Source organism: Callionymus lyra, chromosome 5 (assembly GCF_982586985.1).
Source record: "Callionymus lyra chromosome 5, fCalLyr1.hap1.1, whole genome shotgun sequence".
In the NCBI taxonomy this organism is placed as follows: domain Eukaryota; kingdom Metazoa; phylum Chordata; class Actinopteri; order Syngnathiformes; family Callionymidae; genus Callionymus; species Callionymus lyra.
In genome coordinates, this window is record NC_141822.1 from 25,403,114 (window position 1) to 25,547,292 (window position 144,179).

The 144,179-nt window shown below is 40.1% G+C and overlaps 1 protein-coding gene and 1 long non-coding RNA gene across 7 annotated transcripts; one reads left to right on the plus strand and one right to left on the minus strand.

Moving 5' to 3' along the window:
* Positions 1 to 18,672: 18,672 nt before the first annotated feature.
* On the minus strand, positions 18,673 to 85,031 carry zeb2b (zinc finger E-box binding homeobox 2b). 6 transcript variants are annotated; one of them, XM_087791602.1, is made up of 10 exons: positions 84,718 to 85,031; positions 83,595 to 83,765; positions 36,424 to 36,678; positions 31,404 to 31,472; positions 29,452 to 29,634; positions 28,667 to 28,881; positions 26,156 to 26,264; positions 23,845 to 25,844; positions 22,302 to 22,482; positions 18,673 to 20,655 (listed from the first exon to the last, which is right to left on the minus strand). In XM_087791602.1, the coding sequence occupies exons 2-10, from the start codon at positions 83,665 to 83,667 to the stop codon at positions 20,084 to 20,086; spliced, it is 3,657 nt and encodes a 1,218-aa protein (XP_087647728.1). In that variant the 5' UTR covers positions 83,668 to 83,765; positions 84,718 to 85,031; the 3' UTR covers positions 18,673 to 20,083. The 6 variants fall into 6 exon arrangements, with proteins under 6 accessions (XP_087647728.1, XP_087647726.1, XP_087647732.1 ...); XM_087791600.1 differs by having other exon boundaries at positions 83,595 to 83,733; positions 84,714 to 85,031; XM_087791606.1 differs by having other exon boundaries at positions 22,380 to 22,482; positions 36,424 to 36,675; positions 83,595 to 83,733; positions 84,714 to 85,030.
* Positions 85,032 to 85,167: 136 nt separating this feature from the next.
* Positions 85,168 to 85,916, plus strand: LOC148079890 (uncharacterized). Its single transcript, XR_015711340.1, has 2 exons — positions 85,168 to 85,256; positions 85,667 to 85,916. It is a non-coding gene; the product is annotated as an uncharacterized LOC148079890 (long non-coding RNA).
* The last annotated feature ends 58,263 nt before the right edge of the window (positions 85,917 to 144,179 follow it).

The following is a 144,179-nucleotide window of genomic DNA, read 5'->3' on the forward strand; positions in this document are numbered from 1 at the left end:
TTTTTTATAATTGAAAAAAATATTCTTAGAAGTAAAAGTCTGTGAGCCTTGATAGGTCAATACGCTTGTTTCGGTCACATTTACTCAAAAATAAACCTGTAAACTTGTGAAAATGAGTGATAAACAAATGTTAGTTATATCAGGCCATCTGGTTACAGAGTTACTGCTAATTCATGTTAATATGTATATTTCACACACTCATCGTTGTTTATTGGCAGCTTCTTATTTTTGCTGTCTTTAATCTGAATGTTGGTTTTTCTGAAAATATAGACGACATTTTACGAGATCTCTGGTGTGGAAAAATATCGGGAACCCCTGATTTAGACCACCAACCAAAAGGCTCACCAAATCATGATTTTCGGCTCTGTGAAAGATTTAAATACATATCGTTTGCCTGTTCATTTATCAAGTCTGCACATTCCCCTCAAGATTTTTTGGGGCAATTTTTAACGGAAAAAAGGGGAAGGGAAGTCAATTAAATAATGAAGAAAAAAGGTGATCATTTTTTAATTATTTAATAAATATTGAAATCTTTTGGACAGGTAAGACAAGGTGAGTACATGTTGAAAATAAACCTTTTCAAACATGACATTTTTTATTCGTTTACTGTGTTTAAATAATGAGGGCAACAAGAGGCGTAAATGTTACAATTTCCTTGAAAACGAAGGGTGTGTCAGCCGCCTGGTAATCAAACCCAGCAGCAGGCCTGAGGAGATATTGCGACGCTTCGCTCTCGACTCTGCTCCGAGCGCTACACAACAAGGAAATGGCAAAACTATAAACAAAGCCAGTTATTTGCACACAAAAGAAATGTGCAGGCGGCCTGGCCCATCCAGCGCACAGAGGTTCCTGTAAACAAGTGGCCGTGCTAAAACAATACAGCTGGATTTCTTTTTGATTGGCGACGATAGTCATCACTCACTGTTTACCAGAATGGAGAGGAGTTCCAGCTCCGAACAGCCTCAGGTTCCCGAATAACAAAAACCAAGTTGTATACACCGAGTATTGTGATGATGCATTTCTGCAAGAACATTTGGCACCGTGGACCTCGCTACTGTCTAAATAGATGAAGAGGAAAATAACAATTCCATTTATTTCTTGACAAAACTGAGAAAATAGAAAGTGTTTTCTCATAAACTTTGCTTCCAAATATTGTTAAAGAGCAGCTTAAAAAAGCAGCTCTAACAATATCACCAGTAATCAAATGTTATTTAGACCTTTGTTAGCGGCTTTACATCTTTACAAACCACATTTTTGAACAAACTATTGTGGACACTGACCACTGCAGAGACGCCACTTTCAGGTCAGTCATCGTAAACTTCTGTTTCTTGACGTTTATCAATTAAATCTATAAGAAACCAAAGTAACACTAGGTTTTTCGCCCCCTTGCAAAAATCAATTCTGGCATTTGTTAGTAAACATACCTATTAAAGACATGTTTAAATTATTTTTTTCCTCATGCATAAAAGAGATAGTTAATCATTTCTTTTTGTACTTATTTTAACTTGATTACACAAAAATAAATCAATTGTTCTGTAGACTTTTATTTCTTATATACATAGTTTATCAATATATATTTTTTAAGTACAATATTAAATAATTTACTTAATCTACTTTACTTTTAGTCTAATCTTATTGCGTAAAAAATAATTTATTCAAACTCTTCCTTTGACACAGGTTACAATGTGGCCCTGAAGGTTAAAATTCAATTCCCAACCTTTGCCCTGGATCCACACAAAAGTCTATGATACATGTATTTTAATTTTAGCGGAATAAATGTAAAATCATCTCTTAAATTCTCAGTAAGTACATTTAAGGAATTCGAATGTATTTAAATATCCACAATTTGTGAGAGCATTCATTTTTTTTTTACATTCATCAACATTTCCTTACCGTTGAAAAACTAATCATTACACTTCATAGAAAAAAAAAGGTCTTATCATATGCAAAGTGCTTCACATCAATGTCTTCATATTCTCGTTTGAGAAATTCATTGCATGCTAAATTCCCCCGGGAACGCGGTAGCCAAGTTTCTGTCTTGAAAAAGTTTTTTTTTTTTTCCTTTCTCTCTCACTTTAATTTAACTTGGCACGTTATTTTTCTGAAATACGGTGTGGGGGGGCTCGGGGGACGAGATGGAGTCTCACTTGTTAGTGCGGGTTTTAGTGCTGAATAAGGATCAGACAATGGCAGAGGGGAGAGGGGCTGCCGTCTAGTGAGGTATTGACACAGGAGATATCGCCTGAACAAAGTGGATCCGTGAGAAAAAGGAGCGAGTGAGCGTGAAGGAAGGGAAAAAAAGCGAAAGATTATCTTAATTATCATTCAGGAGCTGCTTAGTGCAGCACCTGTGCATGAATAATGTCATTTATAGGCACATTGAGATGTGCATAATTCCCCCTTAAATCATACACATTAGCAGCATAACAAGAGATGAACAAGTCGCTCTCTCACAGGCTCAACTCCTGGCGAGGGGGTTTACCTCCCCAATCAGAATGTTCTGCTTTATTCAAAGACTCCACGATTGTCTCATTTAACACTCGCCATTTGGTCCAGAGGAGCTGTGAGGTTACATATCCTGCTTCATATTCTCAAGCTGGATTTCATTTGTGCACCATGTGACTTGAAATAGATTTGATCCACGTGTGTTAAAAAGTGCGATGCATTAAAGTGATCGCAGCGACGTCCAAATGAAAAGCAGAGCAGACGTCGAAGCGACGCCGATCCACACCGAGAACATAAATGAAGGATCTAGTTAGCCACTCGTCCAAATATTTATATTTAAGTGAAGTGTTCTTCTGTGCGTCATGAGTGTGTTTAATGTAGAACATTTTTCTAATTCACTTTCACTGATTATTCACAACATATCCAATGATAGACAGGGAGAAAGGTCAGGGGTCACCTGCAGATCATTGTATTTTTTTATGTTTTAAGTAAGTCATATGCATTGGGACTGGTTCCCTTTTTCCGCTTGACAACACAAAAAGGTTTTATTTTACACTAATGGTAACAAAAATCTAAAATTGTTGGCTATTTCAGCTCATTAAAAAAAGGTTATAATTAAAACATTATAGATATAATAATCCCAGTTGTATCTTTTGCACTTATTGATGCCAGTTAATGACAATATTAACTGACTCACCACAGACATTGAATACATTCTTCTTAAGAATTTATATGTTTAAAAAAAAGCTAAAAAATATGTGCAGAGGTTTATTTTCCTCAGTACTAGCTTCTATGAAACTAGCTTTAACTATAAGAGAGGAGATAAACCTAATGAGGTAATACCGCAATGATACAATTTCACATTGGATCTTTCTTTTCTGATAAATTGTGTAACAGTGTCTACATTAATGTGACATATTCTCGCTTTGACTCTTCTTTTCAGCTGCTACAACTTTTTAAAGTATGTTGCAAGACATAGTTTCAATACGGATAAATTATATGTGAATTATTTAATTCTGATATGACCTAAAACCCATAGTAATTAGTTGGTTTAATAGCTTTTTCTAAGATTTAATTTGGTGGTTAAGAGGATTTTGTTTATTCAAATATTTTCACTAAGGGTTCGGCACATTGTGGTAAAAGGAAATTAAGAAAGTTTATTTCACTTTTTATGGGTCAGAAATTGTTCTGATATGGTTCATTTCTTTAGAACAAAAAGGCGGCACTTGTCAAACATGTCGAAGGTTTAAGCAGAAGCAGGGAGGAGTTCACGGAATCATCCAAAGCTAGTGTCATCCAAATCTGATTCCGTGTTACAGACAAAGACGATGCATAGAGCGTAAAAAGAGCCGTCATCACACAGAAATGTCAAATATTCCTCCTCGGTTCAGCCCACTGATGTCGAGGCCCAACCCACGCAGTTAAAAGTTCACAACAACAACAGAGGGCATTGTGGGTTCCTCCAAACAGAAGGGCTTTCCCATTAGAAGAGATCACATCTGAATTCTAACCATGCCAACCGAGATATGGTGTAGGATTCATCTCCGAGTCTGTGCAACTGCACGAAGGTCACTCGAAAACACTCACTCTCAGTTTGGGTGGAGATGCTGGCGAACAGGCTTCATCATTTTGGGAGAATGTCAGGAGGTTTCGGAAATAAATTGATTGCCTAAATCCCTGTTTAACTCATAAAACGTCTTGTATCCATTGCTATCATTTAAAATCAAAAACTGCATCCGGAGGTCTGAAGCAAAAGTCACAAAGAGGAGGTTATCGCTGAACAATCAACAGTTTTATTCTTTTTTATGGTCTTAAACCTTCAAAACTTTCAACCTTGCCCCTTTTTTGGGCGTAAAAAACTAAGACAAATATTCAAATCAACTAAAAGTTTAACTCTGGCCAAAATATCACTAAAATCTTTATCCGAGAACAAAACCTGATATGTATCTTAAGAACAACTTCATTAAATTCAGAGAGAGAAAACCAGACACAATGAAATAAAAAACAAACAACGATCTGTTCTTCAGATGTCAACGGAAAACTTCTTTCAAAAACTGGGAAAGACTTTGCTTTGGTTTTGTTCACTTTTCCGGATCATCGACAACAACCGAGAGTCACCAATAGTCTGTTAGTTCGGTTTAGGTTGAGATTAAGAAGTACTCCATATACAATTTGACACAGTACAAGTACATGAAGCCACCAAACAAAACCCAGGACCATGGACTTTATATATTTTTTTATTTATTGTTGTTACAACGCAAATGATACACAAAAAAAACAAAACAAAAAAACTATCGTTAACTGTGGACTCCATTGAGTGGAAGTTTCATAAATAAAATATATAAAATATTTTATTTAAAAAAAACTGTCTTTCCAACGTTTTTAAACAAAAACGACATCTGGCTGAAATGTTCCTTTACATGACGTAATATTGGCTTCACTCCTCCTCCAGCCAGCTGTAATTACACCCCAATTTGTTTATACAACGAATCCCTTGGAGGTACAGATTTTCGGGATTCATGATGCTCAGTGACAAACTTCAGTGAGTGTAGTTATGCGAAACAAGATTTAATCTCCAGAAAAATAAACAAGGTGTTTTCAGTTAAGCACATTTTCTAATGTAAATATTTAAATGAAAAGAGAGTTTTGTCCAAACAAACACATACTGATGAGTACAATACATCCAGGATCTATTTAAGAAACACTTAAATCAACACATTAGTTGCCCTTTAAATCAAGTACTAAGTGGATTTAAAGTCTTCTCGTTTTTGTATTTATATTGTAATATTATTTGTGAATATATGTAAACAAAATGAAGCAGTTGTGCTACATTGACATTGGCTGCTCAAAGTGATCTTCCCGTGTCCGCCCAACACCTCATTCATATTCCTCTCGTTTGTTTCAATACCTCTGAGCATTCCGGTGTTATTTGATAATTGCAGTGGCATGACCTTAGGACAAGCGCCATTATGAGTTTCAAAGATGACAGCTAATCTGAAAGATGTAATTCCCCCGGAATATTCGGAAGCTCACCATTATGTTTGAACTCAAGTTTTATTTATAAGCAGCAATTTGATATCTTCAAGATACTGAAATACAAATAAATTATTCATTTCAATTAGCTTTTCATCTTTCGAGATACGAACTTGTGTGATCCCTTTAACAAGTATTTATTTCATGCTGAAACAGAGCTCTCCCTGCTCTCGCCCGAGGACATGTCTTTTAAATAAAAGCATCAGAGCTTTGCATACCTACTATTTGCATATTAAAGACACCGGAAGACACAGGAGAGAAGATTTTGGTTGAAGTAATCTAATCATCGCTCAACTTTCACTGGGATCCCAAACTGTCTTTTATGTTCGGTGTGAGAAGAAATAAATGGGTTGAAATTTCCTTGATGTTGTTTTGTTTTCTTTTGTTGCTGATGAGTCAAGTGTTGGAAAAGCAACAGGAGGACACATAACAGGGTTTTTTATACAATTATTGACAAATACATTGCTTAGAGCTGCGTTTGGTGTCATCAGATGCTTTAATTCTCTATATTTTACCACTTCTTTTATTCTATTATCAATTTCTAATGACTATTAAAACAGATTTGTCAAAAAGAAAATTAAACGGGCTGAAATGTGTATCGTAACACTATGTAAATGTAAGTTATATCTTACAAAATGCTCTTTAAACGAATCAATTGAATGCTGGGAAATATTAGTTTTTCTTTGTTCCACATATCTCACTGTTCACTGGTTTTGCAGGAATTTTAGAAACAAATACAAAGTGGATCTAACCACTGGTGTGTATGTGTGTTTCTGTGTGTGTGTGTGTCCTCCCAGTCTCCATCGTGCTGATCACCTCTGATATGCTGCTGCCCCGTGGCTACACATGCCCCGTTTAGGCAGAGACGAGACCAGCTTATATCATGGTCCAAGACTTCCAGCTCTGCAGTGGAGCAGGAAATAAATGTGTCCTCATTTACAATAAAACTAAAATTGTTACAGACGGATGTTGCGTTAGTATCTTTACACAAGGTATTTTCCTGGTGGTTGTTGCCTCCAAAGATTTTGCAAAATATAAATAAAATATTTGTATTTTGTTATTTGTATTGTAACACTTGTATAGCCCCAATTGCTTTGGTACTAAATATTATTTTTAAGCTGTTTTATTGTCCCAAGATTTTGCACAATAAAAAATGAACAAAATGTCCTAATATTGTCTATGCATGGAGGTAAGAGGTAGTACTACAATATAATCATTGCGAATACGGAAACTAAATACGATTAAATAATATAAACCTTTTTTTCGTCCCACAGTGAGGAGATTTGTGTAGTGATTATCTCACGAAGCTTCATGAAGCATTACTTTCAGAGTCCACTAGATGGACGGTCTCTGCACTGTTTTCCTCTGTATTGAACAATTGTTCTAATGAAACATCCCATCATTTTTAAACTGATGGCGCCCCCTACTGACCTCTAAACAACATGACACTGTTTCATGAAGCTGCATCAGACCATCACTACATTTGCGAAGTAGCAACCGCAGAAAAAAAAGATTTAAACCCTTGTGCTGTCTAAAGGAGAAGTTGACCCAAAGGCCTGAAAATAAATGTGTTTGTAAGTAAGTAAGTAAGTAATTCTTATTTGTATAGCGCTTTTCTAGACCAGGGTCACAAAGCGCTTAAACAATATTCAATAAAGTATATATTTTAAAGGTCAAGATAAGTTTGTGGTATCCCTTGTGTTTTCCATGGGTCCTAGTGAGCGACCTCCCTGGCTTACAGAATTACATATGCAGTGGTGAAGGTTGTGCAACACAAGGGATAATGCACATTTGTTTTCTGGCCTTCGGGTCACCTTGACCCTGAGACAACAGAAGGGTAAAAAAATAAAACACTTTTTACTAAATGACAATAAGTGCTATAACGAATAATAATCAGACTCACAAATCCAACTCTCTTGACAAAGTGCTGCGCCACAGTTTTTTCTGAAGTGCAGCCAAGTAGCCAAGTTCTCGACCAGCATCACTTTCACTTCCCCCTGATTTGTTTGCCCCGTGGCCACTGGTGTCCCGTATCGGCCGAGGCAGGGAGGACGAGAGCCGCCTCTGGTCCGACCGCTCCGGCTAATGGGTCACGTCACACGCCGGTGTCACATGCATGTCCGCTCACTTTGGACCTGACCCAATTCGCCCGGGTCCACCCAACCAACAAAACCTCGGCCACCTCCGTCGTCATCCTCGCCGGCTCCGGCCCGATAGACTCTGACACGGCGCAATCCGAGCTAATTAAAGCCTCGATGCGGGGACCGTTGGTCGTGGCGACATCAGCAGCAGATTGATGCTTGGTGAGATCACGCAAATGAGGGCGACAGGCTGTTTGTGTGGGACTCGTCATGGGAATGCGGCGAACTTTTCAGGACAGTTGCTGACAAACTTCTGGGGACATGGCCTTGAGGATTGTTGTCGGACAGAAAAGCGTCGCTAGACATCCTTATAAAAAAATTTAAAAAAAAGGCGACACACCTAACATTTAAAAATGATGCTGCCATTTCTTATTTGCGTTGCTCTTTACACCAGATGCCCTGGCTCTGTGGCGTTCCTTTTCATCTGCACACATGGTGCAGCCTCGCTGGTATGACCGCCAACATTAGCAATCACGGAGCCATCCAAAGAAGTTTGTCTGCGTTTCGCCCAAACCGGAGAAATATGAAGCGTTACCCGCCTTTTGTTACAAACACTATGGTCTCGCTGCTAGCACGCCGGCTGCGGCCTGCTGCTAGCTACTACCACTGCCAAGGTGTGTACCCGACACACACAGAACAACGTGAACTCCTCCAGGCTGTGTGAGCGCATGCGAGGATGCCAAGAACACGTAGACCCCGCCACCAACAAATGAAAAAAGTCATTTCAACTCAAGTAAAAATGATTTTTTTGGTTTTGGAAGATGCATTTATATGGTGATATTGTTTGCTATTGCAGCCATAGGCAGAGTAGAGTGCGGCCCATGAGCAACACAAGATCCTTTGACTGTGTTTATGCGGCCCTGATGAGTTTCAGAGTAGAATAGAGAAGTGTTTCGGATGCTTAACAATTTTATTTTGTTTTTATTATTGTAATTACTCAAAATACAATGCTTTTTAGTTGTTTTTTCAGAGGTTTTTTTTTTTTACCTCTTTACTTTTTCCTGCAGTTTGTTAATAAGAAGTCAAACGACCAAAAAACAGCCAAATAATACAAACCAAAAAATAAAACCCCAAAGCCCTTACCATGCCATCAATTTAATTATTTCATTAAAGAAAAAAAGTAGTGTATTCATGTGTAAATATTTGCCGAAATATGGAAAGAATATAAAAGTAGGCATTTTTTTCAATCCTAACAAAAATAAATAAATAGATGAAAATAGATAGTGAAAATTAAGAGTAAACCAATACATAAGAAAAGAAACAAGAGTAATAATACAAGGGTTTTGTAATCAAATTCTAGCTTCTAGCTAGTATATACTGTTGTTGTTGGTTGGTCAAAAGTTAATAAAGACTTTTTTCAAAACATTTTTTTAATTAAATGTTCATAAATATTTTATTGGCGTATTTAGGTTAATTTAATGTTCTTTTTTTTCCCCTATTAAGATTTTCCATGATACTTTACCGGCCCCTCACAACATGTTGCCCCCCAGCCCTATAGCGCCAACTATAGGTAAACAAAATAAAAATTGGTATGGCAGGTAATGAATGGCTGATGAAGCTTCATGAAGCAGTGTCATGTTGTTTAGAGGTCAGTAGGTGGCGGCCTCAGTTTAAAAAATGATTTGGAGGTTCATTAAAACTGCTGCTTCACGCAGCTTTGTCAGATCATCACGTTTTAGTAGTTTTAGGGGGGAGGTAGATCAGGTAACAATGGGGGCAAAATGACCCCCATCAAAATTCAAATATTTCCAAATTTCTATTAAATTTTAACACTACATCCTAAGAAGAAGAAAAAAAAGGGGCAGATGACCCCATGACCTTCAAGTAAGTAAAGTAATAATCCATCATTTCAAATTTCTGATGCTCACTCACCACACTCATGGGTCTTTCAGCTGCACAAAAAAATCCTGAAAAAATCACCTCAATCAAAAGATCGGTTCTTTTCACAATCTCAACACCATATTTATCTCCCTTTGTTACGTTGAAAAGGTTTATTTAATCCTGTCACACATTAGTTTTAGGTAAAATGTATCCTAGCTTCAGTAATAACTCAGACTCATCAAAGGTGGGTTTTGTAACCAAAAAAAAAAAAAGAAAAACACCCACACTAGTTCACATGGCTCCTCCCTCCCCCAGTTTTCCTGTGCAAAAATTGGGCATGATTATAAGTGAGAAAATCAGAGGGGGGTCTGGCTTCACGGCAGAGATGGAAGATATTGCGCGTGTGTGTTTTTGCATACTTTTCGCATGTGTGTGACTAAGACACGAGGAAGATTCAGTTCCTACAACAACATGGAATTCAGAACTAGGTTTAATATGCAGAGTTGCACAAATGGCATAACTTAGAAAGCCTTCAAACCTGAGGCGTTAACCCGTCTGTAAGTACGTTAACAATTGCATTCTGCGGGTTTAACATACCAGTTATGATTGAATAATTCTGTCTGGTAAGACTTTGATCTGAAAAAAGGCAAGGCAAACCTAAATTTTGTAAGATTAATGGTTGTTCAAAGCCGCGGAATGACGGTAGTTTCCTTTTTTTTCCCCCTTCCTCCATCTTTTTAAGTCGCCTGAGTGGAGAATCATTACACTTCAAAAGTACTGGCCCTCGCTGTAAAAAGCCAATCATTAAATAAAAACTCAGGGAAGAAATACACCTAATTACCAGCAGACAAATGCACATAATTCTCCCCTTTTCTACCCCTCCTGTAGCGCTCAGAAATGCTTCAAAAATGCAACCGTTTGGGGGATTAAAGCAGCTCAAGCACTTTTCACTTTATGTGTCAAGGTTTCACCGTCTTGAAGAGGGAAAGAGAAAAAAAAAAGAGTCAAACTAATTCCTCGGAGGACAAGAGTTACGGTAGCGAGGGCGTTCATGAAAGTGGCACAATTTGAATCTTAGCAGCACAGAAAGTGACACTCGACTGACTCATCTCTTCGTGCATTTGTGAATTTACTAGCAGCGTTTCAAAATGGTGTAACATGTATTTATATCCCGAGGCCTGCGGTCTGTTGTGTACCATGATTCTGTGTTGGAACTAAGCAAGAGACGTTACGGCGTGATCGTGCTTTGCCGTTTTGAAGGGGTACAATATCGCATATTAATAGTTTGGCTGGTCTCGGATTTTGTTTAACATACTTCACGTTAGAATCAGGAACTGAAGTTCAAATTTGAAAGTAATCATCATGATTGTCTCTTTTATTTCTCCCCTTACAAGATAAGGAAACGCGGCAGGAACCAATCGGTTATCAGCGCCCTCTGCAGCTGCTACTTAGGCTTCCTGTTCCAGTCCGTGGTGTCAGATCGTTACCATCTTCTGTATGTTAAAGTAGACCCCTTGTTTTTCCCTGCTTCCTGTAACCAGAGAGTGTGTTTGTGAACCTCCACACCCTTATTTTTCCTGCTATTGTTTTTCCTGCATTTTTGCATTGACAGCTACAATTAAATGGTTTGTCTTATATATATATATATTGACTCCTTTCTTTTCTTTTTTCTGTTTCAGGCTCATCCCCTAGTCTTGTCGGTTATTCTCCCTTCTCAAAAGACTTTTATACAAATTTTTGTCCGTTGTTTTCTTTTGTTTGTAAAAATAAAGAGGGAATTCTAATCTGGATGTGTCGTGTCTCCTTATTTTCAATATCTACATGCATTTTAATTCATGTCATTCTGGGAAAGTCACAGTCAAACATCGAGACGTGGTTGCATGTATTAAAAGATGTTCCCCTTTAGTGGTTTTAACAATCAAACCAAAAAAAAACAACAACCTAGATGTACTGGTATTTACTGCTCATTTCCTTTTTAAAACCCACCTGCAAATTTTAACAAACCAACCCGAAATGAATTCCTTCTAAACCCATTCCAGAGCATCACATTTTCATGGCTCATTAAGCAAGTCCTGAAAGTTCTCCTCTGCCATTATTCCTGTCCCACGTGTTCATTTTCTTTAGATATTAGCCAATCTAATTACAGTTAAGAGCATTAAGGAGCAATTTTAAGTATAATTTGCAGTTCATGAACTGTTTTTGAAAATTACTCTTAATATAATTAACTTCTGTCATTAAGCCTAATCCCTGCAGGCTAAGGAAGAAATACTTCCCGTAAAGAAATTACATACACGTGAAACTGTCTTTTTTTTTCTTCATGGAACAAACACTAGGGTTCAGGATTAAACCACACTTGCAGGGAGAAGTTGCATATTACATATTAAAAGAAGATGCACTTAAGAATATTATTTTGGTTAAATCAGCAGGAGGCGTTGCTATGAAATCGAGGGCAAAGGGCAAAAAGTCATGGATTTTTTATGACCACATTAACCTAGATCATTGTCTGCTGTAGAATCCTGCCTAATTAGAGCAGATATTTCCTTGTCAAAAACAGTAGGGCCACGGTCTAATTAAATCAAGAGGACAGTTGCATATTACTGATGGGAACGCCCAGGCGGCCATCCACCATTGGCCACGATGTCTTTATAAAAAATGCATGCCGCACCACCAGAAGAAAAAATCTCTAATTTACAAAGAAAAAAGCAGAGAATTGGTTCAGGGATGAGGGTCTCAGCGGGGGGGGCGAAGCTCGCACCTTGACGGGTAAGTGATGGTTTGCTTAACGTCTCCTCTGATGAGGTTAAGGACGTGTCACTTTGTCTTTGGCCGGGCTTTAATCAGGCTCCAGCCGGCCTTCTGGCATGAGCTTCTATGCCGGCCGCGGATCTGACCGGTGATTTAGAATGATATGATTACACCTACACCGGCATGCTGCGCTGCCGTGTGAATTAGCCTCCCCTCTTCTTGAAAATCTGTAATGAGCGATGTTCCTTGCGTCCAGCTGGGGCCCCGCGGACTCGGCCATGAGCTGGCATCCTAATCAGCCGTCAGCCAAGAAAGCTGCCGCATTAGAATCTGTGTTTGTGCATATCAAAAGATTTCCACATTGGCAAAACACATAATCACTTACCCCCTTAAAGGGAGGGAGGCGGAGAGAGAGAGAGGGGGGGGAGGAGGAAGGGAGGGTGGACGGACGCCCGACAGACTGACAGAGATCATTTCCTTTCATTTCGGAGGAAATCAAATGTCATCGTCATTGGGCCGAAAAAGCTTGTCGCAGTTTAAATGAACGGTTTCTTGTTTTCCAGCAAGAAAAGAAAAAAAAAATGCAATTAGAGACTAAATATAGATTAATCGTACGCTTGATAATGAATCAATATCAAACATTTTATTCATATTTTTACGGCAACACACACATTTTTACATTTAATAACAAAACAATAATTAAATACATTTTTTCTAGTAATGACTTTGTGTCTAAGAAAGTTGAAACATAAAATTAATGGGTTTTGTTTATATTATTTTGCATTCACACGAGTATATTTGGTCATAGTTCTTTTTAACCTTCATCATTTTAAAGTATTTTGTATTAAATCTTTTAAATACATATTAAATATATATGATGGGGGTCATAACAATATCAAAATGGTGGTCATAATGCATGTCATGACTAATAGATGCTTATAACACATAAATACACATTGTCGGTCCAATGTCGTCGTTTGTATAAATAATAAATTCAATATTTATCTTGTACCTAAATTTTCCATAATAGAAAAGCCGATCATGTTCATTATTTATTGCATTCTATTTATAGGTTTAACGATACGTTCTAGATATTTAAAACAAAATGTACAAAAATGTTTCGTCCCTGATAACTATCTGCATGATACAACAGAGGCAATGCAATGGATTGTTTAACCTGTAGGCGTGTTTATCCCTCCAAAAAAAAACATACATAAAAAAAGGATTTTCACTCTCCACCTGAGGAGTCATGCTTCCCTCATTCAATGCATTCCAAGCTCACAACAGTGTCCTACTATACAGATGCTGTACCATGACTCCGCGGCGCCACACGCGGTACTTTGGTGGGAGCGAAGGCATAAATGCAAATTAATAAAATTCCACGCAGGGGTCTTTGCAGAGCTGTCCAACATCACCACGGTGCACCGAACCCCCACGGACGTAAAGAGCATTGTTGTGTCTTTGTGTCGCTTTGCAGCTGCTGTTCCCATTGAAGCGAGAGTATCGCCCCAACTTTACACTCGATAACTCGCTATATAATATGAGAAAATATATAATGTTATATTCAATTAGGAGATATTATTTTCAGAATCAACAATACATTTTTTTTAAGAACTTGGAAAATGTCTACTAAATTCCATGGATAAAAAACAGAAAAGCCTTTAATGTTTAACAAAAGAACAATATTTTTTAAAAAGGTAAGGTAAAACTTTATTGATCCCTCAGGAGGTCTCCTTCAGGAAATTGTTTAAACCAATTTAATTTAAAATGTAAAGGTTTTACTTATTTGCAATTTAACCATGATTTTAAAAGTTGGTGTTATCTATTCATTCTGGTTGAAAACATCTAATGACATTATTATTATTTATCATTTAAACTTGCAAAAGTTTAGCATTCTTCCTGAAAACTCTTTTGAATTACTCATCAATTTTAAAGACACATCCATATGCTTTCATACGAAGAAGGCGGACGGTCCAAAAGAGACGCAGCAACGTCTTCACTTTCGCTGAGTTTTCTTTTATCTCCTTCCTCCCCTCCTCTGTTGCACCGCTGGCACCGGGCTGCACCACCTGCTCAGGCGCCCTCTTCACTCCGGCCAGAAAGAACAGCTGGCCGCTCTTCTGACGTTCTGATTGGTTAATCCCTGCTGGTCACTTTTCCCCTCCTGCATGTCATTGAACTTTCTCTCGCCAAGTGCCAGGTCGGACAACTGCTCTTCCTCCTCCTGGTCTGCCCTTCATGCACCCTGTGAACGGCCCTGCTGGCATATGGGAGGATATCAATGATTTAATGAGGTCAAAAGTCTGAGCGTCTCCTCCACTTCTGCTTTTTCTCCAAATCTTACTCTGAAAGATGTTTTTTTTTTACTAGTGATCTTATTTATTTTTCCAGAATTACAGAGTGAACTGAGATTTATCTTCGCCCATCACAATTTTCACTTTACATGAGAATGATCTTCTGTCTCCTCATCTCAAAAGGTATCTTTGACTAATTAACTTTTTCCAATAAACACACATAAATAAATATTTATAAGATTAAGCAGTTGGAACTAAACTTTTTAATATACTCAAACTGAGGTTGAGTTATCTGTATTTATTTGTCTGTTACCTCCTTAACACGGAGAGCCAATCAGCTTCCACTTGTCTACATCATCATCCAAGATGGCCGACTTACCGTTATAACTAATTCAACGTACAAGAAGAAACTCTGACTTGAAAAAGCCGTTGTAAGAAAATAAGTCATTCAAGCGCAGACATGTTCATGCTTAGCAAAGTGAGTATGTATTGAGTTAGGAAGGTACAATTAATTTTGACTACATCATGCAACAATTAGAGATCGACCTGATTTGATTTAACTTCCCCTCGCCTACACCGGACGTTAAAGTACGAACATCTTCCTTTTGTCGTCTCAGTTACGTCAGCAACAGATTTCCTTCCATAGAACTAAAGCCTCTAGGTGTTGATGGAATGAATTCATTTCTGAATCCAAATATAGGTGGATCTTCCCACAAAAGTGGCAAAAGATGTTTACATGCACAGATAAGAAATAAAGAAGTAGTCCAATCGCCATCTTTGAAAAAAAATGCATATCATTCATGGAGTAATGTCTCCTCCTCAATGCTAGGTGGCGCTGTAGTCTGCCAATAAACGTGTAAATCAATTTTTTTTAAATAAATTTGGCACATGGTGGCGTACAGTTTAGCTTTACGTCCCCACAGTAGAAAGGTTGCAGAAGTTCGCCTAGCTTTTTGTCTTTTTTTGTATAGCGTTCATGCTAGCTGAAAGTACTTTTAGTTATACACTTTTTAGTTCTGATATATATATTTGTTGTTTTCATCTGAAAGTCAGTACATCTCTGTCTAAAACAACTTTGCTTGTTTTTCAGTATTAAAACCTGAATTATAAAATATTAATATGCACTTTTCTTTTTTTTTTAAAGGTTAAAATATTCAAAGTTTAAGATATAGATCTTGAAAAACTGGGACATAAAAATAGGTGACACGGATATTGTGGACTTAATTAATGCATACAATATAATCCTACTTCTGGCTAAACAAAGATACAATTTTACATAATAAATATATTGTATAGTGTTTTTTTAGACATACATTTACAAGTTTGAATCAGGTTAGCAGGTTTGTTGAATACATTGTTAGGACTGAGAGCAGGACACTCAAATAAACCTAAAAAAGCAGGCAAAGGAGGGTTTTTAGCACACAACAATCAAGGTCATCAGGGATCAGGTGAGACGAAGACACAGGTGACACGGATCAGGTCAATCAGATCAGGAGCACGAGAGGAAGTTAACAAGACAAGGATCAGGACTTCACAATAAAACCAGGAAGTGAGACGAAAGGGAACATAAATGACAGCACATGACGTAAATACTTGTGTTTTAGGCCCGAGAACAAATGTGTTTGTGGTATCCCTTTTGTTTAAGGTGAACGACCTCCGCCACTGCGTATGTATTTCTGGTAACCAGGGAGGTCGTTCACCTCGATACAGAGACAACACAAGGGATACCACAAACACATTTGTTTTTGGGCCTCTTGGTCACTTTGACCCTGAGATAACGCAAGGGTTAATACCTGTAACCCATATATGAATCTGAGAGGAGTTGGTTTAAGTCCAGTTTACAAACAATATAATAATATAGTAAATAATATCATGACATTCTGAATGTGAGTTTGTCTTTCCCTTAGACTCCATGATGTTTCTTGATATCTGGGAATACGTTTACCCTTAAAAGCTGTTTTAAGATATTCATTGATCTTTTGATGGCTATTAATACAATGTTTTAGTTAAATACATTTTGTACATTTGTTTTTGAGTTTTTCAAATTGTTAGAAAAGTACCCTACGAGTACTATCTCCTACCACACGAACACAAAGTAAATTTCTTTTTTATTTAAATTTTAAAGAAAATAAAGCTTAAATACGGATTTAAAAAATTGTCAATGAAATTCTCCCAAAATTAATACATTTATAGTTAAATGTTGTAATTTGACGGACAATGTATCAAACCATTATGAACAGAAATAAAAATGAAATAAGCTGGTTGGCAGGGGTCTGCGCTCTATTCAGTGTATTTCTTCATCATAAAGTCATTAGTTTAAACTAAAGTTACATTTTGTATTTTTGCATTCGATCCTTTGTTTGCTTGAACTTATCAGGGTGGGAAGTTGATACTGTATTCTAGGTAATAAATCTGAGACTTTTAACTGAACTTACACTTGTGTATTATTAAAAAAAAATAGTGTATTTTACTTGATGTACTCTAGCCTAGTTAGTGATGAAAAACATTTATTTCCAACCCTCTTGGAAGGATGTTTAACTTCTGTGAGTGCAAGGACTGATCTCTTCTCCAGCCCGTCTTCAACTGACTTTAACATGGAAAAATATGCTTCAAATGTTTAATTGTGACCAAACCTCAGACCTATTTTAACTCTCTGGCCTCCTCGGCCTGTTCTGTCATGCTCTATCGCTCTTATTTTGTGCATTAAAGCATCTTTTTTTCCCCTTACGTCTTCATTCTTGCACTGATGTTGCACGCTCCACTTCTTCTTTTCCATACACTCGTCCCCCCAGTCAGTTAGAGCACATTTACACGCCGGGTTCGTGTTGACGCCGTCGAAATCTCGCCGACGATGGAAAGTATTTGAAGTTGCGTGCACGACCAGTTGTGATCGTCTTCGTGTCTGAACGCCAGGTAAAGATTAAAGATGACAAGGAACAAGACGAAGGAGGCTCCTTTTACTACTCAGGGTGTCTGTGGAGGCAGCAGAGGAGCCCGAGGCTAAATGTACACTTAGCTTTGGTCTAAACCAGGCCCAGCAGTGAATCATCGGAGCTCAGCTGTCCAAAATACACCACCAATCTGGCCAAAGCATATGGTTGCATGACACTCATCTGAATTACTACTGCACACTCATGTTGTTGTGCTCATGTTATCTTTTCTTCCCTCCTTAATCGTCACCATCGCGACCGTATATATTTCACAATCGTTTGTGGATCCACCCTCCTCAGAAACGTAATCGTATTCAAGACGTCAAATTATATCCAATTTATTGCAAAAAAATAAAGTAGTCTAGAACTGTGAGGAAAAAGTCAATACGTCAGTCAAAACATATTTATGTGAAGCTATGATTAAGTATACAAGAAAATCAATTTGATGCATGATCTTGCAGCTTAATTGCAATTAAAAAAAGCTCCATGTGTTTGAGCTCAAGCTAATAATGTCGGACAGTATTGATCAGTGAATGCTAAACTAGACCTGATCAGCCGATTTAAAAAAAAGAAAAAAGAAAAGGGGAACGAGCAGAGACAGCAGGAGGGGATGGAAAATCCAAAAAAACATGTATTCCTGAAGCGGCGACTGCGATAAAGCCTTGAACAAATATTTCATAACTTCTCTCGTGTGCAGTGGAAACATGTGAGTAAATAGGTGTGTGTTTCACCTACACTTTCATCAGTTAATCATTTAGCTGATCCTGGTTCTCATCAATGTCATGATGGTGAGCCAATCAATAATTAAATTAAATTATCAGAATATGCAACGTAAGCTATTTTGCTTACAACCGAAAAAAAATAAGTAATTAAATCAACAATATTTGGTTGTTTATTTCCTTTCAATATTAATGACAAATATATAATATTATATTATCTACCTATTTAATTGAATGGCAACACTTTAGCGAAAGCATCTGACATCATTTTATTTTAATTTAATATTTTACTTCATAAATAAAAGGTAATGTCTATACTACAGTAGATATATGTGTAGTATGTTTTTTTAATCTTAATGTCCTCATAAATGTTTACTTTTCATCATATTTGATTCATGATCATTCGATACGTTGTAATGTTTGTGATTCATTCATTTGAACGGAAATATGTTGTTGTTCCTCATCATGATTTCAAAAAAAAAAAAAAAAAAGAAGTGATGCATGAGAATCATGTGGTTGAAAAAAAAACACAAGACATTGAAGGTTTGGTACTTTTGTAATTTGGCTACTTTTATTCGAGCAGGGTCATTTTCAAGAGAAATTACAAATTAAGAATTCAATAATACTTTTACAAAGACATTTCAGGAAAGATTCTTCTTCAGTCATGATATCATACATAGTATTTAACAGTCCCTCTTCGTTTTTTTTTAGCTTAAAAAAAGAAACAAACATGAAGAAAGTGGAATTGTTTTCTCAGTCGAAAATACAGTGTTTCACAATTGTATAAAACTTCCCAAATTTAGAATTTTCCAGCCCCTGGAAAATAGAGGAAAGAAAATGAAAATAAAATAAGATTAAACTTTCACAATGTTTCAAAACACAATAAATGCTCTCATTAGATTTGCCCCTATGATCGACACCATGTTCCTTTTTACTAAAATATATCTATATATTGAAGAACTATAGTACTGTACACAACAGTATGAAATAAATAAAATTAGGAAATATAAAATGGGCCACATAAATAACCTTGTTTTATTTTTATTTTTTTTTATTAACCAACAAATAAAATGAATGCAATTTTGTTTGTTTAAAAATGGTTTGGTGTAATACTGACAAAGTTGAAAGAAATTGCACAACAAAAATGTAAACTAAGGATCTGCTGCCTAGAATACTGACACGGGTGCTTCAAAGAACCGACATTTCATAATACTGAAGCTGGTGAAACAAAAAAAAAACAAAAAAAAAGTAACCTTCCTTTTACACAATACGAGGGTGGCACTTGCAGAAAAAACACACAGGTTAAAAGGTTTGCATATAAGGCTTATTTTCTTTTATCAAAAAACACCTTACAAAGGCTTCATCCTTCATTTTTTACCCCCAAAATACCGTCATGTCCATAGACTGTATTTCCCTTAAAATGGAGGTCTCTTTAAATTTTAAAGTCTTTAGTTTAGATTCCTTCATTTGATTAAAGAGGCCTAAAACAGTGTGGCGAGAAATATGGGACAAACTAAAACGGGGGAGTAACAAATATGGAAGGGACCGCAGTGCCGACACTACTGCTCTTTTTCCAACACTGTATAAATATATACATAGGCAATACTTTTTTATTATTTTTCTTCATGATTATAGAAGCAGAGTGCAATTTGTACAAGTCACTATTTGTGCTATAAATACTATGGAACACTGGGGGGGTTTATTTGAGGAGGTTAGCACCACACATATTTTTAGGCCTTAGTACTGTACATTTTTTTGAAATGTATTTATCTATGAAAGTTCGGTTTGCATAACACAGCTTATTTCACAAACCCCCGAAACCTCCTCCGGATTGACTCTTAAATTGGGCAGAACATCTTCCTCCCTCTCCCGAGGAACCCCCCTCCCGGAAGCTTCAGGCACGTGCAGCTTAAAACCTGGTGTTTTAAACCTGTAGGAATCCCGAAACGCCCGTTTCACATGCCGTCCTCCATCGTGTCCTCGTGTTCCGATTTGGTTTCCATTTTGCCGTCCAGCGAGCTCTCATCCATCGAGTGTTCTCCGTTCTCTTCCTCATCCCTCAACGTGTCCGGGTCCGTGTCCATGCTCTTGCTCTCTTCCTCCTCCTCCTCGAACTCGTCCTCCCTCCGTTCAATCTTTGCGTACGTACCATCGACTTCCTTCCGGCCCTCTATGATCCCTCCGTTCATGTTGTCGTGCCTCATTATGGCCTCGTGCTCCGTGATCTCCGGGTAACCCTGAGGAGTGATGCCCTGCAAGAACGCCCGGCTCATCAGCAGCTCTGTGGGCTCCAGGTGGCCTTTCTCTCGGGCCTCCCTCTCCGCCGCCTCTCGCTCCTCCGCCTCCCTCTTGCAGTAAGAGTAGCGGTGGTTCATGTGCTGCGAGTACGAGCCCGAGTGCGAGAACCTCTTCCCGCACTTATCGCACTGGTAGGGCTTCTCGCCCGAGTGCAGCCGGGAATGCTCGATGAGATGGTGTTTGTGTTTGAAGGCCTTCTTGCAGATCTGACACTGGTGCGGCCTCTTGCCTGCCGAGACACGAAAACAAAAAACAGACATGAGTCGCCGGCTCGTACGTGTCCCGCTGCTACAACAAATCACACAAGAGTCAAAGACTGCAACAAAAGGAAAATGGGTCGGATGATATGGAGCAAAAACCAAATCCAACTTGGGGGCCATTTGTTTACTCAACACAATGAGAGAAAGTGCGCTTGCATTCATTGGCCTACATTATGGAAACACTCCTGCGGTTGACGCGTGAAAACGTGCCGCCACAACTTCTTATTTTGGGCAACACTAATGAATGCTACATAAATAAACTGCTGCAAAGCAAACAGCGAAGACAAAGAAGTAAACAAACGCGACTGGAGGGGTGAGTGGCCTCTCCTTTTATCCCTTACAGCTCACAAAAATATCAAATAGATGCTTAAATGATGTGTATCTTCAATGAAGAGATGCCATTATTTGCTTTTAAGCATTATAATAACACTCTTTCTTTTAGATATTTTAACGTATTTTGTTTCAAAATTGTTGCGTCTGTTTACTACCTCTACCATTAATCCCATTTAATCACAAGCTTAAATCTAATCGCAATTTAGCTAAAGTGCTAATAGCTAAAAGCCAATGAATGCATGGATATGATAAAATAATGATACGCATAAAACTAAGTTCCCATTTTAATGGTTTTACTTTATATAATATGAATTGTAATAATCAGATTCATTTAAGCAAGTTTAAATGAAAATAAATCATTTTATTTAATATTATTAATTGTAAAGCTTTTCTTTATCTGTACAACAAATAAAGTTTATCCAAATTAATCACATTTAATCACAAATAAAGGCTTAAATCCAAGTGCTATTAGCTTAAAGCAAAAGAAGTTTGCATGAATATAATAAAATAATTAAATTAATTTAAATTAGTTTAAATCTTAAAAACTTTTCTGTGTCTGCACAACTAATAAAGTTTATCCGAATCCATGTCACTTCCTCCACAGCCAAAAACAATTTCAACAAAAGACGAAAACAAAAAACAGACATGAATGCTGATCAACAGGCAGTGTTCAAGAGTTAAGGGAGATTCTGATTTAAAGAGTGGAGCTGCCGCACCCTCCCTTTTTCTTTTATGTCCGAGCTGATAACATGAAGGCTGAATAAAGCACTCGGCTCCGGATAGTGAGTAAAATAAATGATGCAACCTTGTGAAAGAGAATCTTTGTATAATAACTATAATGAAAGACTTGTTATCGGCACTCTGAAGCCAAGCGCCGCTGATGTGATCTATCGACTATAATGGCGGAGATAAAAGCGTTTACGTCTTTTCACTGGCTTTACATATATCTAGGTGAATTGATGTGTGTCTTTATAGATTAAAAATAAAAGTCATCTAACGTGACAGATATGAATTTGATTAAAAAAAACAAAACAAAGTTACTTTAAAGGAAGAGTTACTTGCGAGGTTTAACAAATAATTTACACAAACATCACCTGTCAATGAAAAAACAAGTTACATCCAAAACAAATAAAAACAGAAAGGGAAAGAAGAAGAAAAGGGGGGAGGGAAGGGGGTAACAAAATATATTAAAAAAAATTCATACTGAAAGGATTTGGCAACACAAACATTTAGAACATAAAAAAGCATGGGGTTTAAAATAAGGGTCTAGAACAGTATATACCTGTGTGTTCATATTTGTGTCTTAGAAGGGAACTGCTCTTCTGGAATGTTTTGTCGCACAAGTCACACGCGTACATACCACTTTCAGTCTTCTTAATCTTCTTCCGAGACAGACAGGAGTCGGGGTCTGTCATGTCGTCCAGCCCTGACAAGTAATCTGGTGTACCGTCGAGCAGGTCCCCCTTTACATTACAATAGAGGATAAAGAGAAAAAGAAAAGAAAAAAAAGGAAAAGAAAAGACAGATGAGAACAAATTCAATTCATGCTCAATTGCTTTTGCATAATAAATCTATGTTTAAAAAAAATGATCAAGTGCTTATTGTACACTCTCCTACCCTGAAGCTTTTCTTCCAATTATTCATTTTTGCTCTTTTCATTATTTTCTAAAGAACAATTTAGTTCGTTCTATGCTACAAAATTGGATCCATACACTATATTTAAATAGTTGGATCAAGAAATAAAGGCGAAAAAAAACAAACAAACTAAAATGCATTATTTATAAATAAATGTTTTAATTAAATTCAACTTTTTTCACACATATGATCGTTTCTAATGGATTGTTACGTCTATTAACCTTGTTATGTTTTTGTGAAAACATTTGTATATATATTTATTAAACAACAAACAAGGAAAGTAATGCTTAAATATTTGCCTCAATATTAAATCGACTGTCAAACACAACTTGTGATAGTTTCATTAACAAGGACATCTACCTGGTTTCAATATTAGTGTAAGAGTGTTTTATTGTGGAAGAGTGCTGTTTTTCATTAAAAGATAAAAGTTGGCTTGTGTAATCTCCTTGTGATAAAAAAAAAATGAAAAGAAGGATCCTATTTGAATTGGGAAACTAATAGAATCACCGCGATTATGATCAGGAGGTGATTCTTAATAGTGACTTTCTCATTACCGATAATATGACACTGTGTTTTAAGAAAGGACCACTATCACTTCACTATCAACTTGAACTCAAACGCCTGCAGCTGTATTTTTTAAATCTAATTTAATAACTTAGAATAGGAAACATTATTAACACTTTTTTTTTTTCTTCTTCTTCAAAATGGTTCCCTCTTTGTTAAACAGCCTTCAGCATTCAGTCCTAATGAACATGGAGACCGTGCATTATTAATCCACACGCAGGAGCTCATTTTGGATCTTGCTGGCTTTGAAAGTGCCGCTGAGATGTAGTGGGAATTTTCGACACCGCACTGCTCGGGGGCTTACCTTTGTCATTCAGTATTCAAAAGCGTCCCCTCCCCCCCCCCCCATTTTAAACTGAAAAGTTGATCTTCTGGTAACAATATCCGTGTAAAAGTAGGATGATGGGAAATAAAAATACTTCCACTAATGGGTTTTTTCGTTTTAATAATTATAAATTGCTCCTCAATTCTATTATTGAGCACTTGCTCCGGTCCTGTTGATCGTCAATCTATCTCAGGTGAGTTTCCTCTCTGCTGACTCGCTTTAATTAGAGTGGAAATGAGTTCAGATCATTTTAGAGAAACTGAGCCTGGGGCTTTTGCTAACCCGAAGGTGGCTTATTTACCTGGAAACCTGGTTTCCGCTGGTATTTTCTCCGCTGCTGCATCTCTGCAAAGGTGGCTGCCCCAGCTGCATAAGTGTAGGCCATGTGTGGGAGGAAGCCCATTTGATCCATGCCTGGGTAGTGCCTTAGACCTGGTATGGTGGCCTGCATCGGGGGCATGAACGTGGCCGGCGGGAAAGCGCTCTGAGGTGGAAGTGATGTATAAAGTTGTTTGGCAGCGAAAGGGTTAATGCCAAAGATGGGGCTAGTGCTTTTTTCAAGGTTTCCATTGTTGGTGGAGCCTGAGAATTCCTTCTTGAGATAGGCCAAGTTCAAAGGCTCTTCGAAGTGCTCACGAGGTGTCGGGACATTGTTATGATCCATCATGATGTTGTTGAGTTTGGGTCTACTTTTGACCGTCAGTGCATGCTTGGGTTCCTTCATGAGTCTGGGCAGAGACAGGTCCAGGGGCTCAGCCTGCAGGTCTTCGGATGCTAAGCTGTTTGGAGTGTAAGAGCTGCTGTGAGAGTGCTTGGAAGAAGTGGAGGATAGGTTCAACGGGGAAGGGGTGTTGCTGCGGGAGTGGTCCAATTTCCCCTCCGTTGGTTTGGTGTTACCACTAAAGTGGTGGTTTTTCAAAAGTCTGTCACAGTTGTTGTTATGTAGCTCAGCAATGTTGGGAGAGGTGATGCGGTCGGTAGGTTTAGGTAATGACAAAGGCGACCTAGCTGCCATGGAGTCTTTCTGTGGCGTGTGGTGGTTATTTGTTCCAGCAACCATATCGTTGTTGTTCCTGTGCTCTAGTGGTGGGGTCCTGGTGCTACCGTACTGGTACATCTTCCGCTGATCGAACCACTCCTTCACAAATTCCTGAGGAAGGCCAACTGCAATGGAAATTTTGAGCAGTTCCTCCGAGTTGGGCTCCATGTTCATGGCAAAATATGCCTTCAGCACAGACATGTGGTCCCTGTAGAGGTTAAGTGGCCCAGTGAGTCCCTTCTCAACAAACATGGAGGAGGATAAATGGGGGTTCTTGTCTAAGTACATCACAGGTTTGTTAGGCATCAAGTTCTCACTGGGTTGAAGCACAGCTTTGATCTCCTCGTTCATTTTACACAGGTAGCGTTCATGCTGATGTAAAGGTATGGGCCCCGTGAAGGTCTCCTTGCAAAATTGGCAAGCATACGGTGTAAAAATGCTGTTTTCCTGCACCTTCTCATCCACGCCTCCATCGAGCATGTGGTTGGATTTCTCTCGTTTAATATTGCTAATCTGCCTCTTGGAGTCTGTCGTCAAGCTCTGTAGGCAGGCTTTGGCTTCATTCACTTTCTCTAGAGTGTAATCGATGATGCTTTTGGTGGCGCCATTGTGGTTGACGAGTGGGAGACTGATTGGAGTTCCCCCTGGTGATCTCAGCCCCTGTTTCTGCTCTTCAACCTGAGTGCCCAGCTCTTTCATATAGGCCTTGAGCTTGGAGAGCTCCTCTGGTTTGCAGTCCATTTTCTGCCTGCACACAGTGTTGTCAACGATCTGCAGAACCTTCTGGACCTCACTCAGGTTGTTCACCAACGGTCCTGGGTACCCAAGGAGCTGCGACTCGAGGCTGGCCATGCCAAAGTGCTGCAGAGGGCTTTGGTTCGTGGAGTTGTGGTGAATCCCCAGTGGGCTGTTTCCGCCCATACCTCCGTTCATAAATGGTCCCGGAGCACCAAAGCCATGTGAGGCCATCATCAGCTTGTAGTCATTGAAGTCCAGTGGCTCTGTCTTGATATTCATATGGTTGTTGTGATCAGCCATCCCGTGTGGCTTTCCGTTCTCCAGCTTCTGCCTCAGCTGGTTGATGGCAGTGTTGGTGGGTGAGGATGAGGCAGAGGTCGGGGATGAACCGGTTTTCATATTGTTGCGCATCCGTCCGTTGACTGCGATCAGGCCAATGCACTTTTTGCTGCTTATGTGGGAGCTGTAAGAGCCAGAGTGCGAGAAGCGCTTCTTGCAGTTCGGGCATTCGTACGGTTTTTCACCTGGAACAAAATAAAAATACAATTGTTGACACCTTTATATATACATTTTTCTAGAGAGTCTTTTATTTACTGGACTGCATTTGGGAAATTTAGTAACAACAAAATGTATATTTGTGGGCAAAGAATGATAATCATGTCATGTTTTGTTAAAATAAAACATGTATTTTCATACATTCATTAAAATAGAAATAATTGTTAAACACAATTTGCTAATTTCCATCCATTTTCCCCCCAACCAACTCACACACAAATCGCCTCTAAATGCCCATGAAGAATTTTCCCACAGCAGTGTTTAGTTTTTTATGACTCACCGCTATGAATCCGGAGGTGTTCCTTCAGATGGTGCTTGTATTTGAAGGCCTTGCCACACTCGGTGCATTTGAACTTGCGGTTACCGGCCGCTTGGTTGAGCAGTTGGTGCTGTATAAGAGAGAAAAATGAGACATTGCAGGGATGAGAGTGCAGTAAATAATCACAATTGGTCGGCATGACAACAAGCAACAAGCCAAACGGATCCCAGCGCCAGCGGAGCATCTTTGCTTTCTACTCCCACCTCTGTGAGCGACTACAAGCGGCGGCAGTGATAACAGAGAGAATCACGTACCTTTTAATTTCCTGGCTCCTCAGCCAAACGAGGCATGCCTTTAGAATTTGGCAGCCCAGAAAATAGAATAAAAGAATCTTTTTAGAGCATTTCCCCTTCATTAGAGCAGCTGATCGGATCTACTTTTCATTAATTTGAGCTTAATCAGTCTAAAAGGTATTCACACTAATGTGCGCGCTGTCTCATCCTGCATACCTGCGCTCGCACACGTCTTCGGCTTCATCTCACAGCTTTCAATCCCAATAGCCATAATAAACTAAAGGAGATAGCGGTATTTTTGAAAGACTATTTCAATGAATCCCATTTTAATTGATCTTTGGTTTATATATTTATTTCCAGAATTAATTCGGTGTTTATTGTTTGTCACAGTCCCAGGGCCTGCTGAGAGGAAGCGCTGGTCCTTCCCAGTTCAGCCTTGACAAATGTGGGGTGTGTGACGACCACCCTCACATTCCTGGGGAGACAGATGGTGGCGCACAGGACACTGGGAGAACTGGGAGGAATTGTTCAAACAGCCCCAACCTTCAAACATCAAGAAGGGGAGAGTCAGGGGGCCCCGGCACAGCGCTGGTGTGGGACCCCACCGCTCGTATGTTGCTGAGTTGCATAAACAAACAGCAACAGCTGCTTGGGAGCCTCCACAGGCACCACCTCTTCCCTCCACCCCACCCCCCCAGAGACCCCTGCCCGGTGAAGTTTAGTCTCACCACCGCCGCTAATAAGACACCATCGCCCTGTGCGCTTAATTGTGAATGGCAACGACAAAACGCTCCTGCGAAGCCCAGTGTGAACATCAATGCTGGTGGTGGGCGGGGACTGACTGGATGTTTGCATATGTATAACCTCTAATTAGTCATATTTCAGCTAATTGCTTAAGAGGGGGAGGAGAATGAAGACTTGTAAACATAAAAGATATACACCTAGCAGGACCCTCCTTTTCTCTCGCCTCCTATTGTGATAATTCTTCCTTGGATAGCTTATAATTGCAAACTCTTTTCTCAGTTAAAATGGTTATAATCACCCTTTAAAGCGATCTAGACGATCCACAAATCGAGATAACCAGCTCTGAAAAAGGTGCTTGAATCGGGGCTCGGGAGAGCCACTAGCAGCGGCGGCAGAAGCATTGTAATATGAGGATTGGGACAGCAGCTCTCTCAGCCGACCCATCTGCTCACGTTTACACCCAGCTGGTAGATCAGGTGAAAGTGCTGGCTGCTGACATCTGATCAAACCAGCCCCAGTCTGAGCCTGTCATCCTCGCTTCAGAGAGCACAACACAACACCCACGACCCGGGTGCGAGTGCAGGACCACCGCGTTTCAAGTCAATGCTAACAGATTTCCGCAACCTTTCCAACACCCGGGGATGTGATTCAGATTCGAGATTGGAACTCAAAGTTCCTGATCATTGCAAAAATGTAAAATAAATAACCACTTGTATTCGTCATAAAGGTGGGAGTCAATAACGAATAAATCACAAGTAAAAATACATCAAACACAAACACAAACATGCGATTCTCTCTGCTTTCAAATGTGTAGGCCTGATTTCTTTCTCACTAAGAACTTTTAATTATCTCTAAAAGTGTGAAAACATCTTTTTTTTTCCCTCGTTACCTACAATCCATCTCTCTGCACATCATCAACTTCAAGTTGACAAGTGAGTTAAACACCCGTGACTGGTGAAGTGTTTTCACCTCGCAGGACTTTGAGGTGATTCATGCTAACTGCCAGCAGATCCACATTATAATCCGGACGTATAGGATGTAAATCGCCGGAGAGGATTCGAGTGTACACAGATGTTTATGCAGTGCATGAAATTAGAAGTGGTGGATTGTGGGGCGGGGGTGCAGGGGTGGGATTGCTTGTGGTTCTTTGATGGAGCACCGTGCCCGTAGGCTGCACCAGAAGAACATTAAAGGCCAGAAGTGAAGTTAAGGAGCTGATAAAAATTTCCAAATTGGAAATTAACACAATCATTCGATCGTGAACATGAGACTGGAAAATCATATCAAGGAGGGCCATCAAAAAACCATTTAGGGCCTCAATTAAAGTTATTACCATTAAAGGATCTGCATCTTCAAAATGCCATGAAAAATTAATAATGATTGCCAATCAGAAGAAAAAAAAAAGGTTTCTCTTCTCTAAGGATCAGAGCGCTTAAGAAACAGAACCGGGACACAGAAGGCAGAGAAAAAGACAGAGATGAAGCAGAAGAATCACCTGATCTCGGGCAGGCTTGTGTGTGGCCATATGCCGCTCCAGCTGAGTACGGTAAGCGAACGTGTAGTTGCACAGGGGGCAGGCAAAGTTCTCCTCGTTCTTCTCATGGCGGTACTTGATGTGCTCCTTCAGCGATGTCAAACGCTTGTAGCCACGGTCACAGTAGGGGCAGGTCAACAGTTGGGCGAAGGCATCTGGCGTTCCAGGTGGCAGGTCTACATAGAAGACATTGAAAGAAGGAGGGTTGGGGGGTCAGGGAGGGAAGGGAAGAGGAAACGGGCCAAAAGGTCAGCGAATCAATGGCAGCTTACGGGCAGACTGCCCAGAGTGGTATGGAAGTCATCTACGCAATCTGCTCCTTATGAGAGCCCCCAGCCCAGCCTGGTATTAACCCATCCCCAACCTCACACACACACTTCCGAACATATTGTACACCATAAGAATATGTTCTTCCTAATTGCTCCAACTTCATAATGCTGTTCCCACTGACAAGCAGCAGGAATTATGTACTGTTCCCAGCTCTTCGCCTCTTGGGAGCTCAACAGATCTGATTTCAAGCTCCTGCCCAGCTGTTGCTTAAGACTGTAGGTAAACACCAAGGCATCCGGCGAATCTGTGGGACCAACAGCTGTCTGGTCATGTCACGGGGAGTCTCTACTTTTCTAGAGAGGTCAGCTTAGTAAGCAGGATCTGTACTTTTGCTATACATTGTATATGAACTAAGTCTAATAATATACTTTTTAAATAAAATGTTATGTATTTTTTTGATTGAATAAAATGCTTACCATTTTCCTCTGGGCCTGTGGCCTCTGGTGTGCCCAAACGGGAAAGTTCTTCCGGGGCCTCCGGATAGATGATGGCAGTGTCTCCCCGCTGAAGGTACTCGGCAATGCTAACCACATGACTGTCGCTGTCGTTCCTCTTGGTGAAGTAATCCTCGAACCCTGACGTGCAATCGACACTCTTGACTGAAAAAAAAAAGAGAGAAAAGGTATGTTAATGGCGGACAAAAGGAACAATAGATTTAAAGTAGATCTTTGAAAGATCGAAAGAATCAGTATAAAAAAGGGGTCAAAATTATAGACTTGCTGATTCAAACAGCTCTTCAAATCAAGGGAGAACGCCAATATAAACTTTGACTGCCAAATGTGCTAGCGCACTCCAATGACCTAATTCACCATTAGGGTTTGAATTTTCCAAATAACTGTGGACACACATATCTCGACAACTGTAAGTCCGTATCCCCTTTCACATGTAAGGTCAATCAAGAGACTGTGGCTTTTGTTGATTCTGCATTGAACAGATTACCAAGGCCAGACCACAATCCCGAGCTAAGAGAGAGAGAAAGAGAGAGAGAAAAGAGAGACACATGCTTTGCTATAGAATGTATCTTTAGCCAGCCAAAGTGCTGAGGCCACACAATGTGTTTTCTCAAATTATTTCCTTGTCCCTTTTCTTCAGGGAAACTCTTAAGCTGCAGTGTGGAGATAGCTGCCTCGGAAAACAAACTGAAGCTTGGAGAAAATCAGCAGCCTTCATTAGTCAAGGGGATGGCTGACTTTCAAAAAAACACACATCCATACACACAAAGAGTTGCTCCAGCCAAAAAAAAAAGAGGAAAAAACGTGACGTTTCGTCAGACTTCATCCTTGTTAATTAGGCTTTTAGACTGTGAGCCAAGGTGAGGTTTAAAGAGCGATTTGTTAGGCCGTGATGACTTTACGGTCCAATTTGCGAAAGGTCAAGGTAGAAGATGTTTGGATGTCAAAAATGGCACTGAAATGTCATCGGTGCCAATGGATCTCCTTTGATAACTGTGATAGCATAATTTGCAGCATTCTCATTAGGCTCTTGACGAATTCTAAACTAATGATTTTTAAAGAGCCGATAGTGGTTGCTACCATTATCCAGAGTCCTCACAGGGTTAACAAGAAACCTCAGATCTAGATTTTAAAACATCTGCCGTGATGGAACAGGATGTTTTTATAAAAAACTTATCAGTAAAAAAATCTAAATTCTGAATACCTTTAGTTTTTCATATCAGTCTAAAAATGAATAAAAAAGATATCTTGAGGTGAGCCTCGGACTTGAAAAGGGCAAGGAAGGAAATTACCTGGATCAACATTCAACTTGCTCTTCGGCATCAGAACGTGATCACTAAACAAAATCACATGTGATCTAGTGGCAGGGAGCTTCCAGAGCAGCGCCACATTATTATTATAAAAAAAAAAAAAAGCTTTGAGCAACCTAAATGGAAAACATTTGCTGACTTTTTCTAAAGACGAAGAAGGAAAAAATGTGAAGAGCACTGCGACGAGGAGCCCGACGTAATGAAATGTGAAGGAAATGCTCGGGTGCAGAGCTGCCTGACGTTGTGTGGGGTGTGTTTTTGGTGCAACCATAACAGTGTCTGGGGCCAATAGTCGTGGTGGTCGGGATGATATCATACGAGGGAGGGTGTGTGGTTGTAAGTCAGCTTTGGTAGTTTAATAGAATATGGCAGGTGAGGCTCGGATCCACCAGCTTTATTGAATTAAAGTTAAACCTCAACTAGTCAGCGTTTTTTTGGTCGGGTTTGTCACTCCTTTAGGGATATTTATTCATATCTGGTGCAGTACTTGAGTTTTCTTTAAAAAGAAAAATTGGAGCCCATTGGGAGGTCAATTATTTTAAAGGCTGTAGTGCTATCCCCAAATACAGCATGCTTTCTCAATGATTTGAAACTAAAATCACTCACCTGTACCGTTTCTAACTGACTGCAAAGTAGCATCAGGCCCGAGAGTGTCAAAATCATCCTTTATTTCATCTGCAGAGAGAGAGGGGGAGAGGAGGGAGAAAGGGGGAAACAGAGGGTGGTGAGTACATCTATGCACCATGCAAGCCAACAGACGCACACAATGAGGCCTTTTAGAATAAGGTATGGAGAAAGCAATGAAGGCACCGCTGTGCTTCGCGGCATCCGCAGCTTTGTTCGACGTGCTTAATGAATCCTATCACCCGAGACAGGCACTGACTTATTTACCTTTAACATGACAACAAGGGGTAGAGAAAGCGCCATTTGCCAACAAAAAAAAAACCCCGCGATTAAATACAACATCCACCTGAGCAAATCATAGAGCTCCAGTCAACACGCAGCCAGAGCTTATTACTCCCAGGCTGTGACGCCGCCGCAATCCTCCGCATGCAGGATCACTCTTGTTTTATCGTATGGCATTTTTGGTGGACGCTTTCATCCAGCGCCGCTCCGAGAACTTTGCTTTCCCACAAAACCCTGGCAGAGTGAGCAAGCGCCTTGCTAAAAAGAATACAGCCCTCGCCACAAATTAAGAGTCTTAGTTGCACAAATGTTTCTCAGCCGCTCTTGAGGCAGAAATAACCTCATTGGTCGAGGTAAACCTCATGTGGGTGGAGCAAAACGGGTTCTTGTGAAGAAAACTGGATTGTTATTATTTTAGGAACTGCAGACATAGTTTAGCTATTTCATGTTTGTGGGAACCCCTCTTACCCCCCCTAGACCCTATTCTTCTAACCACATACTGAGGCTGGATTAACGTAATCTTTTACTGTAGTTGTACTTATATCAATAGTTAAATTACATTATTGATGTTAAAGGTAGGACTTTGGTTCTTTTTTGTTTTTAAATGGAACATAAATATGGAAACTATAAAACATAAGCCAGTTTAAAAACAGTCATTACACAGTTATGTTGGGTGTGTTTGTTTTTTTTAATTGTTTTTATTTTTTTTATTTTAGTCCACTAGAGCAGATTTTGATCTACTATTGACTACAAAATGTGCCAATTTTTTTGTTATTTGTATTGGAAATATTTGTGTATTAAAAACAAAACAACAAATAACAAATATAAAATCCTAATTAGTTTCGGCCCTTACAAAAAAAGGGTTTTAAACACTGACTTTCCTCCCATGACTGCTTTGATTACTTCTGTCGTGCCGACTGAGCAACACTCAAGAGTTCAAACCGAACCGAGTCTCTCTGCCAATCAGTGTAATAGCAGCAAAGACGGACCGATATCTCGCTGGCACAGGTGAACACGCTGTAAATAAACAGCAGATTGACAGGATCATAAACAAACCCCTCACTGAGTCACTCTGTCAAGGTCAACAGGAGGACACGGGCCAGTCCTCACTTCTTTCGTCTTCTTGCAAAATTGGATCAAGGTGATTTGTGAGAACATGGAGTCTTTATTTTTTTTTTATGAAGAAAAGAAAACATGCTTTGTGTTCTTTCTCTTGCATCTGTTCTTGCTCTGCTTCTCTTCACAAGTGTTGCATTGTGCCGATTTCTCTACTTCGCAGCAGGATCGGATATATGTGACTATCCCTCGGCTATTACACCAGGATGCATTAGCGAAATCTTGTTGAGATGTTACAGGAAAGGTGGTGGGTGTACAGTGGATAATACTGTTTTCCTGCTTACATTACTGCACACAAAAGCCAGAAGCAAAGAGAATTTTTTATTTTTACTTGAGAACAATGGACCTAATAATTGTGGAGGCTAGCAGATTTAGACTTCTCTTCAAATTAAAGATCTGGCATCTGCGGTGCAATGATAAATACCCCTGTCAATGGCGTCAAGGAATAATGACAGGCTGTCCTTAAGGGGCATTCTTAGTTTTACTTTCCCCTCACTCTCATTCCACCCCCTTCTATTCCTTTTTTTTTTCTATCCGGCTGCCAAGCAGAATCAAATACCACCAAGGAGAGCATGAGAAAATAAATCGGGTTTAAATGACATAAATTAAGCTATGACAAAACATAACAGATTTAAAAAATCCCCACAAGTATCAGATTTCAGTGTGTACGAGTGCTGTCGGAACTCACATTTGTGTGTCCTCACAGTGCACAGTGTTTGCTTTGTGTAATCAAATTTAGCTGCATACTCTGGGTCTGACGCAAGGGGATGACCGGTGGGATTTACTGGCCCTCGACTCTTCGCTATTTACCTTGGACAACTTTTGTTATCTGTGTTCTGGAGGGAGGGTGGGCTGCTTCCAGTAGGCGGTAGACTAATACTACATACAACAATCTCTGGTGGCCTCTGGCACACACACATGAATTCCGACATGCCAGTCCTGAGCTGCGGTGAACTGGGACAAAGTGGCACTAAACGCTACTTCCTCTTTTATAGATTATTGTCAACTGTATTCTATCAATTATATAAGTAATTTAATTTAACTGAAAGTTTGAATAATTGAATTAGAAACGTTTCTAAAACAATTCAAAACAATTATATTATTTAAGTGTACAAAAAGGGCATTATTTGGTAGTGAATTAAACTAGTATGAGAAGTATTCCCCAGGAATAAGAGTCGTAAAATAAAAGAAAATCAAACAAACAATTGTATGTATATGATTTAGTGGGTTCCTCTCTGGTTAAAGCTTTTTTGCATGGCCGTAAACATTAAATATAAATTAAATTGAAAGTCTAAAAAAACTCGAAATAAATATATTATTGTACGTCACAAAATTCTCATTAAATAATCTATTTATCTAGTTCATCTAGTTTTTCCAATTTAAATGACAATAAAACAAACAAACAAAAAGAGATATTTATGTATATGTTTTAGTGGGTTTCTCTCTGGGTTGAAGCTTTTTTTTTTGCTGCATGGCCGTCCACTAAATGCCGGTGAAGATTGTTATGTCAGCAGTAAATCACGTGACCTGGGGCGGTTAGGTACACACCTCAAGGAAGACTGATGTTGAGGTTTCGCAGTCTGGACCCAGGAGGAGTCCCAAATACCTTGGCCTGGCCATAGCCCACCTATTTTCATAGTGTCGCTGAAGCTGTTTGTTTTGAAAACATTCCTATTTTTATGGTGGGTCACCACAGCCGCAGTTACTTTAAAGTTCTCCTTTCTGCCTCATTTATTCTCAAGCTAATGTTTCTAGGCAACACGTAACGCCGAATCTGGTATTTTTAGCTGAGATTTGTGTTCCATCATTTCAAATTGAGCATTTTACAGCCAAGAAATGGAGTGTCTTTAAAGGTTTTTTGGCAGCGCAGAAATGCTTTTCAAACACTGTAATTATTTAAAAGAAAAAAAAATTGGAACTACTGGAAGCAGTACGTGTTTAATGGCACAAAAACTGCAGCAAAAACACAAACCTCTGTTTTATTAAAGACAGAAGGCAACAATTTTGAAATGAAAACAAGATTTAAAGTGTGAATCCCTCTGACGCCTCGGACGAGACTTGAAACGGCAGACAAAAGCAGGTGATTTATTTGAAAATGTCTGTCAGTGATAATGATGTCACGCTTCCAAGCACATCGTGTCCAGCCCTGGCTGTGGGATGAAGGAATGTCAAGGACAGCGCCAGACACAAGACTCTGATTGTGCCTCGGCTGGATGATAAACTTTTGTCGCTTCTTTTCTGACAAGCTGACGTTCTTAAACCGTTGCCGCTTTACCTCTCGAGGTAATTCAAAAGTTACTGTTATTTCTAAATTGATTCCCAAAACGTCTGCATTAGTGCAAAGAAGAAGAAAAAGTGGGATCAGTTCGAATAGTAAGAAGGAGGGGTTGCTAACTTATCTCAGGGCTAAGTTATGTGCTGAGGTATCACTGTAGACACTTAGGCACCGACAAGGCAAAAAAGAAAAGAAAACACAGGCTGGGAAAAAAGCGCCCACAAGATTGGGAAAGAGACTCCCGAACGCTTTAATGAACTTGACTTGCTCTCCGAAATATGTCAGACACTTTATCACAGCAGAAGCATATTATCTGGGAATTGCAACATAGTTAAATTACAGACATTATGGCACCGCGGGTCTTTATCAAATAAACAATTACCGTATGCAAGACAGCTTGTTTATCCTTTATCTTGATTTATTTACCCAACTGTCTTTCTCTTCCATCCCCTTAAGGAGCCAATATCAACGGTTATTTAGGAGATATGTTGATATCCTTTTTTGAAACAAATGTGCAATTCCTCCCCCCCCCCTCCCCATCATATTAAAATTTAAGACCGCTGAATGTTCCCTGCTTTAGTTCATTAGCAGAAATGAATAGCGCGGCTCATTTAAATGGGTCTGTCTTACATGACTTCTCGCCGCACTCTGTTCCTGTCACATGCCTCCAAGAACCATTGACTCTTATTATACATGTAAATGGCCATCATAAAAATAAAAATTTCATTTAAGATTGTTAATGATTCTTTGCAGCAGCAGTCTGGCTTTTCTTTAATGATTGCGCCCTGCCCCCTAATTAAAAGTATTTATCTTTCAAGCATCCGTGACTGGGGCGCCTGCAATCAGAGCGCGCCGACAAAAAAGACGATAAGTTTGGGAAGGTATCACCTGCCTGGGATTAACCGGCTTGTTAGGGAGGAGCTGGTAACAGCAGTAAAGGCCTCAGCAGGAATGCTGCCGGCGCCGATACGGTTTGTTTAGAGAGAGAAAGTTTCGATTCATTTATTTATTTTCACAGGGCTAGTGTTTGTTGTTTGTCTCGGGGTAAAGACTCGATCTAAGTTGAGACAGTTTTTAAAGTGCAACAGTTTTTTTTTTTTTTCACGTCCTTTCTCGAGACATGTTTGCCGAACTCCACTGGGGGTTTGTTTGAATCTGCTTTGGCACCAGATGGATGCATACGATGAAACTACATTTGGCAGGATGTGCACACATTTGTGATAAAGTATCAGAAAATATGTCCTATTTTCCTAGTTTTTTTGATTGACAGTTCCCGTAAAACTCCCCACATCTGTACTGTATTCAAGCGCCCGCACTTCAGACACTCACCAGTACCGTCCACGGAGGCGCTCAGCATGTCGTTGTCGGGCCAGATGTGCTCGACGCCGCTGTCCCTCATCTCGTCGTCCTCCTCATCCTTGGTGAGCAAGCTGTGGCTCTCAGTGCGAGGTGAGGCCTCCGGGTTGGTGAGGCTGGCCGGGCTGCCGGTGCCGTTGATCAGGGGGTCCTCCTCGGACACCTGCAGCTTGTCCTCCTCTTCCGTTTCCGAGCCGGTTTCCACGACGTTCTCGTAGTTCAAAGCTGCGTGAGCAAAACAAAAAAAAAGTATATTTAGTGACTGAAGATCTCCGAGACATGAGCTATGTTTCGGATTAAACTCTCAATGACAGCGTATTCTGAAGAGATCCCGACTTGTTGGAAAAAATTAAAGTTGATTCGTGGATTGAAAGGTCATGCCACATCACTGCTCAACCCAGGGCGTGGATGCATTTTCGTTTTCTGCGCGTTACACCCCAATTACAGCATCCACGGCTGGAATTTGTGACTGAACCACAGCGGTGGGCAGACAGCTGTCGGGGAGATGCGTTCCAAAATAGCCACTAATTTTCAGTCCTGCTTACATGCCGCGGATGCCAACGAGCTGCACCTTTCAAGACGGCTCTGCTCCGGAGCATAGCTGTCACGTTTGAGATGCTCGGCATTGCACGCGCCATGTAACAAATGCCACTTCTATGCGCGGAAAAAAAGGTTCAGTCGGTTGTTATTCCAAGTATTTCAGAAACGGCGGAGAAAATTAACACATTTTCATCGTCGGCGAAGTACACCCCTAACATGAGAAAACCATGACTCACAACAGGGCCTGGAGGTGTGAGCCTAATTCTCTAAATATAGCCAGCTCGTAAATAAGGGCAGTGAACTCAATCAAAGGTGGCTCTCCCGCAAATTAGTCACAGCTTTCAGGCAGATTTCTCCGTGCATATACAGTTCAAATCAGCCCTGAGAGAGAAACGGTTATACCATTAGAGCCAAAAGTATGACACACCTTGTTGGCAGCCTACATGTCGAGAGAGAGAGAGAGAGAGAGGGAAAAGAGGGAGGTCGGGTCAGATAATTTCGTGAGATATTCGGCGTTTAATAGATGGCCCAGCCGGAGAATCAACAATCTGATTATGGTAATCTGAGACCCAAGTGTGTCACTGCCTCTTGAACCTTTCCCAGAAAGAACAAGACAAAGTTCAGGCTAGGCATTTTTGAAGACGTTCTACATATCAAAAGATAAATCTCCCCACATCCCCTCCTAACACGTCTCTGTATGATTGACCGGTCTGCACTTGCCCATAGCGAACAACTGCACAACAGGTGCAAATTAAAATGAAAACAGGGCTTTCAGACGTGGGAGGGGAGGTAGTCGGGGGGGGGGGAGGAGGCGGTCGGGTGGGTGGGGAGGGTGGCAGTGTGCTGACCTGCTTCGAATACCAATCGGCGGAGGAAACAAAACCTTTTCAAGAGGTGTGATCACAAGGGTTTAGGCAAGTTCAGACTCAGTAATGCTCCTCGGAGATGACAAAAAGGCAACACAGGCTGGAGACCTGCAAGTGGAGGGACGTCAGGGATTTCTGGGTGGTCCACGTCTACCTTGGCTCTATTGATATTAAGCTTCTAAACGTCCCTTTTGAAAGACCGACGTCATTGTCCCCTCACGCATTTTATCCGCTTTCCGTCAAAGTTTAAAATTCACTCAACAACAGTTACGTTCTTCAGCAACAATGCCCAACAAGGTCTCTGTCGCCAAACTTCCAGAGGAGTAGATGGCCTAAATAGCCGGGGGAGAACAATAGAGCGGGAGGCTTGGGAAGATATCAAAACATCGCTGTGAACCTGGTCTCTGTGTGCAGACTCAATGACGGCGGAGCAGAGGGCAGCTGAATGAAATTATCTCAGGCTGGACAGGTTCTAAAGGGCTATTCTACCTCAATGAAAGAGGCCAGGGCGCTTCTTTTTGTTTCCCACTCAAGGCGGCAACACACACTGTCCTGACTTCCCACATATGAAATGGGTTCCAGCACATGGATGAAAGTGTTATATCTTCGGAGAAGCACTGCCATTGTGACAGTTTTCTGTCCCTTCCAGCGTCTTTTACAAAAAAAAGAAAATTCCTGACATCCCTGAAGTTTCTGCACATATTTAAGAAAGTGGGCGTTCGACTGTCGAGAAATTACAGTAGACGCAATCTTCCCCCGAACATCAGCTGTCTTCTTACGCATTCAACATATACCTCCAAAAAGCGAAAATTGACATCAGGGCGCTTGTCAAGTCAAACGCGTTAGCAAGAAAGCCGCTATTGTTTAGGTGCCACTGCTGACAAGAGCCTCTCCCTTCGCCGAGCACCAAGCATCTATTGGTATTGTGTCACGTAACAAAGTAATTCTAACCTCGGAATATTTCACAGGCAGTTATTTCGTCCCCCTCAAACCTCTCTCTTAATCAGCCTTTTGTGAGGAAGAGAAAGAAAAGATAATGTTTATTTCTCCGAAAAGCCTCTTGTCTAGTTGTCGTACCTTAAGTGTCACCCTTGACAAAAGCAATTATGTCTTTCTTTTTTCTTTTTTTTTTTTACCTGTTTTTTTTCTTTCAAGAGCGTCTAAGGTAAATAAAAGGGTTGAGTTTTGCGGATAATTAAAACGACACGCAGCGAGACTTGATTAATATCAGGTTCTGACTTTCTGACATAACCCTTTCACAAAGCCACATTATTCTGTCACTCACACAAAGTACAGAGAGGAATATTGTATATTGATTGGAACGCCGGGAAGGATTAGCAGTGACAGCCTGAGAGAGTGTCTTATTAAAACCTCATCATTTATTTGATGAAGATAAATAAAAATGGTACAACATCAGCGGAGCCATATTTCAAATGTTGTATTCTACTGAGTGGAATTAATTTAGTGCTGCGGATCTGAAATTATTGTGTTTACGATGCATCTGGTCTGACAGTAAATGAATGGCTGCCGTGATCAAAAATGTCGCCGCCATAATTGACTCCTGCATAACATCCACTTGGTGTGCGCTGTTGACAACAGTTGTCGGACCACATGCTGCACTCGAGAGTCTGAGACACAAAAAGAGTCAACGCTAGCCATAAGCTTTAGATGAAAATGCCGTAGCATAAAGTTTTTTTTTTTCTACCGAAACAGAAGGAGAAATCAATTGTATTTCTACAAAAAAAACGACTCGAAAAAAACACACACAGGTATCGCTATTTAGCCCGTAACTGCCGTGCCCAGGAGGTTCTGCTAAATGCCCATCATGACCAAGTTTCAGCGTGAGCTTCTGTTCAGCTGGCCAACGGTAGAGGTGAGCGCTGCGGGGGAAATGACTAACACCCACGTCGATGCTCTTGCTCTAACCCCGACTGACTTTTTAACCAAGTGTCGGGGCTTAGCTCCAGGTGACACGCTCGGCCTCCTACGCCGATAATGAGCCAGGACACTCTCCCTATTGGACGATAACTGCTCACGCTCGCTCCCTGTCTCATGAATGTGAGTTAAACGGATCACCTGGATGGCTGTGAGCGAGATAGGGAGTTGTATATGTGTGTCTCGGTGTGTGTGTGTGTGTGTGTGTGTGTGTGTGTGTGAAGAGGGAGCAATAAGGTGGAAGCGAGGTCGCTGCCTCGTGGCTACAGGCTGCAGTAGTGGATTCTCATCATGACCTTTTGTCTGCCATTGTTCCTGTCTGCTACAGTTTAAGCACTTCCTTCGGGTGAGTCTTACTCTTGTCTGAAGGAGTTCTCCGATATGTTCGAGGGAATTTAACTTTTGCCAAAAAACAAACAAATAAATAATGATATCAGTATTTTTTTTACAAGAGAGAGTCGTGGTACCAGACAAAACAAGGACAGCCGTGTTTGGATGGTTGTCTCGGCACAATAGTGCGATCCGGCACAAGGGCCGAATCAGGGCCAAGTCGGTAAAAGGACGATGGCAGAGGGCAAACAAAAGCTCTGAAAGAAAGAGAGCGAGAGGGGTGAGGACCAGGAGAGGAGGAGGAGGGAAGGGGAGGACGATTAATGGCGAAAACTCAGCGATGTGTAAACGCAACCTGGGATAAGTGAACGTGTCTATCTGCGCGTATGTGTACGACTTCTTTGTAAATGTGACTTCATATTAAACATTATCAAGTATAGTGTGTAAATATTATCAAGCAGATTATTATTTGGTTAAATAAATAGATGTATAAAAAAATTAATAAAAGGTTTATTATTAAAAAATATATATATATATTGTTTAGGTGGTTCAAAAGTTTTGCCATTTCCGTCTTATGTTTAAGAGATATTTCGTGAACCGACTCCAGTCAAAAAACCTCCTCTGGGTTCTTTTGGCGAGCGGCGGCTCTGACTCTAATTCAATTAAAGTCCCATTTATTTGCAGAGGAGGCCTGAGCAACAGGCTGCGGAGAGAAAGGAAGGTAGGGAGAGCTAAGAGGTTTGCTCAACAGCTCAGAGGTCCCACCTTTGCTCGGTCCTGCATGGACTCACCATCTGTGCCCCCCACCATCCCTCCCTTTTCCCTCCTCCCCCGGTTCACACATGTTCCTGCCTCCAACAAATGTTCGGCGTAAACCCCTTCTCCCCCCCTTCTCGTCACACAAGGAAAAGAATAAAAAAAGACGCACAAAAGCTTTCCCTGGCTGCCCTCAGGACTCCCAGGCCAGAAGAGGAGGGGAGAAAAGAGTGGAGAAGGGGAAGGTTCAGAAGAAGGGGGAGGGTGTGCGAAGGAGACAGTTGATGTTTATGATTTTTATTTTATTTTATTTTTTTAAACCCTGGCGCAGGTGAGCAGCTCATCGCCTACCGATGTTTCCCTGACAGCCGTCAAGCCGCGGCAAAAAGGCGGAAAAATAACGGTTAAAATTAGAAAATTTAATTTATTTGATAATTTCCCAGAATAATTAGAGTTAATATGGGTTAATTAATATGCAAATCTCTCAGCAGATGTTCGGCAGAAAAGGCTGCCGAGGAAAAACAGCCCCCTTCTACTTTCTCCTGCCTGGTTTTGGCTGTCAGTTATTGGCCTGTAATTACTTTAACTAACCAAAGAGAGAGGGAAAAAGAGAAAATGTTTGCTAGGTGAAGAAATTTCAGTTTTGGAATCCGTCGAACACTTCAGCGTGACCATTGCTCCAGCTCCAGCTTTTTTATGTTATTTTTTTAATTTAGGAGCAACACACCATTTTTATACTTTTGGCTTAGTCTGCGTTTGTTGAGTCTAGAATACATGTTCAGGGACGCTAACTTTGTCGAAGGTTTTTTCACTTTCAAAAATAGATTAAATAGTTTTCAAAACCAATAAATTGTTTTAACAAAACATTATAAAACTCCAACCAAGTAGTAAAAGATGTCAGTAACACCTATAAAAACGGATTGTTTCTCACAAATACATGACAATTTGACCAAACATTACAAGATAATTTCAATTATATTAAACAAAAGTTAACTCTTGGAGTTACCTTGTCATAGGATGATTTAATTCATGAGCGCTTCCCTGGAGACGGAGGGGGGAAATATCCGATCTCAAGGTGCTTGCCAGGGTTCTCCAGTGGTCAGCTATCCAATAATAATGTGTTTCTGATAGTGATAAGTGTGTGTGTGTGTCTGTGTGCCAAAAGCAGAGACCGTTATCTTAATCGTTTCTCTTTCTCTACCTCTCTGACTTTCCACTCCTCCTCATGCCGGGTCTCTGAGGGACACTGTGGCCCCGGTGTCCACACCCTGGCCTACACAAAAACACCTACATGTCAGGCAGCGACATGCGGTGATAAAAATAAATATACACACATGTTTAAAATGGCATTTTTATAAATAGAGTGCGCTGGAAACATACACACACACACACACACGCTAAGAGAGAAAGAGGAGGAGACATTTGCTACTGGAGCTTTGAGTAATTTAATTTTAAATCAAGATTATATTTAATTTCTACGGCGATGGAAGGGATTCTTGAAACAAAAGTTTAAAAAGTGTTTTCGCTGTAGCTTTATAACACTTTGGGCCACCATCGTATCACATCTGCTTCGGGTTCATCTGTTTATGAGTCACTCTTATCTGCCCTGAAAGCGCGAGTGTAAGTGTGTAGGAGTCTGCATCTGCGATCCTTGGTGTGTTTGTGCATCTCAGTGGGGTTTGTGTCATTGTGGGTATTTACAACCGAGGCAAACAGACAGGACAAAGGAGAAAGCTTCTACTTTGATCAGGGATGAAGATGGAAACAAACGGCAGAACACATGAATTCATTTAAAGCTACACTATTGAATTAGATGTCAAACAAGGTAACTTTTTGGGGTTGCATTGCTGGAAATCTATTGAAACCTGTCATTTAAAAACCAAAAAATATATTTTTTATGTTTTGTTTTTTTAAGTAATGTCTATAAACTGATCGATGAAGTGTCGCTTTTCGCTTAAGAATTGTGCGTCTCTGCAGCTTGGACTCTGAAAAACCGGTTATTCTTCATCCCTGACAGCAGCCACGTGCCTCCTTTTAATAATAAAAAAGAATCTATAAAAATAAATGACTCACACTAAGCATATGCAAATTCAAATGTAAGCAATCATTGCAAAATTAATTTTTGCCAGAACTGATTAAAAGCTTTAATAAATCTATATACTGTATTGGACCAATCTGATATCGTGAATTTATTACGCTCCACTGCGAGAATAATGAGAGAGCTTGGTAACATATTGCAAGCCAGATTACTGAACTTTTCTCTGTTGATATAGCTTAACCTGAGTTATAAACGAGTGTGAGCTTATTGTGTTAACTTCCTTTACCAGGAAACATCTTCTTTTACCTGTTTGAGGAATATAGAATTTATTGTTTTTACTTCTCAGCGAGAGGAGGGACATGTTTATTCAGTCGTCTTTTACTTTCATTCCCATCTGACGCCAAAACTGATGACCTAAGTGTCTTCTGGCGGTTTGATTTAACCAAGGTTATTTTGCATTCTTGAGCAAGGACAGGGTCACAGCTTCATCAAAACAGCACCTGAGAGCTAAACCGGCTTTAATGATGCGCCCACTAACAGTTCCTACACAGATTGATATTAACATTGAACTCGGAGGCGAGAGGCAACCCCTGACTGTCATAAACCTCTGCCAGTCACCAGCTGTTTAAAGGTCGATCAATGTGTGGGTGTGTGTGTGTGTGTGTGTGTTACTGGGACCTCAGATGGACCAAAGAGATCAAACAGGACGAACAAGGGGAGACCAGGGTCCAGGTGAGGGGCCACAGGAGGATGAGAAAGGGGGGGCCTCTTTTTTTTTTTTTTGGTCCAAGTCATACTGGTGGCCTGGGGCCTCATTCACATTTTAATGAGTTTAAAAATCACATCTGCTGCTCCCACACACACACACACACACACACACACTGAGCAGACCTTTGTCACCTGAATAGCATCCCCACCAGGTATCAAACAGGCACCAGGAAACAGGGCTGGGAGCGATTCATCCCCAGCAGGCGACAGGCCTGCATGCACACACCAAATGCTAGCAAAATCCCAATTAACCTAAAGGATAGATCCACCATTGCAACCTGTTCTTCTGAATACATCATCTTAGCTACTCATTACTGTTTTCTTTAAAAAAGGAAATATTAATTTTAAATTAGAATTAATTTAGTTAAAGCCAATATGAAAACGCAACAAACATTGCAACATTTCATTCGATTATTCTGAGGTCAGCCGGAGTTTAGACTAAAATCCCGGAATGAAATTTAAAGATGAACTAGAATCGATTTTTTTTTTTGTCTTATTCATGAGTTTCCCGATGAATAACTGATTTTTTTGAACACCTCTCTCCGTGTGCATGAGTAGGAGCTAGCGGCAAGGTACGCCAGGTGTAAGACCGCGGTGAAAGATGACACAACTTAACCTTCCTCGCAATCTCGGTAAACGGCACAAACAGGCGGTGGAGGCCCCAGAGCCCATGACGTGGGTGGGAGTAAGCAGGAGCAGACTGAGGCATTTTGTTTCTTTTATTTCCGGCTCGCCATTTTAATTTTTTTTTTATGTTCTACCTGTCTTTCTTATCTCGCCGTAGGAGGGCAAAAACTACACTTTTAATTACACGGTGTGTAGAGGGTGGAAGTGGGAGGGGTAGGTCAGTGGGGGGATGAGCGTACCTACGGCTCTTTTTCTGTAGAGAAGGTTTTTCAATGAGGAATCTTCAGTAGAAGGTTTATATGGTATCCACAACCATGCAAAAAGCCATGACCCAAGACGTCTGCTTGTTTAATACAGCGGTCTCTTTTGATGGTTTGAAATATATGTCGAATCATAAAACAATATGAGGACATGTGGAGAAAATATCTCCTATTTTATCTGTGGATGATTTATCGCATTGGTCCGGTTGCTTCAAATCCACACAGAAAGAAAGGAAAAATGTTAGATTTATTATTACTGCCTAAAAGGTGTTTTATTAAGAAAAAGATAACATTAGTGTGTGATTGTCAAAACATAAACTCCTATTTAAAAGTCCTTCTTTCATATAAAAAAAATGCTAAAACACAAAAATTGGCGTCTTAAAACTCTAGGAAATAAACATGCAGAACACCATCGACGGCATACATCAAACATACATAGATGCAAATACACAAACATCTTTAATTGTAGTTTTTCTGCAGATCATGCTATTGTATTTTTAATATCTGAACGTCTGTCTGTGAATATAACATCTAACCGGTCCGCGGTACAAAAAGTGTTCGGGACGCCTGATTTTAAAAGACACTTCCTATCCTACAGTTCTGAAAAATCACCTTCCATGGCATGCATTCAGGAATATGCAAATACACAGCTTACATAATTGAGCGGTGAATGGCTGCATACACAATCGCTAGTCTCCATATACAGTAAGTAAAAAGGAAATTTTGATCTAAGGCTTTCCTTCCCCTTTCCTACCCCTGGGTTCTGCCTCCTGTGTTTCTGTCAATCCTCTCCTTTTTTTTTTTGATCAGTGGCTTGAAAGAGTCAAGCATGTGTGAGCGCTCAGGTACCTGGGGTATGCCGAGGTGCTAATTAGCTCAGCAGGATAATTGATGTGTAGATTACACCGTTGAACAAATGCTCCGACTTGTTTGTTCTTCTCACTTCTCTGTGAACAGAAAAAAAATATCTCCGTACAGCACCTCCTATCCCCCCTTCTTACCTCAGCACTAATGAACAATTTACCTGGCTTGTAAAGGAGGCGGTTAAGCCTGCCAACACTGCGAGAAAACAAAGAGAGGGTTGCGGCGGAGTTCATTTCCCACAGGTGGAACTACTGTCTCCTGTGCTTCAAGACCTTCCTCTATTCCCTGGTGTTAGCAAGCCTGGCTGAGGAAGAAGTGTCTGTGTATACACACTTTGCCAAACCCTGAAGGAGAGGATGGCAAGCATACATAATTCCAAAAGGGAAACAATTTTAAAAAATGAAAGAGCATGGCATTAAGAGCGCTGGTAGGCTCCCATTGTTCAGACCCCCCTTTCTATAATGCCATTTCCTCCATCTTTTGTCTTTCGGGTGCTATTATTAGCCGCACACGAATACTCCTCCTTCCCCACAAGCGTCCATTCAGTAGGGTTTGAATTTGCTCATTAACGGCTAAGAATCCGCAAACACATTCGCATGAGCTTTTTGCTACAGCTAATAAACTAATCATGCCCTCTCGTTTAATTGGGAAATAGAATGAGTGTTAGGAATGAGAGCTTTGCCTGAGGATTTTAGGTTTTGTGTCGCTATGGCAGGAAAGTGGAGCCCATTAGGAGGACAGATGTAGAGGCAAAAGGTGAATGCCTGAGATGCCAGCTTCTTGGCTCAGTGCTGGACCGCCTGTAATCTGTCACCCGCGCTAGTTTACAAGTTAAACACATTATTGTGCTTACCAAGAGTCATTTTCAGGATGCATAGCCCTGCACTCTTTCTTTTCTCTCCCTGGTGCAGCACTTACAAACCTGCCAGAGCACTGTCACTGCATGGAGACTATTGCTGTTTTTCTTACCGGCACTGATTCATCAGGCAGAGAGCAAGCGATGCAAAAAGAGGGATGGCGAAACCCAGCCAAGGTATACATTATTACTATGTCTTAATACTTCCTTTACATCCCACAGAGACATCATCTTTTCTACTCATGAAGGCCCCTAATGGTTTTACAGGTCCACGTTTGTCAAAGTGTAAATGTTTTCCTGTGTACAGAGCCAGAGATTTGTTTAGATTAAATAAAGGGAAAAACACTTTTCCAATGTGGCAGTCTATGAAGTGCTCAGCAAATAGATAAGGTTTCTTCTGACGTGTATAACCTTTGATTCCACTACTTTCATTACTTCTTTCTCAGCACATTTTTGTATTCTTTATCAGAACCAGATTGAATCCAAATTAAAATCACCAGCCATCAAGGAAAGAACAAACCCTTCCGAAAATACTACCACAGACTGTTGTCTTTGTGGCTTTTGGCACCTATGATTTGCCATGTACGACTGATAAGGAAAGAATAGAATCTCATGGACACAGTCCTGCCTGGGACAGTCCAGCATGACATCACAAACTTTGAGGCAACATGTTTAGAAGATGGAATGCAAATCCTGCTGACTAACTGGCGGTTTCCGTCGCCAACCTGATAACTCCTCTCCTTTGCCCCAGTGCTGAAGTCAGCCAGGCACTTTTTTTTGTTTTTCCTCCCTGCCTTTTTCCTGTCGCCATCTCGGTATTTAATCTAACACTGGCAGGCGGCAAGAAGGGTTTACTTTCCCCCCTCAAAGACAGCTTCGTGAGTCAAATGGCAAAAGAGGGAGGAAGAGAGCTGAGCATTCAGGCAGGGAAGGACAGGGGAGTTGAGGCAAGGCACAGGAAACCTGTGCTGAGCGTCACTTTTAACAAAAGCCTTTCATCTTCCTCTCCTCTCCCCCCTAAGACAGAGTGCTTCCAGCAGTGGGATCCTTTTAAGTACATACCTGATAAGGAAACTTTTTTCTTCCCTTTCGAGAGCTCATGAAGGGAAAGTATCACCCCCCCCACACACATACACACACATCCCAGCGTGGTTAGAATCCTCTCATCGCTTTGAACAGCAGATACTGTCCCTTTTATCCATGGTAAACTGCTTTCTTATGGTTATTAACTCATTCAAAACAGGTAATTACCGCTGGCAAACTGAGACGCTACGGATCAGAGTGAGCTGCTCACTCCACCTTTTCAATCAAACCAGCCTGAGGTTAACAGGACAGAGGTAGTCAAGGATCCATTTGTGGATAACTGCACCTAATCCATTTTAGTCAGGAGTCACAGCGTTTGCACCAGGGTAGGACTCGTGGGATGATTCTGATGGAGAGGTCATAAATCACAGGGAATAAGTTGAGCTCCCACAGATGGAGCATGGGGGCAGTACATTCCCTGGAGAGCAAAACAACTATAGCAATCATCACTTTAGCAATAACATATATCCTTAGCAACCTATGTCAGCAAGGGCAGGACCACCAAACATTGCCCTTGTGCCTCTGGTGTAAGAAGGGACATATGAGAGGCAGATCCCCAGGTGAGAGTTGTTATTGTTGAACAATCCCCTAAAGCGTGGTTAATATTTCAGACGCCAGTTGGCGAGCGCTTTTTCCAAGGCGCCTTTTTAATATACATTTTTAGCTTGGATGATCCCAAAGGGAGTTGATCAAGTAGCCAAACCATGTTAACAGTTTGCTCATGTAGAATTAAATCCCTAACACTGAAGAAGTTGGTATTTCTTGCGGTCAAAGAAGATTTAAAAGAAATGTGAAGTCAACACTAAAAAAGCAAACACATACTTCACCTATAACTTCATTTACACAGGAAGTTTAAGTGCCCCACTGGAGGTCTTTTCTTCCTCAGGTTTATTTCCAAACTATTTGTTGTTTTAAGTAATGAAAACAGAGTGTCCAGCAGGGACGTTTTCATGTTGTTTTCATGACCTCCAAGACATGCCGTAGCCTTTCACATTGCTTGCTCAAGAAGTTTGACATGATCCCAGAACATTCTTGACCAGAAGGCTGGTATATATCAGTAAGAATGTATCTAATCAATTATCTTGATGTTTGTAAGGTTATTTACTCACATCATAGTGGGTTGAGAGACCTCAAACAAATAATCTTTACTGTCAGATCTTTTTGAGGAAACATGGAGCACTGAAGTCTCCATGTTTATGACATGTGCCCGTGGGGTCCATGGCACCAATGAGAGCTACCAATCATGCTTTAACACCTTAAGCCTTTTTTTCAGAAAGCTTGCACCAGTGGTGAGCAGCTTCCTCTAACTCTCTGTCTTTACTATAAATTGGCTTCCAACAGGAATCTGAGGTGCCAAAGAGCCATTAGACAGACAAAGCATTCAAGTCTACCTCTGGGATTAATGTGTAAAACTCTTTGGCCTGCATGATCCAAGAAATGCTTTCTCAAAAGTAACACTCAGTATCTGGCTTCTAGCTCACACCGCTCTATTTTTTCTATATGAATACACCACGGTGAAAAACACCACAACACCTGAGCCACTGGGCAACCTAATTGTCAGCAAAGCCCATCTCCAATTAAACAAAGTCGTAATCTTCCCCTGACAGAGCGGATTATGGTTTGTCCTGGCAGAAGGCACCGAAGGAGAATACAAAGGGAGGGGGGCAGTATTGTGGCCGATGACTCTATATCCTGTGAATACACCTCTGTATCCACTGTTCAGTTACCTGACTCAGCGCAGAGAGGCTGACGGGCTGTTCGGCCGGCTGCCTGTAGGAATCAAATCCTGTCTGAGATAACAGCTAATCATTTGTCACTCCGAGAACCAATTCCCCCCAATCACCCCGAAACAGAGTGCCACTTTATACGTGCTTGCTGTCAGGATGGCAAGAAATTACATTCAGCAATGCTTTGACTTGTAACCCCCCCGCCCCGCCACAAATCGTGCTTGAGCTCCAAACAACAGCTGGCAACGCTGAATGACCGCCTTTCTAACCTCAGACAGAGACTTTACACAACCCAACCAACATATTTCTACACCTGCATGATGTTGATGTCAACAGTCTCCCAGATGTCTTACAAAATACAGAAAAGACAATATTGTTAGTGTTTTGTCTCATTTTAAAATATAAAATACTCCTATTGTACTAATTGTTAAATCATTTTGTTTTACATTTGTTGGAGTTGAATGCACTTGGATGCCAGCTCTCTGCCACTTGAACCTTGTGGTCCGAAAATACAGGAACACATAATCACAAAGGAGAATTGGAAAAAAAAACTGCTCTCTTGTCCATGCAGCTGTTTCCTTTTGGGATTTCTTGGATCTCTCTGTCAATCTTTGTTAAGTGAAGCATTTGTGAGGGGGAATAAAAAAAGTGTTTCTTTTAAATCTGGGACTGATTTCTTGATCAAATTATGAATAAATACCTAGTCATGTTTTTAATCTTTCTTATTTTACTGCACTGTTAATTAAAAACAACCTTTTGTGTAACCAGGACAAAAATGTTATTTTTTATTTTTTAGGAAAATAGAGCCAATTGTGAGATTGTATTGCATTCTTGGACATGTAAAGAAAAAACCTCAGCGTGGCAGTTCAAAAGGTGTCATAGTTTTGGCGTGTTAAACTGACTCTGGGGCGGTAGCTTATACCGCATTGGCCATACTTAATAACATTATACATGGCAGGGTGATAGTCATAGCATCCAGAAGAGAAAATTAAAAAGAGAAAGAAACAATATTGCTGGTGTGAAAAAGGACCCCTGACACTGAATTAATTCTGTGATTTAAAGTAAAAAGGCAGCACCCCATTAGATTAGCAATGCTGAATTAACAACAATTTAGCGCGAGTCTAACCTGAGCTGAGATCAGTGGCGTCAGGGAGACTCAAGCTCGATGATGCCACAATGCTAAGTCTGCACGTTGAAGATAAGAATGCCGTACAGTAGGCCCAAGGCCTGAATCTGTATGTGTGGGGGAGGATGTGCGTGTGTGCTTCGATATATACTGTATAACTGTGTGCTGCTCACAAAACAAAGGTGTGAACAGTCTTATCTGTCATTATTTGAAACAGAATATGATCAATGGAACAGTGCATTTTGATAGGCCTGAACTTCAGCAACCGGTGAGTCACGAAGGGCTTTAAGAATGAATTAGCTAGTATTCGGTTTTCAAACTTATCACTCGGGTTCAGATCATGCTGTGGATCTATGCAAGTCACTTTGGATTAAAGCAGCAACCGAATGCCTAAACTGTAAATGCACAATGACAGGCCCTGGAGATCTTTCTGTCCTTAATATGTGTTTTCATTACAGTTCAGGGCTGGCAATAACATCCCGAGAAAACCAAAAGATAACCATATTTGCGTCAAAGAGTGATTATAGAGTTTCGGCTCAAAAGTGTATCTGAGACAAGGCCGGGAACTGAGACCTTGGTGGGTCTCATGAAGAAGTGGCTCCTTTTTTTTAAAACCTGGAAATACATATTAGTTATGAATGTATTTGACCCTTACTTCTTAACCTTGTGCAATAATCTGAAGTTCTTCCGGTCTGAAAATTGTGTCACAATATGTATATATTTTTTATATTGAATTGATGAACAAGGCTAAAAATTCCCAGTGATTATAAGATTATAAATACCTTGTTTCAAATAAGGCCTTGCTATTTTACTGCACAGGTACTGGTCATCTGAGGAACAGCCAAATCAACGCAGTCAAATAGAGCGGTATGCATAACGCTCTCTCCTATGAAGAGGTTAAAGTGGCAAAGGTTTCACAGGCCAGGCATGGCTGCTGGTTTCGTCTTTCCCTCTTAAATCCAGAAACACCCCACGCTGCTCGTTCCTCTTGCTGCCCTTGGTGGCCAAACAAAGAGGAGGATGTTTGTCAGAGAAGTAACCGAAATCAATAAAAGCAAGACCCCACCACCAACCACCTGGCCGAAGGCTTACAGTGTTCATGCATGCAGTTACGAGCGCTGCTGGGTTTTCCCTTCCTACGCTAGCCGGAGCAAGGAGGAGGAGGCCCGTGGAGCATCTGCGCTCCCACCACAGTGATGCCCGTAGGCTTGATATGCTGCTCCGGTGTCAGGGCAGGAGGGCAAGCAGTTGGACATTACCAGCACTTCTTCTACCTACAGAGAAATTTTAGCATAACTAAAGTACTTCTTCTTTTTTTTTACCTTGTATCTATTCTAGGTGCAAAATGGTCAATGTTTAGTTGTCAGCAGTGATCACTTGGCATCTACTGAAATAGTGTGGGTGGTGCTGTGTGAACTCTGCTGAAAAGTTAAAGGTGGTTGAAGCGAAGTATAGTTAAGGATGGATTTGAATGCTGAATGCAATAATCGGGAAATAACAGAAAACCTGTGTATTATTTATAAAGCAACCGCGATAATTAGCTGTTTATCACATTCATCTACATATAAATATAATATTTTTTCTTTTTAACCTTTCCTTGATTTATTTTTTCACAAGACTGTCCTCTTCCAAATGGTTCTCATGCCAAGATATCACATCTAATTTTCAGCATATTCTCCTCTGACATCATTTATGAGCTTCCTACAAAACAACAGCTCAACCGCCAAAATGAAAATGTGACTCAACTACACTCCCTTCTTCTTCCCTCCTTCTCTTTCTCTCTGACCCACTATTTTGGCAACACATGGTAAAACAGCCTAGAAAAAAAAGAACACTAATGCGCTCCAACTGTGACTCTCCCTTAAACATGGCTGCACCCTGCAATGAGAGCACTCGCTTCCGCCCACGCAACACCGAGGTGACTTTATCTCAATGACATCCTGAGGTGAAAAACATCCAGCCACACCACCTGAGTGTTTGGCCGGTTAAGATCACATCTATTCATATCTAACACTATATACTTCCCACTTAGCTGGGAAATAGGACCACAGTTGGGGTCAACCGAAGCCCACATCTGCAGTCATACAGTTGTGAGGTTGTAACTTATTTTTTTCTAGCATGTAAAAAAGAATGACCCTTCCACGCTAAGAATTCCTGCCAGGAGTTTGTGTGAAGGGTCAGAATACATTGGTGAACTCGACAGTATAAAGCATCTGTAAGTGGATATGATACTGCTCACCTCTACATATGCGTTACATATTCTCTCACAAAAGTGAAATCGAACAGTAAATGTACATGCCTGGTCTCTTCCCAACAATGGATGATTGATAAAAGTACTTTATAATTTTCAATTCACGAGTGAACTATGCCCGCATTGAATTGCGCGTACCTTTAGACAGCCCTTCTTGGCACATCATCCACTCTTACCAGCTCTACTGCACAAGCAAAGGTCGGTGTGGGAGCGATTGAGGACAAGGTCAAGCACGTTTTTTTGTATTTTGAATAAACATCATTCTTCTGGCTCCTCCAAACCAAGGTAGAAAAGAACGAGGTAAAAAAAAGCGAAGGGCTCTCAGCACTAGAGATAACCCCACTCCGAATCTTTTGTTAAGGCAGAAGTGCCATTCACCCCTCACTTGAAAACGCGCTTCTTAGGAACCACTAAAAAAACGGAAAGTATCAATGAATAAAAAGAGGTATTGTTTTTTTGATTTCACAAAATAAATCGTTCATGTAATTAACCTGCTATACTTCAATCTTCTGTTTTTTGTGTTTGTTTTTATATTGAGATCAGAGGACAAAGGTGTCTGTTTAAAAGAGCTTTTGACAAGAGATCATAAATATAGTCAACCTTATAAATATTTGAGCTTGGCTACTCCTCTTGGTTAATGTACTGTACAAGCCTTAATTAAGCTAGTATGTGATAGATGCTGCTGCATAATGATGTGCCGGCGTCTAGGGGGGTGGGGTTAAGTGTTGGGGGGGGTTGTCGTGGTTGATGTGCCGGTGGGTGGGAATGGAGGTATCATCCTAACCATGTGCTTTATAATAATGATAGCCGGTCTTTAATGATGCCACTGCTACTTCAATTAAAACTACTTAGCTAGTACAGCTAACATTTATCCTGTGACCCAGACAAGCGAGAAGGGAAGTCTTAAATGTATTTTCTCCACCATGAACTTTTTGAGATAACTTTAAAAGCGCTCGCAGTGTTCACTGGTGACAGAATGAATTAGCATTGTAAATAAACACAACCTTAATAGATGCACATGATCTGTTTTCTATTTCTGTATCCTGCCACACACACACACACACACACACACACACGCACACACAGACAGACAAACTCCTATCAGAATGAGAAAGAGCAAGCATTGATTTACACGTCTCAGTTTCACTACCTCTTCAGCTCTGTTTTGCTGGACTACCTTCCCACCGCCTTATTCCACTGCACCTATTGGTAAATTTCCTGTTAAATGTTGCAACAGTGAATCCACTTTTTCTGCTGATGAGGTCTGTTAGCCACACCGGACTTGCTTTGCCAAGCACTATTTGAGCTGTGATTCACTCAGTCAGTTACATCCAGGTTTCAATTGGAGTGTCAGGGAGAGGAAGTTTCTGCCTCGAATACTGCGACAGTAAATGCTTCTAATATAAGCGTGATAAAAGACGATATCAGCTACCATTTTTAACCCTATTGCTTTTACTTTTTGGTGACGACAGCTCTGAACAATTAAAATAAAGAGAGGAAACCTGGCCCGGTTTGAGTGGCATTAAAATAAGTATAAGATCAGAAAATCTTTATGATACTCCTGGGAGTCTAGCGCTATATTTTTTCTACGCTTTCTTGATTCAAGGAGTCGACTTATTCAAGCCCTAGACTGACTTCTCACCTCGGGTTCACAAAGTTGAAGCATTGTCCAGTGAACTTTCTGCCACATTTGACCGAGGAGAGACTGAGTACGCCGAGAGTCTAAAACTTTGTGACTTAATTATTCTACTATTTGATTCATGTGCTAACCAGATGATCAATGTGGATTAATTATGTAAAAGTCATTTTGGCGGTTGGCCACAAGCACTGGAGGACAGGATGGAAGGGCTATTGGCTTGGATGTGGCAGTTTCAGCTGCAGAGGGCTGCGGACCTCCTCAGGTACGCAGGACTTATTCAATTACTGTGTCACAGAGCTGCACTGACGGCATAATTTCTAGGTTTTAGCCTCCTCCATTTACACGTACACAAACACACACATGCACTCCCCCACCCCAGTGACCTGGTCTGCCTCTGACAAGCTCTTATTACTGAGCAAACATGTCTGCCAAGTAGCCGTGAAGCAAAGCCTAATGAGCACATTATTGTATTTACCTTAGATAAGGTAAGCTGCGCAAGGTGATAAGAATGTGATAACTCAACATTCAAATGCTGTATATACATTATAAGGGTTTTCACACAAGGTTTGTTTGAATAGTAGGATTTCAAGCATTACACATGTTGAGACTTCAGGGGTAAAACTAATATAACTAAAATAAGAATAATATCACATTTAGTCATCAAGATTAAAAAATAAATTGATAAATAAATCAGGGAAAGTCTGTTTCTGTTTCTTATTGTATTTCCAGTACGGAGAAGGTTGGGGGCAGGTTGCTGATCAGCCAATTTGGCAGGAAGTGCCCTGATGGGGCAAAAGGTCATCAATGAGCCCCTTTGACTTCAGCCACATCCTTCCCGAGGGATCTCACATTTAAGGCAGCACTGTATTGCTACTGGGCCTCTCAGATTTATCACCTATTGACCACGGGCGGGTCATAAATCTGTGCCCTCTACAGATGGCCACCTCGAAGCCCTGTTAGCTCGATAATGTGAACAGGATATGGAGCATAGAAGAAGAACAAAGCCCTGGACTCAGTCTTGTGTGAAAGGTATCCGCCACTGTCAATTCTGTCTATTCCCTGCTTCCTGATATATTTTGTCCCCGGGTGGCACCTATATCACGCCAGATGTGCAATTCCTGCTCCCACCTCCATTCCCCTGACCTGAGACGAGCCCAGGGGCAGATCTCTGGCAAACTTCTCGCTCACTTCATACACCGTCGATGCCGGCATATTTTTGAGGTGAGGGAAAGTGACAGCGCAGACTCTCCAGGGCAAAGCTTCCCAGTCGAGTGGATCAGTGTGCTGAAAATCACTTATGAATAGTCATTAGGCCTTCATTACAAAGCCCCTGAATACCCACTTCTTCCTGTGCTTCTCGTCATTCTCACAAGGTGTATCATTTAATTGCCAATTGATTTGCCTGCATTTGACAACACTGGCAGTGGCAAAGCTAGAGAAGTTAAATTATTGGTGTTTTGAACCATGTCAGTATACTCTTTGTTAAAAGGGACACATGCGAAAACATGAAAAATGTCTCCTATTATACTGGGAATTGCCATTGTTTCCCAGTTACACTGCCTTAATGTTTTGACCCAGTTTGTATATTCCTCAACAATTTTTACACCCTAAAGATACCTCCATTTTTTAACCCAAGATGTTGATTCCATCCCACTTCCTACTAGACGTCGATTGTGCCCCATGTGTTTCAGTCGCACAACTACACCCAAATCAGCAGGGTCATCTGTCAGGTGGGTTTTCCTCCAAGGAGGAGGCGTGCATCGTGTCAGCAGGCGAGAGAAAAGCAATAGACGTTGTCTGTATTTAGAGAGCAATTTCATCCTGCCTTACATGGCATGAAGGATTGAGCTCAGAGCCTTGTCAAGCCTTCAAATGTGGCAAATCAGTACAGTCGGCCCTTTGACACAAAATGCGGCACGATTATCGAGTTGGTGCAGCCTTAATAAGCTGAATAATGAGGGAATTTCAGAAATGCCCAAGCGCCATTATACCCCAACAATAAGCGCTAGGAGTGAGTCAACCAGTGCGGGGCAGAAGGTAGGCGGCGGAGATATAATGAGGCTACTGTGTAAGTAATGTAGTCTCTATTGTATACCCATGTAAATGCCCATTTCTTCACATGCACAGCAATAAGCCAGTCAGAGATTCTAGAAGAATGGCACACACAGTGCCGCTCCTTTCTCTACTTCACCCCTCCGCGCTCTTTTCTCTCGTCTCGGTGACAGCCAGTGACAGTGGCTGGCAGCTGCCCGGCTTCTTGAGGGCAAACATTACACCGAAGGATGAGCTGCAGGTGTGCCAGACTTGCAAACATGCCGTAATTACACATTTTTTTTAAGTGGATGACAATGAGGTCATAGAAATAATCAGTTTTTGTTTTCTACAGCAATGTGGATGAGGCTTTTTCAAAAAAACACAAGCAGAAAGCAGAAATGCCGCTCGAAAAACTGATAACATCTACGTCCTCACAACGGTTAGACAAGGAAACAACATCCAGAAATAAAAGTAATTAAAGAGTGTATACAGATACCACAACCTATCTTTTAAACTGCTGAAATATAGTGCACTTATTGAATGTCCCGGTACATACTTTCTACGGCGTGACAGCTCTTACATCTGTAAGAACGTATGAATGGGGAAAGGGGGCAAACAATTTCCGCATGATCATGATTCCATTAATTATATTGGCGGTTTATTCAATACCGTTTGTCCTGGCTTTTTGAAATATGACTTGCGCGGACTGTAAATTATGTCAGGTACCCGGCAAATCATGCCTAAGGCCAGCAGAGTTCAGCCAGAAGATGGGGGGGAGGTCTGTTTCACGAAAACAATCTCTCTCCCACATTGTCAGACATGGAAGGGGGGCTTTATGCAGTGAATAGAAACATACATCAAAAGAACTGCCAAACAATTGTCTGTTTTTTTATTAATAAGCTCCAAATACTGCTGCTGGACAAGGCCAGTGGAAGTGCCTACCTTGCAGTTTTTCCTGCAACACAATACAGGTGCACGATTTAACAGCCCTGGACATGGTGCGGTGTGCTTTTCTGGAGAATAAAGAGGCTTGTAAAATGTCCTAATCTGTCAGTCTGCTCCGAGGCTACAATCTATTGAGACGTGAGATAGGACTCTGCCAGGGCGCCGGCTCCTTTTCAATCCGAGGTCACGAAAATCCAGGTGGATCGTGTTCATGAGCCAAGTCCCTACTTTTATTCCCCTGGTGCAATAAAGCGGTGAATACAGATCTGTCTTGGCCTGGCAGACATCCACAGCGACACTCATTTGAACAGGCACCTATTTAAGAAGGATAATGTTTATCTTGTAGCTGAAACACATTACATTAAGTATATTTTTTAAAGGTTATCTGCTATTTGGAACTTAGCGAATGACCTCAAACATGAACAACATTGTGCTCTCAAATTCTATTCGCTGCTCTTTAAGTATCTCCTTCCATTTGTTGTGGAGGCCAATTCTCCCCCGTACTTTTTTTTTTTTTTTTTACAAGCTGTTAATATTGATTACCGCCGCCGATGAGAAAGAGCGAGGCTCAATCTCAATAACAGCATTCCATTATATGGCAGACGACAGCCGTGCAGAGTGTGCATCTTCCATGCAGCATTTAGGGGATTATCAAATTGATAGTGACTCAAATTGATTTGGATAATGAAGGTTGCTGCACCTTGAAATATAATGGCCACTTATTGTAATTACCATCACAATTATCAAGGTCACCACATCAAAACACAAAGGGCTCACATTTGTGACCACGAAAGATGAGCTTTTATTATTTTGACATATCCGAGTCAGGCCTTTTATACAATGTATAATGAGCTCATGAAATGGGAGTTGAGACATTTGACAATTCTATGCTGTGGTTAGTGTAGCGAGGGAGTTTAAAATACTGGTGTAAAAAGCTGTCTGGCTTTTTCCTTTGGGTACCGTCAACATGTCAAGGAAAGATCGGACTGACATCCCAACTCAGAAAAACTGACACCTTTGCTTACCACTCGCAGGCACAAAACTGCCCAAAAATAGCCTGCATTATAAAATGGCCTAACATTTTGGCGATAGCTCCCAAGAAAGGCCTGCGTCCACTATCTCATAGAATCAAACAATATTGGAGTGTGCTTCCTTTCACACAGTTGAGCCGGCAATAAACCCTTGGCCTTTGTTTTGCCTGCACTGCAGAAGGATGACCTCAGCTCTGAAACAATAAAGGGCCTGTAATGGCCTCTCCAGGGGCCTGCTGCCTCAACTTTGTTTCTCCTCAATGTGTGAGAAGAAAGGGAAGACAGCCAAAAAAAAAAAAGACAAGTTATAAACTTTTTTTTCCTGATTCTATAAAGCGCCTAGTCAAAGAAAAGTAGGGATTAGCTTGTTGAGGAAGTTGGTGAAATCTGTCTGCCTTTGAGTATAAAATCCATGCCTATGGGGTGAGCGCCACCCATCTGGCTGCACTGAGATTTTAAATCATTTGCCAACAGATAACAGGTGACAAGAAAACGAGAAAGTGAAAGAATACTTAACAAAGGGGCTTATGGTGGAGCAGTAGGGGTGGACAAATAACAAATGAAAGTGGGGGAGCGCTCGGATCTGTGTATGTGTGTGTTAATAGTAGTAATAGTGGTGGCGGAGGGTGCTAAGGGGGCGGGGGCATAGCAAACTGCTAAGAGGATCAAATATCGAAGCACAACAAAAGCTGTGTCACAGGGGCGTTTGAGTCACAAGTCTCCCTTCGCCAAACCCCTCCTCTGTCTCTACCACCCACCTCTTCCCCCGCCACTCCGTACCTCTAACCTCCTGTTACCACGACAGCGCTCTGCCACAAAGACAGCCCCTAATATGACAAAGAACAAAACGGCAGACAGATGTAGGTATTGTCATGCAGAGCATTCCCTCCCTCCCTCCTCCTCCTCCTTTCACAGGGGAAAACAACAACCTGCCCCTCTGAAAAAGAGCAACCAAGTCACTGCCGAGTTGCTGCCACCGAAACTCTGAGGCGGGCGTGACGGTCAGTGAACAGGTCGCCTCTCTGACTGGATGATTGAGAGACGCAGAGGTGCAGCTAGTTTTAAAAACAGCAGTGATTTCTCAAAGAAGTGACTGCCAAGGTAGTGGTTTGATATTTTCATATATATAATTTCAGAGGCCAAAGGAATTCAGGAGTTATTTTGTTCTTTTTTGAGTGGAAAAAAAACCTTAGAACCAGTACTTATTGTATCAAGTCTATCATGTGAAAGCCATAGGAAAGGAGATCTTCTGAAGTCTGGCCAAGTTGTACTAGCTTCATCAACAAACACGTTTTATTTTCAGTGTACCGTTAAGGAAGACATGCTCAAATCATATGAATCATGGCTTTTGATTCGGAAGTCATGAGCACATCATCCACAAAAAGGCGTTAAAGTGGATTATCTTGATCCTCCTGGGACAATCGAGGAGCACAAATTTGACCATTCTGACATTGTCTCCAAAGGCCTCGGGTTACCTGCGTGTGTCTGACCCATGTCTGAGGTGGGCTCATCATGCAAACAGTCCTTATTTTCACAGCTGTGGAACCCACTGAGCCCAAGTCTGATAGATTCAGACCAGATGGGCGTTCTAACATGTTGCAGCGCTGCGACTGAAATAGCTCCATGCTGTCCTGCTTCATTCCCCACAAACGCATTGTGCGCACCACAGTATACATCAATGTGTTTTAGAACTAGATAGTGACTTTGAATCTATTAAGTTTCCATGACGGGCAGTTATCTCCTCGTATGTCCTCCGCTTTGATTTAGCGCGTGCACCGAAATAACAGATTACTTAACACTAGGAGTCGAGGCGGCCACAGAGGTACCTTAAATTAGCCGGGGATTTAAACTAATTGGTGAAAGTCATCTGCTCCAACATCCACCGTGCTAAATTCCTGCTCTCCAGTCTAGACTGAATTCTTGACAGTCCTGTGCTAATGTCCACGGCCCGGCGGCAGCGGCGGGACAAATGCGTAACGGCAGGCCAATCTGACATGAGGCCCATCTCGGCAGCTTTAATGCAGGGTGGCAGCGCAGGCCTCTTTTTAAAGGAATCAATTAAGGTTTAAAAAGGTGATTCCTGGACGCAGTGTCTGGCTTTATTCCTCGGAGGGAAGAGAGGGAGAAGCGAAAAGAGGGAGGGAGAGGTGGGCTCAGGGGGGTTAAATAGAAACCACGTACATAATCACACACCTCAATGGCACTTTTGTCGCAAGCAGACCACAGAACTGTGACTTTAGCAGTGTCGCCTTACCCGATTTGAGGGTTTACATGCTTGTTTTAATGCTGATTCAGCCACGGGACCTATTGAACCCGTGTCACTTCCTTTATCCGTATCTTAAATTTAGCAGCCTCTCCAGAGAGTTTTTTTTTTATTATCTTTTAATGAATTTCAACTGCCAAACTTTTGAAGTAAAAACATGCTGACGAAGTCTTTCCGGCACCACTCTGAACTTCTGGCACAACTTGTGACAAAGCTAAATGGCTCTCGAAGACGTTACGCATCTGTTTTTCTAGGCGTCCAAATGTGAAATTCACAACAGCTGACTTGATGTGGCTTCTTGTGGTGCTAAAATGTTTAATTTTCGGCTCAGCTGTACTTTTCATGAACTCAACTTAACCCCTGTCGCCCTCAATTTAAAAGCCACTGCACGCTTTCCAAACCACCCCTTGCTCATTTATGACCGCCTTCATTAGAGCTCGCATTATGTTTAAGATTCACCAGTGAAACTTTCGAAACTGTGGGAACGGGTGGGCATGGGATACCAGCCTCGTTTTGCTCCGTTAAGCATCGTAGCTTGTGGATTTCACTGGGTTACAACATGTATCAAAGGGAGAGAGTCTTTACCCACACAAAGGTGCCTGTACACCTTAGCATCGACTTTAATCTGTGCCCTGAGGCGCCACACTAACTATTCTTTCCTGAGCGAGGCACCTTGCCTAAGATGTTGAAATCAGCTTACCACATGATCTTTTAAGAACGCTCACTCATGAATGCCGACTGCAGAGAAAAGGTGATGCGAAGAAATAGAATAAATGCCATTGTGATCTATGAAAATATCCTGTACCAGCCCTCAGCAGCAAGATAAACAAATCCACAGAGTTAATGCATAAGTCTTATTTATGTCATTCAATTTGGCCGGGGCTTCTTGGCAATTCATTTTCATGATCAATTACAACACCTTGAGGCACTTTTAGTGTAGTTGGCTTGGCAGCGTAAGACTCACACACACGCAAACAAAACATTCACTTCGACTTCCCGCACCTCTGAGAATACCGAAAATCGGGTAATTTACCTGCCTTTCACAGCGCATTTGTTTACGCCTGCCTCTCGGGAGGAAACGCTTACCTACATCTTTGATGCTAATAGCAGGTTTAGTGTTGTTGGATCGTGTGTGTGGGGGCCGATTATGTCTTACATGTGAAATGATCTGTATCTGTGAGGAATTATGACCGTTCTTTTACTTGTTTTCTGTAAAAGTTTGGTCCGTAAAATAATAGATTTTTCGACATTTTATCATCAGTTTGTTATACTATAAATAGGCAGGATTTGGAAGTTTGTGTACTGCAATATACAGCTTGACAAAATCCTTGAAGATTGTATTTGAAAATAAACACTTAATAATGTGGTAAAACACTGTTGATCTGCATAGATGTTGTTTTATACATAATGAAACAAAATGACAGAACTTCCGTAGAACTGCTGGTTGGATTCTCTGGTAGCTAAGAAGAGGAAGTGCCAAGACTTGACAACAAAGAAAACAAAAAGAAAAAAACAACATTCAATAGCCGTATTTGTACTTATTCTGCATTTTCTCTATTCTCGGCTCACATCAAGTTCCCCTCATCGAAGAAAAAAAAGAAAAAGAAAAGTTCAATTTTATGAATCATCTCTCCTCAAGGGAACACAATGTGCATTCCACGGTTTCAACCGTCTCTGCTCGTATACAGGGAAATTCATTTCAATATTTATCTCCATGAATATGATTTCATGTGAGGGGTGAAAAATAAGGTGGAAATCACAGAGCGGGTTTGGGGGATGCGCGCCGGGCTGCAGTGTGGAAGGTGGGAAGCTCAGAGGAGATCATCAGAAAGGGAAATTGTGCACAGCGGGAAGAAAAATCATTGTGTTACCCCAGGTGAAAAATATTGTTGCTTTGCTTAAAAGCGCATGCAAGGCGAGCTACATTATTAGAATGTTTAAATATTAATTCTTCTGCTGGGTAGTAAAGATGATGGAGTCGCAGAGTCAACTACTTTGTTTTTCTTCCCTCTGCTTGTAGGCCACGGCTGCATTATTCCTACATCTAATTTCTCTTTGTTCACTATTCATGGAGGGGAAAATACAGTTTTCTCTGTCCCCTCATTAGGCTGTTTCATTTCCCAATGCAAGCATGTGATGTTACAGGAAGAGTCTGTGTGTCATTTGACTAGAGTTGATCAATACTGTGAGGTCAGATTTCAAGTGCTTGAAGCAGCATAGAGTTGAAGGTGTAACAACAAGCACTTGATGTGAAGTCTCCCTTTTGAGATAAAGTCAAAACAGAAGCTTAAGGTGGATAAAAAAAAGATTAGTTTTCAAGGTGACTGTCATTTTCAAGCATTGAATGCTTAAGATTGTTTGAATGTGGTGGAGCTGTTAAAAGCTAAAACGGGATGGGATTGTTAGAGTTGTTTGTTGATTTGGTGTCAAAGGTCGAGACATCAGGTGACGTAGCTAAAGGTGTTAGCAAAGCACTCAAGCTTATAGGTGTTTACATGTAAATCCATTTTATGATCCCTGAGAGTGAGACGGATAGAAAATAAAAGGGGTTTAACATTTTGAAATCGTGATGTATCGTCAACATGTGGTTGTCATCTTCAATATGTTGCAAGTGTGCGCGAGTCCGGCTGAAGGAGCTGAGGGGAAGCGACAATGGCTTAAATTGAGTATGGGCTCATTCACAATGAAGTGGATGGAGACTTGAAAGGTGCATGAAAAGTAAGAGTGCTGTCACTCTTCACTGCCCCTCCAACCTAGAGCGCCCCACCCCACCTGAGAGCGATTGCGATGCATGTTCAAGTCACTCATGCAGGAGAAGCAATACACAAGTTGGGTGTCGAGCCACTTTAAAAGCTCATCAGACGCATACTCGGGCTTGTAGGAAATACCTTATTCATGACAGAGCGGTCCGAGGACTAGGTAATTACTTGAATCAAGGTGGCCTCGGAAATGTTTAAATCTACAAGGACTAGGAGGATGCATGAATAATTCAAAATAATTTGCATCTAAATTTTTTAAGTATGCTTTATTCGAAAAAAAAAAAAAAAAGAAACTAAAACGTGGGCTCAGATTAAAGTTTGATGAGTGAAAGCTGAGCGCCGGGTGCATGCGTGTCTTCAAACACAAGGCGTGCTCAGGAAGAGAAGAAAAAAAAAGTCCTCATTTAGAGAAATTATTTAGAAAGGCGATAACAGGGGAGGAGAAGAGGCGAGGAGGCCAGAGGTGCTGCCAAATAAATAATAATTAAAGTGAGGGATCGCAGCAGCGTCTAACAGGTTGCAACTGTGTGCTCAGACCGCCGCCAAACAACTTGTTTGGAAAGGATTCTTCTCCTACACACGTTTTTACAGCTCCACTCATATGCAACCCTTTGAATATTTATGAGGATGTGTTGTTCACAAAGCAACAGTCTTGGTTATTGCTCTGAAAATTCACCAGGGCTTCGCCTCGATGGCAAGGTATGATTGTGTACACGGTGTGGTGCAAAGAAGAAAAAAAACGACATGCGTTTTCTTACTCTGCTGCTGTTTACATACGTTCTGGTACATGCACAATATTTTAAAATGCTTACCTGCTTTTGAGTGAAGAGAAGACGGGGGTACCGGAAAGAAAAAAGGAGAAAAGAAATCATTAGTTAACTGTATTAAACAGGTGGGAATTTTTTTTTACAGCCACTTTATGGTTATTTTTGCCAAATATCACACACTATGAAGTGGTTTGTGAAGCAGAGACCTGGACTAGAACCAGACGAATCATGATTCAGCTCATATAAGTAGTTTAAGGGCATATATTTGTATCATTGACCACAAAATGACAGAGGTATTTTGACAAATATCGGGGCACACACACACACACATACACACACCTCTTCCTTTGTTAAACAAACCATATATCACTGCTTTTCTCTTGGCTTGGCCTGGAGAGGGAGGGCCGGAGAGGTGATAGAGGAGTGGGGGATGAAGAGAAGGAGAAGGAGGAGGTGCACACTGGGTATTTTTAAACGGAGGCTGGAAACAAAGGCCCCTCCTGAGGCCGGCCCCCTGCCCAGAGGATCACCTAGTCCCAGGCTACGCTGCTCCACTTTTCCCACGCTAACCTCCGGCCTCATTTGCATCCACTGCTGCCCCTCGTTGCAATTATTTTCAGGTGAGCTGCTCTGTATAGAAGCCCAAGCTTAAGTATGTGTGTGAACATCCCTGTGTATGTCTACGCAAGTGTGCATTGAGGTGATTTTATGTCCCTAGGACTATCAGTGTGCATGCGTCCACCCCCTGATCCTGCTCTTAATTACGACTGACTGGCACCAGACACAATCGGCCCCTTGATTCAGTCAGTTTGCCCCCCTAGCAGCCCGCGGTGACCCGCATCATCTCCCAGCAGCTGGAGGAGGACAACATCGTCTGCACATGACGGCCACCACAGAAAGAGATAGTTTAGACACAGTTGTGCTGTTTTTACCCTCCAATAACACTGCTATTATACCGACTTTCTATAGGTACAATCGCACAACTGTGTGCAACTTAATGCCAACTTCTTCCGAGATGAAGGCAAAGAAGCGCCTCAGTGTTCGGCCGCGAACACAGCCGGATTCATACTGGAGTTTTAAACAAAGCAGACATCACATCAGCCCGCTGATATGAAGCGTCCGCGCTGACCAGAACCATCACGCCTGAATTCCTTCATCTTAAATCTTACCTAAAGCAATATAATGTCAAAAGCAAAAATTTGTCTACAAATTTATTTCAAGTATTTATCACAAAAATTACTATTGGCCAATATAATAAATGACAACGAGTGTCATCCCAATATTAAAGTGATAGTTCAACCAAAATTAAAACTGGACTCATTTTCTACTCACTCAGTACTTCCTGTCTGTATCGCTTGTTATTCTTTAAACTTCTGTTACAAACGATCTTAAACTATAGACTTGTTTACGTTTTTACGGAAAAATTACACAAGTCGAGGCTTCAACACAAGATGGACGTTACAGACGATTACCATGGAGATATTTGGATGTTTTAAATTGCGTCGTTTTGGACGAAGACAACTGAGCTCCAGTAGCTACATTAAAATGAACAAACATTTTTGCCCCTTTTATCATAAAAAGAAACAGATTACCCAAAAAAAATATCAAAATTCTTAGTCGACATGAGGGTGAGTAGAAAATAAGTGAAGTAAAAATGTTGGGTTAACTATCACTTTAAGAAAAAAGGGTATGTTTGTAAAAAACATTGGTATCTATGTGAAACGTGCACATTGTTCTCCGCAATAGTTCTGGAGTCGTTCACCCAGTCTGTGTCGGAGCCTTGTTCTTCCCACTAAGAACACATACAACCAACCAACTGATCTCTGCCACAGCAGTTCTTTAGAGGGAGCGCAAACAGACAAAAACAATGTTTGCCCTGCTACAGCCGGGAGCAGCACACATAACTGCACCTTATTATTTCCTATCATGAGCGACGGACTAACTCTTTCAGCTGTGGCAAGGAGAAAGGTAGCTACAAGGCAGCGTACAGGGATTTACACACACACACAGAAACAAACATCCCTAATGTAATTGTCAGTGTCTGTCCCTCCTCGTCTCAGAGTGAAGCCCCAGCGTTCACGGAGAAGGGTAATTATCATGTATCCGAAAGGGAGGATGCAACCATCTCTGGCTCTGATTAGAGAGGACAGGAGAAGAGAGTTGCCTCCTTTTTTTCTTTTTTTTTCCCCCAACTTTTACGTGGGGAAGCGAACCTTTTTCGCTGCCCGAACAATGTCTGTCAGCTGCTATCAATAGCTGCTGTGGGAGGAAACTGCAGCCAAGGTGCCTGGACTGACATCGCGCTGGAGAAATGGATATAAATTGGCTGAAAAGTGTTGAACAAGTCTCTGGTAAATTCAAACAAGGCACGCGTGCGATGCCCAAATGTGTTAAACTGACACATACTAGCTTGTTGTAAGTCACTTTTGACACCCTTTTACCACTCTTAAACAACACATTCTTTTATTTATTTATGAAAATGCCTTTTGTTGTTGGCCATACAAACAAAAAAAATACATATTTAAGAGACGGTAACAATGCAATGTTAGTCTTCCTTTTTATTCTTGGATGTTCAACCACCGACTCCACCTAGAAACGCGTTCGACAACAACTCCTTAACAACAGCATTCCGATGTCTGACTGTGCATTTCCAAATTATCGCCGAATACAATTTTGAGTATTGCAGGCCACATGAAGCTACTACACGGACTGGATTTGGCCCCTGAGCCCTGATTGTAAATTAAATGTATTAATCCCACAAATACCTTTAGATCTTCGTAAGTAGGACCTTGTAAGTATCGGGATGCTAACGTTACCTTAAAGTCAATAATACTTAATAAGATGTATTTAATAGATAAAGATCTTCAAGCTAAAAGATGAAAATCTGTATGATACACGAAAAGAAACCCACCACTAATTCCAGGCTTTAGTGTCAATAATTCCTAATTCTTCATACCTCACAAGAACCGCAGAGAGTCGCAAGAAAAAACAACCTCTCAAACAACCCAAACATACAAGAAAGTGTAAAGTTAATGTGCCGGCTGCCTTTGAAGTTCAAGGGAAGGAAGTTAGCTGCCACTTGAGATGTCGGAGCTAATTGTCCGTTGCGAAAGCAAAGTATGATCATAGAGCAAAGTGAAAGCGGATAATGACAAAACAGGGAAAGAGAGAGGGAACATATGCAGAGGCCTCATTTAGTGAATAAATGAGGTAAATAGTGAAGGAAAAAAAAACAGGATAAAGTGGTGCCATCACAAGCAGAAGATGATCGCCTCAACTCAATTTCTGAGAATTTGCCATTACTGAGACGACCTCCCGCCGCCCCCCAAAAAAGGGGGGAGCAAGAATGAAAAAAAAAAAAAAAAATACTTATCAGCTGTTACTCCTCCTTCATTTTATTTCATTTATGAATTACAAGGAAAGATGCCATTATATATTATTAATTCTCTGCTGTTGCTTTGGCTCTGGCTGCTGCGGCGGGTGAGCTGCGGATGTCAGCGGCGGTGTAATTACGTTCTAGCCGGGCAGCCATCCGTTTCCTTTCAAAAATTTACAGGATTCTTAATCACGTTGCTCATTTGGGCGCACGGTGGCGGGGACGGCAAAACACAAACAGGGGCACGTCTGTTTGCACGGGAACACCTGCTTAGCATTGATAGCAGATGTCAGTCAGTGAACTGAACACGGAAAAAAGTGCGGCGAAAAGGGAGGGGGTGGAATTAAAAATGCAAGCATCACCAACTTCTTATTATTTACTTACTCCAAAAAAAAATGAACTACTGGAATGGTAGACGGAAAAGCCTGGCAAACGCTAGGGGAGCTCCTAATTGTCCTCCCTCTCTCGCCTCCTTCTTCGGTCCGTCTTGTTTATTCCTCAAATAAAAAACGCCACTTTTTAACCCTTTGTTTCACCCGATTCCTATATTTCTATCCGTTTGCATCAGTCGTGGCTGCATTATTCATTTGCATTATAGCCCTGGATGGTAATTAAATCTTGCCGCGGATGCCGTTGTATTTTAAATGAATATTTTAGCGAGGGAAATGCAGAATGCTTAATCTCCACACCCACCCACCTTCTCCTCTCCGACTGTCTTTAAAAGCTCTATAGGCTGAGCTTTCAGACACTTTATTGTGTTCTTTCCGAGCGGCTTTTTTTTTTAAAGAATAATAGTGTTGAGTCAACAGGAGCGTTGACTAAAAACGTTTGAGCCGGACGGCAGGGGGAATTCGACGGCGACGAGGACACACACATGCAGGAGTAACCTCACAGCTAGATCTAATCTGCTCATTACAGTTAAGCTATGCTATCACAATGACGTGATAAAAGTCCCAAATCCTTTATTGTTAAAATCAGCGGTACATACCTGCCATGACGGGGTCAATAGGTGAACTTTGAACGACACATTCAAGAACATTTAATGTTAATTTGATGGATTATTAAAGGAATATAATCCGAGATATCAAAGTTAGTTCATTTGATTTTTTTGCCGCCAAAAAACGGCGATAATATAGAAAGAATACTTTGACTTTACCACCTCATTTCGATGTGTGAGAAAGGTGGAGGAAGACAGATTCAAACCTTCCAAACTACACGTCATAGTTAAGAGATAGAAAGGAGGACAGGCGAGGAATTAAGGAGGAAGAGACAGAGCGATAGCAGAAACATGAGGAGGCGGGAGACCTTTGTCATACATACATACATATGTGGAGTTATCGGAAAAGTGAGAGTGAGAGAAAGTGGGAATAGAAATCAAAAAGACTTGCTGAATACATGCATTTTAATTTGGCCTCAGGTCCAGACGAAGCTGGCGCTCAGATTTTTGTGCTTTAGTAAAACTATCTGTATAGAAAATGCTGAAAAGATGACGAGATAAAAGACTTTTTTTCTTTTTTATCGAAACGGTCTATCAGTGTAGGAGTGAACCGCATAGCGACTGAAGACTCTTCCTGTCCTATCAATGAAGACCCTCGGTTGTTTTCGTAGCATGTTTTGAAAATGCTCAGGTTGGTTTGTCTCGCACAGCGACAGAGAGAATCCGGAGACAGGAGGAGGACAGGCAGGGCAAATATTTGCAGACACCACGAGAAGTAGAAGAAAAAAAAAAAAGAAAAGGAACAATAGTGAGAAGCACAGGGAGAGAAGACAGTGATAGAGAGACCCGAGACGCCCGAGCACAGAGAGAGCGGGGTTGAAAAGGAGAGGGATGAGCTGTGCCTTTAATGCCCATCTGGCCCGGAGATGTAATAAAATTGACATATTGATTCCTTTGAATTTACGAATGCCTGTTTCATAAACTCCATTTCCAAAGCCGAGGCCTCTTTAGAGCCCTGTCATTTTTCCCCCAAATGGATCAATTATGTGCCCACGTAATCCTGTTACCTGAGAAACCCACGCATACTTCTCCCATTTGTGGCGCTTCACCGGGCACACACTCACATTATGAGCACATAAACATACTCACAGTTGGGTGTGCGAGTGTGTGTGTTCTACCTCCAACCCCTCCTCTCTTGCTAATATTAGCGATTGTTTTCTCCCCCTCGGTGTCGCTGCCCTCCCCCAGGGTTTTCCCTCGGCTTCTGAAGTTGTAGCAATCCCCCTCACCTCCATCAGGCACGATTCTACGAGCGCTAGATCAACGCAAACATCACATCTCATCCTTGTTTAAAGCCCAATAAATTCCACCTCCCACGGAAAAAAAAAGAAGAAGGGGGGGACAGTATCCTTTTTTAAATCACAAGCAGAGACAGTTACAAGCGGTGGTGTGATTTTCTCTGATAAATACACCCTCATCTCCCAACTGTGACTGCAGTAATAAACAATGTAGAGTTTGCAGAAACACACACGAGAGGTTTCCTCCATCTGCCACAAGATAAATATGCTGCAGAGCGCTGGTTAACTTATTAAGGAAAGGCAAGGACAACACTCACTCTACCGGTGGTTAGTAGCAGAAATCCAGGAAATATAGTCCTGTCACAAAACTTATGGCGGTGTAGAGTAGCTAATGTACGCTTCCATTGGAAATACATTTGTGCGTTTAAATGATTATTTAATTTTGATACAATAACTTGGTGAGTTCAAAGGCATGATCTATCATTTTTAGTACTCACAAATGTATCATATTTTGTGAGTCCTTGCATTTAAGAATGTCAAATAAACACTTAACGTGTCTTTTTTTGTAAAGCAAAATGTAAAGTAGTTGTTTGTTTGGTTTTAGAAATGTCATTTAAATAAGAATACATAAAATGCTTACAACACATTAAATATTTGATCATAAATTTTAAACAAACACATTAAACACATTACCATGTTATTAATATAAGCTGTTTCTTAAGGTAATTCTGCCTCACTTTGCTGTGCAGGTCCAATCTTTCCACTTGTCATGGCTGTCAAGACATAAGCAGAAGCAGAGAAAAGGAGGACTTGCCCTCTGTGTCACTGATGCAGAAACCTGACGACAACTTAAAGAGTTCCTGACCCATGCTGCCAGAACAAGGATGGCTCACACTTTCGCAACCTGGCTGAACACGGAGGAGTCACTCCGGCTCGAGTCTGGCCCCGGTAATAGCATAATAGGCGGCTACAAGTGGTCATGGGTCAAGCTGGCGAGAGTGTAAATGTTGGAGCAATACAGTGGGCTGTCAGGTGGAACGGAAATGTATGAAGAGCGACAGCAACGGGAGCTCTGTGCAGCTCCAGATGAGATATCTATTTTACTATCTCACATTGTTGTAAAACCAGCAGAGAGACAAAGAGGGAGGGGGTGGGAGAGAGAGAGAGAGAGAGAGAGAGAGAGAGAAAATCGGTCCCCGATCTTATTTTCCACACTCTGGCGAGCTACAAGCGGCTCAGTTACACTACACTTGCACTGAACAATCAAGTCTGGCAAAGGTTCACAAAACGACGAAATACCTTGTCACTTACTGCCTGACCTGTTCAACAGAGTGACTCCGAAGGGAGAACAGCGAGCCAGAGAGAACATTTGCACATGAGAGCGGAGCTACGCCGCGACACCTTCGCTCCGTAATGAGTTTGAAATTCAGGTTTTTGACCCATAAAACATCCACATAAAACGAAAACGTGAAAAGTTAGAACACAGCGTAACTATGGCACTTAAAAGAGACAATATTTATCACCTCTGGCATAATTTCACTTAAAATAAAGGCTGCCCAATTTTTTTTTTTGGAGGTGGGTGTGGGGGGGGGGGGTTGTTAAAAGTGGAGAGCCGGGTAGAAGGGCTGACAGAAGGTCTGTTTCTATTCGCTGGAAAAAAATTGTGATGAAGACCTGGCAGTGTGTGTCTCGGTAAATTGGTGTTCACTTTTTAACTTTTTTGAAGATTTTAGAGAGCGCTTGCTCTAATGGTTCTGCCCATTTTTGAACCTGTCCAAAGTGGAGGTCGGAACCGCATGGGGCCGTGCAGTCATGTGACCATTAAAAAATGTCATTGAATTATATCGTCGTGAAAGAAAATGGTTAAAGTTTACTTGTTTAGAAAAGGATCCAGGAATTTAAATGTAGCTTCATGCATCTCCAAGGCAAACAATAATGACTGACAGGTGATTTCACAAGATCAGAACTATTTAAAAAGTTTTTCGTTTTTTTTTCTTAACTGCACGTTTGGAGAGCGGCCAGCACCCTTGTAAGCTGGAGTTTTTTCTACCACCAATCACATAAAAATATGTTTTTAGTTGTTTTTAATAATCGAACATTTGTCACAAACTGTTTTGATCCGTCTTGAGAATTGACACTTAACAAACACTCAACTGTTTCAATGTTTTGCAAACAGCTTCACCTGCATGCTGCGAAGTAAATGTGCGTGGGCGGGCGGGAGGGAGGGAAGAAGGGGGTGTTGGGGGGGTGAGTGTGAGGGGGAGTCTGTGTGTTGCAATCTCTCATGTTGCACACACTCGTCTGCGCGCCCGCTTTATAAATTACCTCATCAGTGACTGAAATTAACACAGATTCTTGCAGGCAATTTCTCAATTTCCAATGCTAATTAGCTTTTTCTCTTTACTTTTAAATTCTGTAGCACCTGTTTAGGGGGGAAGACATCTTAGGCAGTGCAGGCGCATTTAATCACAATTTTAATTAACCATCCCCGTAGATGTGAAAGAGAAGCAATTATAATGCAGATGAATGATGATTTTCCCACATTAAATTGTTTTGTTTCTTCGTTATGTTGATTGCATAAATACTGCCGCTGTTCCTTTTTTTTTTTATCTACTGTAATTTTGTAATTGTTTGGCCAAAAAAAAGGGAGGGAGAGAAAAGAAGTTTGTCTGCTGTCTTTCATTGCGTTAACCCATTCATTACCAGTAAAAAAGGAAAGATTTGCTTTATTTTTCCCCCCCAAATAGCGTCTGCGCTTGTCAATCACGTGGAGGTCGATTCAGACTCTTTATCTCTTTTGACCCGAACTAACTATTTACCCAAATGAACGTCATCCTCTCGTCTCCTCTCACTTGTAACTACCGGGCGCACAGATGTGTGTTACTGGGATGGACTCATAATCTTTATGTGCTCGTGAAAATATCATTGGGTTCCATGACGGCACCTACGACTCGCTTTATTGCCTCTTCTTCTGTGAACCTTTGCTTTTATCTTAATGTTAGTGCGACTGTGGCAGTAAAAGCAAACTCTGGCACGTTCCTTGTAAACGCTGTCTCATCCGCTACGTTTTTATATTCACGTGTTTTATCTATAAAAAAAAAAACAAATACGTGTTTGTGTGTTTAGTTGGCTTTTGTTCCTTTATAAGTAGGAAATGTATTTCTCAGGCTCAAGATCACAGAGGGGGGGGGGGTGTAATATGGCCAAAATGAAAACAGTGAACTATTCAGAGTCATTTACAGTGAACATGTCCTACTGAGCAATCACTGTCAATAGTCTGTTATAGGGCAGGAAAAACTCCCAGAATCCTCCTGTGTTGTGTCTTCCGCCCCCCAACAACACTCATTCTCTAATCCCACTGAGCGCTGCTTTCAGTTTGCCCAAAGACCATGCAGGGAAACAGACCAGACATACACACTCTCCCTCTCTTTTGTGTCACACACACACACACACACACACACACACACACACACACACACACACACACACACACACACACTTACACAATTCATATCTTTCTTCCGGGTCACACTGAGCGGCACTGTGGTACTAAACTTGTCCAAAAACATAGATGCATGAAATCAATGTCCAACAAGGCTGCCGGAGACAACTCATACTTATGTCAAACTAACAAAAAAAAACAAATAATAAGAGTCTTTGTATCCAGCGACACTGCTCGCCTGTGGAATAATCAACAGCTCCCCGTGATGATTGGCTCTTCCCAACCCAAGTTGACGCGAGTTCACCGCGCTCACACGCCACAGCGGTTTAACGGAGCAATCTGAAAAATCGTCCTGAGGTGCGTCTTAAAGGAAGAAGCCTCCCTTTGAATATTAGTGGCGATTGGCTGGAGGTAAACAGAGCATTAAATCCTGCCAAACTGTGGCCAATATGGAAGCGGGACAATGGCTTGGCCTGGCATCTCCGCGCCTTTGTTCTCGGCTTAACAAAACTCTGCCGTCACACCGTTTTACCTCAATGCTGCCCTGTCGAAACGGCCATCAGCCCATCAGTGCACATGCAAAGCTGAGGACAGAGGAGGGAGATGACAGGAGGAGGAGGTTGGTCGGTGGGTGGGGTGGGGGGGGGGGGTCGAAGGGGAATGGGAAGAAAGATTAAGACAGAAGGAAGTTGAAAGAAAGATGTGGGAGAAAAGAAGGAAGTGAAAGCTCCTACAAGGCCTTTAAAGGTGCAAATACTGTCAAAGTGTTCGCACGAAGCCGGATCTTAATGAAAAGATAATGATACTCACCTCTTCCACGCAACCTTAATAAGGATATATAGCAAGGAGAGTAAGAGTGTTGGGGGGGGGGTGTTTGAGGCTTGTGATGTGACAGCGACAGAACTGGAGCAGCCAGATTCACTAAAAGTTTCATCACAAAGTCCTTATCTGCTTCTCTCTAAGGGACGTGGCGAGGTTCAGGAAAAGAGGAAGTTGAGGAAAAAAAACACACAAAAAAAGCTGAAACAGTGTGTGTGTGTCTGTTGTGACCTGTCTGAGTTACCATGGGTGACAGAGGGTTTGTGGTACGTAGCAAATCTTAAGGACACTTCATAAAAGAGTGTTTCAACGAAACATCAACCATGTTACCAAAGATAGATTTTCAATTTCCACATTTTGTTGGTGTTTTAACTACTTCTTCATTTGTTTCCTGTTTATGCTGCTTCAATTGGAATTTCCCAGCTTGGGACTTGTATGTCTTACCTTATCTTAAACTCTGGTCTCACTATAGACCGGCCCCAGTTTCTAAATGCAATCTTTTGCAAAAAGTCCAGTAAAGTTTCTGAAAACATGACATTTAAGACTTTCTAAAAACCTATCCCCTGGATGGTTTTTTTTTACTTACTTTCCAAGCTTTTTTCTTAGATTCTAGTTTGTTTTTCGATGAACAAAACGCTTTGGTTGGCCCAACGTTCGCTACTATTTTCTTCAAACGTGACTCTGGAAAGTGCTCATGTCAGCCTCGCTGTAATTATAATGATGAGTATGGAAGAAATGGGAACATTTTAGTCGAAGCAATCCGCAGATGTTGGCAGTCAGATGGAAACCTCCAAAAAAAAAAAGAAAAAAAAAAAAAAGAAAACCTGAGTCTTTGATATATGAGGAGACCTGTTCCAGTTTCGGTTCAATTTCAATTGATTTTAAACTGACTTACGAGCACTTAACCCCAAATCTTGACCCGACTATCACCATCCTGGATGGTGTTGAAGCTTCCAGTTTGCCTCCCCCCTACACTCCTCACCCACCTCCCGCCTGCCCGTCTCCCTCTTCTCCTCTGTCAGGTTCTGGGCTGCCAATTTCTACTTGAAGCTTGACTGGGCCTGATTTGATGCAAACTACCTCAGGGGGTGAGATGGGGAGTCATAGAAGAAAAGGTGGAGAAGGGGGGAGAAGGGGGTTGGGGGGTGTAGAGGGCTGAAACTGATGAACAGTTATGTCAAGTTGATTTTCGGTTGCCCGGGAAAAGTAACCTCTCCGTCGGGTAGCAGACCGGGAGATAAAGGTAACACAGCGAAGGGGGCAAAAAAAAAAAAAGGTGGAAGATCCAAGCGAGATGAAGGTGGTGTGTGTGTGATCACACCAGGGTGCAACCCCGCTTCACCGCTTCACCTCCCTCTGCTTACCACCCCATGCAAACACGCTAACTGTCACTGTAAGTACTAATTGCGGCGCCCGCCATCATAATAAAATCAGAAGCAAGGCGGACATTAAGCATGGCGGGCTCATTTGTGCGACTGCTGAAAAGGTAGCAGAAATGAATATTTCATTACCTTAATTACTAAGGAATACTCCTTTCCGCCAGTTGTGGAATGAGTGTTGCTGTAACTAATTATGAAAAGTAATAACATTAGGGATTACGGTGATTGCCGGTTTATAAGGGGGCGACTCCACGCTGCTGAGGTATGTTGGGAAACAGTGGGACTTACGGAAGGAAGGAAGTGAACAGGCAAGGGATGAATGGAACACTGATTATTTATCCATGATGCTCGTGGAGGTTTTTTAAACGCATGATAATAACAGCGTGTGGATATAGTGGGCTTTTTCGAAGACATCTGCCGCGACAAAGAGCGACGCAAATAAATCGGGCGGCGTGCACCGCTGAAGTACCTGCACGTGTGAAAGTGCCACGTCGCCCCTTTCATGTGAGACACCGCATACGTTGGTGCTGCCCCAGACTCTGATGGACGACCACTGATAGGTGAGAAAGAAAAAAGGCTCCCCCTTTGATGGCAACGCTAATTCCAATACCCCTAAGTAGTAAGAATAACAAAGTGGTGGTGAATTTATCTCAGGAATGTTGGAGCAAGACGGCCGAGCGATAAGGAAGCAGCTTCCCTTGGGTGGGGGAGAAGTAATTAGCCGACCGGCGGGATGACTGACTTGGATGGATGTGTCTCTGGATTCAGACTTTAACCCACATTTAAGGCGTTAAAGTTTGACCTCACTCGTCTTCACTCGTCACTGCCGTGCGATCATATGATTGACCTTCTTTTTATTAAATAATGAACAAAGTTTTCTTTTCATGGTGAATACTTGTATAACAATAAAACAAAACCAAAAGTCACCTTCAAAAACAATGTCAAAACAACCTCCGGCTCCGACGTCATGACGCCCTCAGTTCAGACTGAGTCACGAGGCTTAAGTCTCATCCCCGACCCGATCGCAAAAGTTTTCTGGGTCAGGAAATACCCATCGAGTCATCCCGACGCTATCAGAACTGCAGCTCTGATCAGCCTGACAGCGAACTGTAACCACAGAACTTTATCGCTCCATCGTGACTGTAAATAGTCGCTTTAAATCCTCAAATCATGCCTTTGGGTGAGTCCAAACCGTAATATTTACCACAGAGATCGTCGCTGTCAACGCGAAGCCCTGGCTCTGTTTAATTGACTCCGGCTCACACGTGCACTAATCGTTACGTTTGACCCCAAAACTACAGCTTTAACAAAACCAGCTCTCGGTCCTGTCAGAAAGGCTGAGGACAGGCCTGTCGGTGTGATTATCCCCCCGCTACCTGAGGAGGTGTTTGTTTGACATCCGTGTTTGACAGCAGCGAGACGTGAGGTGTTCAGGGGAGGGGGCTCCCACTCCAGTCAGAATCCATTAACACGTGAGTTTTCGGCGCGCTCGACTTTGCTACACATGTCCACTGACTGCACTACTGATGACATTTAAAAGAGGACGATGTGTGCCCCCCTTCCGCCCCGCCCCTCGTCTACGCTTTATCTCATTGACTCACTCTTGCCAAAGGTTAAACGCATGTTTGACTAACAAGGAGCCATGTGTAATTTCTGACCATTTCCTTTTTTTTCTTCTTCTCCCAGTTAAGAATGTGCTTGATCAAGATGAAAGTCAGCGACATTTGTGCGAAAAAAAAAGAAGAAAAAAAAATGACCTAATTTTGTTAATCTCACTCACTGCAATTAGATCTGAATTTACTTTCCGAGTACGAATGAAAGCAGACAACCTCTCGTTAAAGAGGGGAGAGAAAGAAAAAGTAGCGGTAGGTGGAAAAAGGGAAGCAAGAACACCTTCTGAATAATGAAGTCATGTAAGACAGCCGTCGCGGTTCAAATAGCATGTACTATTATGTCGCATTAAAGGTACGGCTTTCGTGGGAAAAAAGAGCCTACATTTCCAGATGTCACCCGGGCTTCATCTGCTGATCTGATATTGATCGCTCCACGTGGCCGTGACCTTGCCATAGGAGCTCTTCCACCCGCCAATCTGACATACATCAAAGCGCGAGTGTGTGTTTCTCTAAAACAAAACCAAAAAAAGGTACCTCGGCGAAGACGCCGCCGCTTGAAAATCGTTTTAATGGGCGGTTGAGGTGACGACGGCTTCGTTCTTTTCTTTTCTTTTCATCTCCCCGAAACACAAGCTCCACTGATTTAATCGGTTTGCATTGTTTGTCTATTAGGAGAGACTCTTGTTTGTTAAAACGTGCTTTTATAAATAGATCCGACTTGTCAGGTTTGTCCCTGTTGTGATCAATATGACTTCATGTCGCACACTCCAGAGAACGAGACAAACAATTTGCATTAAAAAGGGGGTAACATTATACCAGTTTCTTTCAGATCTACAACGATAGTGTGCAGAAAAAGAAAAATCCCATGAGAGTCAATCTGCCTGCCACTGGAGGAAAGGTATTTAATTCCACACTTTCTCAGAGATCATTGTTTGGGAAATATATATAAGTCGTCGTGCCCCCCTGCCGTTTAATTATGAGATCCAAATGTTAGTTTACACCTGCTCAGCATCCTGTCGTCTGTGGCTCGTGGACTCAGACGCGTGGAAAATGTCCAAAATCAAGTGCAAACAGCAGGACGAGACGGAACGGATGGGCCAAATAAAGACTTTGCATTCTCACTCGAGAAGGACTCAAATGAGGCATGATATTCCAAAGTGCGTTCTCTCCTTCTATGCATAAAATCACGCCGTAAAAACAACAGCGCACGTGGAAAACTACAACAAAAAAAAAGAAAATCCAAATGCATGCAATTATTTGCCGGACCAGTGAAGTTTCAATTTCACTGTTTGTGTTTTGTCAAAATCACAGAGAATGACAGGCGAAAACAAGGGAACGAGAGAGGGAAAAACAAAACGAGCAAGAAGGCATGAAATAAAGTCAGGGAAGCAGGAGAAAGACATGTGTTGCTGCAAAGACATGCAACGTGTCAGAAATACAGGATGCAAGAAGAAGAAGAAGAAGAAGAGGGAAGAGTTGACACGGCTGCTGGAGACACCTCCAAGTCTGTCACCTTTTATCCGATCACTCTTCATCATTCCTTCTGTGGCCGTGTCCAGAGTTATTTGAGTCACGGACAACACCTTCTAACCTTTTTTTTTTTTTTTCTGTGTGACAACACGTGTCACGATTCTCCAGCCATCATCTGACTGTTGTCCTTTAACGCACTCCAGTTTGTGTAGTTCACTTTTTTTTTTTCCCGTCAGTTTAGTCATCGACCGCTGCTTCGACAGGTCATCGCAGGGCACTCGAGAGTAAACGTTCAACACGTGAGTACGATTTTTAAGAAAACAAATCTTCCAACAAGAAAATTGATATCTTAAACCACATCCTTCTTTCAGATAAAAGCCATGATAGACTCGGGTAAAACCACCTGAGGCAAAGGTTCATCTCAGGTTCAAATCCATCAAATCCAGAATAAAAACATGAACAAAAATCATTGTGAAAATGCAAAAAAAACAAACAACAACATTAAATTGGCATTAAAACATGAAGGGATGTCATACTTGGCTCGTGATAGTCAGAAGCCAGTCTTGGCAGCAACTCTACACGTGTTTTTTTGTTTTTTTTTCAAACTTTATTCTTGTCATTAAATGTGTCGCTAATTAAATGTTAAGCTTGTAAGACAAATTCCTAATTTTTCATATCTTGTGTTGGGGGGGGGGGGGGGTTTCAGGCAAGGGTTAAACCCACCCCCCCCCTTCCCAAACACCCACCACACTCCAAAAGCACGGGTTAATATCATGGCTGCCTGGTAAGGCATTATCCAGAACCTCTCGGAACAAAAGGCTCCTTTTGCAAACAGACTTCATCCCCCCCAACCCCACTCGCCCCCCCACCCCACCCCAGTGTCCAAAGGTGTTTGCTGAAGTAAATCTGTCTAAATCCTGCGCAGGCCGGCCAGTAGAAAGAGGGAGGGAAGGTGCACTGATAATCCTTAAAAGAAAAAAAAAAAAGAAAAAGTTCTGGTCGAGGAACAGAAAGAGAGGAGAAAAAAAAAAAAAGAAAGAATCCATATCACATGACGCCATCGTTGAACAAGCGACGGCGCCCCCTTTTCTCATCACCTCCACCTCATTTGCATATAGCTTGGGAATCGGATGATAATCGGGTCTGATAAGGAAACAAAAAATTAAGGACGGAGGGAGATTTTTCCCACCATGGAATTTGTCCAGAAATGATTTTTTTGTAATTTGTACGTTTGATCGCGACATTCCAGAAGTCAAATCGATTTCCTTTTTTTTTTTTTTGGGTTTGTATTGGTTTATGCTTCTGAAAAAAACCCCAGGTTTGAGGCAGATTCCTCCGCGGAGACACCTGCCCCAGACCTTGGTAAGCACAATCCAATCGGTCGCAGACAGGATTTCTCTTCTTCGTCTTCGGAGCGAGTGGCCACGAATAGTGTGGGCATGCCATCTCGTAACACTATCTGTCTGTCAGGAGGGGCCCCGGGTCCCTGCAAGTGTAGAGAGGCTATAAAAGGCTTGTAACCAGGGGACGACCAACAAACAACCACAAACACCCTAGTTATTTCTTTCTAACACCCACCCACCTCTTTTCTGCCTAGCGCGCTCTCCCCATTTTCTCTTTTCCTCCTTTTTTTTTTCTTCCTCTCTTCTCTTGCTCTCCTCTTTTTTTTCTGCCCCCCTTTTCATCTCAGGCCCTTTTTCTGATGCTGAATGCAAATGTGTAGCCCTGCTGCTGGCGGCAAAAGGGGCTGAATTGTGATTAAGAGGGAGAAGGAGAAGAAGAAGAAGAAGAAGAAGAAGAGGAGCTCCTTTCTTTGTTCTCCCCCCGGGGGATGTTTACCAGGAGAGACACGGCGGATCAGATATGAAAGGCATTCAGGTCAGCATTGATGTGAGCGAAAGTGAAATCGTACCTAAGGCATTCCAAAGACCCGCAGTGTCAGGGGTCCGGGCTCGCGGTGCCTCTGCGAGTGTGTGTTCTCTGGCCGCCAGGCGCAGAGAAACACAAAAACTCTACGCACAAGCAGGGCGGTCCAGAAAGTCAGAATAAAATAGTTTTTGGTAAAAAAAAAAAAGAAAAAAAAAAGGGTGAATTCTTTTTATTTATTTCATTTTTTTTTTTTTAAAGGAAGTTCTCTGTCCAGTGTCTAAGAGTTCATCATTGTCATTTTTTTCTCTCTCTCTGTGTGCGTGTGTGGTGTAGAGATGGTCGTGGGGGCGGGAGGGGGGTGGGAGGGGGCAAAGGGGTGTAGAGCCACAAGCCATGCTATTTGCTTTTATCTGTGTTATCAAAGCGTGAAAAAAACGTTGCTGCTGTTGTGTATGGGTATAAGTGTGTGTGTGTGTGTGTGTGTGTGTGTGTGTGTTTGTGTTAATGCTGCTGAACTACATTCCTGCTTTAATTCCTTGTGGAAAGCGCACATTAGAGGATTTGTTGAATAACATCTCGGGAAGATATCAAGCGGCATCTGCGTGACGCACAATAAAATAAAATCAATAATAAGCAAGCAAATGTGGTGGCACAGAATTGACACCATCACTTGACATCAACATGTCTGAGGCAATTTTTTTTTTTTTTTTTTTTACGCAGTTGGTTTTATACACTCTGAGCAGATGGATATATTTAGCTCGTGACGACTGCAGCTTAGAGAGAGAGAGAGAGGAGGGATATGAAAAAAAAAAAAAAGATGCAAAAGTCTGGAAAATAATCCGGCCTTGTGTATCCAGTTGTATCAGGGCAAATATGCTTTTTTTCCCCCCATGTTTCAACTTGGGATATTCACCACTAGACTGGGTATCTAAGAACAATCATTTCACTCGCTTAGACCGAATAATCCCTGAGTTGTGGTGGAAGAAAAAGCAGGTGTCTTGCACAAGTCGTGTGGGAATGGCAGCAGTGAATGGCACCGTGGACAACCCCCCGCCACTATAAACATGTAAATGAAACCCATTACCACTGACAACCAATTGTCCACCAGCCCTGCTGACGACGATGGCTCCAAAATATATAAATATATATATCGTGAGAGGAAGAAAGGAAGCACCTCTGCAGCAGCAGCAAACACAACTTCGGGAAAAAAAAGGGGGAATAATAGAGATGGACGAATTGTTTAGACTAGCTGAAATGTTTTATTGTCTGAGGCTGAAAGCAACCCCCCCCCATACACACACACACACACACACACAACTTCCTTGAAAGTTTCTCTATTTTCCTTGACAGCCTTTATATGCTTAAATAAAATAAAATCCACAAAGAAAACGGGGGGAGCAAGAGTATCGGACTGCTTCTCTAGATTATGTAATCAGTGTAAGGTTCTCCGAAAATTCAAATGTAAACTCGGTGTGGAGGAAAAATGAATCAGAACGAGTCAAGTGATCAATAAAAAAAGCAGCTTTTACACACACACACACAAAGAGGAAGAAGGCGTTTACGAAAGGGTCCCTGTGATGTAAAACAAAAAAAATAAATATTAAGGACAGGTGGAGCAGCGCGGCACTGACAGCTGGAAGTTACAAGCAAACTCTGCCAAGATCAAGTTTCACACGAGCAGGACCGGGGAGACGGGAGGGGAAAACCAGGTCAATTCTCAGGGTTTTTTTTTTTTTTTTTTCGAAAACATCACCGGCATCTTACGGAGACCGTCGTCCAGTGTGTGACGGAGGGTCCGGGTGTAAGTCATGATGTGTGGTCAAATACCACATGACGTACTGGGCAGCGACGAAGCAAGAGCTTGCTATAGCAACTCCAACCCCGAAGGCCAACAGTCATCTGGATGAGAATGTCATCAGCTCGACGAGTTAGTGAGCAAACACCTCATTAATACTAATTGGCAAAAACGACCCTTACGTATTTATTTCAAACAAATAAATTCATCTTTGAATTTTCCAGATCAAATATAATTAATTATGGCTGAATGCTAGAAACACATTGCTGTATATTTTCTAAATATTCAAGCACGCACATGTAATTCCACCATCAAAATTTCAAAGCTGTCACTCGTCATTTTCCAGACATATTTTAGATTTAGGTATTTTAAGCATTATTGAGCGGTCGTGAGTAGCCGGCCAGCCTAGCCGGTCTTCCGCAGCCGGGCAGGAAGAGGACAGGAGGGGAGACAGAGCAGGGGGAGAGTGGCCAAGCCTCAATAAGCCCCTGCATTCCCAGGGGGGAGTATAGGGGGTGAGGAGGGAGTGAGAAGTAGGGAGGGAGATCATCAGACAGAACTCGTCGTCATCCAAGATAAATACAGAAACTTTTTTTCATAAAAAAAATAATTCAAATGTCGTCGCTGGATAAAATTATCCCACATGAGCGACTGCCAGAAATATCACATACAATTTGAAGAAGTGTGAAAATTATATTTTCTAATATATATTTATATATATATTTATATCAAACAGTTGCCAAGTCTGTGTCTCCCTTTTTCAAAACAGGTGTCCAACGCAAAACAGACTGTCAAGCATCCAGTTTTATTTTTATTATTATCCTTCAGAGAAAATTGAAAACGCTGCTGCGATGGTTGTTGATCTACTGAAAATCTGCAGCTCCACTGTTGTGCTATTTAGTGCGGAACAAAATGCTTGTCTGCTATTGATTAAATGCAATCAATAAATAGAATCTGATCTAGATAAATAACCTTTTGGGGGGCACTAAAATACTATCACAGAATAATAATACTGGGGATAAAAAAAAGGGACAAATGTTTAGATTCTCCTTCCTTTTATTTTAGTGTTTGTAAAGGAATAATTTGGAATCACAGGGCCAGGGAATGTCACTGTAAATTTGTCTCTTGTGGGTTAAGTGTGCAGTCAAATGGAGACAGAAAACCAACAAACGTGCACCTCCAGCGCTTCCCAATTACTGTCTCACATTTACGGACACGTTTTGTTGCCATACTTTGCAATTAAAATAGAAATTAATCCGAAATTAATTCAAAGTTAAAAACGAGTGAAAATGTTGAATCATTTTTTTTATTTTATTATTAAAAAAGGGGGGCCTCGGTGACGATTTAAAAAAAATGCGTTTAGTAAAGAGCGAGAAGGAACGAGGCTTTTTTTGACACCGAGGATCTGCTCCGAGAGTGTCCGCGACACGGCCCCCCCATGCCGGGCACCGTCCCGACGACACGCCGCTGCAACTTTCTAACATCCACCAAGTTTGTCGTCCTCAACCAGAAGAAAAAGAAAACTAAAAGGAGAGTTTCTCTCAGCAGAGGCGCACAGACTTTTGCGCCGGATAACGGTCCTCTCAGCAGCAGCAGCAGCAGTAACCCTCGCTCACCCACGGAGCCCCACATCCAGACCTCCATCCACAGACCCCCCCCAGCAAGTGCTTGTTTCTCTTACCGTTTTTCCGTCTCGGGTTGGCTTGTTTTCGCCTCTTACACCTGGGGCCATCCGCCATGATCTCTTGCTTCATTGATAAGAGTGTGCGGGGATCAGATGGCAGCTCGCATGGACTCCGATTTCTTGTGATTTTTTTTTTCTTGTTGTTGTTGTTGTTTTTTTTTCCTCAGCCTGACGGGAAAGAAAAAACACACACAGGGCGGAAGAAACAATGTCAATATTCCATGTAAAGTTGTGTGTTTGTTTCGCGAGAGAAGTTGAAAGTAACGGAGGAGGAGACGAAGAGAGATCCGCGTCCATCTAATTTAGGGCTTCCACTGATCCCAGACCAGTGGCTCCAGTCAGCACCACAGCCACGGTTCCATTATTAAACCCCAACTCTTTTTTATCTGCCCACTTTTTAAAAACTTGTACTCCTTTTTTTACTCTGAATAATAACCAAACCACTATTGTATTTAAGAGCGATCGCATCGTGTCACGCGCTTTCTCGACGAACGCGAATAAAAAAGAAAGAGAAAAAGAAAACACTTTTTATTCTGTTTTGTATCTAAAATTCATATCAGTAAAAACGCGAAGACTAAACTTGAATCTAACACGCGTCCATGTTGCGTCTGCGTTAAAAAGTTTATCAGGTACTTTAAAAGAAAATAATAAATAAAACAACGGGGGGAAGTGATTGTTAAAATGTCAAAATAAAGTGGCAACTAAACGGATCCCTTAAAAGAAAAACTGCTCACCCGCGCTAATAGTTCATTCTAACTTATTTACAGGGATTTTTTTGTGTATTAAAAAAAAGGGTCGCTGTTATCCAGGGGGATTGTGTCGCCCTACCAGCCCCGCAAACAGCGCTCGATCCTCGGCTGCGACCAGCACACGCGCCTCACCGGAGCATCACGCAGAATAAAAGAAAAAAGGGTAAAAAAAAATGAAAAAAAGGTGGATGATGAAAATAAACAAACGCACTTTCTTCCACCTGAGCAGGTGCGGAGGGTAAAAAAAAAAAGTTGCGCTCCAACTTCGTGTGGGTAAAGTTTAAAATCCAGTTTCGCTTCAAAAGGACACCCCCCTACAAAAGTGCATTAAAATGTTTGTTTATTTTCCGTCAAAATGTGGAGACACGTACCTGTTTTTAAAAGCGGTGAGAGGCGGCGTAGAGGAGGGATGATACCGGAGCGCGTCTGTCGGTGAGCGGATCCGTTTCCACCGGTGATAATAAAGCCTTAGAAATAGTTGGGAGGAGGGAGGGACCGCTATTCCTGCTAGGGCAGGTTTACAACTGATGTCTTACACCCACTCCAGGAAACAAACCTGGGTAGGGACTGACGTGTTACGCCTCTTCTAATGACATTTTTTTTCTTTCCACCTCCTTTTCTTTGCCGTGGAACACAGAGGAGAAGCCCCCTGAAACGCACGCCACCTATCTTCACGGGAGGGGATAATTGAGGAGAGGCAAACGTGAGCATCTTCTTGGTTGAAGTTTTTCGTCTCTCTCTCTTCTTCTCTCTTTTCTTTTTTGCCCCCCTGCGCTCCGTTTCGCCATCTCAGCTGCTTTTTTTCCTTTTTTTTTTGAGGCGAACCAAGCGATGTTGGGGTGTCCACCAGCGAGGTTTTTGGAAGAGAGAGACGGGGGAACTTGGAGCGTGTCCACGCCGAGCGCATCATGTAAGAATATATACATTTTTTAAACCGTTCACTCGTGTGAGATAATTCATGAACAGGCGTTCGTGGATTATTTGTTTAAATCTTTTAATAATATGTGTGTTATAAACGTTTGCACTTTTGTATCATTTGTTTAAAAAAAAAATATCCAGACTATGTTTTAACTGAAAATTAACATGTTCAATTATGTATTTCAAAACATTTATCTGTCTAAGAAAATACGTGTTTATTCATATTCCTTCATTTTTAGAGTCTCATCTATATAGTTAAGCTGTATTTGAACGTTTTGACTTGAGCATTTTGAGGACCTGAGACGCATTTAAAGTGAAATAAACGCAGGATAAAGTCACGACAGGGGACTCAAGAGTGCCTGCAGGAATGTTACACAGGAATATCATGGACTTTTCTTTCAGGATTATTTCACATCCTGGAGGCCACTAAAAGAAGACGAATCCAACATTTATTACAGAAAGGAGCCATCTCTCCCAATGCCTGTGACTGTGAATGTGTGTGAAAGAGAGATAGTGTGTGTGTGTGTGAGGGAGGGAGAGAGAGGGAAAAGAGAGAGTGGAGTGTGTGTGTGTGTGAGAGAGAGAGGAAGCTCCACCTTCGCCGCTCACTGATTGGTTATGTAAATAAAGTGTTATTTTGTGTACCATCCTCTCTCAGTTCGCCACTGTATGGATAATTAAATCATCAATCAAGAGCTGAAATGGTTAAAGCTCCACCCTCTAATAACCCCCCCATCATCCCCCTTTCCTCTCCACCAAACTAATAATAAAAATAAAACTACTGTAGTCTCTATGTGTCATGCAGTTGTTGATCATTTAACATTTTTTTCCCTAAAATGTGGATTACGAGGCTAAAAAAAAAAAAAGAAGTAAAGCTTTTCTTCTACTTATATTTCGTAGTCGTGGGATCCGGTCCTGGGTGAATTATTGTCATGCGTAATTTACTGCTCACATGTAAACCAAGTCGCCCAGCACTCTCTTACTGTCTCACACACACACACAGCGTCCTCTCCCTCACTCACACACACACACACACTTGAAGCTCGGCGTCTCATTCATCCATGCGAGCATGGAGTGGCACATCCGCGCTCCGGCTCTTGGACGTGGGGCCACATATTCAGCGTGAAAGGGGATTACAGTCGGTGTGTGACCTATAGGGGGACCTTGTGCTTAATGAATATATTGATTTAATTGAGGGCACGCAGCCCCCCGAAACAACGTTTGTCCTAGATTCATATTTTTTGCGGCTCGTTCAGGTCGGAGCGGAGACGTTGTTTGCAGCGTTTAGTGTTTGTTATCTAATATTGTTTTGCATTTTCTGACTTGTAACAAACAAATCTAAACCCGACCGTTTGTATTGAGTTATAAATTCTAACCACGGACTTCTAAATTATGCAGACGTCGCCCCTGCCTGAAGATAATAATCCTAATTCCTCTGCTTTTCCTTTTTTTTTTGTTGCAAGTGTGTGTTACAGAATTCACGTCCGTCTCATTCTCACTCCCGTCTGACGGGGTTACACGGGCGGCGCTCTCATGACGGTTATACTTGAGCCGACAAAGCTTCAATTAGGATCACACGCAGGCAAAACAGAGGAGGTCAGAGGTCACATGAGCAGTGTGAGGTTTGCAGGAGAAGGAGAGGCTGGAAATATTCAACAAGTTTTTTATCAAATGTGTCACGTCGAGGTCCGCTATTCGACGAGGAGCCTCGTGCAAAAGTAAATGAATATCCGACGGTCGATGGTCGAGGCGCAAAAAAACAAGCGGCAAGAGGATCGTCGTGCAGTCAGCGACTCAGCCGCCAGGCGTCCCTGATTATTGGCCTTATTTCGAGTCACATGACATGAGCAGTGGATGTACTGACGAGTCCACGCTCTGCTCTGATGAAAATAAATACTCTCAACCCACCAGACTCAGTCATGCACTTGTTTAACTTACATATGTGGTTTGACTCAGACATTGATTTTGATAAGTCAATATAATTTAAAGTATTTTTTATTTAATTAATTGATGATTAATTGAATCAACCATAATATTAGAATAAAATACATCAAATGAAATACATTTTTAGAATAGCTACTTATTTTTAAAGTATTTATTTTATTGTCATTTCAATGATTGCATATTTTAATATATATTATAATATCAGTCTTTTGTTTTTTAGTTAAGTTCTTTAAGATTAAACTTCAAATCAATACATCATACTAAAAACATAATATGAATAATATTAATAATAATATGAATAATAAAGTATTTAAAAAAAACATTTTTTCAAGTTGAATTTATATTTTTTTGTGTACTTTTACTAGTGTTTTGTGTTTAACTCTGACTTCAGAATACAGAAAAAAACACAATAAAATAAAGTAGGACATTCACAAAAAGCTGTCAAGCAAGCTGATCCGTGTCCTGAAAGAAAAGTGTGTTGTTGTTGTTTCTCTTAATTGTTGTTTTGGTGTGCGAATGTACGGCAAGAGACGACGCTGAATCCCCGCATCACATCTCCACTATGAGCTCATTTGTTTCTCCTCCAGCTCTGCGAACATCAAACTGGGCATCTCTCGATGGGCCCGGGCTCTGTGATGGCCACAGCCAGCGAAGGAAGGAAAAAAAAAAAACACAGCAACAACTCCAGAGATTGACGGACAATTAAAGAGCGAGAAGCGAAGGGTTGAGCGTGTGATCTACGAGAACTCCTCAAACATGCAAAATGAAATGAGTAGAAGACGAACAAGGAGAAGAAGAAGAAGAAAGAAAAACTCTGATCTCGCCCAGTTGGACACTTCGGAAAAACAAACCGAAAAGAAATGTATTGATTCATTTTTTATTTTTTATCTTGTACTTGTTATGAGAAGCAGATGTTTCTATAAATGACCAGTTATTCAACTGACACACATACAAGAGGATTATGCTGTGATTATAACAGGTTGAGAAACTATTATCTTGACACACACAGGATTATTTTCAGCTGAAGTTCTTGGAAATACTGATGAAAAAAGGACAGTCCTTGTGATTAAGTAAAATTCTCAGTTTATATCCTTTGAATTCATGAAAAATAAATCAAGACAATAAACACAAACATACACACAGTCAGGTATATTTCTCAAACGCAGCAGTCAGAAGATAAAGTTTCACTTTTTATTCGACAACTCTAAAACTCCTGTCCGTCCTCAAATGACCTTTCAGATCCGTAAATGTCGCTGACTTGTTTTGTTCATCCATCAGCTGTATAAAGTGAAAGAGAAAAGAGAAGTCTCCATTCATTTATGGACTATGAGATGACACTTTTTAACCCTGTAACTGCCTGACCAACCAAATAGTCCGTCACCTTTCTCTTGAAATTAACTGGATTAAATGTCAACATTTGTGCCTCAAATCAGGTCATAAAATAGCATGAATTATATATAATTTTGTTGCACCAATTAGCACATAACTGACTATTTCATTTATTATATAGATTTATTTGAGTTTAATATTATATGTTTATATATCTAGTTAAGTCACACCTATTTGGTATAATAATATATTTTATATTCATTAGTATCCAAGAGGTGCTAGAAATTAAATTATTTTTACCTTATATTTGTATTATTTGCATACAAATGTATTTCTTATTGATCACATGATTGTTGTTTTGAAACCCACACCCCTGACTGAGGATTTCGAAAGACATTTTTCCAGTCTTCTACGCGGAAAGAGACTTCATCTGAATAAAACATCTGCAGTAAGTATTGTCAAAAAACCTCGACAATTGCAAACATCATTTTAAGATTAAAAAAAAGAAGAAAATATGGGACTCTGGATACCCAGCTACAGGTTTAAACAAAAAGGTAAGGATGAACCTTTCTCCAGATTAAAGTAGCGAACACAAGAAAATATTGTTTTCAGACATGATTCGACATTTTTCCTCCTCTCTCTAACACACGAAGCAGCAGCAGCAGCAGCAGCAGCAGCGCCACCAAAACAAATCCAGCACATTTACTGTATTTGACAAATACAAAAAAAAAAGGTTTTGATTGCAATTCTGATTGATCCCACAAGAAAACTTTTTATTCCGAGTAAAAAAAAAAAGGAAAAGATTGCGCACTGAAATGAATAATTGACAGTGCCTCAAATGAATAATTAATCAAACACTTGAATAATTGTTGTAGCTCTAATCTCTACAGTCATTTGCATATTTGCGTGTTCTTAACATTTGCCTCTGTATGTGAACTTCGATCCTCTCAGGACACCAAAATAGAGTTAAAGAGATTTCCTTTTTTTTTTTAACACATTTGAAGGAGCCTTTTTTTGAGAACTGCCCACTTCACAGGAGCCCCTCGGTGGGTTTGATGAAGACATCATTTTCAATTCTGTGGAAACTTCGTTACCTTTAGCTCCTGATAGTTGTTTAATCTGTCGAGTGAAATGGACTCTTCAAATCTTCACAAAAATTTGTTTTTGCTTAACAGTAATTTCACTGCTTTGCCTCATCATTTTTCAACACGAGAAAGCAAACACACTAAGGCCAGAAAACAGATTATTTGAACGTCATTTTGAGGAAGATCCAAGACCACGAGCCCATGTAGAGTTGCACAACCGAATGTGTATTCAGGAAATGAAAAAGTGTCAGGGTCAGGTGGTCAAACAGGAAGTAGACATTCGGCTGAGTCAGACTTAATAACACTCTCTTGGAAGGAACCTGTATTTACACATACATCTATGTGAACTCGGTTTTACAGTTTCTTTACACAATCATTTACAGTTATTTAACAATCCGGTACCATTTTGATGTCGTGAATGTCGTAAATGCTTGAAAATTTGTCGACTACTGACCTGACCGGGTCAAGGGAAGGGTAGCAGAATCAAATATTTTCAAAATGAACAGGTCTTTTTGTTATTTTCATGGGGTCAAAAAAGTCAAATATGTCAAATTTCAACAAAAGTTTTAAACATATATGTAAAAAATATATATTGAGAGAATAGACATAAGCATGCACACACACACACACACACCCAGGGAGCCTTAAACTGAATCTAATAATTATAAGGTTATTACTAAATGAGGCGTCATGAAACAGCTTTGTAGTGAAGACGCTGTGTCATGATACAGTGAGTCTTCATTTTAAAAGGCCACTAGATGGCACTCTATGTATGACAATTATGCCAGGTTTTATTGAATAAGTAAGATTGGAGCTAAATATGATAAAGTAGACAGTGACATCTAGTGGCCTTTCAAAAAGAATATCACTGTATCATGATACAGTATCTTTACTCTGCTTCAACAGATTAGATTAGATTAGATAGACTTTATTTATCCCTCAGGAGATTTCCTTAAGGAAATTGGGTTTTCAGTACACCACAAGCGATAGTTTCATAAAAACGATCGAAAAGAACCAAGTGCAAATAAAAAGAAAAAAGTGCAAATAAAAAGAACACCTCTTCAACCTAGTAATCATACTCAAAATTGCCCACATGAATTCCTTGAAAACAAGATTTCTCACACTAGAGTTATTATTATTTCTTGAATTGGAAGTGGTGTTTTGATGCGAGTCACGGTGAAAATGTGTGGACGCAAGAAAATGCCGCCGACATAACACCCCCCCCCACCCACCATTTTAGGACTTGTGTCAGAAAAATTTCAAATATAAAGCTTAAAAATAGGATTGTGGTGATTTAAAAACAAATGTCTGTTCCATTTAATCAGTTCAACCATTTATTTTTGAAAAAGAAAACATGCGTTCTCTTAAAATCACCGCAGCCATGTGTGCACATTTACACAGTACCCTTGCACTTACGTTAATAACTCGTTTCTTTCATACAGTTGGTTTTGTGTGTCCATCCATTTCTACCTCTTCTTATACGGACCTTCAGGATGTGTGATTTGTTTTGCTATATTAACTTATTAAACATAATTTTTCTTAAAGCAAACTTTTTCCCTTTAAATTACCTTTAATTCCCTCCTTCTTCAGCTAGCTGTAATCAAGCCCTGCTTTGTTTATACAATGAGCCCCTTGGAGATGGAGACTTCTGAAATTGATTCATGCAGTGACAACCCTCATTTATCTACAGAAAAAACAAGCATGTTCAGTGGGCGGGGCTTACACTTTCTAATGTAACTATTTCAATGAAAAGAGAGACACATACTGGCGAGTACGATAGAGACCAACATCTATTTCAGACGCTCACAATTAAGCTCATGCACATCCTGTTTGCACGGATCAACGTCGAGTGGTTTCCGCAGCTTGATTGGAGCTCACCTGTGAGCGATCCAGTTGATTGGACGTGATTTCCAAAGACTTGACAGACTTTCACCTGCTGCTTCCACAGCTGAGAGTCATTGGACAAACTGAGTAATTGCCATGTTTGTTGTTGGTTATTAAAAAGTAAAACTCTTGGAAGTCTTTTTTTTTCTTTTGTTTGGCTGAAAACAAAACACGATATATTTTAGAACTTAACATGGCCTTTGAAGGAACTCACTTCATAAATGTTTTTCCTGACCCAAAATCCTTACAAGCCAGTTTTGATTGGCTGAATAAAGTCAACAACTTCCTGTATTTACACCAGGACGGATCCCATTTTTGTTACAAATCTTGCATCGACACCTGACCAATCTAATTATACCACACACCCAAGTTTGTATTAAAGTCCTGGAGACTCTTTCTGCAACTGAACCATCGCTCGGGTCAATTGGCTCCAAACATGGTGGGAGTGATTGTGATGTGTGTTTCTGACCCAATGATTAGTAGCTGTGAACAACATCAGGCGGCGCTGGATCATGACTGGAATGGTAGTTTGCACAAAAGTTTGGCTTTGAACCTTTTTTTTTTTTTTTGCCCATTTTTGTACCAACAATCATTGGACAGTTTCACATGTTTACAATATTTTTCTAGCTTTTTTTTATCTGCCAGTGAACTTGACCAGACAGTCGAGCCTTGATTTAAATACTTCCCACCTGAACGATCATCTGTTGACTTCATTAGCTCAAGAAAAAGCTTAATAATACAATTATTGAAACGGTGGATTGTTGATTCCTGCCTCTAGCGTTTGAGTTTAAAAGCACACGGCGATCGTACGTGGGTTGGAGAGGGGGAGTCGATGATTCGTCTTTTGATCCTGGCTCGCTTGTTGTCAAAAGCTGCCCAGATCCAGGCGACTGTTGTCCGCAATTGACTGCGACAATTAGGGCACCATCACAGTCCCTGCGTAGAGCACTTAAAGGCTAATTTACATGTCACTTTGTTGAATTAAAAAAAAGAAAGAAAATGTGTTGGAAAAAAAAAAGAAAAAGGGATGTGTTTTGCTTCCTCACCCCACACTCCCACCTTCTCCTCTACTGTCTATCTCCTCTTTTTTTATTTCTCCATGCCTTGTAAACTGTAATTTGTACACTGCTTAGGGGAACCTGGCAGAGGAGAGGCGACCGGTATTTCCATTTGAAAAGAGGCAATCACCAGGCTGCTGCTGAGCCTATTGTCCAGTGGTAGCAGTGGGGGGCGGCAATTTATGGGCAGAGAAGTTAACCTTTTTTTTTTTTTTTGCGAGGTGTATTACTCGTAACGTGTGTGACACGAGTTCATCTTCTCATGTTTGCCGATAGTGTGCCCCGTTATTGAACCTGAATAGGAGTCTGATGGTTCCATCCAGAAACCTAGTAGCAGATGCGACATGTGTGATAACTTCAAATGACTGATGGAACACGGCAGAAGGTTCCGTGTGTCCAAAGACAAAGACAGAGGTCTGGAGCAACGTTGATGTTGGTTAGATCGGTGTTTATCTATATACAGTATATATATATATGAGTCTGTGTTTTTTTTTCTTATCGTTATGTCTTATAGATTTCCAAACCGCTTGACAAAATCCCTTGTTGAAAATGACAATGTAGACTACTGACCTTTCAGTGAAGGTTCAGGAGGGAGGGTGACTCAATCAGGTCAAATGTAAGGGGGCACAAGGGGGGCAAAAGACCACCATGAAAACTTAGATAATTCAATTGTTCAAATTGAAACTATATTTATAACATACTAAGTAAGAAAGATGTCTAGAATGTTAAGCCTTTCTTTAATTGTAAGGAGGCACAAGGGGGGCAACAGACCCCATGAAAACTCATACGTTCAATTTTGTTTAAACTGTAACCATATTCATAACATAGGCAGTAAGAAAGATGTATTGAATTTCAGGCCCTTTCGGTAATTGTAAGGGGGCAGAAGGGGGGCACAAGAATCCCCTGAAAACTCAAATACGTTTAATTTTTTGGAAATTGAAAATATATTTATAACATACTAAGTAAGAATGATGTCTAGACACAAGAACAAGGTACAAGAACCGCATGGAATCTCAAACAGTAGCTATTTAAATGAAATGTATACAATATTTAATACATAGGAAATACAAATGATTTTCATAATTGCAGCTCCTTTGATCAATTGTAAAGTCCAACTCTCTTTTGTGGGAAGTTTTTAGTTTTTCTAATGGTCATATGTGTCTTTATATGCAAGTATTGAACTACTTATATTAGAATAGTTTGACTCTTAAAAGGAATGCTACATCCTTCTTTAAATCAGACCATAGAACATCAGGTGTTGATGGTGAAAATAGTTCAATTCAACTACACTTTATTTATATAACAATTTAAAACAACAGCAGATGAAACAAAGTGTAGTACAAGAACTGGTTTTGGGGTAACTTCTGTCTGACAAGAACAAACATCTTAAGAAAATGTGATAACAGAAGTAGAGCTAAAATCAAATCAATTATTATTAGTTCAGCTATTTTGATGTAATACTTAAAGATGTCAAGATGATTTTTTATATTTATCTTTTTGACCTAAAAACATACCAACTTAAAACCTTTTAAAAATAAAAAACACATAAAGATTGTCAACAGTTAAATGTTGTACACCTGAAGTGATGTGACATGTTCTCGACAAGTAGGAAAAAAAGGAAATATAACTTGTCTTTGTTAGAGAGTTCAGCTCTGGTCAACTTCTCAAAGTAAATCACACTGTTGTCAAAAACATTGTAATATAAATAAACCATAGAGGTCAATGATGAGCAACTCATTAGCTGTTAATGGTGTCAAACTAGATCACACTTGTAACAATGGGCTAATTTGTGGGCAAATATAATTGTTTAACATTAACTCTTTATTTTCTTGTACCAGTAAGGTATAATGTGTATTTTTTCTTGTACTATATTCTTGTATGTGATCATCTTATTGATAAACAACTGTTCAATCCTAAAGAAGAAACAGTAAAGCTGCTACAAAACTTTGAGACAAACATCATTTTACATTTAAAGTGTTTTTCGGCCCAACAACTTAGACATGGTCACACAAATTCAAGATCAATATTCAAGTGAAAAATCCCATAATAGATACAAAATCATGTTTCTTTTTTTTTTCTTGAAGAGAACACAGTTGGCAATGAATGGTCCCAATAACTCCAACATTCATGACTACAGAGGTTTGTATCAGCTCAGACATCCCTCAAGTTTCTTTTCTCTCGCACTGACAGGCTGTTTGTAACAGGTGCAGAGTGTGTGTGTGTCCATGAGAGTGTGTGTTGTGGTGTGTGAAAGTACCCCCAGAAATCTCTTCCCCCTCTCTCTCTCTCTCACACACACACACACACATACACACACACACACAGACACACACACACACACACACATACACACAAAGTCCGGCTGTCCTTTCAAAGGGAACACAGAGGGGACAGAGAGTGTACAGAAACAGCAGGTTGATGGGATAATGCCCATCATCTGTTGCACCGAGTCAATTCTACACTAACCTGATTTTGCAACGGTCATGTATGTGCGCAAAACCACAACCACCTTTATTGATATGTGCAGTATGTCGATCTTAAAATATCTGAAATTTGACTCTAAAGCAAATTATTAGATGGTGCTACTTCTGGATGATTGGTAAAGTAACACGGAAAAAAAATAGAATAAGAAAATTGCAAAACATTATGAGTTATAAGCTGATTAACACCCAAAATATAATGAATTTACCGAAAAAAGTTCTGTGTACACTTAAAAACATAATTGTTTTATTTTGACAATTTTCTTCTGGCAAAAACACTATCTAAAGAAATAAAACAATTGCAAATTGTATCATAAGAAATAAAGATATTACTTTAAAACTAACTTAATGGGACACACTGATAGTAAAGAGAAACGAAAACAACATATTAGTTCACACCATCAACAATGGGTATTTCTTATTTTACACAAACATTGGGTTTAATGAGGCTAAGAATGTTAAAGGAACCAGTAAAATATTTATTTATTTCACTCTTGAGAATATTAAAAACAGAACATCTGTTTATAGAAGCTACAGGTGGTATTTTTAAGTACTTTAATGAATATAGTTGCTCTTTAAAGAAACCCTACCCTCCTTAAACCAGAGTAGACAGTAACAAAAGTGATCTTATTGCGTAAGAATAAGTCTAATTGACCGTATCAAATGATGCTTTGTCTGAATTTAAATACGAGTGCTTAGGAGGCGTGTCTCCAATCTGGGTGTGTTTGTGTTCCGTTGGTGTGTTTTGCTTGTACACGAGGATTACGTCAACCAGGACCGGGATTGTTCTTAAACTCAGCCTGCTCACAATAATCATTTGACTAAATTCCCTCTTCGGCTGTGAATGACCTAATCCAGATTTGCTGGTCATTATATCAGGCCTGTTCATTATGCTGTAAACATACAGTAGTTATAATCTTAATCCCTGTAATGCCACTGTCAGTGAGGACAACACTGCTGCTGCACTCAAACAACCCCATCCGGTATCTGGTCAGAACTCACGGGTCTCTTACCGCAGAGGCCTTTTTGGAAAACTTTACAGGTATTTGCTCTTTTGTGGTTTGGAAAATCCCTTTTGTCACTGATATGAGTATCAGTTTGAATTTAAACTACTAATCCAAGCAATTGAGCTTTTAATTAATTGCAGGGTTTTGTAGTGAGGCAGGGTGGATTAGAGCGTGGACAGGTGGGCAGATTTAAACCTCGCTGGGCCGGACACATGTTGAGACCGAAGGAAAGCCATCATCCTGAACAAAGAGGGCTTTTTTTTTTTAAATTCCATGGACATCCTCCAAATGTGTTTGTATCCACTAAAAGGGCTCAGCGAAGGGCTTGTGCCTGTGGACAATAAAATCCTGTGAACACTGAGAGGTTTAAATAATCTATACCAGATCTTCTCAAGGCGACAATGTCCGGATAATTGTTTTATAATGCCATTATAAGGCTGTAATGAACACTCCTTTTAGTTAAAGCCGTTCTTGTCAATGTAATGTTCCCTGAGAACACGGGAAGACATTTATTTGCATCTATTGTTGCAAGACAGGAAGTCAAGTGATGAGGATCCTTTGAATTGTTTAGATCTTTTTCTTCTTACCTTTAAGACTTTTCTAAGAAAGTTCAAATTTAACATTTATTTTATTAACATGAATATTTGATGTGATTTACTGAGGTATCCATTTGCCGGGACCAAATAGCTCAGTGGCACAGTGGGCTGGACCAACGATTACAGGTGATTAGCCAAGATTTCAGGTAGAACTTTGTTCAAAGATAAAAAAAATGGTGATGTTGTAATACAAATAACAAGTGAAAGGATTTATCCCTCGTGTTATATCAGGGTCAAGGTGAGCGAAGGCCCGAAAACAAATGTGTTTGTGGTATTCCTTGTGTTATCTCTGGGTCAAGGTGAACAGAAATACAAATGCAATGGTGAGTTTGTTCACCTTGACCCAGTGACAACATAAGGGTTAAACGCTGATAGGCTACAGAACAGGAACATCCTGTGCAACACTATGTGACCACTCAGCATTTCTCAAACATAACAAAGTTAATTTCAATTATATCCAATGTGTGTGATTCAATAAACCTGAGTAACGAATTATGATTAGGATTCCTCAAAAGATGTTAATGTCACTATCTTTTTTAGCAACTCATTTCTAACTCAATTTCTGTAATATATATACATTATTTATAGTTAAACATAAATTTCAGTTCAAGCAGAATTAAGTCAAATGTGGATCCCTAGAATATGAAGTTGTTTTTGAAGCTTCTCTTTGTACATAGAAAATGTTCCCATGTACCTTCTAAACTAATGATGCAATTTCTAAGTGCAATGATTTTAAAAAGTTGAACACTATTTTAAGCAAAGCTTTAAGCAAGGTTTTTGTATGTTGTTGTATCGTATAATGCCAGTAAATATATAATGACAGTACTAAGATACTCTATATACTTATTTTAAGTATATTCTGTCATTAAAAAAAATGGAAAGAGCCCCCTTTTTTATACTATAAATAATTTCTTATTTACAGTAACTTTTTTGTGGACTAATGTTATATTAAAATAGATTTAAGATTTAGATTTAAGATAGATCTTGGCGAACGAGACGTTACAAGAGTGGAGTCCATTATGACATAAAAATGGTCTCACTCCTCTTCCAGCCAGCTGTAATCACACCGTGCTTTGTTTATACAATGAGGTGGAGACTTCCGGGATTGGTGATGTGCGGTGACAAACATTAATGCTTGACCAATCACAGCAGAGTGGGTGTGGTTTTGGTAAACAAGATTTAATCTTCAGAATAACTAAGTGTGTTCAGTGGGCGGGGCTTAAGCACCTTATATAATGTAAATATTTGAATGAAGAGAGTTTTGTACAAACAGATACATACGGATGAGTACAATAGGTCCAATATATTTTGAAGACACACTTAAATCAACACATTAGTTGCACTTTAAGGTACTTTTTTCTGGACAAATGTTATGATAACAAATTTGTTCACGTTTTATTAATGATTACTACTTGATGCTTGAGCTTCCTAGCTATAAAATTGTACCAACAACAACAGTTTTTTCCCTTTCTATCTGTTAGTCGCATGATACACAGAGAAGTTACTACTTCATTGCATCATCATTGTTGATGAAAACATGGGTGGTCTAATAATTGTTTCCACGGCTGAACACGGTTGAGGTCTCACAATGTTTGCTCTTTCTGCAAAAAAACATCTTCTAATACAGCTTTTTTTTTCTTTTTAATGACTCATTTTATCCCTTCAGGCTCTCAAAAGCCAGAAAAAAGTACTTTACTTAGTTACAGCCAACGGGTGTTTGCTAGGCTCTCATAATGACCCCATCTTTGGACATTTACCTGTGTTTTATTTTTTCTTCCCAGACGACAGCAGTCATGATTTAAAGCCCCCTGCTGAGCCGCTCCACAGGAGGAACTGCAGAGCAGAGACTGACGTATCCCTCACACAAAGGCTGTTCTTGGTTATGATGGGAACGGCAAGATATAGAAGCTAAACCAGGATGCGAAGAAGATAAAATATGTTTTACAAAATGATGTTACAATAATTTAACCATTTCTATTGCATCCAATTATGGTATAGATGTGTAGATTTATAATCAAGATCTACAAATGATTTCCAGGTGACTTCAAATTGCACTATGTAACTTTATTTATTCGTTTTTCCTGTCGTCACTTACTACGACGTGTTAATTTGTTTAATGAATGCCTCATTTTCAAATTGTCAATCTTCAATTGCTAATGAATTCCTTACAATTCCTCTCAATGAATAAAAGATTGTGGGTCACACAAAAGCTTTCAGTGTTAACTGTGTGTACGTGTGTTTCTCACTGTAAGAATCTCTTCCTTCACTACCCATACATTAATGTACACGCTGTGTCTGATGCTAGTGGCTCCAGACAGTGTCACAGTACATTTCAGGTTTAGTCTCCTGCTAGTCATATGTTACACTCGATGCTCACACCGAGAGCATGGGTTGGATATAGATAGAACGCTCCTTGAAAAGCACCAGAAACGTCCGCTGTGCTGGCGTCAGATCGTATAAGAAGTGTTGACTCTGTGAAAGTCCAGATCGAATGGAAAAAGAAGTGGCTTTTACTTCAAAGGGATGACTCAGGTGAGAAAGATCAATTTTCTACACCCCATAAACCGAGGAGGCTTGGTTGTTATCGCTTATGTATCTGTTTTCTAAGGCAAAAGTGTCACAATTCTGTACAAACAACCACCGTGCTATATCAACTCGTAAGGACCCGCTGGCATCATGCTGCCTTGATTTTCACCGTTGAGTGTCAAAGGCGTGACATCTTAAAACAGCAGTGTCATTTACAAGAAACGTTTTCCCTTGTTCTACCCTGCTGACTCATAGACAATGCGGCGCCTTGGCTGTCATGCTGTCGATCTTCTTGGTTTACACGGGGAAAAAAATGACCTGATATTTATTAACGTTACCCTTCAATCTGGCAGCATCGGAATTTGTACTTCAATCAAAAATTTGCAATCATCTCAGATTGGTTAAGAAGTTTCTTAAGTGCTAAGATCGTCTTAAGAGTGCTCTTAAGAACGCTATAAAAAAAAGGATATTTTTCCTGAGTCGCTATTGGATTAAGAAGATGTTTCACTAGGAAAGAAAGGAGTTTATCATACTACTATAACTGAAATGTTAACATTAAATATATTTTGTGAGTCTAAATAATCTGTAAAACAACATTGAAATCACCATTTATACACTGCAATTAATCAACATAAATGCACATGAGACTTCTAACAGATTTAATTAAACTCCCATGAGTTCCAACTTATGAAGTTGCTATAGCCCACTAAGTGCTTCTTATGAAGCTTCTTTGCCTTGATCTGTAACAGCAACTAATGTAAAAACCCAACTTTCCTGACTCACTCAAATGTTTCAAATGTTCAAGTCTTCCTCTCCAAGATGCAGTAAGTCCCTCATCCTGACCATGTTTGGAACTTATTACTTCTAGGCTTTAGGTTCTCTCTGAAATCTCGGCGGATGAGAGATTACAAGAGTAGAACCCAGTATGACGTAATAATATGCTTCTCTCCTCCTCCAGCAAGCTGCAATCACGCCCAGCTTTATTTATACAACAAATCCCTTGGAGGTGGAGACTTCCGGGATTGATGACGCACAGTGAGAAACCTCAATGTTTGACCAATCACAACAGAGTAGGTGGGGTTATGGTAAACAGGATTTTGTCACCAGAATGACCCCAATTTCGTCATTGTTGGCAAAAAACAATTTCTCAAATCAACACATAAGTTGCCATTTTCTAAGAGGGGAGTTAAGAATGGGTCTAGGAAACACCCGCATCTTAGTGTTCCTTCTTAGCAATTCTTAAGAGCCTTCTTACATCCTTAAGTACAATCGAACCCGGGGAAACGTGGCAAATGACAATCAACTAGTCAAGAACACCTTAATCTAGACGAAGAAACTGGAGGGAACCTCAGACCAGGAATAAGTGGTCTTCAGACCAAAACCTTGAGAACTACAATCAACATACGATACTATCATATCATCGGGTCTCACACGTCAATCTCACGTATTCATATTATTGCTCCCTGACCCAATTTATGTATTTCGGTATCACAGAGAGAACAAAAAGATAATCAGCACCATCTGGAATATTTGGTGCATTAAAGGCAAAGCGGCTCTCACAAACATGCACATTTCACATAAATCTCTTAAGTAATAACTAAGCCTTTTACAGTTAATGTTTGTGATCAGCGACATCCTGTCATGATATCCATTGTGTACAGGAATTCCAAACAAATTGTATCAATTCTACCACAACCAGTACTTTAGTCCAACTACTGTTATTGTCTTAGTTTAATTTTCCTTTTTTCTTGACAGTCGTTTTTTCCAGACAATTCATCAATCTCTTAATGACTTAGCATACTTTCCTCATCGTGTTTGATTCTTCCTCAGCAATATTAAGATACATTCGAGCTCTGTGGATGCCAAGCCTAACACAAAGCATCCCGCGACACAGACAGCATGGTTCCAAACCTGTCCTCCAATAAGGTTTTTTCACCTACTTTTGGGGGGTGCCCAGGATGGAAAAAAAAGCAGGAGGAGCGTTTGGGGCTTGGTGGGGTTGTTGGGCTCCGTCTTTAGAGAACCATCTATCAATAGGTGCAGCCAGTGTCAGTTGTCCTTCTCATCAAACCGGAGCCTGACAAAGAGGCGGTGGCGCATGGGAAAGGGGCAGCAAGGTGAAACTAATGCCATGGATGTTTGATTCATCAGGGCCTCATTGTTGGCGGCCACGGCTGATTGTGAAGGTTCAGTCAAGCAAAAGGGGTGCGGAGTAATCAGTCGGATTTATGGTGCCGAGGGCCTCGGAGAGAGGCAAAAAAAAAAAGCTAGATAGAAGCTGTTTGCTGTGCCGCCAGACCTGGTCGGATAAACACATACCTCGTATTCATTTGTAACTGGCTGACACCTTGCTCTGCAGATTGTTATGAGGAAGCAAACTAGTGGTTATTTTAGATGAATCCCAGGATTTGGAAAATGTATTTATTTATAAATACAGGTACTTGATTTGCTAACAACAAAGGTACCACTTAACTAAGAACTTTTTCCATGTGCCTGCCTACTTTCTGCCCAGTAGGTTGCGTAACTAGCAAGATACTTTTTCAACTCACCTGTATGTATTCCAGGTATTAGGTGACGAGAAGCCAAAGCGTCAGTGCCTAAATAAACACACACTGTACGGTTCTCCTATTTTATAGCACTCGGACCGGCCCAAAAAAGAGAGCAACCAACCTGATGAAGAAGTCCCTTGTAGGAAAACAGTTTGAGTTATTGTTTTTTTTTACAAAAACTCAGTGGTCAAATGACATTACTCAAATGTACCCAACATAGGAAGAATGTATGAACTAAGGTATTGCAATCAAACTGATAGAGTTTAAGAAGGAGTGGTGAAGCAGAATCCTAAACAGATATCTAATGGGGCTACTTTCTATTTAATGGAAAGTAGAATGACTGACTATTATGTTAACAAATCCCGCTATGATATATTCAACCATGAATTTAAGGGATTTTGCCAGACGCATACATTCTAAAACCCATATAATGGCGGTTAATGCACCCAAGAAGAACGATTTTCAGGAACTAAAACTTGTGTATTCCCAGACATTGATGGAATACGTGTGCATGTGAATGGTTGCATTATTTGGAATTCTAGTTCACTGTGCATCCACAAGCATTGACATTCCTTATTATTAGGTAAACTAGAAGTTGAAAGGGGCAGTATTAAAGAAGAAGAAGGAAACGATTGTGTAATAACAGTTGTCATTCCAATGCAGTGTGTGTCATGAACTGAGAATTTCCTGTCATTCCTGTAATGTTCTACTCATTTCGCAATACACCACAAATACTTAATTTTACTGTACTGTGTTATTCATACCGGTGTTTAAGTAACACTTTGTCACATTATTTCAACTCTGCACTTTCCACCTGTCAGGCAGATGTTTTTTAACCAGAGCCACATTTTTGGGTTGATTGAAATACTTAGGCAAAGTACAATGTAGTTTGGATAATTACTACCATCAGGAAGGTTAAGGTTTGTCTGGCTTTTTCACTGTTGGCTTTACGAAGGAAACTAGAAGTTCCCTTTAATTGACCATCGATTTAAATTGTCACATCGGACACAAAACTCTACCTGTAATTAAAAAAAGGCGGAAGGAACTGAGTAAAAACCAAATATCAGTCGTCTGGATTTCCAGATGTAATCTCCCAAAGTCCAACTGAGACTTCATCCATAGCACTCGACCTCATCCTGCGATTTTATCTCCCCCCGTCATGAAGTACAGTATTTTCCCTCTCTTGAGCAACCTTCTTCTCTTTTGCTCATCATCCCTCAATCCACCCTTCTGATTGGTTGTTTCGGGGAGCAGACAGATGTAGGGCGAACAGCAGCTAAGCCGTTGTACTCTTAAGCCTAATGTGGAAGTTTTATATGCAAAGAGGTGACACTGGGAGGGAGGAGGATGGAGTTTGAACTGATTATGATAATTCCGGCTTTTAATACAGCTGTCCCTCCAGCTTAAGGTAAACCAAATGTTGCCATCAGAGATTAGTGTACCTTGCCTGGTTATTAGCAAACCCCTCCTCCATCATGCTCACACACACACATGCATCAGAAATGTCTCTAAAGCCGCTCTTGCTGCTTTAATTTGAGATGGAGGGAGGCGGGGATGAACAGGAGGGAAGAAGATATGTGTTGCAACCTGATCTTATTTTGCACCTGTTGGTAAAACGAGGGTATAAGACTGTGGTTGTCGTCGCGGTTGTGTGCCATCAGTTTGCTGGAATTAAAAGGGAAAAAGAAAGGGAGGACATCATTTCACACACAATTACAGAGGAATCTTGGGTTAGACAAAAGTTTACACTTGATAAAATGTTAGTTTGGTCTTCATTCAACCTTGAGTTGAATTTTCAAAACTTAGTGTAACATGGTTTAATAAGAAGAATGGATTTAAATACAAAGCCATTTGAACAGTGTGTGTGTGTGTGTGTACCTGCACATCTGTTCTGAGCTATCAGTCATCAAGCGCTCATTCAATCCTGCCAGTTGCTTTAATACCTTTACGCCCTGAGGAGAACAAAACACACGCAGTGATACATGAGTTTCACACACTTGGCATGTCCTGTCAAATATTATGTCACACACTCTGATCCAAGGCCGTTAACGCCAAATTTGTAACCAAATACATAAAGCTTCTCTTGGAAGTGTCTTCTTAGGTTCCTCTGTTTTTCACTTAAGCTGTTGAGTACGACTCCTCTTCACTGATGTTATCAATACGAGCCAAAAGTCCTTTTCCCACCAGCGTGTCACTCAAAGAAATAATGTGGATTGAAAATAGATACAAGAAAAACTACATGGAGACATTTTACTACTTTATGTGAACACGGGTAGATCATAAATGAGGAATTCATCCAATATAGCCTTAAATTAAATATGGTGATGTAGAAAATCAAAAGTTCCAATTTCTGCATAAAGCAATCTTTATCCAAGAATGACATGCTTTTGACCCCTTCATGTTGAGAATGTTGAATAAATTATATTTGATATGTCTTTATTGGTCCTTTTTTAAGGAAAATAATCTGTAAATATTATCAATAGATTGTATGATGAGTAATACAGCACATGAATTAAAAGTTCTGTCATATGTTGTTCAATAGATAAAATGAATTAAAACTTACAGAGATCCATTCAAATTTACTTCCATGTTGCCCCACGCCATAAACTAAGATTGGTTGGATGATGAAATAATTTTCATTGTGACAGCTATAACCATGCTTGTCAATGTTGGATATAAGCAACAAATCTTGTCAGGATGAGCTTTCTCTCGTATCAAATCTATCACAGTATAATATACTTAAAGGCAGAAGGTCATTCTTCACCATGTTGGTCATGCATTTGGAAGTTTAAAATCAACTCATGGTTGGTTCAAACTACCTTCTCATGGGAGGTTATGTGAACACCTGCATTCATCTGCAAAAAAAATGTTTGATTTGATTTCAATGAAATTTTTGGTTCTCAAAAATGGTGTTCCAAATTACCATCCGGATCCAGGAATACTTTGAAGATGGATTAAGATCTGTTGGGGACAAAGCTGCGGCCCAAAGTTCCTTATTTGCTTCTGTGTCTGTTGTGCAGATGAGCTCTTGAACTCTACTTCAGCCTTTTGTCCCACCGAGTGCTTTTATCTTGATGGTTCATCCAGCAGGAAAGGAGTTTCATTCAGAAGTTATATGGGCTATACACTTATGAAGGTGCCTGAAGGTATTTTGGTTTCAGCATCATGACGCAAAGATCTACGATATGGTAGTTCTTAGAAGTAATGAGTGTTAAATTGGGAAAGTATGACATTTAAGTTCCACTATTTATACTTCAACAACTCTTTGGTACATTGAACCAATACCTCTGGCATGAGAGCAACCCTGTAAAAAAAACTAAAAACAAGATCAAGATCTGCACTGAACAGTGTACCATACCATGTGATGGAGCATTATATGATCCCTATCTCATCACATAAACCCTCTGAAGTGAGAAGACATCAACATACAATGTAGGCTTTGTTGACTTTCATTCATTCCAACCTGTGACGGCTGCTTATGAACTTAACGACTTTATTGTGTTGTACTTATAAACATAAAAAAAAGAACATTCGAACGAGTCTTTAACTCGCCGTGATAATTGAGAATCTCTATATCATGCTTGAAGCCTGAGAATATTTCAAGTGTCAGCAAAGACATGCTAGGTGGGCACCATCAACCCCTTTTAAGCACCGGTAAGTCTGGATTTTAAATACTATCTGACCTAGTTCTCACATGTGCGCCATAGCTGTCACAGAATCGAGCCCAATTTTTTTTTGAAGCAAGCTACTTTTGACAAACAGGGAGGAGGAATCCTTTGCCTGGAGCATTTGAAGTGAACATGTGAAGATTTCCTCCCAAATGAAATATCAACTGACAACTGAAGCTACATCAAAAAGGACTCAATTAAAACAAATGTTGGCTCTATTCCATGGACAGTAGGTGCTTTTAACTGTGCCAGGGATGTGTTTTAACCAAGATATTAGCAGTTTGATATTACCTGCTGGAATTAGCACAAAGCAGGTTGTTCCATTAGGGACAATTAAAAGCACCGGTTTGATACAAAAGCTTTGAATTACAGCTTTGTAGCTAATTTACAAGGTGTGATCAGTATCATGCGACATCTGAACCCGTAGAAATGTCTAATATAAAGTTGAAATTGTTGTTTCATCTATTTAAACAGGAACGATATTTCACTATATGAACTTTTTACGTCAATTCTACAGCTGGATCAGTGGCATGTGTCGAGAGAAAGACCCTTCTTGAAAATTCTAGCTTTAGTCTAGAAAATGGTTTTCTGTCGTAGATTTACTAATTGCAAAACCTTAGATGATTCACTGAAATTCTCCAGAATGGTTCCTTGAGCTCAATTCAGCTGGTTTAAACGTGACCTTTGACATCACATGAAAGCAGTCAGCGCAGTACTCGCTTACGTGACTATCATGTGAGACAGAAAAGAAAACTTGGAATGTCTAAAAGCACTGTTTTTGTCAGGAAGATGTCATAGTGTTTAATTTCAGGAGGTGGAGAGATGTTTTTGGTTCCAACTGATTCACAATCACACTAATAGTTTCTGTATCAGGCTTTTTGTCAGAAGTTCGGGGTTCATAAAGACACAATTGTGTGCTAGTAAAATAAATGACTTTCTGAACTGATAAAATTGATAAAACTATATGAAGTCCCAGTAACTATTTGTTTCTACAATGGTCATCTAAAATTCTAGCCCATTTTTCACAGGAACATGTTCTGTAAGGTACTTTTGTTTTTCACAACTGACACATCAGATCTTTATGGGGTTTTGAGATGGATTTTCAGAGTTAGGAAACAATTATGTGGCTCAGATGGGACAGAGCAGGAGAAATTCATGAAGCTACTACCAATGTCACATCGTCTTGGTCAAGACCTGTTGATTGCTCAAGATATGGACGTATCTATGACTTTCTTTTTACTTTTGTCCTTTTTAGTTAGCACCCTTCCTTAAATCATTTCACTTGTGCTTCTTATTACGCAAAATCTGAAGAAAAAAAACGATCAATGTGGTTACAATCAACAGAAAATATTATTAACCCTGGTGCGGCCTCAGGGTCAAGGTGACCCGATAGCCTTGAACTTTCTGGAAGAGTTCATTCACCTTGACCCAGAGACAACACAAGGGTTTTAAAATAACCCTCCTTCCCTGTACAGTTGGTTACTATAAGATGTTTATTGAACCAGGGTGTAAATGTTGTTTTTTTAAATCACAGTTAAAGTCAGTTTTTTCTGGGTTGGGTGCTTTTTCCGAGGCCAGCCTCAAGTGGACACCTAATGAACTGCGTCCATTTGAACTTTTGCATTGGCTTCACTTTTCAAAAGCGGACGTTGCCACATGTCAAGCAGCTCCTTCTAAACATGTTCCGACAGGGTTATCAGCTGCTCGTGTGAAGAGCCACAAGAGAACGGTCCTGTCACTTTCAGAAAGAGTTCCCTGGATAAATGAAGGTAAATAGAGACAAACCAGAGAAGTGACTCTAAACATGAACACGCACGCTTCACTAACTTAATCACCAAGAAGTGAACATGCAGAGGTGATAACGCCACTCGTTTCCGCCTGCGTGACATGTGAGGCGACGGTTCATTGGCCAATGCTCAACAGTGATTTAACAAAACCCCACACACATATACATGAAGGTCAGGGGGCAGAAGAGGAGGGAAATCATTACAGACGGTGACCCACACTAACGGATGATTACCGTCTCCACGGTGGATCGATGCGGAACAATTCGCTCCATTATCAGGGTTGGATAGGTAAAAAGCGTCTCGGAGAAAGGTATGAGGAGCCGCCAGGATGATGAAAAGATAATATTTCCAGATGATACGAAGCAACACTCTTTGCAAATTGAATGTGTAACTGATCATGCAGCACTTGTCTCTTGGTTTTGTGAAGCATTGTTCTCCACGTCCTTGTTTATGTCCTCATAAGTAAATCAGACTTGACTTGCTCACATTTCCAGTCCGGCCCGAGAGGGAGAGGAGGCGCGATGGCTACAGGCGGGTCAGCGGGTTAATCACACTCGACTCACAGCTCGTTGTGATTGTCCAAACCGTTTTAGGAGGTGAACACAGAGAGCTCTGCGAACCGATGTCAACCTTAAAACAAGGTCATTTTCCCGAAAGAGAGAAAACGGTTTTGCGATCAAGTCATGTGCAACTGCCATCACCTTTCAAGTCATCCTGGAACAAACATCCTCTGTTGTCGCAGGTCTCCGAGTTCAAACATCTAAAGCTCAACAGTTGCACCATTGCTCATTGCATTAAGGGTTGAAGGTACGCAAGGGAGACCTCATGCGTCTTATCACACTTGGGTAATCACATTCTTTAGCATTAAAGATGCATAAAAAGGTAGTCAGCGTCGCCCTCGTTGCATAAAGAAGCATCACCATTTAAAAATACACCGACAACCCCTTCAGGTGAATTCTCTCGACTTGAAGATGATAACACGCGACAACCTAATACAATTTCCCTGAAATGAATATTATCAACTTGTCAATACCCGATGAGATACAAACATGTCACGACTTCCCCTTTTCATAATCAAAGCGTGTACGTCGGGGCTGATGTGCTCGCGAGGCTCTGACAGCCCGGACAGTCGCGATGGGCGACTGCCAAGTCGCCGCTAAATATACACGTGGGGGTCAGTCTCTGGCAGTTCCTTCGGCTTTGTCAGGGGCTGCACTTCAGGTTTCGGCGATAAAAGAGCTTTCCCGCGCGCTTGAAGTCAAATGACAGTTGTGACAGGGGAGAGGTCACGAGCAGGAGACCTCTGGATATGCATGTGCGAGGACCTGACCTGTCGGAGGTTGATAGGCAATGGTGATGCAGGGAGGAGGGCGGGGGGGGGGGCGAGGTTGTCACAAAGGTCCCTTGATATTAAGGCAAAAGACAAGTCTGTGCTTTCTTTTCCTGCCTCGGGTTTTGACGGCGGATGAGGAGTGCACACTGCAAAAAAAAACTAAATTTCCAAATTGAATCAAACATCAGAGTTATCCACACATGCATGCAAGCACCGAGAATCGCATTAGGAATCAGAATTTCATTTTGTTCTTCCGCAATGGTTTTTCCCGTAAGCCAATTGTCTCTCTTTAATAATAGGTTACGTAAAAATAATCGGGCGGATAAATCCTAAGCTTTGTGAAGATGTCGGGATTAAGATTTATTTTATACTGTTTTTTTTGTCATGTGACGGGATTTAAGTTCAGCTTCTTAGCCGTTTGGCAGTCAACAACTTTTTTTGTTGAGAGTTTTTACTGTTAAATATAAAAAAAACAACCACTTTGTCCGAGCTCATGCTGGAGGAAATGAAACTTGAGGTTTAAAGGGAGTCATTTTTTGCAGCGTGCCTCTGTGTGTCAGCGCAGCATTGATGAACTCAGCACAATGTTGAATGGGAATGTTTTGGCAGCTGAGACAGCGGGGCCGAACCTGCGGGTCAGAGATAAACGCCCCTTGCAGCTCTGAGCCGGCAAGAGGACGTCCCGACAGAGACGGGGAGAGAGCACAGGAAAACAGCTCGCCGAGGGGGCAGCGGCCGAGTACTAAGGGGTTAGACCTGAGGGCCTGTGAGCAGGAAAAGTTGCCAGTCGACATCTCTGTGCTCTTTAGTTCCACATCTCAGTGACCGTCGAGTAGCCGTTGCCAAAGAGCTCATTTCTGAATTATTGTGCTTTGTTGCTATAATTGAACCAAAATGAGTGGTTTAGTAGCAAAACCCAGTTTTCTAGACTTTTTTTCAGATATACATATTGATTGAATCAGACAAATCAAAACTATTAAATGTTTATGGAGGATCATCAATTTGATGTCAAATATTATCTCTCAATCAAGAGAAAGTTGTTTTTTTAAAGGGCAACTAAAGTGAAAACCCAACTCACCATGTTTTAAATGTTGAAGTCTTCTTCTCCAAGATGCAGTAAGTCTCTCATCGTGACCATGGCTTAAAGTTATTATTTTATAAAGTTCTCCCCCATGCTAAATCTCGGTGAACAAGAGGTTACAAGACAGGATTCCATTATGACGTAATAATAGTCTTTACTCCTCCCTCAGCCAGCTGTTATCATGCTCCGCTTTGTTTATACAACTAGTCCCTTGGAGGTGGAGACTTCCGGTTGATGACGCACAGTGATGAACCTCAATGCTTGACCAATCACAGCAGAGTGGGCGTGGTTATGGTCAACAAGATTTAATCTCCAGAAAAATAAATGGTGTTTTCAGTTTACTGTAAGCACATTTTCAAATGTAAATAAAATGATTTTCAATGAAAAGAGAGTTTTGCATCATACTGATGATTACAATAGTGGTCCAAGATCTATTTAAGACACACTTAAATCAACACAGTTGCCCTTTAAACCTACATTTTATTGTTTAGATTTAAAAATATAAATAGTAAATTCCAGAATTTGTATTTGTCCTTTCTTCTAGTGTTGGTGTTTACTCCTTGAGCATCAGAATCACTACCAGTTCTTGGTAATGGTCTTCTAGTAAAGCCACAAACATCATTTCTACAAGGTATATACTTTTGTTCTTCACTTCGGTATTGGAAGAGAAAATATAAAGATAGATACATATTATTGAAAAAACGTGAAAAATCATAACCCAGTATTTTAACAATTCTTGAATGTACTTCTTCACCATTTGGAAATAATTTGAATGTTCAATATCGATATCAGCCCATTTTTTTGCTAGCAAGGTTCCGTTATTGAACTGATGTTTCAAGTTTTTATTTTGGTTGTAATAAAATAATGAATTATTTCATCTACAGGCTCAAGAGGATGTTATTTGTTATCAAATGTTCAGGCTTAGAAATTAAAACTCCTTCAGTGACACTTTCTGGTCTTTAGGAAGGAAGTAAATGATACTCTGACAACTTGGCGTGTAGCAACAGCGATAGAAACATGGGTGAGTGTTCTATCCACTAAAAAAATACAAATTATGATATTGGAATCTTCTTGGTTTAGGCAGATCTTATATTTTTCATAGATGTGCTAAAAGGACCGTTGAGTGAACATAAATAAACCCGGGATGCAGTCACCAGGAAGCAGCCTAATCACAGCACGGAAACGATAAGGTCGCCGCTTGATGTTTACAGCAGGAAGCCGGGTGGAGGTGACTACTCCGTTTAAACATGTGAACCTGCCAAGATTCAATCTCGATCCTGTGTTTTTCTCGGGATCAGAAGAAAAGGGCCTTGGAGACACAAACTGGAAGCTCTGAGCTACATTTAGGAAGGAAGTGAGCTCGGTATGATGGGCAGACAAAGGCAATTACTGTGATCACGGAAGGCTCAGCTGAAAACAACCGAGCTCAGCAGACCTTAACAGGGCAAAACGAGGTAAAGAGAAGCCTGGTGGCTCACTTCCACTTCTTTATTTAATTTTTAACAACCTTTGCCAGCTCATCCTCGCGGGGGGTTGAACCTTACCTCCTGCTTTGATATGAAGTTAACCGGACTGACTGAACTAGTCAGAAAATAAACAAATAAAAAAATACATGTTTCACAAACTTTCTGGATGCATTGAACTGAATTTATCTCTCTGGTTTGATGGTTCCTTGAAACATTCCATCACAAAACCGAACCACAAATCAATGTTCTTTACTGCTTCAATTACTAAGAAATGATTTAAAAAGATGGCCAAAAATAAAAGAAAATTCCAAACCTTTGCCAGTTCCTGAATGGACTGACTGGTGGATGTTATTGTTCACAGAGCAAACACAAATTGAAACACTGCAGTGCACCTTCTGACAGGTCGCAGATAGTGAATGTGGGAGAGAGTCAGCTCTGTCAAAACAAATTGAGGTAAAAAAAAAATAAAAAAAAATGCAGCTCAGGATGAGTTCACGAATGAGAACGTCATCAACCTGTCAAGTTTCTCTTTTGCTTTTTGTTACTTGCATTCTAATAGATAAGACAAGAAAACCTTTTTTTATGAAACCTTTAAACACCTTTTAGCACTGAAAAAAAAAGGATTATCTACATATACGGTACAGGCCAAAAGTTTCAATGCTTTATCTACGTTTTCATGATTACTTACAGTATATATTACCACTAAGTGCATCAAAACTATTAATGAACACATGTGGAATTATGTTCTCAACGAAGAAAGTATGAAATAACTGATGACATTTTTCTAGTTTTTATAAAGTAGCCACATTTTTCTCTGATGACTGCTGTTCAGACCTTTGTTATTCTTTTCATGACCTTCAAAATACAGTCCGTGGTATCCCTCTTGTTGTCTATGGGTCAAGGTGACCCGGAGGCCCGAAAACAAATGTGTACATGGTATCCCTTGTGTTGTGTCTGGAAAGAATCAATGAGCTTAATAAAGAGAAATGAGTGGCCATCATTACTTTAACCCTAGTTTTGTCCAAAAACAAATCGGTTTGTGGTATCCCTTGTGTTGTTTCTGGGTCAAGGTGACTTGGAGGCCCGAAAATAAATGTGTTTCTGATATCCCTAAAGCAGAACAACCCTCCTGGTTTCCAGAAATACATATGCAGTGGTCACCTTGACCCTGAGATAACACAAGGGATATGAGAAACATTTGTTTTAAGAAATAAAAATCAATCAGTATGATATATACACATTATACACATATTTATCTGCCCCAATGCTCAGATATTTTAGCAGGTCTAGAAGAAAAAAAAAAAAGAAGTTATTTCTGTATTTCTTTCAAGGTTAATAGAACCAATAAACATTGAAACAAACCAGCCTAATAAAAAGAGTAAACACACACGTCAACCTATTTGGACTGCTACGTATTACAAATAAATCGTGTGGAGCAGGTGCTGAGGCAAAGTGCATACCTGCGCATCAAATCTCTCCGGTGATAAAAAAAAGAAAAAAAAAGCCAAACCTGGTTCGGCTCCAATGAAAGATAACAAACATGTTTGCAGGAATAATCTGGCTGCCTCGGAAGCTGCATTACACCTTTCATCTCCATGTTGGAGAGAGTGGATTTGCCTTTCCATCACGAGGACAACACAAACTAACAGTGTGAGAACGGAGCGACGGTTTGATCCTCCCCACAGAGAAAGGCCGCATCCAAGCAGTTAGCAAAATGAATTGAATCAGCGGGATTAACGGCACCTGTAAAGAGCTGTCAGGTAGATTTACAGGCCCCGCTGATAAAGTGCCAGTGAGGGATAAATACGCCTGGTGTCCCGTCGGCTGCCAGACAGTCAAAAGGAAAGCGTTCACCCCTCCCATCCTCTCTCTGCTGGCCTCTCTTCCCTCTTCCCCTGAAGCTGCAGACACCTTCACCTTTGATAAGGTAATAACATCAGTCCTGGCTCGGCTGGTGGAGGTGAAAACCGACTGCAGACATGCTTTCAGAATGATGAATGGATTCACCAACAAACAGACGTTGGGTTTGATGATATCAGTGGTAAACATAGACTCACTGACGGATAGAAAACCCTGTGTGGTACGAGGGCCGTGAAATATTTAACAGCATTTTGTTTGTTTTTGAGCAGATATTTGAAGAGCTGCTTGTAGCTGACTGGTTTTTTCACCAAGTAGCTTTTCGTCTTTCAATTAATTCGCCATTTGTATGGAAATTATTTTAAGAACAATTGTTGTGAAAATACTTTTTTGAGGATCTTTAAAAAGTTGCCGATTAGTTTAAGCTCATTTGAAAGTTATGAAGTTTTGTTCTAATGTTCCAAGGTTATAAGTACTGTTGAGGTGTTCAGGGCAAGTCTCAGACTGTCTCCTAGCTCATACATCTTCGGGGCCTTAGAGGAAGTGATTGGGAATAATAAAAGTCTGGGCTTTTCGTACCAAAGTGGCTGTCCCTGTGACCCGATCCGAATAAGTGGTTGGAGAGGATAGTAAAAACCAGATAAACCATGTCATTTTCTCATGAGTAGTTCTGAATTTTGGACTCTCCCACGCAGTTTGGACATTTAATTCAACTCGCAGAAGTGCATCCTCCCTAAGCCCACATAAAACATTCAACCCCTTCACAGCTGGACCTGTTCTTGTGTGGCCAACACATCCTAAAGCTAATCCCTTCCCAACAGCTCAAGAGATACGACTCGATGAAAACTTATTGAGGCCAGGTTATGCATCAAGGGTAGACGCTCACCTCTGAGTTAATTAAAAACATCAGCCCGGTGCGTTTACAAGGGGACCATAAAACGCTCACTTGGCCGCGAGACAACCGTGCGCAGGAGGATTCTGTATCACGCTTGTTTGTTTAAGTACGTACAAGTGCTTTATGATGGTCAGTTATTGACTCCACTTCCTGGGACTGATTTATGTCGGCGGTGCAAGAGGCGGTCGAGGTGCGACAAGCTGCTTCTACGCAGGACCACTCAGGACGAGTCCAGTGTCGGCATGTAGGCCACGTCCCCGGTGAACATGCTCTCACGCTGAGGTAATACATGATGTCACTGTTGCAAGCTGCAGGTGGAGAATGGACAGGCACCAAGAGAGCATGGAGTTTTGTTTTCTCCCGGCTTAAAATCGACCCGAGAGATTCCCTATTTGACTTTAATAAGCCAACAACACCAACAGTTGAATAAATAGTATCTCCTGGATGATCAACTGGAATTTGTTTTCATGAGGAAATCCTACATTTTGATGGCAAACCATCAAAATACAGTGTGTTTAATAAATAAAATAATTATCGTTAGAATTGGAAAGTGCACTTTTGCTGAAAACCACACTGACACATTTGTATTAAGAAATCAGTAGTGGGATTTAAAATGTTGTATTTTAGGGAAAATGATGGTAAAATGGTGAAATTTAGGGACTGTATAAGATATGCACATAGTATATAAGACATCTGTTGTTGAACCAGAATTTTAAGCCAATTTTCAGTCATGACCATATTGGAAATTACAACCTTAATTTTAGCAGTTTATATTCACGGACACTGATAATTTAACATAAAATGAAAAGGGAATTGGTGGGAAAAAGAGCCATCCGCCCATACAGTTTGTGCCATTATATACATGAGTTTTAATCCGGTAAAAGTCTGTGTTTTTGGTAGGGTGTGTATGTAATTCCTGGTCTTTCTGTGGCCAGCCTCAAGTGGACACCTGATGAACTGCGTCTTTTTCCATCTCTTTGTGTATATTTTTTATAAAAATCAAATTTGGTCCTTTTAATTATAAGGGTTTGCTAGGTTAAAAAAAATTGTACTTACGGCTCCAAAATTGGATGCTATCAATATGGACGTTATGGATTGTCGTAGTGCTAAACAGGGTGAAGGCCAGTTGTTTGTTGTTTCAGACCTCCACAACAACAAAAAACACTGGACTACAAATGCTCTTTCTCCAAGCCCTTCCTGGACATTCTGTGGCTGAACACTGGGACACTTCCAAATCATACTTGTACCAGTATATACCTCTCCTGAAAATGTCATTGGAATATTCAGGTTATCAATTAAGACGATTCTTCCCGAGTAATCATTTTGGTAAATCAAGTCTCTATATTTATACTTCTTTCCATTTTCTCAACAGAGGCACCAACAAATACAAAATCTGCATCTATTAAGATGATTATAACTCATTTTAAAACCTAATTTATTCATTATACTGGATTACTGGATAACAATAGTTTGTAATGTATATAAACATAACAGTGGCTGACCTCTTCCTGGTGTCCCATTCAGGGGTTATACAGCTTAGTGGAAATGCTTATTTTCTTTTACTTTAGCCCAATAATTACACATTGATCATCTCTGTTGGTAAATGGATTTTAATCGTGAAAAAAAAATTAATTGTGCAGTCCACAAAGCTCCTCTGTACAGAAGCTTGGTGATCCTTTCAAAAATAATAAAGACTTTGGAAATTGATGACATCATGCAGCACCGCCTTTAACTGAAGAGCCACATTCACATTCCTCAACGAGTCCGATTCCATATAAAAGCTGCATGACGACTACCTGTCTGTTTGAAAGTCTAACATCCTAAAGCCTCCACAGGAATCCACTGGGAATCATGGGTAATTCCAGCTGAGCGTACCTGGCAGAGCCTTATTCTTCTCAGAGCTATATGGTTTAATGTTTACCCATATTCCCCGCTGGTCTGGAAGATTATACATCTGAATGTGGTAATGTTTTTTTTTAAAGCGATGACCAAATGTGTTTAGCTTGGCCGGAGAAAGCTCATTGAGATTTTACACAGGCTGCGGAGTCTGATAGCCCGTCCAAAAAAATGATTCCATGAGCAAAATGGTTCCCAATAAGGACTCAAGTTTGACAAATATTTACACAAGGCTTTCAAACTTAAGGAAATGTGTAGTGTTGGGACACGGATCTCACCGAAACCACATTTAAGAAACTATGTTTCCGAAGCACAAGTAATAAAGTACGTAATTGGGCAGCGCGGTGATTAACTCGCAGCATTAAGGTCTTTGGTTTGAATCCAGGCTGAGGCAACATTGGGAGTGGACCTGGAGTTCGTACAATATGGTATTCTCGTAGCTCTTCAGGTTCCTCCCGTTGCACAAATAAGTATATGTTCTGTCGAGCTGCGGCCTGCGATTTTCAATTTAGGTTTGCCCAGGGTGACCTTTGTCGGTCGACCTTTAGAGCTGGGACAAACTACATCCTCAAGATCACCCAGTGGCTGCAAACGTGTGGCCCCCGGGTCACCTTGACCCAGAGATTACACAATGTTAAGGTATTTAAAGAGAAAATTCAAAAGTAATGAATCTTTATTAGAGAATATTTGCACTCAACCATGAATGAATCTGATTCTTTCTTTATTGTGAAGAGGCTGGAAGATTCTTACCAAACAGTGCGACCTCTTTACCCCACTACAGTTTATCCAAATAATGTCAAGGGTGAAGCAGACTAACAACAACCTAACTTCGTTTAACCCATTACACACTTATATTTCCCAGGAGAAAAACAATACATTCCTATTACAATTGTGAGATTTACTTCCACCTGTGTATTCTGGGTTAGCCCGGAACCTCCTTCTAGATAGATTTAATCTGGATATCGACATGATTAGATCGACAGGTTTGAGGTTCGACTCCGTGTCTCATTCAATATGTAACCCTACTCTAGCCGAAAGCCCTCTGGACTCCCATTAGTAAAAACAATGATTATATTTTGCTTAAATGAGTAGGTACTGTAGAAGTGATGTGTTTAGAAAAAAGAAAACAGAATTGTAGCCAAAAACATCGACTCTAATTTTAAATTCTGAATGCACTGTATCCTTTGGGTCTTTCAAATTTGATTGGATTTCAAGCTTGTTTGAGGTATAAATATCATGAGTTGTGTGCATAAGAAGGTTAATTTTTGAAACAACCTGCACTAATCCTCCAGAAAGGTGCCTGAGCTCACACTTTATTCAAGCTAATGCTTTGGAATTCGCTCTATTTGGAAGCACAAAAGCTCAAGTGTACTGGATTGTTTGCTTCTGCGTAAATCCAGCAAATGAAAATAAATCAGTATTTTTGGCCTTGGTGAAGACGCCAGTTGCCAACATCGCTTCGTCAGACGTTAAGAAGCTAAACGGTGGTGCTCATGTGACGGGGGTGGGGGGGGGAAGCATTGAGGAAGCAGATGGCGAAGCCTATCGACTGTCACCTGTATGAAGCACTTTAAGCGGTATCGCTGAAATGAGCCTTTTCAAGAGCCACATTGTGATGTGTATCGGCCGACAAGGCAGATTGGTGATGATTGCTCTATTGTGGCTGTCAGCTAGTGTGAACAAGGTATTCATCCTTTGTCAGGGCGACGTCTGCGCTGTCGTCTCGCCCTCTTCAGCCCTCATACTGGCACCCTCTTAACCTCTCATCTTTAAGTTCCTTTCAAAGGTTCCCAGCAATAAGAGCCATGTTGTATTTATGTAGATACAAGATGACATTTTGAGCAGGCAGGTCTTTCTTGTCAATTGAATAGTGCATTGTTTTGGAGGAAATGGTGCGACACTCGAACGGGAGTCATCTACAGTCAAATGGTTTTGACTCATTTCAAGAGAATTTTTAAAAACAACTAGAACCGAATATAGCTTGATTAAATATACCGGGAGTAACATGGAGATTGATTTGAAAAAAAACAACAACACAACAACCTTAGCTTCGGCCTGTCCTAAATAAATGTGCATAGTTAGAGTCCCTATAGTACCTCATTTATTTCCTGACACTAATGCAGCATACTGTGTCCATGTTGTGCTTTATTCACCCCCCCTTTTTTCCACCCATAATTCAACGTGAAATACTTCCAGCCATTTGACACAATTAGACGCACACTTCCCACCGTATCGCATCCCACTGGATGGCCCTCATTATCACGAGCCCTTGCCTTTTAGATAACTTATAATGAGGCCGAAAATGTTTCACATTTTGCTTTTTCTGCTACACCGTCGGTTCAAAGAGACCCTCTTCAACCTAATTAGAAGTTCCAACTGCTGCGTTCAAATGCTTTTCTTGTTTCTTATGGGGTTAACAGCAGTGAGATATAGATTTCTGGAAGACAGACTCTGAAGCTATTATGTTGAATCTGTGACAGACATCGCTGAAGCCCAAGTCTGATGGTTAATGGTCTAGCAGTGTGATCTCAGTCAGATAATGCGGGATCCTTCTTTCCTCTTTATCCATTTACAGCCACACATCTGGGAGTCAAATTGAGAATTACAAGAGTAAATAAGTCACAAAAAGCTCTTCTACAATTTCAGCGTGATGATACGAGGACAGCTGAGGTTCGATTATCCACATAGGAGCACACATCCTTGTTCATTTCATTGTATCCCCATTTGTATCGTGCACCTGGTCTGAAATGTCGGATGTTCATTCAATCCCTCTTGGAATCTCTTGGCTGATGAGCCGAAAAGTGTGTGGGAACTTTCGACAATATCTGATTATGAGCGTTCCGTCTCAGTGTCCGGCTGCTTTCAAACCGAGCAGCTTCACAGAGTCCATTCAGATGAGACGTAGTAACAAAATGATGGATAGAATGAATGAAGTCATCAAGGAAACAAAAGTATATGTAGGACATTTTGTCTTGTAGGATTTGTTACGGAAACACATGTTTTTCTGATAAATCCTTTTGATTTATTTTACTGGGATGATGCCAATAATCACTTTTTCATATTTTTGCATTTTAAATGGAAATGTATAAATAATGGCTGAATCTAGGGACTTTACAAAGCAAAACCGACTCAATAAAAATATTTAATGAAAAATTGAATCATTTTTGATACATTATTGTACTTTTTAGAGCAACACGAGTTGTTGTGTACACAAGCTAATTTTGTACTAAATTTTAAACGTTTTCCTTAAAATTTAGAATCATTTAGAAAAGTGTGCTGATAGTGTCCTACTTTGCCGAAAAGCTAATTTTACATAACATATAAAATGAAAACAGTGTTCCATCAAAAAAAAAGTCTACACATTTGCGAAAAAAAAACCTAATTTATAATTCACAATTGAATTTGTTGATTTGCTAAGGGCCTGTTTTTGTTTCTTCCCATATAGTCTTTCTTACTGTAAAGTGTCTTGAGATAACTTTGGTTATTTATTCAATTCAATTGTATTTAACAAAGTGTTTGAAGATTGTTGAAACAGCATGTAAACGTGTAAAAACTATGTAAAAACACCAAAATCTAATCATCCCTCACTCCTTGGCAGAGGTATTGAACTATCACCATGGGCATATACTGTAGATATTTTGTTATATTTTGATCTGATTATCTAAAGCAAAGATTAATTCAAGTGTATACAAAGGAGACTACAATATAAAATATGTTTCTTCAACACACTTAAACAGCTTTCTTGTCCCCTGTGGAGCTGTATCCGTCCATTCAAACAATTACGGTGACAGACTTGACCCCTTGAACTCCACTGACCCTCGGCCATTCAGCGTTCCACTCGAGTAAGTTGTAGGTGTGTTTACTGGGCGCCAGCTTGTTCCTGTTAATAATACGAGCAGTGAACCTTGGACCTCACCTGACGGTTGTTTCTGGGACAATAGCCAGATCGAGTGTGTGTATGTGTAGGTGTGAGTGTGTTTCCTTTCCCATAATCTTGTTCCCCTCGTTTAGCCACAAAGCCTATAAAGCTGTCAGCGAGCATGTAGGACACATCACCTTTGCCTGGGATTCTCACAAACACACACACCCATGGAGGACTGCAGCACACACACACACACACAGATGACTGCAACATACACACTTTTACACAGAAAAATGTGCTGAAGAAAAACAAATGACAGGGACAAACGCACCGTTTTCCAAGGATGAATCCAAAAAACTCAGATTCACTCGGACAAGACATTTGAAAAATGTGGTGAGATAATCGAATAGCATCTTTTTTTTTTAAGAGAAAAGCATGACGGCGACTAGGACCACCTGGTTCTGTACGTAAAACAATTACAAACTTGTTAAAAAACAGAGAACGCTGTAATTGGTTGTCATATATTTACTATAATATAACCCTTTGCTCCACATTTTCATGGATCAATTTTCAGATAAAAACAGGAACAATTCAGAAGTATGGCAAAAAAAACAAACAACTTTAGTCGGATAAAAAATACATCTAATCTGTACAGTGTCTCTGCAGGAATATAGTCCTATACTGCATATGTTTGACTCATTTATATTATTTACAGGATTATCTTTTGATTAAATATGACAGAAAAAAAGTGTTGTGAATGGTAAAGAGTCACAGAGAAAAGTTACCTCGGAGAAAATCTGGTGTTTTTTTTTTCCATTAATAGAACACATTTACGACAGAAATACTCAATAAAACAGAAATTCAATTAATAGTTTTTTTCTTCCTATGTGGCCCTTTGACAGATGCCTCACGGTCCCTGAATGGGTTGAATGACACCCCAATGACACCCCATAAAAATATTTGGTTGAAGGGATTTCCTTCATCTTACACTGAATGCTTTGAGTATTAGGTATACATATTGGAACAAAACAATGGATTCTAAGCTATTATTAATATTTATTTTTTAATTAAAATATCTAATTGTCTTTATTCAACAATAAATCATGCATAATTATATCATCATCGCTTCTTTGAACTATTTAAACGTCACTTAAAAAACTCCAATCCTGGACCTCCTGTCCAATGTTGGAAAAATAAACATCAGTCTGCATTTCCATGTTAAAATCCGTCAGTGATGTCAGTGGATGATGTGTGTGTGTGTGTGTGTGTGTGTGTGTGTGTGTGTTTGAGTACACGTGTGTGGATGTGGGGGGCCAGCCAGCTCCTGGTCTGACATGGAGATTATGGGAAACAGATGACTTACGCTTCTAATTTGCAGCCTCAAATTGCAAACAGAGTTTCGGGAGTCCAGGGGAGTTATAAACTGTAAAGGAGAGGTATGTGTCGTGTAACTCACAGATTCCTACTTTTGTCAGGTTTTCCCGTTTAAGTATCATTTGCAAAATAACCAAATTAGTTAATTAATGAACATGAAGAAAATAAAATAAATTCAGTGACAGGAAAGGTGGATTATCAAAAACAAGAACTAAAGAAATAAAAAACAGTTTGTTAAAACTTGTTTTTACTCAAAAAAAATTCTTGGTAATGTCCATAATATAAATTAATTAATTGTATTATTCTCTTCACATTAAAACACACATTGCTATCTAAATATATATATATATATTTTATTAATTATTTGATTATTATTATTTGTTATTATTATTACTAATATATGCATTTGTTGTTGTTTTTTAACCAAGATGTGTGGTTAAAATAAATGCTTTTAAAATTCCTGAAATATTTCTGGCAAAGCGTTATGGGGAATTTGAGGTGGACAAACTATATCCGCGGATGCGTCAATCAAGGTCCAATAAAGGTGGTTTACACAAAAAAAAATTGAAAAATAAATGTATTTTATAAAAAAATGTGGATCACGTCATTGTCTGTGTAATATAAAAGCAATACGAGCCTTAGTCCCTGTGACTGGGATGGTTGACATGTTTTTGGGGAACATGTGGGAACACCAGATTGAAGAGTTAACCTTCCTCCTGCAACAAGACCTAATAATGGATAAGAATGTACATTAAATAACTTTTATTAGGGGTTGAGTGGACTGAAGGTGAGCAGCTGTTGACTGGAGAAGCGGTCTATATTGTCAGCATATTCTAGTTAATAATTATTTTTATGCGTCTAAATAAGTGTAACAGCAGTGGGGATCAGAATTCCAGCATGACAAATCTTTGTTCCTGCAACACATGTTCAGCAAAGGTAAGCAGCTGAGCCGGCAGCACATAAACCAGCACCTGTTAGTGATTAACCTTTCGCAGCCAAGGTATGGAGCGGGACAGAAATGTAGCGCTGGGACATCGCAGCGCAATCGGAGATTCCTGACCAATGAGCGCACGGGGAGTGGAATTACCCAGCAGACAGCTGGGGAGGTTTCACCTGGCACCTGTTGAGCAAGCGAAGGACGAGCCAGAGCGACGCGCCTGCTGCTGGTTAGAGCTGTCAGTACACTCATCATCGCTAATCTTCTGTGAATCACCCCCGTATGTGTCTGGAGTTTTAAATATCAAGTGTCTGTTTACTGCTAGTTAGGTATGAGACTGCTGCTCCGTTTCACTGCTTACAAAGCAGCCAACAACAGCATTATTGTCAAATATTTAAAGTGAGGATTATTTGTCATGACAACTAATGTGTTGATTTAAGTTTTTCTTAAATAGATCTTGGACCTTTATTGTATCGTCATTATGTGTCTGTTTGTACAAAACTCTTTTCATTGAAATTAAGCCCCACCCACTGAAAACACTTCATTTCTCTGGAGATTAAATCTTGTTTACCAAAACCACACCAACTCTGCTGTGATTGGTAAGCAACAAGCTTTGTCACTGCATGTCATCAATCCCGGAAGACTCCACTTCCGAGGGACTGGTTATATAAACAAAGCGGGCGTGATCACAGCTGGCTGGAGGAGTAAAGCCCATTATTACCTCATAATGGACCACGCTCTCGTAACCTCTCTTTCGCCAAGATTTCCAACGGGGAAGAACCTTATGAAGTAAAAACTTCAAAACAGACGGGCAATGTTTAATCCAAAAAACTATTTACTCTTTACACTCACATTGATGTTGATATATTAAGTGATTCATTTTATGTTATTTTTTATACAGATCAATTTATGTTTGCTTTTTTTCTATTTGTGAACAGGAGCAGGGGTGGCAAAGGTTTGAAAACACATGCATGCATGATGATCCTTTTTCTTTCCATGTGTATATTTAAAAAAAATATATATATATTAATAAAAAACATTAGGAAAGTTTTAGACATACGTGCATACACTGACATGCAATGAAAAAGGCTTCATATTGACACATTAATTATTTATTATTATTATATTTATTATTATTATTATTATTTATATTAATTGTTTCTTTATTAATGTTTAACTTCAATCCACTTACATTACATCTTATAACCTCATAAAAGTTGAAAAATAATTTGCTTAAAACATTAGAAAGTTTGGACAAAACCACATGTAGAAAGAGATGTTGATATTTAAAATAAATGAATCATTCATTATTGGATTTATTATTTGTATTAATATGACATCAAACTATTATTTTTTCCCTGAAACTTAATATATTAATAATATAATATAGGGTTCTTGTTTGTCAATTGTGTAATTTCTATTGGAAATGAGATCCCATATTTCCTGGCATGCAGAAATAATTCACACAATACCAAACAGTTGCCATCTCTAATGACCTCCATTTAACATGGTGCAAAGCTGTTGAAGGATGTCAACCATTGCTCGTGTCAATCATAGATTCCTGTTGCGACTGGGAAAGTGCTCACTCCAGTTTGTTATATGGACCTTAAAGTAAGACTTCTGCCTAAAATCAAACTTTACTCATTTTACTTACCCCTCAAGTCGACGAGAAGAGTTGGGATTTTTTCAGAATAATCTGTTAATTTTATAGAGTTATAGGCAAAAATGCAAGTTCACATTAATGTAGCGACTGGAGCTTGTCATCGAAAAATATTTAAAAATAAGACTTTAAAAATACTTAAAAACATCTTGGTACCTCCCTACTACTCGTCCGTTCAACTTATACTATGGTTATAAATAGGTCTATATTTGAAGCTTGTTTGTAGAAGAAGTTTAAATGATAACATGCAACACAAACAGGAAACACTTTGATCAAACATCGCGAGCGCTTCAAGTTTAGACAGTAATCATTCTAAAATTAAACAGATTACTGAGTAAAGTTTAATTTCTGTGTGAATTATACCTTGAAATGCAGTGAAATGGTGTATAAATTCATTACAGACAAAAAACACAATGATTTCCTTCTTATTTTACTGAAATATTAAAATATTTGGAGTGAAAACAATTATGGGTCTTTGAAAAAAACTTGTCTTGAGGTCAATTTTTGTTGAAGAATGAATACAGCATCAGATGATTCCAACCGTTAAAGTAAGTAAAGCAATTGTCATCCACATTACAAGTACAAATAAGTATCAGATTCATATGATGCCCCTGAAAGAACACAAGCCGCCTCCCTCCACCTGAGCGTCGCCACAACAAATTCCTGTACAACAAAAGCGCGAGCGGTCCTCGCTGTAATGGGCGAGGGCTGTGGAGCAGACTTCGGTGGCGTCAATGAAGCTTGGATCAGTGGATGGCATGGAAGTCCATTAAGCGGCTAATACAAAGTGTTTACACCAAGTCTGACTGTGGCCTCATTGTCCCCAAATGAGGACAGCAAATCACCTGGCGCGGGGGAAAGGTCCCCAAGTGGAAATCTCTTTGTTGGGCAAACCTTTTCCCCGTCGCCTTTACAGGGAAGGGAGCTTTTTTGTTATTAAACCCACAGTCATTAGTCAGCCACAGAGGGGGGAGTTGAAGAAGGGGGGGTAGGACGGACAAAAAAAAAAAAAAAAGTGAGGCCCTTTACGGGACCTGAACCTTTTCAAATACGAGCGCGCCTTTTGTTTTTGCAACCCTGTCAAGAACGGTCACCTAATTAGACCTGATATCTCTGGCCAAAGAGAACCCGTTTGTTAATGGCTCTTTACTGAATTTTCTTAATGAGTTTAGATGGCCATTGTGTGGCAGGGAGCTCCTCTAAGACAAGAGCATTTTCCAGCAAACACACACACACACACACACACACACACACACATGAAAAAAAAAAGAAGTGAAATGAGGGCGAAGATTGAGCAATGGGAGAACAAGCTGACACGACTGTGGGCTAAATAGACAAGGTGTAGCGAGCGCTGTGAGCGTCGTGGATGGAGTCAAGGCAGGGTCATTAAGGCGGAACAAAAGCGCTTGCACCCAGGGGCCCGGTTCCTATCGGGCGCAGGGTTGGACCGCCATGCCGTTGGACATTATCTGACAAAAGCAGCACCTTGACTGAATCCAGGGGAACATTTTTCCTCCAAACTCCAGAAGCTTCTTTTGGGAGAAGAGCATCTTTTTTTTTTTTTTTTTTTTTGGTACTCCAACCTCATCTCCCGTCCTTTCCTTTCTTTTTCTTTTTTTTCTTTTTTGCCTTTCTTCATGTCTCAAGGCTGCTGCCGCTTCTCTTTTTTGTCAGCTCTTCGGAGAGGGAACAAGCTTGTTAGCTGGCATGGATATTTGACTGGAGATATGCTTTGGCCACTTGCCTATGGAAACAGTGTCAAAGCACAACCTGGCTTAATTGTCACTTCGACAGTCCTGGGAGAGGTCTTTGGTGAGGTCCAGGCCTAATAAATATCAAAAGCTCCTCTCATCTCTCTCTGCTCTTTCTTGACTCCCCCCTTTCACACACACACAAACACAAAACCCCCTTCTTTTTTTTTTTAACAGTGAAGAAAAACTCGTAAATTAATCTTAGTGTCAAAACAAGACTTTCTCTTCTTGCCTCAGAATCTCTAGTTATTTTTCTGTTTTTGTCCCAGAAGTTTTCATCAAAGGGTAGCGCTGTCTGAGACCTAGCGTTAAGACCATCCGTGCAATTTATAGATTTGATGTTTATAGAGGCTTGCAGTTCCTCAGTTGATTTAATGAGAGTCTAAAGCTTCAACTGCAACAAACAGAGAGGAAAAAAAAGTATGTATCAACAACAAACAAGCTTTTCAGGAGTGGAACATTTACTGTGGTTCACTAAGTGGAATGGTGTTTTCGGGGATCTCCAATGTCCTGTGACTCAAGGTTTTACGAATAGTTCATAAGATGATTGCAGTACAAAAAAAAAAAAAAGATTGCAGATGATATGCAATTTTGTTGAAAAACATTCCCGCTTAGTGAAACATCTTGAAGTCATGGGACTGACCCATTTCATTAGTCGTAACAGATTCATTTCTGTGAAGATTGGTATTATTAAACTTATTAGACGACCGTAAACAAACTGTAACATTATGTCAAGTTAATAAGCCAAAGAACAAGGGATTTTTACTCATGGGAAAATATATTCATTAATCAACAAGCTGTTAAAACAAAAATGAGTACAACCTTCACATGGGTTCTCCTTTCACGTCACGCATACTGCAAGAGTTTGAAAGGGTTCATATCTAGTTAATAAAATGGAATTTATACTCAACTTTTAGGTGCATAAAAAATCATGAAAGAATAAACTAATTTGTCTCTGTGGTTTAATTTGTTAAAATCAAACATCAACTTCTTTAATCCGAACTATGATATTCTGGTTGTAAAAACTGTTATTTATTTAGTTATTTTTTTTACATTTAAAGAAAATGTAATCCGTGTTTTGGTGAGGCAACTGCGGTGGTGACATTTCCGGGACCTGAATCAATTGACTTACATACGGTTTCTTGATAATCAGGGACTTTTTGGTGTGTATTCGTGCTTCTTCATATTTGACACCATACCAGTTGCACTGAAGAGACTGGAAGATGACCACGACCAACGTTAGATCAATCTCAGCTATCTAGCTTCTGTTGCGTCTTATATAGATGTATACAAATGTAAAAAGAAAATAGATTGCGAATTGAGTCGGTTGAATATGGTCATGGTGGTAAAAAAAAACTTTATTTCCCAGCTTCCAGTTTATGACCTGATTTATACTCTTCTTTCAATTGTTTTCAACAAACAAATTTGCCATCGTTTCATGCTCTTTAATCCCCGTTGAAAACTAGTGGATGTAATGAAACTCCGTTGATCACAAGATTGTCTGAACTCATGACTGTCTAGACATCACGAAAGAATCTTCAATATATCGCTGTTAAAGGTCAGTGACATCACCTCGTTTTAAAATAAATACTCTCAATCTGCAATGGTTATTCAGACTAATCGAGCGTTCATAATCTTTCATTTTATACTGGGTGTCCCCGTAATCCATCCACATTGAAGTTCCACTTCATTTTGCCACTTCTCTTGGCACAAAAGCTAACTCATGCAGAAATAATAAATGATATGTTCTTTGTATCAGGAATGCATTTGTGTTTTATGCTTGAAACCTATATGAAGAGCATAATATCTAAACAAAGGACACTGTGGTGCTAATCTCTTCTCTTTTATTTTCTTGGCTTCACATGTATTATGTTAGAAAAATAAATCTGTGTCCAGGAAATACATCAAGAAGGATATATATAAGAACTCTTCATTTACCTATACCACAGTATTGATCATTGAGGAAAGTAATCGTTGAGGATTTTGACTGGACTCATCAGACCACCACAAATAGTAAAGTCGAAGTTTATATTGTACACCGTGTTCCAAATTATTACGCACATTGTAAGTGCTATAATGATTACATTTTTTGTTTTTCAATTAAACTCATGGACGGGAATATGGCAAACAAAAAGATCTCTCTGCTGCCAAAAAGCGTGAAGTAGTTCACGAAAACTTAAGCAGGATCATCGTACTGTTAAGAGTTTTGTAGCTGATTCAGAGCACACACGTTTTCCTGCAGATGAAGGCACAACGAAGAAGGTTTCTGCCCGGACAAAAACATCGGATTAAGAGAGCATCCGCTAAAATGCCATTACAAAGTATCAAACAGATATTTGAAGCTACTGGTGCCTCTGGAGTCCCACGAACATCAAGGTGTAGATCCTCCAGAGGTTTGCAGTTGTGCTTTAACCTTCTATTCGGCCACCCATAAACAATTCTCACGAGCAGAAACGACTGCAGTGGGTCCAGAAATACATGAAGGCTAGTTTTCAAACAGTCTTGTTCACTGATGGATGCAATTTTAGGTCCCTGAACATGTGAAAATGACCCCTGTAAAGTATGTGGAGTTTCTGGCCGACCACTTTCTTCCGTGGTAGAGAGGAAAGAAGTGTGTTTTCCATAACAAAATCATCTTCATGCACCATCTAATTCTGCATGGAATACCTCTGCATGATTGGTTGCTATAGGCACAATAGGAGAGAACCTCATGGTGTGGCTTCCATCCTACCTTGACCCTAACCCTATTGAGAACATTTGGAGCATCCTCAAGCAAATCATCTAAGAGGGTGGGAGACAGTTCACATCCAAACAGCATCTATGGGAGGCTATTCTGACAATCCTGCAAATACATTCAAGCAGAAACTGTCCCAAAACTCACAAGGTCAATGGATGCAAGAATTGTGAAGCTGCTATCATGTAAAGGGGTCCTATGTTCAAATGTAACCTGACCCGTTAAGATGATTTTTATTGAAATAGCTTTTGATATCAGTAACTATGACCTTATACTGCAAATTTAATAATTTGCATTTAAGTATTTTATTCTGAAATAAATACAGTTATTGTTTGGAGGTTTTCTCAATAACATTCAAATTCGTTAAATAACTTTAAATTACTTGAAAATGATGCTGACTGTCGTGGATCGATTATTTAGGAAAATCTGAGAAAAAAAAAATGTGTGTAATAATTTGGAACACAGTGTCAATATGATACAGTCCACAACAAATTAAATGGTAATTCTGCTAATCATGACAAAATGGAAACATCTGATCACATTTAACTACCAGAACCATGTGACACATCAGCACCCCAAATTCCTCTGCATTTGTGGTCCATTTAATCGCTTTAGGATGGATGATAAAAAAAATAAAAAAAAATAAAAAAAAGCTCACTTTTTTTTTTCATAAACACCGCTCTAGGGTCCAAGTGTCTTGTTCAGCCACGACTGATGCACTCAGACAGTCACTGCCGCCTCATAAAAAAACGGGATATGGGGGGGAGGGTGGGTGCGAGTTTAGGCTTTTATCCTTCTCCGTCCATTTTAATAAGCACACTTTGTGACAGCTTAGGTTTCTCAAGCATCTTAGGTGGAACGCAACTGAGGCGGAGACTCCCAATTAAAGAGGGAGGGAGAAATGAAGACTGACACTGGGAAAAAAAGGTGAACAAGAAAGTACACATTTAAATCTGCATGGCTTGTTTTTTCTTGTAAAACCCCACTCTTGCCTGTGCCCTCGCCTTTGTTAACTGGATTAGAGCTGTTACATTAGATGCCGGGATGCTTTATGTACTTGTACCAATTCAATTATTTGTTTCTGCGACTCAGGAAGCGAAGAGAGATGCACTCACATAAATTCTAGCTGTTAATTTCCAAGTAATGCAGTGGCTGTGATCTTTAAGCCAATTGATACCACTGTCAGGGAAGAAGCATCTCCAAGGGATGCTCTCTTAGTGCTCTTCCTCGCCGTCCTCTCTGGCAGCGTCACTGTGACACTCGGTGGAGATCCCGGAAGCCTGTTGATTAATACAAACCAATAAAATAAATGGGAGGCTGAAATGCCCGCTCACGTCTTGTTTCTGAATATTTGAGTCAACGAACGACATCGTTTCTGTCCGTCTCCCGACCGTGAGGACCTCTCAATTGCCTGCTTTGTCATCAATCAATAGACGTGACAGTGACAAACACTGAGAGCCTCTTTACCGCTTTATGGCTTCTCATTGTCAGTCTCGGCAACACATGTACGTCCATGTCATCTTCTGAGGGTGTCAGAAAGATGACAGAGGAAAACCAACGGGAATGTGGAGTAGGTGACCGGGTCACCATCGTGAAGCGGCGTCCTCTCATTTATGACAGTTTTAAATGGACTCTGACAATCTAGAGTCAACCGAGCAAATGTGGATGCTGCCAATTTAAGACCCCACATTCTCAGGGAAGGCCTACACAACTTTACCATAAGTTTTGCCTTAAAAGCTTTATTCTTTCTCTCCTACATCATTTGCTCTACCCAGCTTAGCCGCACACACAGTGAGCAGAGACTCATATTCTTAAAATAATTATCTTTGAAAGGGGGGTAAATAGAATCATTTTATATAATAATAATAATCTGAACATCCAGTTGCCCTGCTCTGGAAAGGTAAGTCGCTTGTTTAGATTTTACAGGCCAAAAGTTTGGACGCACCTAAAGGATTCAATCAAAGTTTTTCAAATCCGTCTGGCTGACCTTCGTTTCTTAAAGTAATGACAGTCACTCGTTTCTCTTAATAAGTTCTTGTCATAATATGAATTCTAACCTGTATTCCGAACAACACAACTAATGGACAAAACTGCATTAGTTCCACAAAGTAACCCAGACAAAACACACATGTGAAGTGAAAACCATATCCGGTACCTCTTAAATTCATCTAGAAAAAGACAAAAGTCTGAAAAGCAGTAATTAGAAAAAAGGTGGCTACTTTGAAGAAACTAGACTCTAAAATATCTTTAAAATTAAATTAAATCTAAAATTATTGTTAAATTTGTTCATAATTCCATATGTATTAATTCATAGTTATGATGCATTCAGTGATAATATAAAGGATTAATAGTCATGAAAATAAAGAAAACACATTGAATAAAAGGGTTTATCCAAACTTTTGGCCTGTACTTTACATTCTCTAAAATCCATCATCAAGGCATGTCCCAGAATAGAACAACACTAAAACTGTCTGATGCTAACTTATACTGCAACAGGACAAATCAGCAGGTTGCATAAAAAAACTCACGGGACAAGTCCAATGACATAGAGCATTACATTTTGGTGAGGATAGTTGGTGTGTGCTTTGATGAAACAAGCAAGCAGCTTCTGATGTACAGTAGTATGTCTAGCCAACAGTTGATCTAGATTAAGATAAGGAGTGAATTGACATGTTTATAGATTTGTGTGGATGACCAACAAGAGTTCTTTGTGCTATACCTGGTAGAGGAACTTGTAAGACGGAACTACATTCCTGGCCGAGGGCTAAACGAAGACAGTTCAGCATATTTTTGGAGTCATACTTGATCTTGTGATGATAGCAAAACATATCGGAGCTCACATCATGCATTCACAAGTCTCTTTCATCTGGCTTGAGGTCAATGTCGAGCTGCGGGCCATGAACACTGACACACCATGGATTACGCTACTGTCAAGATCATCAGTTGGATCTTTGATCAAGACGATAACATACAAAAGTTTTCACACTCAAGAGTATATTGGCCAGAGAAAGTATATTTACTTGAAAAGTTGCATTTTTAGCTCTTTGACATTGAGGTGTAAATAAGAACTCTTGCACTAAAACTGTCAAAGGAACCACAATATTTACTACAAACAGAATGAAAGAAGCACTTTTATAAATATAACTAAACCAGAGTAATTAAATACTATTTCACAATTTCTTCACACAGCCCAAAAACTAGCACTAGTTTAGTTCTGTTTCTAGATCTAGACAAAACCAGAAGAATAAAAACAGTACCATGAATGCACTAATTGAGTAGAATGGGTCTAACTTTTTTAATCACAGCTCATTTATGTTTGGATGGAATTCTTTTTTTATAGTCACAAGGTTTGGACGTGGAATTTATTTTCAAATTAATTCTCATAAAATCATAAATCATGTTAACGGCTTGTACAACTTAAGGTACATTTCATGCTATGGACTGCTTCAATAGTTAAGACATGGTACTGAAAAAAACAGTGATTTGTGGCATTCCATGTTTTAATTTCAGTCATTCACACAGACATTACTACTTGATCGATGAGTGTACCTGAGTAATGTGTTCAAACTCTGTGTGCCAGTAAATGTAAAAGTTGAATGAATATTTCTATATTAATGAGGTAGAAACTTATTTTGCCCATTATATTTGTGTTTTGTTTTCCACAGAAACTCTGGAGTCATCACATGGATTATGAAGTTTTGGACACCTGACTGCACTTCAATCACTTTCTATCAATGGTTCACAATATACCTGTTAGCAACAGGGACAAAGTCAAACCCGAGTCAAATGTGAAGCCAGGTGGAACACACCTGTCAGTGGAACAAGGATGTTCTTGTTGGTACAGTTAATTATTGTGTGTTTTCATCGTGCAACCCAGGTGAGTCTGTTAATCTGCATCCAGAGGGAGTTCAGGGTACAACCCAGTCTATTAGACGCTCCATGAACATTAGTTAATGTTAATATGAGTGTCGTGCTCTCAATGTTTGGATTTGAAGGTGAATTCTGTTTCGAAATAAAGTGTCAAGACATGACCATTGAGGATTACAGTATGGAAGCTGAAGGAGTTTACATCACCGTCTACTTAATATGTACAATTACATCACAATATACTGTCAATAATTATCATGACTAGTGAGGTCAGGAAGTGGTGCAACTACATTTCTTCAAGGAAAACATGTTTTGTACAGGTCTCCTCTTGATCTGCATGATTTAATCCATTTATTTAGATTATTGTTATATATAATACATCTTATATACTATGATTAATAACAGTTTTTTTTTTACTGAAACCTTTGTTGATGTACTGTTCATACAATACAAATTGAGAATTGTTCATTACTTCCATGGCCGACAGAAAAGACATGATTAAATTGTGTATTTGTTTGACTGTCTTTAAAAGCAGGACTGCAATGTTCCGTCACACTTTTGGTCACCGTCACTCATGTTACAAACCCAGGAATAAAAAATGACGATCATAGAGTTCACTTGGTTCATTCACTGAACTTTTGAATGTAATAAAATGTGTTCAAAACTGATTCATCATGGTAAAAAGAAAAAAAAAAGAAAACGTATAATGTGATTTATCAGATGAGCAAGTGATAATTGCAATTATTCAGAGTACAACTATTGTGTATGCTCAATGTTAAGTCAGTTAATGCATTTGTTGTAAGAAATATGTATGTTAGTGTTTACTGGGAGGAAGCCGTTGTGCACGTACCAATCGGTTGCTCTCAATGTATGGGAATACAGTGTACTGTATGTGTGAATGTAAATGAATTACATTTGGCAGGAGGCGCTTGACGTCCTATATTTTCTCATTTTTTCCATTAAACTTTGGATTCACCGACTGCACCATTAAAGCAACATCCCTGGTGTCACCGCCTCGTCGTAAACCAATAGCGAAGCTGTTAGAGGGCTTCGCACCAATTCGTAGAACCTGAGATTATGATAGATAACTCAGGGATTTTAAACACACAACAATCAAGACGAACATGGATCAGGTGAGATGAAGACACAGGTGACATGAATCAGGTCAATCAGATCAGGAGAGGAAGTAAACAAGACAAGGATCACAACTTCACAATAAAACCAGGAAGTGATACGAAAGGAAACATAAATGACAGGACATGACACTTTCACTGCTATACGTGCACACAATTAACTTAAAATGACTTCAAGCTAAATTCAGAAATGTTTGTACGAGCCGTCACTCTGTAAGAAAATAATTTTAGATTTCTTGAGGATTCTGAAATGTCTGTTTCATCCGCCATTTAATTTGCAGTATATTATGGGCACCTTTCACTAGCTCACTAGATAGCAATCTCTGCACAATTTCCCTTTGTTTTGAACAACTGTTCTAATGAAACATCATTTGATGGTGCCACCTACTGACCTCTAAACAACATGACACTGCTTCATGAATCTTCACGAACATGTTTTCGCTTGGTACAGGTGGTTGGTGAGATAGTGGAATGTGTACGTCAAACAAACGACCAACCGTCTTGTCAAATATCTGGTATCACCAACAAACATTTTATGAATTTAATGCCAGAATAAAAGAGTATTTATGTCTCCTTGTGTTCCAATGATATTCAATTAAATGCTCATATTGAGGAATGCATCGTCTTAAAATCTTTATAGAGCATTTTTCAGCCACAGCCCATCATCCCAGACCTAAAAAAGACATCCTGATACACTCCTTCACCATCCATGACACCTTTGCTTAATCTACTTACAATGTTTCAGCCGCTTCACAAACAAATTGATATCATCAATTTTGATGTTGGCAAATACCACAGCCAATCTGCTCATGAATGTTTATCTCCTCCAACACTCACCCACCTGCTAAGAGGTGCCACGCTTTAATGAAATTGTTTGGAATACCGGCGCCTGTTGCTAAGGAACTGTGTCTCCTGTTATTTCCTTTTTTTTCCCCCGCCTGCAGATTTCTGCCATCAAATAATGATTAGAAATGAGCTCACCTCAAGGTGATTAAACCGAAGAAGGGGGATTCAGTGCGAGACTGGCAAGGAAGACACTGTGAAATTAGCCTTTGTGTACCAAATGTTATGAGTATTTTAGAAGATGCGGCAAGAGATTAAAGCCTGCTTCACATTTCCGTGTGACAAGGTTTCCTAAAACACTCTTGATACCAACAAAGTGGCTTCATCATCTTTCACACACCAAGAAGGGAAGTCATTAAAGATATACTTACATTTCATTTGACAAGTGAAACAAATATTGTCTGATCCCAATTTATGAAGTTTTGGGTTTTCAAAAAGCAACATGATATCCTTCATCACACTGTTTTATCTCTTCAGTTTTCTTCAGCCTCAATAGCAAGACACTTTTTTTAACTCTTGCCCAAAAACTCTTTGGGGTTCATTTACTTCTTTCATTCAAAATGATGCTGGTTGTTCAGTGGCAGTGTTGCGATGTTGGTGTGTCATTTGGAGAAATTATTCTTTACTTTTTATGTGAGGCGTCCTTGGTACTACTACACGATGGTATGAGTGTTAATGGTATTTAAGTGCCCAGATAAGTGTGTGCCTACCATCAGTGAGTCTTGACAAAACAGTTTATGTTGAGCCTGTTTGGGATGTTCTTGTAGTTAAGTACAGCTAATGAATGGTTGTCCATCTCCGGTGGTTTTCGTCTTCATTCACTAAGCAAGGGAGCACATGCAGCGTGTGAGGGAGGATGGATAAACATGCTTCCCATGCCAGATTGACACAATCAACCCTAGAAATTGAAGGTGTACTGGGTCGCATGGCATCGGAAATATAATCTGGTTTTATTGAGATATTGTGTTTAATATTATCAACATATAATTAAATAGAAACACATATTCACACCAGAGTATAATCAACTAACTATCAATACAACTTCATTGACCCTCTTAAAGTCCAATGGAACAAACTACAGGAACCACATTATGTTCACCATCATAAAGATGATATAAAGATAGTAGGATGCTTGGCTTCAAAAATCCTGTGTCATACCGCATCGTACCCATAGTGCCAATCTTTAATGATGGAATATTAGATGAAAGTGTTCTTGTGTCAAGGCATCCCAGCATGCATTGGAGTACCAATATATTACACTGACCTTTTGTTTGTATGTTCCTTTCTTCTCTAGTTCAGTCAAGCCAGGTCCATGCTATTTTTCAAGAGCTTGTGGCGGGCTATGAAATGGGAACATGCCATAATGGTCAAAACTTTGAGGCCCTATAAGAAACTTTCCTGTCAGATTCCTCCCACATCTAATAATACACATATATACATAAAGGTTAAACAAAAAATAACTGTTTACAGTTTGTTGTGCTGCTCTTTTGTGCCAAACATCAGTCTCTCATCTGTAATCAACTCATAGAATGTAGTTTTTACTCATACTTTTGACTGAAAAACCTCATATCCTCTTGTAGCCACTCTGTGACTGTAGGTGAGCATCTGGCAATAGCATACAGCCTAGCAGTGCCTCTCCACAGGCCCTCTGTGTACTATTCAATCCGTCTGAGGCAGGAGGGCCTCTAGATTCTATAGATCCGGAGGGCTCATCCATAGGGGGGAGGCATGAGCAACTTAAAACCCTCTTTAAAGGTGCTGCTATTGGCCCATTCACCACATGTTTAGATCAATTGTAACCCTGGTAATGGAAAATAATTGAAGTTTCCCCCTGATAGTACTGCCGCTGCACAAAGAAGCGACCTGTGAGGGATGTTTTTAATTCAAAACGCCGCTTTAACAGGAAGACTAAATTGACATCTCTGATGTTTAGACTTTTTTTTTTCTCAGCAGTGATTGTTGGAGGTGTCCCTATTATAATTACTAACCATGAGCGGAGAAAAGAAACTCTCCAAGAGGAAGAAATGTAGACGCATCAAAAGCCATGATAAAACGGTTCTCCTTCCTTTACTGGCCTTATCAATTGAATTGCATCTCAACTGCTTTGAAAAGAGAAGAGCAGCAGTCTCTAAATATACTCAGGGTGCCTCGTGATCTGTAATGTAAACCTTGGGACAGTGTGAAGACGTTAACTGTGAAAAATAAATGTCATCATCGGCTACTCACGATTATTTCTTTAGATAAAACTTATAAGGTCTGACTTAGAATCAAGTGAAACAATTAGGACTATTACACGCTGGACACATGCTCCTTCAGGGTGTGTTATTGTGTCCAGCGGAACATTTGTGAGAGGATTCAATAGGAGTGGAAGTAAAGCGTTAACCAAGTCTCTTTGTGATCAGGTTAGCTAGAGATTATGGTGAGAAGAGAAGAAGGCTGGAATCGACTTAATCCACACTGACCATCGTTATTATGTTCCCTGGAAGATTACCAAATTGATCTAAATGGCATGACGAGTGTATTATACCGCCCTAAAAGTTTAGCGTAAAAATGTATGAAATTTTATTTTTATTGATTATTTAGTGGAAGGGTGCTTTATTTTGGGAAAAGTTTGTATTTTCTCTAAAGCATTATTAGTGTGTGAGTCTTGACAATTCGATTAGTTAGTTTGTCAAGTTATTTAAAAAAACAACAACCTGTAAACAAGTAGAAATTAGTGAAGTGATTTGATTTTACCTTTTTTTTTTCTAAAGGTCGGTCGTGAATAAAATGTTGGCATTAAACATTAAACCAAGCGTTAGGGACCCCTGATCTACATAGAGTTATTTATTTATTTATTTATAGTTATATATACATTTTTAATACTGTATATATTTAGTTGATATCTTTAGTCAAAGATTAACTGTGAGATTTGTAGTACTTTAGACTTAACCTTATTTTTTTTTGTACCGCAGTAAAGCTAAGGAATAATAAGAATAAACAGAATTTATTTTTATTTCACTGTCAATAACTCACCTTTTCTCCTGTTTACACCACAACTTTGTTCTACATTTAAATATGTATATCCCTTGCAGAAAAGAAGTGGGTAAGACAGACTTGCTCTGTTATGATACTTACCGGAATCAGAAAGTAAAACCTGTGTGTCTCAGCAGAAGACATCCATCAGTCTTCACACCAGCCAGCTTCAATCTTTAAAATTGTCCTTCGGAGCGTTTCCATTGCTGACTGGCTTGGCACACTTCAGACCCAAATTAGAGGATGACCAGATTTATTAAAAGCTTTGTCAATTAGCCAAGCCTGCCGTTGGTCGCCACCAGTGCCTTCTTTTTTTTTCCATTTCTATTTAATCTAGAAGGTCAATTATAAGAGTAAAAAATTGTGATTAGGCGTGATGGTCTGGCAACTCATCTGAACGAGCGGGTTGATGTAAGCGGCACCATGGTGAGATTGCCTGGTGTTACCTCATCCACGACGCTCCATGCCTGCGTGCAGATCTGAGCTAGGTACGGAGGAAGGAGAGTGTGGAGGATGCATGGAGGGACCCCTGGGAATGATGAAACAGACCTCGCACATGGAAACGGGGCGAGCTTGTGCAAACTGTACACCCAAACGCTTCTCCCCTCTAACTCTTCGCTCTTTGAAACTTCTCTTACCCTTTATCGGTACAGTGGGATCATCTATAGACAGTTTTAGTCATTTTAGGAAACGTATAGGTGGTATTTTATCAATATCTCTTGTGATTCAACCAATGATACGATCATTGATACGCATTATCTATCATATTCTTAATAGGAAAAAGTTTGAAAGAAAAAAAACAGCATGCAAATCAGTTAAAGGTCAGTCCTCCAGCAATCAGTTGTAAAGCAAAGTTAAATGTGAGGAAAAGTGATCCCTGACTGTGACAGCAAATGAATAATTAGTTAACGAAAACATTACCTCTGTTGGGCAGGTGGTTGTTTGCTTCTGTGCGAGTCATCCCCATCGAGACGATTTGAGGTGACGTTCATCTGTGACAATTATTTCATTTGTGCGTCAGCGTGGCATCCCAGCAAGCACCGGACAAGACGGGAATCAGGAAACAACCACACTGGCTTTGAAATTGCTGAGGACGGAGGGGATTGCGACCAACAGTCCACACATATGACAATGAAGGTAACAAAAGATGAACAACAGATTTGAAAATAACCAGATAATATCAATAACCAAGTTTTAGATAGCATAGATTTTATTTAGAATAAGTTCGATTTGGATCTTTAGCCAGAATTTAAACAAAGAAATGTATTTTGAAATAAATATTTTCCAACAGCTTTAAGTTCCTGTACAACTACTAAATCCTGATTTTCTTTTTTTTATCTCAATTTTAGCTTAAATTTGCCTCTATTTTAAGACTTGCTTAAGAAACTCTTTTTTGTTTAAGTCATTTAAGCCAGCGGTCAACATTTATAAGAAAAGTTATATTAATTGGAAAACAAAACAAAACATATCAAATATGTATAATAAATTTAAAAACCCTTAGCTGATATTGGAACTGGGGGAAACTTAAGGTCATGAGTTCCTAACTTGTGGCGCCTGGAAATTTGGAAAGGAAAAATCCTTCAACACATGTGAATGCTTGAAAACAAAAAAATTAACAAAATAAAGAAAAACTTAGACACTTTTGCAAAAAAGATGATGGCCTTACAGTTTGTGGCTAATTCAGTTATCTGCTGCTCATTACAACAGAAAAAACTAACATTTTATTTGATAATGACTTTTATTGAACGTTTAAAAAATATGTTTTTTATTTATGTATTTTTTTTCTTTGTCATCTCATCATATTTAGTAGTGATGACCTGATGACGCTTCATGAAGCAGTGTCATTATTTTAAAAGTCCACTAGATGGTGGTCTCTGCAATATTTTCCTTTGTTTTGAACAACTGTTCTAATGAAACGTCCCATCATGGTTAAACTGATGGCGCCACCTACTGACCTATAAACAACATGACACTGCTTCATGAAGCTTCATCCGCTCATCTCTAGTATTTCTATTTTTTAGAAGGTAGTTAAGAATTGCTCATTAAAAGAAAAAAAAAGGACTGAATCGTCCCATAGATATTTAGAAATACAACCCCTTGGTTCAGACCGCAAGTAGAACATTTAAAGTTGTAAATCAGGACAACCATTTACAGATTTCAAGGTCCCAGTGACCGTTTATATCTAAGGCCTAATGAAGTCCCTAGTTCTGATTTAAAAACTGTTTTTTTCCACTCATTATATCAATTTCCCCCCGAAATAACTGATTTATCCCAACCATTTTTTAAACTGTACGACTGCATCTGAGTGAACACGTCAGCCCAGGTAAGGCCAGGCCACCAGGCAGGTGAGGGGTTACACTGCCCTGCTCAGTCAAAAGGCTAATAATTAATGATCAAATGTTCGTGGTGGCAGTGGTTCGCCGGCGGGCTCCACTGATGCCATTAATTTCAGCTCAGTGGAGCTCAGGCCTTTTGCTCGGGACCTGCTGCAGCTGTCACCGTGCTCGCTTAATTATCCCCTCTACCCCTTCCTCCCTCCATCATCCAAGCCCGCGGCCACTATGAGGACGCTGTCTTCTGCCCACACCCCCCCCCACACACCCTCCTATCCTTTCCTGGGGTGTGCCACGATGCTCAAGGCCAAAAACAAAGAGGTTAAAGTGGGTGAGCGAGTTTTGTTTCCATGTCCACTATTACTCACAGTATTGGTCCATGATACACCAGACTCATGTTCTGTCGCCACAACAGGCAATTACGATGGCAGCTCAGTGAAAAGTGACACCGTAAGAGTCTGGGGTAAGAATTTGTTGGAGAAGACGAGAACCGTCGGGGTTTATAGGCGGACACACCTGTCTGTTTACTAGCAAACACTTCCATCCAATATTTACAAGTGTCAGATATCTCAACCTGCGTCCTCGAAGTTCGAGTTTACCTGCTGGTCTCAGCACAGACGGCTCAGCACACTCAGCTATAACCTTTAATATTTCATCTGTCTCGGCTGATATGTTTAGAGACTCCTCGGCACTTCTAAGTTGAAACCGCGGAAAGTGAAGCGGGGAATACATATCCACTCTCACTTTGTTGAAGGATTATTTCCGTACCTGTTCAAACATGCCCCGGTGAATTATTTATCCGTCTATGCGCCCCTACAGTGAGTACAAACCGTCTCACCAATGCTTTTACCTCGGGAAGCTAGAAATGCACCTTCGTACACAGGGTGGACATAAAGGGGACACATCAGAGAGGAGCCTCAGGGAAAGAGCAAAACAAGGTTCCCTGCGGCAAAACAAGTGCAACACTTGCTGGCTAACCTGAGTTCAGTGATTGACTCTGAATTATAGATATGTAACTCTCAAAGAGTAGCAATGTGTTGCGCTTTTGATAGCAGACTGTCTGCTCACCAATCCAGGGAAAAGTAAGTTTAGAGAAAGAATGGTTTGAGACTCAAGTCCGGAATTCAAATACCTACATCTCTATTGTGCACACAAAAATATATATATATATATAATGTGGTAATGTGTCATGATGAATAATACACATCGTCTTGGCATGGACTCCTGGTCAACATATCAATATGTTAATTCACTTGTTTTTATTTTCCGTATTTTCTGCACTATAAGGCACACTTAAAAGCCTTTCGATTTCTAAAAAAATGACTTATATATGAACCTTACCTGTTGGGTGACTTGTTTACAAACACTTTCATGACTCTGCGCCAATTTAACCAACACGCCTTGGGAGGAATTAAGTCATTGCGTCATTATGGGGTGGGATTAACGATGCACGTCACACCATGGTGGACGGCTATGGAGTAAGATTACTGCCACTATTTTGAGCGAGTGTGCATTGGTTGTTGTACACTGAAAACAATTTTTGTTTGCGCAAAATCACTCTGCTGCTAAAGTTTGACTTTATCTGACTGTTTTGTTGACATTCCCTTTAGCACAGCTTTATCTAGTGGATGGATAACGCAACCCCAGTCAAACTTTTATTCTATGCGCTTTATAATCCGTGCGCCCTATTTTTGAAAACAGTTCTAAAATAGGCCATTCATTGAAGGTGCGCCTTATAATCAGGTGCGCCTAATAGTGCTGAAAATACGGTAGCTTCTGTTTGTCTAAATCACGGGTGAGCAGTACTGGGACTGATGAACAGAGACGTCAAGTGAATCAGATAATCCTACAAGGAAACATGCACAGTTAAGATGTAAAGAAAACTTAGATTACATAGATTTATAATAATAATAATAATTTTATTTATATAGCTATTTTTTAACAATAGTTTCAAAGTTCCTTACATAAAAGCAAACAACTTCAGTTTTTTTTCAAGGAAAATAGTATTAAATAAATTGGTAAAACAGTGCAAATAAAGGGGAGATAAATCCCATTGATGAATCCAGTTAAGGGTTAAAAAGGCGAGATCACATAAAAGCCAGTCTGTAAATGAGTATATGAGTAGATTCTCATTCATCTAGGTAATGATTATTATAAAGTGAGACAACTGGATTTTTCTTCATGTTTCACGTCTCTATATGCCTTAAGAAGGAAGGGACAGAGAACATTTGTAATGAATTGGGATTAATGTGTGGCTTTTAAAAAGACGTCAGAGGCCGCTGGCACTTGATGCCAGGTATGGATGTTTGGGGAATTTCCTAGGGAGAGAGTCTTGTGTTTCCCTATAACAAGAAGCATTCTCCAGTCTTGTGAAGATGTCTTCTTTAACTCCTTTTCCAAACCATCTTTCCCCTTTACACTGACCTAGAAAAAGAAGGGGCGACGCAAGGACTTGGTAATCCCTTACATTGCATGCATTTTAGAAAAATCAAGAGGGTCTTTAGCTAAAACCACATTCCTGGAAACACTTTGGCAGGAGCTGGTCCATCCTAAAGACAAAACAATGCACTATTAATAAGCAGACAATATTCTAAAAACTGTTACCTGCTGCTTCTCTATCGGTACACATTTTTTTTATTTGTTACTTGTGTATTTAATGTGGTTTTTTTTTCTTATCTTGTTTTATACATCTTTTTAACCCTTCTTTTATATTCTTACTTAAAATGTGTAGGAATTTGCACCGAAAAAGGCAACTAATATCCCAAACATGTTCAAATCCGTCAATTTATAATCTGTAATTTTGTTGATTGCTCGAAAGTTGGTAGTTGTGATGGTACATTTGGGAATTTCTTTAGCAAAAAAAAGATTTTTATATAACATAGCTTGGCCAAGTTCTCAGTTTATACAACAAGTGATTCTTTAACATGAAAGATGGAAACCAACTTGGTTGTACAATTTATGAACTAATCTTTGATGAACACCAGCGTGTGACATCTCAAGCTGCTTAGTGGACCACTGGAAGTGCTGTAATTAAAAAATGAGCAGTGATTCTTTAATGACGATATTGTAGGCCTCTTTAATTCCACATAATCACAGAACAGAGAGACAGAGATGGGCGATTATCAAAGGAGCTGAGTGTCAAAATTTTCATATTATCAAATGGGCCGGATCTTCACTTATCAAGGAACATTGGTTGATAATTAAAACTTTTTTTCTTATTACTGCAATTGAAAATTACTATGACACTGATAGCAGCGATAATTAAAACGTCCCATTTCCAAAGAGTGGTTGAGGGATTTGGATCTTAAGACAATTGTTAGAAAAGGGCGACTGATGTGTTAAGTTTATTGTTGTTCTTTATCGTCCGGTTCTGTTCACTTCCTGTTTTATTTTGGTAACAGGTTTCCTCATTCTTTTTTTGTCTGTTTGGAATTTTCATAACTTTTTCTTTTCTTTTAATTATTTTCATTCCCACAATTTGCAAAAACATTTGTGTTTTGTACAAGAGTGACTAAATTTTACTATCTATCAACAGATTGTGTACTTCATTGTGCCTGAGTCCTGCCAAGTATCTCAACTTAAGAAGAGTTGAGGGTTTGTAGTATTAAAATTATTACTTATTAAAATGTAACAATAAAATAAACCTGTAGTTTGATCTAACCTGCAACCCATGACTGGGAAATTAAATGTATTTGTCAGTTTATTAAATGATATCCCATGTTGGTGGATACAACAACTTTTATCTATGACTACCGTAAGTCTTATTGAGGTAAAAATAAAATGCATAAATGAATGCATTGTTTAAAAGTATATTCGAGAATAATAATAACGAGAATGAGAATAATAATGAGAAAAATAACGATAATAATGAGTGTAATATTTAAATTAATGATCATGATAATAATATTAAGCATAATAATAGGAATAATGACCATAGCAATAGCAATTATAACCATAATAGTAACAATAATTAGCATAATAATAACAAGGGGATACTTTTTATTTTGCTATGCACAATATCCACAGCATTTTACAAATATAATCAATTATCCATACTATTAGTACCACGTAATATTATATTATACTTCAATTCACTTTTTCCTTCTCTACATAAAGAAATTATTGGACAAAGCTTTCTATGCAAATTCTATGAAGAAGTTTTCGAATTTATGAAGACAAAAGATAGAGACTATTTGTTATGATTTTGAACTGGAATACACACAAAAAAAGATAATGTTAATAGAGCATTTAAAGTGCATTAATATCAATACATAAATGTAAGAAAACAAAACGAATGAAGATTCAAAAGAATGATGAAAAAAAGAAAACATATTACATATGAATCAAACGTGATAGCTAAGCTTTGTCCGGACCAGAAAAAAACCCACGCAAACAGCAGACAAAGACTGATAAAGATCATCACTATCGAAGCACCACAGCATGTAAGACGGAAGAAAATGTCCTTCTTCAACCGCACAAAAGCAATAAGGAGGTTTCTCCGTCTCTTCTCTCACTCCATGCACCGGGGGCAGCTTTCTGCATCAGAAGAATTCCTGGCAAATTAATGCACTACCTCTTGGGCTAATTAAATTATAGGGGATCAAAACTACAGAGCGGCTTTTGTGGTGGACACAATGTTGTGCTTCATGCGCTCCTTGCTCTGGGGGGAATTTCTGCCATTTAGCCTCCTATCTGCCTGCAGCGCCACACTGGACTCAGTCTAACACAGTCAAGTTTCTCTAATTTGGTTGAATGAGAAAGAATTATTAACCGATAATAAGAAGGGAGAGTGAGAGTGTCGCGGCGCTGCAGGCGAGAATGACTGGAAAAGGGCTGAACTCTGCAGCACCTGAAGCTCATGCGTGTGTTTTTCCTCCCTTTATTAATTTCTCCCTAAAACGAGGCATTGAGGAGTAAAATTGCTGTGCAAATGACAAGAACGATTATGGTTGTAATTCTTCTTCG

Bases quoted from the DNA above. Each gene is read 5' to 3' on its own strand.
- zeb2b (XM_087791602.1), bottom strand. From the start codon at position 83,667: ATGAAGCAAGAGATCATGGCGGATGGCCCCAGGTGTAAGAGGCGAAAA. The intron at 25,845-26,155 runs GTGAGTCATAAA...ATTTTGTTCCAG, and splicing joins ACACCTCCGGATTCATAGCG to GTGAAAAACCGTACGAATGC. The intron at 22,483-23,844 runs GTAAATAAGCCA...TGTAATGTAAAG, and splicing joins AGCGGAAACCAGGTTTCCAG to GGGGACCTGCTCGACGGTAC.